Source organism: Pelophylax lessonae, assembly GCF_965119305.1.
Source record: "Pelophylax lessonae genome assembly, chromosome: 6".
NCBI classification, from domain to species: domain Eukaryota; kingdom Metazoa; phylum Chordata; class Amphibia; order Anura; family Ranidae; genus Pelophylax; species Pelophylax lessonae.
In genome coordinates this window covers 67,537,762-67,663,740 of record NC_138773.1, presented here as the reverse complement: position 1 = coordinate 67,663,740, position 125,979 = coordinate 67,537,762, and the positions used below count along the sequence as shown (strand labels likewise).

At 43.7% G+C, this 125,979-nt stretch overlaps 1 protein-coding gene across 2 annotated transcripts; it reads left to right on the top strand.

Annotated features, from left to right (window-relative positions):
• The first annotated feature begins 21,150 nt into the window (after positions 1–21,150).
• Positions 21,151–124,023, top strand: RBBP6 (RB binding protein 6, ubiquitin ligase). Of its 2 annotated transcripts, none has more exons than XM_082261073.1 (17): positions 21,151–21,966; positions 49,695–49,794; positions 51,490–51,526; positions 72,641–72,685; positions 76,932–77,020; positions 77,118–77,214; positions 83,835–83,974; positions 84,064–84,236; positions 85,525–85,628; positions 89,707–90,092; positions 96,626–96,728; positions 96,818–96,878; positions 97,997–98,060; positions 99,051–99,419; positions 103,430–103,531; positions 117,041–118,837; positions 121,765–124,023. In XM_082261073.1, the coding sequence occupies exons 1-17, from the start codon at positions 21,801–21,803 to the stop codon at positions 123,434–123,436; spliced, it is 5,505 nt and encodes a 1,834-aa protein (XP_082117199.1). In that variant the 5' UTR covers positions 21,151–21,800; the 3' UTR covers positions 123,437–124,023. The 2 variants fall into 2 exon arrangements, with proteins under 2 accessions (XP_082117199.1, XP_082117198.1); XM_082261072.1 differs by having other exon boundaries at positions 96,623–96,728.
• Positions 124,024–125,979: the final 1,956 nt, after the last annotated feature.

The window sequence follows — 125,979 nt, the reverse complement described above, 5'->3', positions numbered from 1 at the left end:
ATTTTTGTCTGCTGCTGCTTCATTCCTCTGCTTTCAGCATAATCACTTCTGACTAGTTTTTCTGATGCCAAGAGAAAAAAGGTGATGGGGAGGAGCTTTAGCACACAGCCTGTGATTTTTTTTGCCTCATGCAAACGTAATGCAAACGCCTGAAAAACGCCTATCAAATAGCAACTCCTAGATGTGAACGTAGCCTTAATGAGTGATGAGCATAGGGAGGACCTTAGCAATGTGACAATGTTACATAATCCATTAGTGAATAGTGCTATGTGGTTGAGCTGCCTGGAGGAGATGTGTGGATCACGTATCTGGCTGAACACAATTACAAATATTTAGGCAGGTGAAATAATTCACATTTTCTTATATTTTTTCCTTTAGATTTACCAAAACCACATAATATAAGGTCAAACCTAAACACTTTTAATTTGTATGCAATCAGGCAGGCCCTTGCTTTACATAATTGATGGCAAATCTAAGGCTCCTTTCCACACATTCCGTTGCGGACCGTTCTCTGCTCAGCGGGGAATCGCTGCTCTCTATGGGGAATCGGATGAGAGCGGACCGCCTGCTCTCTATGGGGAATCGGATGAGAGCGGACCGCCTGTCCGCTCTCATCCGATCCGATCTCCTGGATGGATGGAAAATAGGATTTCCATCCGTCCGGATTTCACAGACAGGATCAGATGCGGATGGCAGCGGGTGTCAGCGGACATGTCTCCGCTGACATCCGCTGCCCCATAGGGATGCATGGAGGATCCGATCAGCTCTGCCTGAAAAACTGACAGGCGGATCTGATCGGATCGTTCGTGTGAAAGGACCCTAAAGGAAATATAGCAACAAAAGTTGTATCTTGTGTATCCAGCTTAAATCATTGTAAACAAGTTGTTTACAAGATCTGTAGGAGGCATGACGTTCCAAATGAGGCGCCACATAAATTTTAGATTTGTTTTCATAAAAATCCAAAAAATAGTGGCAGAAAACAAATCTAAAACATGGTAGCAAGAGCAATGTAATAGTACAGACCCCAACTTATGTATCCTACTATCACCCACTTAACCAAAGCACATATATATATTTAATGGGGGAACACCTAAATTATAACATTCATACAGTGCATCCAGAAAGTATTCACAGCGCTTCACTTTTTGTTACAGCCCTATCCCAAAATAGATTAAATTCATTATTTTCCTCAAAATTCTACAAACAATACTCCATAATGACAACGTGAAAGAAGTTTGTTTAAAATCTTTGCAAATTTATTAAAAATACAAAAGGAAAAAAAAAATCACATTTACATAAATATTCACAGCCTTTGCCATGACACTCAAAATTGAGCTCAGGTGCATCCTGTTTCGACTGATCATCCTTGAGATGTTTCTACAACACCACCGCTACGTTAGGATGAGCCCAGCGGACCCTCTTAATTTTAGAAATACTAATTATGACTTTAGAATCATCATCTGTAACACGCGCTGTCACCACAGACAGGAATGTTCAGAGGATTTATTCTATACAGTAGCACTCTTCAAGAGACAGGTTCGTTGTTAGTTTGCATTAAGAGCTTAACCTAGTGGCGCCCGCTGTCTAGGCATTCGCCTGCAACATCCCATTCTCCCTGTGAGTTCGGCGGTGCATGCCCAGTAGACTCCGCCTGCGGTCCACGCAGACGTGAGTCAACTCCGTGTCGGTGGAACGCACAGGCCGACCACGCTTCCGCCGGATCACTTCCGGTCGGGGGCGCGCTCTGCTTGCTCGTTACAGGGAACCCTGCTGCAATCAACTGCACAGCCCACTATACTCAGCTGTTACACATCTCAGCTGACAACCAGCCCTTTTTAAACCCTGTGTGCCTGACATTAGAGCTTTATGCTCTCTTGCCGGACACACGGGGACATTGTTCCATCCCTATATACAGGCTCCACCGCTGTTTTTCATGAGAAAACTTGGACTTTGAAGGTAAGAACATCATTGTTACCCTATAGAGGATATTAAAGCCAATCTGTAGCCACACTTATACTAGGAGCAGACAGCCATCATGCTACAATATCTATATTGCCCAATCCTGGACTAATCTTTGTCTAGGCTTTAATAAATTAAACTACATGACTTTTTTATGAATTTTGGCACCTCATCCAGTCTCTTTCTGCATAAATGGCGCACCTTTCCTTTACTATATTTGCCATAGTCAAATCTGGCCCCATAGATCTATTAATCTAGGAATCCTTAGCGATTGCATTCTTTAGATCCCATTGAAATAATCCAATTCATTAATTATATGGCTTTCTGTCCAGAAGGATTGCTGCCTTTGGGGTTTCAGCTGCTCCCACCTAGCCTCTATTGAAACTGGGCAGCACGCAACTCCGACACCTTATATCCAAGAATCTATCCAACTCCTAAATACTTCCTAGGATAATCAAACGGCATCCCTTATGGTCAACACCGGCATACTGATCACTTGTTTTTAGCACTCTGGCAGGCGATTCATCCCAATCATTACAGTGAACTTTGTAAGTTTTTTCTATCTCATACTAATAGAATGTGTTCTAGAAATATTTGTTTTCAAATGCTTACAATAATTTTCTGTATATTAATTACTTACAGACCACCCTCCAAGGGCACCCCTGAAGAAGGAGTTCATATTTATACTCCGAAACGCGTCGGGTTACCACCCGGGGGTCCTGTGGTCTATGTTCTACTGTCATATGTGATGTATTATCCAGCTTGCCTTACTGTTTTTATCTATTTTGTATAGAATATTTTCAATAAACTTTATAAATTTATATTTTCCGTCTTATTGTAAAGTCAGTGCCTATAAATTCCCGCCCAAGGGGAACCTTCTTGCTTTGTATTTAACTTTTTGGGATGTGGCACATATGGGACTATTCAACATGAACAACTTTTCGATACTTGCATTCAATGTCCTTGGGTTATCAATGTTCAGAAGCTGAGCATGTGTGATCGGTCCTCAAACTTGATAGATGTTCCTTTCGTGATGTTACCATGAGAACTGTCTAACCCTATCTGCCTCTCTTTTTTCTCTGAGACCGCAGGGGGTGTTTAACAGAGGTCCCTGACCAAAAAACACAGTGGCCACGGTTTAGAAAATACCAAGGAACCTCCCGTATAGACAGATTTATAACATAAGTCATATCTTCCAATATCTACCAGCTGCCTTCTTGAAACTGATATATTATTGTGCAGTATTTGAATTTTATATTCATAGACATCAAACACAGGTTATCTCATAATAACCTCTGACCCGTAAGGCATCTGACAGTCATGTATGATTTTGTTCCGTTCAGTATTTTATTTTGCATTTAACTGTACCCTTTCTAGAGACATATATTGTTTGTGTTTAAAGTTATGAATTTGTGTGTGAATGTGTTCAGTTAACAGAGCTCTTGAATGGCTCTGTTTTACGACCCGTTAGCCTTATGGCTTTGCTCAGATTTGCGACCGGCCTGTTCTGGAAACACAACATCTGCTAGGATTTCTGTCTGCTGGGATAAGGTTTTCTTTGAAGGGCCGTTTCTTTGAAGTCTTGCATTCCTAAGTTAATTAGCTAGAGGGGGTAGGGTGAGGGGCTGTGTGAGGGAGGATCTCTTGTAAACTGTCATGGCTGAGCTCTGAACAACATGGTTGCCGTGACAAAATGGTATATCCAGTGCAGGATATCATCACACCTTCCCCTTATGTGGGTGCATAGGAGGGGACTGCAATTTCCCTCCTGACGCAACCGACTCCTGCGGGCTCGGCTTGTCGCGACAAACTATCAGCATTGCCATGGGTGCTGCCTTTCTTATGCTGGATGGTGAAATCGTAATGCTGGAGAATTAAGCCCCACCGAAGTAGTTTGCCATTTTCCCCAGCAACAGGATTTAGCCAGCTCAAGGGATTGTGATCGGTGATCACAGTGAAGTGCCATCCATACAGGTACTTCTGCAACTTCTGGTGGGCCCACACGATCCCAAGACACCTCTGCTCAAGGATGGCATATGCTAATTTCCTAAAAGGTGCCTTCCTGCATAGGTAGAGGATAAGATTTTCCTCTCCTTTCGCATCCCTCTGGCCCAGGGCTCCATCTGGCCCGAAGATAGTGGCATAGGGTGATGCCGGGACTGGGCGTTTAAATTCCGGGGCCCATGTCCCAGGTGCACTGGCCAGTACCTCCGTCAGGGCCGGACGGTCCTTCTGACACACTGGCGTCAAGGATACCATTTTAGTCAGGGTACCGTTGGATTGGTCAGTCACAGGTTCAGCTGAGCCACTACAGTCGCACCCCAGCATCCTCCTGTAGTCAGCTGTACCCAGGAATGACGTAACCAATGTTTTGGTTTGAGAAGTAGGCCAGGTCCTGATAGCCTCAGTTCCAGATCTCTGGGTGCCTACTCCTCCCTGCTGTTCCCAGTACCAAACCGCTGACATGTCCATCTGACAGTTATTGTACAGAACTGTCAAGCTGCGCCAGATTGTTTGGGACTGCTGACAGGAGCCCTGGGTGTTCCACCCAGACAGGGCCAAACACTACCAGGCCCCTAAAGCAGGCCATTGCACAAGGTTCAACCCCTTCCCGTAGATCACAGATGACCCTTAGGGAGGTGTCTGATGCGTTCTCAACCAAATCTAGCATTGTCTTAGATGCAGTCAAGCCACAGGGGTTGGTCAAGGCTTGCTTGTCCTGAGCCTTCCAGGTTAGAGGGTTTGGTCCACGCCCCCTGCTTAGGTTCAAGGTGGTTAGGCAGCGGGCACCAGCCAGCTGCTTTGACACCTCATGGTTCCTGGGCACGGGGTAGGCCACAATTGCAGGGCTGGCATTCAGCCTGCTAAAGGCTCCACAAAGCCTTCTCTCGGTCTACTGTTCCCCATCGGCCTGCACCTCCTGTGAGACAGGGGAGGTCGCAGGTATGGGGGGAGCAGACACCCACCTCGTGGACGTCATGGTGTGCCCTCTCAGGGTCTCCAATATCTCTGACGCGGCATGCTGTAAGCACTGCCAGCAGCATAGATACCTGGAGGGAGAAGGGTGGTTTCAGCTGAAGGCCCAAGCCCACTCCCTGAGTGTCAGCTACTGCTAACAGGACACCTGTCTGTCCCATTTTAGGTGTACTACTTCTGCCCATGGCATGTGCTGTGCTAGGATGTTGTGTAAGAATCAGGTTAGGCCACAGACCATTGTGTGTTACTCCAGGCCTGGCCCTCCTGATCTCACAGGGACCTTTACAGATCAGATCAAGTGACACCTTCAATACATGCCTTTGAGGTTGACTGGACACAATGAGCAGCTATTTAACCCCTTCAGCCTCCAGGCCTCCTGCCTGTTGGCCTGTCATACCTATCTGCTCACTGTCCCAGTCAAACTGTTGTTTACTCCCCTCAGCAGGGGGCCAATCAGCTCCACTCCTGAGTTGTGTGAGTTTTTGGTCTATCTGCAGTGCTGGCTTCAAGGCGGAACAACAAGTCCCAGCCAGCCATCCTGTGGCAAACAAAGACCGCTGCTGAGGCTTAACAGAGGTGGAGTCCACTGGGTCAGAACAAGGAGAGGGCACAGAGACCTCCTCCTGCTGTTCTGCGACCAGGGCCTGGATCTCAGCTGCCTTTGTAGCACTGCGAGTGACCACCAACGTTGGCAAAACATCATTATCATTATCATCAGCATCATTATCATCATCCTTATCATTATTCTCATCATCATTAGCATCATCATTCTTACTCTTTGTAGCATTATTAAAGCATAGCCCTGGTATCTTCACAGGCAGGGGGGCCTCCTCTCCTTCAGAAGATGGAGGACCTTGTATTTCAACTCTACCCTTCCCCTCCCCCTGTCCATCCATAGGTTGCCCAGACATTAACCCAACATCTGCACACAGTACCTTGTTAAGTCCAGAGAGTTCCGTGGAGGCATCAAGAGTGCTCTTAGCAGGGGTGTAGTAAGAAACAAGGGTACCTAAATCGGCACCCAGCAAAACAGCTGTGGGGATCTCGTCTGAGACTCCCACCTCTCTCATCCACTCCCAGCACCCCAATCAAGGAAAACATAGGCACGGAGTACTCGTGAGCAGGTCCCCCCGACTCCAGTGAGGGTAAAAAACTTTCCAGGGATGATGTCCCTTCTTCTTATCACTTCTGGTCTGACCAAGGTGACTTCAGCTCCTGTGTCCCGGAAACCAGTTATAGTCCGGTTGCCCACGGTGACTGGCTGCAAGTTGGCGGCGGTCACCCGGGATTTCCTGCGGACAAACAGCACTGAGGAAGAGTTGCTGGCCGGCTGACCAGGTGATGTCCTCTGCTTCTGCTCAGGGCACTGTGTCCTGAGATGTCCAGCTTTCCCACAAGTGTAGCATCTGCGGCTGTCAGTTTCAGTTAAGGTGACACCAGAGACTGCAGGTGCTGGTTGCTGGGGAACTTGACTCATAGGTGCAGGAGGTGTTGCCATGGGCGATTTCCCTCCTTTCGCACCATACAGAGGAGCCTTGTGATGGTCAGATACCCGAGTGTGGATGTAGGTATCTGCCAGTTCTGCTGCTGCTTGGGCAGAGGTTGGCTTCCGTTCCAACACAAACTGTCTGACGTCTGTAGGACAGATGTGCAAGAGTTGATCTTCAATCATAAGATCCTCCAGGGACTCAAAAGAAATGGCGTTCAAGCCTTTAGTCCACTGCCGGAATGTGGTGCATAAGCGACTTACCACATCCATATATGAGTCCCCAGGCCCCTTTTGCAGGGACCTAAATCACTTCCGGTACACTTCTGGGGTCAACTGGTATTTTTGGATGATCGCAGCCTTTATGGCCTCATAATTGCCATCCTGTGCTGTTGGCAATTCGACGTAAGCGTCCAGGGCCTTGCCTCGCAGCCCTGGCGTCAGGTACTGGGCCCACTGTGCTTGGGGCAGCTGGTACTGACGGCAAGTCTTTTCAAACGACAGTAGATACACATCAATGTCCTTTTCTATAACTGGAAATTTGGCTGCCTGGCTCACAAGCAGAGAGGTGTCCCTGTGCTCTAGGGATCCGAGGTTCTGAGCCTGTCGCTGCGGTTGGAGCTTAGCCATCTCCAGTTCGTGCCGAAGATTAGCCTCCCTCTGTGCAGCCTCTCTCTCTGCCTTGCGTTCCTCTCTCTCAGCCTGGAGTTCCGCAGCCTCTCTCTCAGCCCGGCGTTCCAGAAACTGCAGGTACGCCATAGGATCCACCTCCTTGATACGTTGTAGTACTTCCATGGGGAGAGTCTATGCTGGTTGCAGGCAATCTGGGGCTGGTCTGCTCATGCTGTGGCTTGGAGGTGACTTCCAGTGACACTCCAGTGTCAGTCTCTGCTGGCCCATCCTGCGAGGCCGTTCCTGAATCACTGGGCTCTGAAGTAACAGAAACTCCGTCTCCTGGTTCCGCCAGGTTCTGGATTGCCTAGATATCATGCTCCTGCCGTTCATGAATCATTCCTTCACGATTTTTGCCACTGGCGTCAAGCCCTCTCGATGTGCACTCAGCATTCAGATCACTTTTGCTCATTTTCTTATGATCCGATAAACCAGGCATGTTTTTCAAGCAGAAAAGATAGAACAGAAAGCAGGGATAGGAAAGAGCTGTAGAAAGTAGAGGTTGCTGTATGTCTCTTTTAAAAAACAAAAAAAATATGCACTGGCTTGTCTCTAAGGACTGTTTTCCACAAACGTTACAATCCTTCAGTGCAGAGCTAATACCTAACCGTGCACTGAATGCTCTTAATGCAAGACTATCCCACATACGCTGCCAGCCAATATGTGACGGTGGCGGGTATCAGATCCCTGCCCTTCTCACTAACTTGTGGCCAAGGACCAGGCAATCTCACACCCTGCCGTCACTTGCGTAACAATGCCACTCTCAGCTGCACCCGGCACATAGATTTTCCAGCTTGTGGGACCACAATCTAAATGCCAACAGGCTGAGAGCGACTGTCACCAGGCTAATTTAAGCAATTAACCCTTTCACTGCCACCACCGCTACGTTAGGATGAGCCCAGCGGACGCTCGTAATTTTAGAAATACCAATTATGACTTTAGAATCATCATCTGTAACACGCGCTGTCACTACAGACACGAATGTTCAGAGGATTTATTCTATACAGTAGCACTCTTCAAGAGACAGGTTCGTTGTTAAGCCCCGTACACACACGCAGATCGTCGTCATACAAACGTCGGCGGACGAAACATCTGCCGATTGTATGCGTGTTAGTATGGTGCCTCCGACAGCTGTCTGCACACAATCCGCGGACAAGAGTCTTTCTTGCAAACATGAAAATTTTTGTCTGCGGACACCAGAACGGACAATTGCTTGCCTGTCAGTACAGAAATCAGCCGACAGACCGCAGATTTGCAAGACTGGGCATGCTCAGAAAATAAAAAACACAGGGAAAGTTAACCATTACATGACATCACTTCTGCAGTCAGCTGAAGTCTGCGGACAAAATTCTTGTGCTGTCCTTGTGCTGTCTTTGCACTTTTCAACAGACACCGACATCCCGGGGAGAAAAGACGAACATTTGTATGACGACGATCTGCGTGTGTGTATGGGGCTTTAGATTGCATTAAGAGCTTAGGGACAAGATGAACTCTTTTCAAAATAAAGTTTAATAAAAAAGTTAAAATTGGTGCAAATAAAATATTTACAGAAAAAAGTGTTTAAACGAAATAGAGACATAATTCAGCAATTTAGAAAAATAAGGTAGAGTTTAGAAAGAGGAAATACTTGCATTCAATGTCCTTGGGTTTTCAATGTTCAGAAGCTGAGCATGTGTGATCGGTCCTCAAACTTGATAGATGTTCCTTTCGTGATGTTACCATGAGAACTGTCTAACCCTATCTGCCTCTCTCTTTTGCTCTGAGACCGCAGGGGGTGTTAACAGAGGTCCCTGACCAATAAACACAGTGGCCATGGGCGGCCCTAAGGTTTGAACAATACCAAGGAACCTCCCGTATAGACAGATTTATAACATAAGTCATATCTTCCAATATCTACCAGCTGCCTTCTTGAAACTGATATATTATTGTGCAGTATTGAATTTTATATTCATAGACACCAAACACAGGTTATCTCATAATAACCTCTAACCCGTAAAGCATCTGACAGCTCGCTTGTCTTACCTAGGAGCTAACGTGGTCATGTATGATCTCGTTCCGTTCAGTATTTTATTTTGCATTTAACTATACCCTTTCTAGAGACATATCTTGTTTGTGTTTAAAGTTATGAATTTGTGTGTGAATGTGTTCAGTTAACAGAGGTCTTGAATGGCTCTGTTTTACGACCCGTTAGCCTTATGGCTTTGCTCAGATTTACGACTGGCCTGTTCTGGAAACACAACATCTGCTAGGATTTCTGTCTGCTGAGATAAAGTTTTCTTTGAAGTCTTGCATTCCTAAGTTAATTAGCTTGAGGGGGTAGGGTGAGGGGAGTTGTGTGAGTGAGGATCTCTTGTAAACTGTCATGGCTGAGCTCTGAACAACATGGTTGCCGTGACAAAATGGTATATCCAGTGCAGGATATCATCACACCTCACTCTTCAAAAGACAAACACATGTAAAGGAGCCCTAAATGAGCTGCAAATGCACTGCAGGGAAGATGTTTAGGTGTTTTTAAATGTCTGCTGTACTAAGCCACTGTTGAAAGCGGATTGCAGGTGGGGCGAATCCTGTGTTGTCTTGCTTTGATGCAGCACACCCCTGTCACAAGCCAGGCCCTGTGCCACCATCAATGTTGCTGGCATGAGTGAGTGTTGGCTGCCTCTTCCTGGTTCAGGCGGCATGAATGGAACCTGAAGCATCCTGAGATATGTGACATGCATATCCCATGAGGCTTCACAGTAGAGGAGACTTCATGTGTTCCTTGGTGAGAATGGCATCTGGGACAAACATAAAAACAAGAAAAAAAAGGGTGGTGGGGAGGATTAGTGGTGCATAGTGCATCTTGCAAGTCATGGTCTGTTTCAAATGCTGGTCAGTGGAGCGTAAGAAGGCCTTCTTATGCCTACCCTTCATGGAAGAATTAAATTGTTATTAAACCCACAACAGTAAAATCAATCTGTATATGCAGTAAAGCATGCTTGTTATACTCACAGTGGAACCTAATGGGTTAATCCTCCGCAGTGTGTAAAAAAGGGTGCTTGATCCTATATTCTCTGATCCTCTACTTTTTCACTGATAGAACAGAGCCTTGGGGGCACTCTCCGCATGCTCAGTTCGTTGTGTATTGCTAGAGAGTTTTTTTTTTTTTTTTTGGGAGGGTGCATGTGATCAGCACAGGGCCAATCAGCACTGTCCAGACAGAGGGTCAGGGGTCCTGAAAGCCTCATAAGACAGTCAGAGGAGAATGAAAACTCCTCCTACAAGCTTTAACCAGTGCTCGGTCTGGATACTAATAGAAGTCACAAGACTGCTCTCCAGGAACTCTTTCGGGTTCCTGGAGAACTGGGCCGAATTCTCAGTCGGCCACCGGCTCTTTGGTAGGGACGGATTGCACCTAAATGGGGAGGGTGCAACCGTACTGGGTGAGAGGATGGCCAAAAAATTAGAGGGGCTTTTAAACTAGGTGATGGGGGAAGGTTAAGATGTAGAATTAGCCAGCGGGGAGCAAGATTCAGAGGGCACAAATGGGGACATTAGTGGTAGGGTGTTCAGGGCTCCTAAATCCAAGGTGAGTATGTTGAAAAATAACAAGAGCAACCTAAAAACAACATCAAATAAGGATATGGTATGCAACCGGTCAAAATTACGAGGTTTGTATACCAATGCCAGAAACCTGGCACACAAGATGGGAGAGCTGGTGCTGCTGATGTTTGAGGAGGACTTAGATTTTGTGGGTATAACAGAGACTTGGTTTGACAGCTCTTATGATTGGATGGCGACCATTCAGGGGTATTCCTTTTATCGCAGAGATAGAGAAGGTAAAAAAGGGGGAGGGGAATGTCTGTATATTAAGAACAGTGTACAGGTAAATATTCTCTCTGGATAAGCACTGAACCTATTCTCTCTGGAGAAGAGACGATTGAGAGGGGATATGATATCAATGTACAAATACTGTACTGGCGACCCTAGCAAAAGGAACAAACTTTTTAGAGAAAGGGAATACAATAAGACACGTGGCCACTCACTAAAACTAGAGGAAAAATGGTTTAACCTTAAAATACATATGGGGTTCTTCACTGTCAGAGCAGTAAGGATGTGGAATTTGCTTTCACAGCCAGTCGTATCAGCAGGGAGCATCGAATAGATGGGCACCTTAAAGACCACAGGAACAGGATGGACTGATGTCTTTTTTCAGCCACAAACTATGTAACTGCTGATGAGAAAAATTATTTAGCAGTTTATATTTACTAAAACTATTGCATTTCCATGTTCTGTGTACTGTGGGAGATCAGATATAGTGAATGCAGGGTCCTGGGTTTAGTAACACTTTAAGCTTTTAAATGAACCACGTCATTAAAGTTGTGATGGGGTGGTACAGATACTCACTTATCCCAGGTTGACAACTTCCTATCCTGCATTCAAACATTTTTTCCCTTTAAGTCAGGTTCTAGTTCCTAAACCCACAAGTTTTTTTTTCACTCTCTCAAGCTCAGGGGGTTTTAATCACCCATGGCTAACCAAGGCCTGTGAATAAATCTGCCACCTCATGAAGGATCTGAGGGGTGCCTGATGGCTTTCGCGAAGCTTTGGAAAGCTTGCATAGCTGATGCATGGGTGTGGTTTTTAATCAAACCTGTTTGTAGTTGTGAAACCCAAAGGATGCATTCATCCCATCTCAAAGTCAAAGGCCCCTTTCACACATACGGTCTGTTCAGTTCATCAGCCATGTCAAAATGTATCAGTTTTCCATCCGTTTTTCATTGGTTTTTTGTCAGTTTTTTCGTCCGTTTTCCATCCATTTTTCATCCGTCTTTTCTACATCCACTACCAATGGAAAAACGGATGAAAAACGGACCATTTGTCCATTTACATCTGTTTTTCGTCTGATCCGTTTTTTTGACGGATGAAAAATAAGGCATTCATCCGTTCCAAAAACGGACATTGACAGAAGCGGATGTTAACGGATGATCATCCGTTGTCATGCGTTTTTACATAGAGATGCATTGATGTCCGTTTTTCATCTGTCAACGGATGGATGAAAAACTGACAAACGGACCGTATGTGTGAAAGGGGCCAAAGTGTTACTAAACCCACAACAGTAAAATCAGTCTGTATATGCAGTAAAGCATGCTTGTTATACTTACTGTGGAAGGGGTTAATCCTCTGCATTGTGTAAAAAGGCTGTTTAATCTTGTCTTCTCTGATCCTCCCCTTCTTCCACTGACTCCAGAACATGTCCAGATAAGACAGAGCCTTTGGAGTCAGGCTGCACATGCTCAGTTTAGTGTGTATTGTTAGAGTTTTTTTTTCTTATGGGAGAGTGCATGTGATCAGCACAGGGCCAATCAGCACTGTCCAGACAGAGGGTCAAGGGTCCTGGATCCTGATAGGACAGCCAGTGCAGTATGAAAACTCCTCCTACAAGCTTTACCAGGACCTGATACTGCTGATGAGAAAGGGTATTTAGCAGTTTATATTTACTAAAATAAATGCATTTCCATGTTCTGTGTACTGTGGGAGACCAGATATAGTGAATGCAGAGTGCTGGGTTTAATAACACTTTAAATGCTCACAACACTAAGACACTAAGCAAAACTGGGCAGGTAAGTCACACTCCTGCTGCTCTAGGTAAGCTGGCAATATAATCCTCTTCCCAGCACAGAAGGGGTTCCAGCCCAGTTCATCGCTGCACACAAACAAATATAAATCCGGATGGCTGCACTCTCTTTATCTTCAAAGCAATTCTTTGTTAAATCAAAGACTGCCCATAAAAGCAGCAGACGTGCATAATACACAAGGGGGAGAGAGGGCAGTATAGGTTTGGAGGAAGCACAGCAAGTGTGAAACGCGTTACCTCTCTCTCCCTGTCTCCCCTGTGCCTGCTGCTTTTTTTTTGGGCAGTCTTTGATTTAATAAAGAGTTGCATTGAAGACAAAGGAAGTGCAGCCATCCGGATTTATATTTGTTCATGTGCAAAACTTGGCTGGTGTAGTATTGGAGGGGTTATGGCCTCAAGAAAGCTTGGGAGGAGGATGTTAGGGGGAACTCTTGAGGTACTAAGGGAGCACTCTGAAGGGTGTAAAGGGGCATTCTGGAGGCACTAGGATGGTGCCCCCTTACATCCTCCTCCAGAGTGCCCCTTTATATCCTCAAAAGTACTACTATACTAAGGAAAAAATAGGAAATATAGAGGCTGCTCTGTATGAAAGGGCCCTCTTGTGGTGTCTGGCTGGATAGTGGTGAAGTTCAGCCAGTCCAAAGGGGGCAAACAGCTGGAAGGAACCTAGGGAACACTCAATCACTATTTTATAGAGGTAGAAGCCAACTCTGGATAAGCATAAGTAAAGAAGAAAGGCCCCTCTAAGTGCAATAACATAAGATTTATTTAGCAAGCATCAGTTCAAAACACTTACAGAATGGTGGTGTACATAAAACTTATAAATCCTGGTAGACGAAAAAGGCTGGATGAACTATGTCAGCTCTCCTCCAATCCTTGTTTGCCAGCCAGCAGCTTTGGGGGGGCTAGAGTTACTGGGCAAGATGCCCGCTGTGCTTTCAGAACCAACATGGAACTGCTGGTTGATCCAGCCTTTTTGTCTAGCGGGATTTTTGAGCTTGATGTACACTGCCATTCTGTAAGTGTTTTTAAGTGTGGCTTGCTAAATACATTTTATGTTTTGCACTTAGAGGCAACTTCTTTTCTTATGCTACAGTACTAAGGGGCAACCATGGACAATGTAAGGGGGCACTCATACCGTTTCTCCTGACCTGAGTGCTGGTGGTAGCAGGAGGCTTACAAGCAGCTGCTAGGAATACACTTTGAAAAAAAAGTCCTTGTCGGCGACTCTGAACTGCACATAGTGTTAAGCTGGATACACACTATACAACTTTTGTTGTTAGATTTCCTTTAGATTTACCTTTACCAGTGTTGGGGTAGTTACTCAAAAAATGTAACTAGTTACTAGTTACTTCTGTAAATTGTAATGAGATTACTTTACTAGTTACTGCATATGAAAAGTAACTTCACTACTTATTACTTTACTTTCCTCTTTCATAATTGACCGTGTACAAGAAGATACATGACACTCTTTCTGCATAGAGTTTATTGTATAAACACAGGCTTTGGGAAACATGAGAACAAAACCTGAAAAAACAGAATAAAACATAAAGTGCAACAAAAAGTCATAAACTTCATCTCTCTCTATTCTTCGAAATAACGATTGTATCGCACGGCTTGGGTAACGCAGGAAAGCGCGTTCCTATAGCCTAGTAAAGTAGTGTAGTTACTTCTTATAGCCTAGTAAAGTAGTGTAGTTACCAATATTAGTATTGTAACTAGTTACTTTACTTAGTTACTGTAATTAGTTACTTTGTAACTAGTTACCCCCAACACTGACCTTTACTATGTAGTGCAAGGGCCTGCAAGATTGCATACAAATTGCAAGTGTTTAGATTTGACCTCATATTATAAGGTTTTGGTAAATCTAAAGGAAAAAATCTAAAGACAATTGTATAGTGTGTATGGCCCATTAGTTTCTTCTGTAGACGCCAATATACCCTTAGGTCTCCTACCGTTAAAGTGATATTAAACCCTCAGTTTTATTTAAAACACTTTCAGAAGTTGATTTAATCACATAGCCCAGGTTTCCTGTTTCAAGGTGGCTCCTTTCTCTTGCAGCATTCTTTGGAGCCACCCTTGCATAAAAGGATTAGAGTTATGTCTCCATACACTGTGTGCATCAATAGAAACACACAGCCCTGTAGTCTAGGATGGCAAGGCACTCCCCTGCTCCTCCCTTCTTGTTCGCAATGACACCCCCACCAACCTGAAAACACTGTGAGGTTTTGTGTGTGTAAAGCAGTATGGTGCAAAAGACAAAGTTTTACTAACACGTCAATGTTGCAAAATTGAGTTCAGGCGTTAGGATTTGTTTTACCCCGTCATGAAGGGGTTAAACATATGTGTCTAAACAAAATGCAAAAATAGCTCTGGCATTGAAAGGATTAATGTACAACCTTTATCTTATACAAAGCACACAATACAAGTTCATTCTATTCTGATTTCTGTTTAATGATCATTGTTCATTCTGAAACCAGTACATCTGGCCATATTTTATACAATTTTCTTGTTCAGTTTCCTTTAGATTTAGGCTAATTTCACACAGGTTATCCGATCAGGTCCGCCTGTCAGTTTTTCAGGCTAACCTGAGCGGACCAGTCAATGTTCTCTATGGAGCCGTGAATGTGTCCACTGACATCCGCCGGCATCCGATCTGATCTGCCAAAAACAGACAGATGGGGAATTTATTCCCCATTCATCTGGCAGATTGGATGACAGTTGGATGGAAACAGACAGGCGGTCCGTTTCTATCTGACTGCCCTATAGAGAACAGCGGGACTGCGTGCAGAAGGGACATGGACCTGTCATCCGCCTGCTCAGCGGGAATCCGCGCCATGTGAAAGGGATGTTACCTTCAACTACGTGGTGCAAGGGCATAGTTGCCTACATTCTCACAAAATGTTTAGAGACACTTTTTTGACTGTAGGAGGAGTATTATTTTAATTAGGGCATTTGTTTGTAGGCATGGTCTAGAAGGGGCTAAAAATGTGCCAAGAAATGGGCATGGTTTCAATTACGCTAAATAATAGGTGTGGCTTAAAGAGAGTGTGGTTAGAGTCTGAGATGACTTACATAGTGGAGAATGTGAAAAGAAAGAAAGAAAGAAAGAAAGGGGATGGAGGGAGGGATAGAGAAAGAAGGTGAGAGAGAGAAGTAAAGAAAGAGATAAGGAAAGAGGGAGAAGGGGAGAGAGAGAGAGAAAGAAAGAGAGGAGAGAAGGAAAGAAAGAGAGGAGATAAAGAAGGAAAAAGAGGGAGAGAGAGAAGAAAAAAGAGTGAAGAAATGGAGAGAGAGAGGGAGGAGAGAGAGAAGGAAAGTGAAGAGAGAGAGAGAGAAAGAGAGGAGAGAAGGAAACAGAGAGGAAGAGGATTGAGAAGGAAAGAGAGAGAGAGAAGAGAAATGGAGGAAAAAAATCAAGGACTTCCAAAACCCCCTACAGCAGTGGCTCTCAACTCCTGTCCTCAGGACCCACTAACTGGCCAGGTTTGCAAGATAACTGGAATACATCACAGGTAATCTAATTTGCTGCTCAGTGATTGCAGTATTCCAGTCTGCATTTCCCCAAGGTAATACCTAAAATCGGGCCTGTTAGTTGTTTCTGAGGACAGGAGTTGAAAACCAGTGCCCTAGATGTACCAATTACACTACAAGAAATAATGGACAAAATCCAACACCTGCAAATTAAAAAAGCCAGTGGGATGGATGGAATCCCTCCTGAAATGATTAAACACGACTCCCCAGATGTAAATGCTGCAATATGTAAAGTGTTTTCACCTGGTCCTGAGTGCTGGTCACTGCCCTAAAGTACGGAACCAAGACCTCATAACACCCATCCATTAGAGTGGAGACCAGTATGATCCAGCCAACTACAGAGGGATATGTGTCAGCAGCGCATTAGGGAAACTATTCAACAAACAGATCCTCAACTTCCTAACACAGCACAACGTCCTCAGCAAAAGTCAGGTAGGGTTCATGCCAAATCATCGCACCACAGGCCACATCTACACCCTGCACAGTCTCATCAAGAACCATGTCCACAATACAAGACATGGGAAGATATTTGCCTGTTTTGTGGACTTTAAGAAGGTCTTTGACTCAGTCTGGCACCCAGGCTTGTTCTTCAAACTATTGGGGTGTGGAATAGGAGAGAAAACATATGATGCCATCCAGTGGCGTAGCGTAGGTTGTCAGCACCCGGGGCAAGGCAAGTAATTTGCACCCCCTAACCCGCGGGATTTTGGCACTCGTGTCTCTTCCACTTGATTAGTTAAAGAAACCCTTACCCCCTAAGCACATGTATTGTTTGTTATGAAAATACTGATGTAATTACTAATTAAAGTAAAATGCATCTAAATACAAGTTTGAATGACCAGCGTGCCCCTTTTCAATGCAGAATGACCAGCGTGCCCCCTTTCAATGCAGAACGACCACAGCGTGCCCCCTTTCAATGCAGACAGACCAGCGTGCCCCCTTCAATGCAGAGAGACTTTCCTGCAGCGGCGGCTTCTCCTCAGTTCCATGCATCTCCTCAAGTCCTATCGCTTCCTCCTCGGCCAATGACATGCGTTCGCCTTTAGGCCAATCAGGAAGCGGGTCTGGGACCCGCTTCCTGATTGGCCAGGAGGATCCGTGTGACAATAGCAAATTTTAATTCGCTATTGTCACACAATGGGTGGGCTCGGGGCGCACTGCTCTGCGCCCCGGTTCCACCTTGTTTGAAGCCTATTAGAGCCTCTGGCTCTAATCAGGTGATTAAAAAAAAAAAAAACCCACTCTGTGACAGCGCCAGGCTGCTGACTTACTCGCTGCGAAATTTAACGAGCATTGAGGAGAGGCAGCATAGGCGGGGCTTGGCTTGCAACGCCACCCCACCCTACACCAATGGACATGTGAGGCACAGTCCAGCCCCGCTCCGACCCGCCATTTTCAGCCATAGGGTGGCCATGCTGGACATCTCCCAGCCTAAAGATGGAGGCAGCTGCAGACAGTGTGTGAACTGTATATGTCAGAGTCAGACAGACAGAGTGACACTGCAGATGCGCCCCCCCCAGATGTTGCGCCCGGTGCGGCCGCCCCCCCCCCTGCACCCCCCACGCTACGCCACTGATGACATCAAGAGTTCATATACCAACAACAGCTGCATCGTAAAGGTGAATGGGAAAAGAACAGAACACTTCTGGCAGGCCCTGCAGTCGAAGTCCAACCCTCTTCAACATCTACATCAATGAACTGGCTGCAGCTCTAGAATCCTCTCCAGCACCTGGACTGACTCTGCATGACACCGAGATGAAGTTCCTGCTGCATGCAGATGACCTCCTACTTCTGTCACCAACAGAGAAAGGTCTACAAGACAGCCTGGAAGTGCTGGAGAGATACAATGCTACATAGGCACTACCCATCAACTGAAAACAAAAATCATGGTCTTCCAAAGAAAGAACACAAAATGAACAAAGAGTCCTTCATGTACATTAAAAAACTGCACTCTTGAATGCTGGCCATTCTTGATGCTCTGCTGACCTAATGTTTTCATTCAGTTCGTTATTGTTCATATGTCACTTGCACATATAATTTAATGGAAGTGGCGCCTTGAGGAAGTTATACCTTGTTAATATCTTATATTGAGTACCTACACTGTATTAATCCAAGAATCTGCAGCATCTCCCTCCCTTCTTCCCACTCTCTCTCTCCCACTCCCCTTACCCCCTCCACATATTTCTTCTTCCTCTTCTCTACTTCTTCTTCTTTCTCCACCTATTCCTTTGGTTCCACTCTTCCTTCCTTCTCTACTTCCCTTCTCCTCCTTCACCCTCCCTATCTCCTCCCCCCTTCTTCCCTCCCTCTTCCCCCCTCCTCCTCCTTCCCCAGGTCTTCTTCCCCCTCCCCCTCTATCCTCCTCCTCCTTCCCTTCCTCTCCCCTCCCCCCTTCTTACCTCTCTCTAGCTTCTCCGCTCTCCTCCTCTCTATTCCCTTCCTCCTTCTCCTATGTTCTTCCCCCCTCTTCTCCTTCCCCTTTCCTTCTCCTCCTTCTTCTTCCCCTCCCCCTCCCCCATCCACCCTCTCTTCCCTCTTCCTCCCCCCCCTCCCTCTAGTCTCCCACTACCCTCCCTCCTCTCCTCTTCTCCTCCTCTATCTCTTCCCCTATCCTTTCCATCATGATCCCTCTTCTTCATCTCCGGAGAACTGCACATACATCTCAATTTCTCCATATCCTGGACTAGTGATACAGGACCTGCCTGTTTTATTGTTGTTGTTTTACTGTGGTGGTAATGAAGAGATGTGTAAGGCTAATTGTTCACTATGTATCATACTTGTAATCCTAAACGTTGCCACTGTCCACGCTGCAAATTGACATTTTGGTATATTTGCTACATTTACCTTGGCCTAGAAATTAACCAATCAGGAAGTTTCAAGCCAGCCACAGAGGCACTAAAAGAAAAGGCATGCAGAGCCTTCTATGCCACCAGAAGAAAAATGTACCACCTAAAACCACCAGTGAGAGTCTGGCTTAGAATTTTTGATAGCATCATCACCCCAATCCTTCTTTATGGTGTGAGGTATGGGGTCCTGTCACCTACCCAGACCAATCCAAATGGGACTCTAGTCCAACAGAAATATTTCATCTGGAATTCTGCAATCACCTCCTCCAAGTCCACCAGAGCACCTCCAGCAGTGCTTGCCGGTCTTAGCTGGGCATATTTCCCTTACTTCTTGCAATACAGAAGAGGGCGCTATTATTCCAGGATCATCTACAAAACAGCAGTCCTAACTCGTACCACCATTGGGCCCTACTGACCAATGAGAACCAGCCAAAGCCTGTTGGCCTGAAACAACTAATCAATGCCTTATCTATCCCAAACTCCCAACAATTTGGCCTAACAAAATCACAAAAAAAAAAAAAAAACATAATGAATTATTCCGAAGAAAAATATGTTGGGGAATGGAAAAATGAAATAAACTCCAAAAAACTAACTATTTACTAGTCATTGCAGAGAGACTACAAACTGGCCCCATACCTGGAGGTGCTACAAGACCCCAAAGACCGACAGACCCTGAGCCTGTACAGACTGAGCGCCCACAGCCTGGGAATTGAATTAGGACGGCACAGACAGACCTACAAGCCCAGGGAATGAAGACTGTGCCAGCAATGTGACCTGGAGGATGAGGACTACTTCCTTCTACAGTGCCCTAAGTACTCATCAGTGAGGGACACTCACTTCCAGAGACTCTCCACTTCCATCCTGGACTTCAATTCCATAGAAGAGAAGAGGAAACTTCAAATTCTACTGGGAGAAAAGTAGCGAATGGTCAACAAAGCTACACAATATGTGACAGCGTGTCACAGACTGAGAGAGGTACATGAAAAACTGTGGATTTAAGAATCCTTTACATGGACTCACCCCATTCCTCTTTATAATACCCATTACCCCTCCCCCCTCCTACAACATAACTGCTGTGGCAATGCTAAAATGTATTTGGTCTGGCCAATAAAGCTTATAGATATGAATTGAATTGAGATGAGAGAAGGAAAGAGAGAAGGAGAAAGAATGAGAGAGGGGAGAGAGAGAGGAGGGGGGAGAGAGAGAGAAAGAGAGGGGGGAGAGAGAGAAAGAAGGAGAGAGAGAGGGGGGAAAGAGAAAGACAGAGAGAGAAGGAGGGAGAGAGAGGGGAGGGAGAGAGAGAAGGGGTGGGAGAGAGGAGAGGAGGGGGGAGAGAGGAGGGGGGGAGAGAGGAGGGGAGGAGAGAGGGGGGAGAGAGGAGAGGGGGAGAGAGGAGGAGAGGGGGGAAAGAGAGGAGGGGGGAGAGCGGAGGGGAGGAGAAAGGAGAGAGGAGAGGGGGGAGAGGAGAGGGGGGGGGGAGGGGGAGAGGGAGAGAAAGAGAAGGTGCAGCCCGCCTCCCACTACCTCCTCAGCCAGTAACTGACTGGAGTTGTCTGCTACATCCCTCCCTCTCCCTCCATCACCCAGTCCTGACTACCAACCCACCCAATTTATGTGGGCAGCCCAGGATGGCACCGGTTGACGGCGGAGTGGTGCATATTTTGTTATTGGGGATCAGACACTCGGGCCCAGTCCGCCCCTGCCCAGGACAAAACATATTTTCCGGGATTCTGGCCAAATTGGGACTGTTGGCAACTATGCAAGGGCCTGCCTGATTGCATACAAATTGAAAGTGTTTAGGTTTGATGGCATATTATATGGTTTTGGTAAATCGAATGCAAATTTGACAAGAAAAGTGTATAATATATGGCTTAAGTCCGTTTAGAAGTCTAATATACCTCTAACTAGGCAAACTGGCAAACATCTACATTGCCCGCTACCAACATGGCCGCCGCTGGCTGCATCCTCTTTACGTGGGCACGCCGAACCACCTCCCCCTCGTCACGGGTTCATGTCGCACCGCCTGCTACAATGAGCTCCTCGCTTGCGTGTGCCTCGTGAGTGCGTGCTGACGCAAGTACGTCGCCCTCGCAGCTCTGACTGGAAGCCCCGTGAAGAGGAGAAGAGATCGCTTGTCGGCCGTGTCGCGGCTGTCCGGTTTGTCGAGGAAGAAAGGCGGCGGGGAGCGGCCGCGGACCCGGAGTGAATATTCTTCTCGTTGGCTGTGGCATCGGTGGAAGGACGGTGGGGACTGGTTTACCTTCAAGCGCTGAGGGGGCGGGAGCCTCCAGGCCTGGGAGACTAGGCCGCAGCCCGCCATTGTCTTGCTTGTGGTTGGTGAGAAGCGAGGACGCCGGCGCCTGGAGGACATTATGGACTGAGCGGGGACCCGTGAGGACTGCTTTGGGGTGTTATTGACTTCCGGACTGTGGCGGAGGGACTGGCCTCAGCGGAGCTCTGTGTGTGGGACTGCACTAGGACTGGACGGACTGTGTGGGGGAGGGAGGACGCTGCCCCATGGCTCCTGGTGTTGTGTCCTCAGCATTTCCCACCACCTTCGCCGCCATCCTCCTCCTCCTGGGACTGTGTGCTGCCTGAGCGCCCATTGTCTGTGTGTCTGAGTGTGTGTGTGTGTGTGCGTGCTCGAGGCGTGCTGTGCGTGTGTGTGATCTTCTCTCCCTAGCTCTGCCAATACCTGAAAATTGTTAACATGTCCTGCGTGCATTATAAGTTTTCCTCCAAGCTCAACTATGACACGGTGACCTTCGATGGGATGCACATTTCCCTGGCCGACCTCAAGAAGCAGATCATGGGTCGGGAGAGGCTGAAGGCGGCCGACTGCGACCTGCAGATCACCAACGCGCAGACGCAAGAAGGTAAATCGTTCAGCGCTGCTTTTTGTGGGCTTTTCTTTTTACGCTTGTGGTAACGATAAGTGCCGGTTCACATTTCTACGATCACAGAGATCGCATGTAATTTGGAGCGCACTGCTCCTAAAATCACATGCGATCTCTGTGCGGTGCAAATTCAGCCATACAGTTTGTATGGCTGAATTCGGACCACAATCACACCTAACACGCACAGGGCCCTTTTTTTGGTCCGCAGTAGAATCGGATTGCATGGTGGTTCACACTAGTGCGATCCGATTCTGTGCGAACTTTCAGATCGCACTGCAATATGCGATCTGATCTGGGGGTGTCGTTAACTTTTAATTGACACCCCCAACGTATCGCATATGGTAGGGTGAACTGCCAGGGGTGCGGATTCGATGCGGGAACGCGATGTGGGAACGCTATGAATATACATCGCAGAAATGTGAACCGGCACTAAGGCACCCAACAGCTGGTGAAAAATGTCATGAAAAGCTTGGCCATACATGTGATTGGATTAGGTACCAAGTGTGATTGGTTGTTGATGTGGTGCAACGCAGTTTTGTTTTATTTGTAATGAGTCTTATTGGTGTGGCCTGGAATCATACAAGTATCCATATCTCATGTCATGTGGAAGCTGACATTTTACAGGAGGGGCTTAGTTGCCTGACTCCATTCACAGAAGACCTTGCATGTTTCTCTGTGAATGCAAGGTATCTTCTAAATGGAGGCAAGATGGTGAAGTCCATGATTTTCACATCGTTCAATCAGAACACTTTTCATTAGTTGACAAAAAGGTAATGCTTGTGCACCCGCTGCATAGAAGAGGTTGTAAACCCACAGAGCAAAGAAAAAAAAAAACCTGTAATTCAAAGGCAGAATGAGCTAGTATGCTTCACATACTAGCTCATTATAAAATATACCCTAGGAAGTCCGGCCAGTGACGTCTTCTCTCTGCGGAGACGGCTGACATCTTCCCCGGTGTTTCTTCCGGGTTTGCGGGCTCCAGTGATGTTACTGGCTGGAGCCCCAATGACATCACTCTTGTGCGGGAGCCGCCTCGGCTTCGAAGGTTCCGACACGGTAAGCTGGAGCTTCCGTGCGCATGTGACAATGACTTCATTGGCTGTATGCAATTTTAGGAGATATTCATAGTATCTACAGGTAAGGCTTGTTATAGGCCACAGGAATGGTCTTTAAAAAGGCCAAAATACAGCACTTGCTATTTGGATGAACATTTGTTCATCCAAATAGCAAGCGCTGTATTTTGGCCTTTTTTAAAGACCATTCCTGTGGCATATTCTCATTTTTTACAGCAGCTGCTTATTTAGTCATTTTAATAGTTTTAAAATATATTGATAGTGCTTTTATCAATTCTTACACCCACCTTGTCACCCTAAAACTTGGCGCAGGGAATATACTTTGGTATATATCCTTCTACAAAGACTTTTTATAGGTTTACCTGTAGGTACAAGTGGTTTAATCTCCCTGGCGGTATGATTATTTCAGATTTTAGGTGCTGAAAGCTGTACATTGTTTTGCATAGAAATCTGTTTTACGTTTTAAAACTCACCTTCCTCTGCGATCCACCGCTGTCCTCCCACTCTGTGCTTGCCCGATGCCCGCACCTGTCTTCCGGTTCCCTTCCCTGCGAGCATTGCGACTCAGTGGGTGGAAGCGGCGGCAAATTCAAAAGCGTAAATACATTAAAATGACATGATACAAAGCTGTGATCCTAACGGATTACACTGTCTCATGCCATTTCACCACAGGATTGCACCTGGTGACTTTTCCAGTGCCCTGCCTGTGCTTTTCCAGTTCTTTGTGCCTGCAGAACGACCATGGCGTCCAAAAAGCATTATTTTTGTGCAAAGGTGCTTTTAGACGAAGTGGAAAACAGCAACAGCGCAAACCGAGTTACTTGAAGAACTGAGCGATAGCGATTCGTGGGAAAATTCGTCACCAGGTACGGAAAGTGACGACAGCGACGGTTCTGATGTCTTTCTGGCACATCGCTCCGTTTGAAATTTTGAAGAATCATTTGATATACTTCCCAAATTCCTCAAGCTATCAAATGATTCTTCACAATTTCAAATGGAACTATGTGCCAAAAAGACATCAGAATCGTCGCTGTCGCCACTTTCCGTACCTGAGGACAAATTTTCCCACAAATCCCCATTATTACTCAGTTCTTCAAGTAACTAAGTTTCGCTGTCACTGTTTTCCGGTTTGCCTGAAAACGCGTTTGCGCAAAAAAAAAACTCTTTTTGGATGCCATGATCGTTCAAAATTTTCCAGGCACAAAGCACTGGAAAAGTCACCAGGTTCAATCCTGTGGTGAAATGGCATGATACAGTGTAATCCGTTAGGATCACAGATTTGTATCATGTCATTTTAATGTATTTTACATTTTTTAATTTGCCGCCGCTTCCACCCCCCTGCGTTGCAACACTCGCAGAGAAGGGAACTGGAAGGCAAGTGCCGGTAATCAACCGCGCACAGAGCGTGGAGAGACTGTGGGGAGGACAGCAGGGGAGCGCAGGAAAGGTGAGTAACGTTCTGGGGTAATCCCGAGTGTGGCTCGGAGTTACCACTTTTGGTACTGAAAATTGGCCCAGAGCCACACTCGGGAATACCGCCAGGGAGGTTAACAAAGTTTACAACCACTCTATCCAAAACAAAAAAATAATATACTGTAGAGTGCAGAGGGATTAGATCACTTATTAGGTTTTTATTGTCTGTACCCCCATTAGGGAGATTTATCCTCTCTAATTCTCCTGTTTAACATTATCATTGAAAGTTTTTTAAAGTAAAAGAAAATCCCACATTATTGGGTTGTCCCCAGAAAAGTACCAAAGGGTAAATTTTACAATTGAGACACTAGTTCTGGTGATTGGGGGGGTGATTCCATTAGTTTGCATGGATTTCCCCTCACTTCCTGTTTGGCCATGGGGCAGGAAATGAAGGTAAATCCCCCCCGCCCCAATCCGACACAGTAAAGAGAAAAATCGGACTGGTAGGGTTGCACCGATACTAGTTATGGTTCCAGTACTACTCGTATAAATGCTCCAATAACCAAAACCGATACATTTGCAGTGTGATTTGAGCCTATACAAAATGTCTGAATCGTTTACGGTTTCCCCCACCACTTTTGTGTGAACCTAGGCTTATCATAGTGACTTCAGTCTGGGCTCACAGGAGCGGTGTGGGAAACCGCATGCATTTTGGACAGGAATTGTATCGTATTTGGTTCTTTGCTGTGCGATTTGAGCCCAGTCATTTTGTTTGGGCTCAAATCACACCGCAAAGGTATCAGTGCTTGGCATCAGTGAGTACTTGACCAAAAATATCTACTTGTATGGTTAGGTTATAACCCTCCTTTTACTCAAAAAAAAAAAAATTGGGTAAAAGTTTTGGCTATAGTTATACTTTAACCACAGGGGGTCACTTGCTTGACAACACTGCCATTCGAAGAATGTTTTTTTTTTTTTTTTTTTTTTTAACTTAAATGAATATAAGGAACTCACTGAATTGGACTTTCTTTCCACTTTGTCCAATTAGAGAGCTTGTACTCATTGAAAATATACAATATGTTTTGTGACTGGTGGCAGTGCGGACTAGTACAGTGATGGTATAGAGAGCGGACCTAGTGTTAAAAGTGCTGTAATCCCTTAGCTATAGTGATACGAAGACAGACACCCCTCTTTTGGTTGGGACTATATGGGCACAGACATAGGAAATTACATCTTATTTTAAAATATACCATTTTATAAAGTTTAAAAGACACCAATGGTACAGACAATCGTTCAGAAAAAAAGTTAATATGCAAATGCCATATCTGAAATATGAATGACCGATAAAGGATTTATCCAAATATGGTAAAGATCGAGGCAACTGACGCGTTTTGATGATTCTTCTTGAGATGTCTCTGGATATAGCAGAAGAACTGTCTGGAGTGTGAATATAATATGGATATATAATCAAGATACTGTACATGTATCCATAACAATCAACAATAGTTGCCTCAGTCGGTTCACGCTAATCCGACTCGAACTACTGCAAAATTAAAAAAATAAAAGACAGCATTCAAAACAGCCAAATTTGACATTATGATGAAGGCTTTTAAGGGGAGAGGGAGGGATTTGGGTTTTTTAGACTCCAGATCCCTCTATAAAGACTACCTTTCACTGTCTATTACTGTCACAAGGGATATTCACATTCCTTGTGATGGCAATAAAAAGTGATTAAAAAAAAAAAATAAATTTTGAAGGACAGTGTAAAAATAAAAACTTTAAATGTGCAGAATATCGGCTATCATGGTGGCCAGAAAATTGGTATCGACCCCGGAAAAAATATCAGTCAATCCCTAGTTAATATTATACCTAAAGTTCAGCTTTTAAAACCCAACTCTTGGTAAAATTGGTTTTATGTAGTTATAGGTGAGAGAGAGCTGACAGCTCAATCTTCCGAAATTAATGAGTTTATTAATCCAGGTGTAGTACAAAATAATACAGGGCTTGCGTTTTTCAGCTTGTAGTCTTAATCATAACTATAAAATTGAGCTGCCGGTTTTCTTTCACTTATGTTTTCTGGGGTGCAAGGAGGACACAAGCCAGTGCACTGACAAGCTCACCATCTTGGAATTATAGGGAGGGGTGTTGAACTATGTTTTGATTCTTATGAAGTTAGGTTGAGTCAGATTGGTAAGGTTAGGTTGAGTCAGCTTGGTAAACGCTAATTATTGGTATCTACAGTCTGGAGGGCTGCTGGGAATACTAAAATTCACACTTGGGTTATATGCCAGTCAGATAAGTGTGAGCTTTTGATTTTTTTTTTTTTTTTTTTTTTTCTTCCTCACGTGATCCCACCACTTCCTGTTTGTGCAGTGATGTGATAGGAGGTTGCTCAATCAGCAACTTCTCCATTCAGAACATATTCTGTATTCTTCAGAATACTTTGGGGAAGAGGGGTGGAAAATGTCACAATCTACCCCTGTCCAATTAGAGAATACTATGCATTCATTGAAAAGCATTCAAGATGTTTTCGTAGTTCCACTTTTTAAAACATTAAATAGTTGTTCAACCCTGTTGAATGTGAAATGTAATATTTAACAGTGTACTGTAGGACTTTACATGTTTGATCTCTGCTTTCTGTCTGCAACCTGTCACTTGTTTGCATTCTGCCTTAGAAGTTTCTCTGTCTTTGAAGGTCGCTCTGCTGTTTTACAGGGTCCCATGCGAACCTTTGTGTTCCAATGAGCTTGTGATGGGCCTTGCATGTGCATTAGGGATAAAGGATGGTAATTGGCCCATAATGAAATGCAATAGAGATTGTGCGTTTCAACACGGGGCCGGGCAAGCATGCACTATTTTAGCAAAGGAGAAGAGGGGACTTTATGTAAACCTGACTTGAGTGAGCTTAGGACAGAGGCTCACTCATGCACGGTCAGTGGAATTGTACTGCTCATGAGAGCAGTCATGTGTTCTCCACAGTGCATGCTTCCCAACCAGATGTTTAAGCTAGTACTATAGATTTGTAATGAAGTGATAAGATTGAGGAAATATTCTGGAAAAAAAAATTTTTTTTTTTAAAGAAAATGTTTTCTGATTTTGTTTCCACTGCATATTTTCCGGTTTTAACTCTGCTTTTATTTGTTACAAAAAGTAAAAGTAGCCCTAATGGAAATGCAAACCTGACATTTTGCCAAAGGGCCACTTGAGAAACTGACACTGTCGTGGAGGTTCGAACTTAAAGTAGAACTATAGGTAAAATTTTGTATTCATTTTGGATAGAGAAAGGGAGGATTATAACCCCAGTAAGGTTTATTTTTGCCACCTTCGCCCAATTGGAGAGATTCCCCTTCACTTCCCATAGCCAAACGGGAAATGATCGGAAACAAAATAAGGGAATTTATTTGGGACTCCCACGTCACCGGAATTGGTGTCCCTACTGGAATGTTTTTCATCTTACTTTTCTGGTGACAACTCAAAATTTTGGATTTTCTTTTACGTAGTTACATAGTGAGGTTGAAAAAATACATCCGTCCATCCAGTTCAACCCATGATGTGTTTGCTGTTAACCGTACATTGTATACCCCTGCATGTTGTGGTCTCTAATGTGCCCATCTAATAGTTTTTTGAAACTATCAATGCTCCCTGCTGATACGACTGCTTGAGGAAGAGAATTCCACATCCTTAGTGCTCTTACAGTGAAGAACCCCCTAAGTATTTTAAGGTTAAACCACCTTTCCTCTAGTTTTAGCGAGTGGCCACGTGTCTTATTGTATTCCCTTTCTCTGAACAAGTTGTTCCATATGCTAGGGTTGCCAGTACAGTATTTGTACATTGATATCATATCCCCCCTCAATCGTCTCTTCTCCAGAGAGAATAAGTTCAGTGCTTGTAGGTTTTCCTCATAGCTGATGTCCTCCATTCCCCTAATTATTTTTGTTGCCTTTCTCTGGTCTCTCTCCAGTTCCAGCACATCCTTCCTGAGGACCGGTGCCCAGAACTGGACAGCATACCCCAGATGTGGCCGGACCAGAGTCTGTAGAGTGGGAGAATAATCTCTTTATTTCTGGAGTGAATCCCCTTTTTTTTATACATCCCAGTATTCTGTTGGCTTTGCTTGCGATGGCTTGGCATTGCATGCCACTGCCAAGCCTGTTGTCTACCAGTACCCCCAGGTCCTTTTCCATCCTAGACTCACCCAGAGGTCCCCCCCCCTAGTGAGTAGCTTGCTTTCTGGTTTCTGGCACCCAAGTGCATTACTTTACATTTTTCAACATTAAACCTCAACTGCCATGTAGTTGCCCACCCCATTATTTTGTTCAGGTCCGCTTGTAAGGTTTCCACATCCTGCATAGAAGATATTGGCATGCTTAGTTTAGTATCATCCGCAAATACTGAGATTGTACTAGATATCCTATCCTCTATATAATTTATGAATAAATTAAACAGGATTGGTCCCAGGACAGAACCCTGGGGGACCCCACTTTCCACACCCGCCCAATCCGAGTACTCCCCATTAATCATCACCCTCTGGACTCTCCCCTGGAGCCAGTTCTCTATCCAGGTACTCACCTTATGGTCCATACCTACCTTCCTTAGTTTGAATAGTAAGCGTTTGTGGGGAACGGTGTCAAAGGCCTTTGCAAAGTCCAGATACACCACATCCACAGGCTTTCCTTTATCTAGGTGGCAGCTCACTTCATCATAGAAGGTTAATAGGTTGGTTTGGCAAGAACGATTTTTTATGAATCCATTCTGATTACTACTAATAATATCATTTTCATTACTAAAGTCTTGTATGTGGTCCCTTAACATCCCCTCCAAAATCTTGCAGACTACTGATGTTAGGCTGACCGGCCTATAGTTACCCGGGATACATCTCGGCCCCTTTTTAAATATTGGTACCACGTTGGCTTTTTTCCAATAAGCTGGCACCATACCCGTCTGTAAACTATCCTTAAAGATCAAGAATAATGGTCTGGCAATCACCTGGCTGAGCTCTTTAAAAACCCTCGGGTGCAAGCCATCCGGGCCCGGTGATTTATTTATGTTAAGTTTCTCTAGTTTAGTTCTAAGTCTATCTTCTGTGAGCCATGGCGGTATTTCCTGAGTAGACATATGCCGGTTTTCGGTAATTCGATATATCGCGGTATTGCATAGCCACGGTATTGTTATTGTGGCATTTTTAAAATACCGAGTTTCTCTGTCAAGTCTGCCTGACTTGTGAATTGATACATTTCAGTGAGCTGGATGACTCATTCACTCACTCAGCTAACACCTTTCAGCATTAAGTCTCCTAACTATAAACAAAAATGATTACATTTGTATCTTTTCCTTCCCTCTGCCAGGGAGAAAGGAAGTTTAACCTCTTAAAGACTGGATCTTTTTCTGACACTTGCTGCTTGCAAGTTAAAATCAGTTTTTTTTTGCTAGAAAAGTACTTAGAACCCCCAAACATTTTATATATTTTTTTAGCAGAGACCCTACAGAATAAAATGGCGATTGTTGTAATATTTTATGTCACACTGTATTTGCGCAGCAGTCTTTCAAACGCAATGATTAGACTTTAATGAATAAAAAAAAAAAAAAAAAAAAAAAAACGTAACAGTAAAGTTATCCCAATTTTTTTTTTTTTGTTAAACAGAGAATCGTGATCTTTATTCCAAGCTAAAAAATCGTGATTCTCATTTTGGCCAGAATCGTGCAGCTCTAATAAATATATATATACACACACACACACACGCATAGCAGCCCACATTACATTATTATATAGCCATCAAGCAGTGTCTGGCCTACCTGGTGATGACTGGTCCTGGCGCTCTGATCCGATGGCCTGGTCTTTAAAGGGGCAAATCCTTGCGATCCAGAAGTGGTTAAACCTGCAGGAGGACCGGTGTTTTTATCTATTAATGACTTTACTATTGCTTTAGGCCTGGTTCACATGTATGCGGGTTGGCGGTTCACATGTATGCGGGTTGGCGGCCCACATTTGCACAGGCATAGCAGCCCATTGATTTGAACGGGCTGCTATGCCCTCATTTTCCGCAGAAAAAAGGTGCATGCAGCATTTTTTTTAAATTCAGTGGCCTTGAAATCCATCCTGCTTTTGCACCATGCGACTAACCTGCAGTTCCTGCTCTGGCAAGCTTTCTGCATTTTTTGTATACGTGGGCACGGCATTTAAAAATAAACAGTTTGCGTGTGCAGCAACGGCAGGTAAGTCGCATGGTGCAAAAGAAGGATGGATTTCATGGCCACTGCATTTTTTTAAATTCTGCATGCACCTTTTTTCAGCTGAAAACGCAGGCATAGCAGCTCAAGCCCATTCACATCAATGGGCTGCTATGCCTGTGCAAATGTGGGCCCCCAACCCGCATACATGTGAACCACCAACCCGCATACATGTGAACCAGGCCTAAAGCAATAGTAAAGTCATTAATAGATAAAAACACCGGTCCTCCTGCAGGTTTAACCAATTAATGACTTTACTATTGCTTTAGGCCTGGTTCACATGTATGCGGGTTGGGGGCCCACATTTGCACAGGCATAGCAGCCCATTGATGTGAATGGGCTTGAGCTGTTATGCCTGCGTTTTCAGCTGAAAAAAGGTGCATGCAGAATTTAAAAAAATGCAGTGGCCATGAAATCCATCCTTCTTTTGCACCATGCGACTTACCTGCCGTTGCTGCACACGCAAACTGTTTTTAAATGCCGTGCCCATGTATACAAAAAATGCAGAAAGCTTGCCAGAGCAGGAACTGCAGGTTAGTCGCATGGTGCAAAAGCAGGATGGATTTCAAGGCCACTGAATTTTAAAAAAATGCTGCATGCACCTTTTTTCTGCGGAAAATGAGGGCATAGCAGCCCATTCAAATCAATGGGCTGCTATGCCTGTGCAAATGTGGGCCGCCAACCCGCATACATGTGAACCGCCAACCCGCATACATGTGAACCGCCAACCCGCATACATGTGAACCGCCAACCCGCATACATGTGAACCACCAACCCGCATACATGTGAACCACCAACCCGCATACATGTGAACCAGGCCTAAAGCAATAGTAAAGTAATTTATAAACAACACCTCCTTCAGGTTTAACCACTTCTTGACCACAAGGATTTGCCCTCTTAATGACCAGGCCATCGGATCGGAGCCGAGCGCCAGGACCAGTTATCACCAGTTAGGCCAGACACTGCTTGATGACCTATTTTAGGCCTGGTTCACAGAGTCTGTACTGACTGACTATATAATAATGTGCATAAGTGAACCAAAGCCCCTAAATTCAGCAATGAAATTGAAGTGAGGTGGAAATTTAATAATTTAAATTTAATAATAGAATACCGTGATAATACCGTATACCGTGGCAAAACCTTAATCAATTAATCGCAGCATGAAAATCTGATACCGTCACAAGCCTATTCCTGAGGTGTGTTTTAGTTTGACCTTACAAGCTGGGTTAGTGTAGCCCCCCAATTCTTTTGTGAAGACTGAAGAGAAGAAATTATTTAACACTTCCGCCTTTTCCCTGTCCTCTGTGGCCATATTTCCTTTGTCATCTTTTATAGGGCCAATGTGTTCTGGCCTCGCTTTCTTACTGTTTATACTTAAATAATTTCTTGGGGTTCTTTTTACTCTCTTCTGCTATGTCTCTCCGTGTTCTATTTTAGCCTCCCTGATTTCATCTTTACATTTTCTTATTACATGCTTTGTAATGGTTGAATGCTGCCAATGACCCCTCAGTCTTGTATTTTTGAAAGCCTTTTCTTTAGCACTAATATGCATTTTTATGTTGGAGTTTAGCCACCCAGGGTTTAGTTTTGCTCTTTAAAATTTATTTTCCTTTGGAATGCATTGGGCAATCCCTTTGTTTAGTATGCTCCTTGAAGCACTCCCATTTCTCCTCCGTGTTCTTTGTTCCCAGGGTTCTATCCCATTCAATATTTTCTTGCAAAGAGCGCAGTTTTGGGAAATTGGCTCTTTTGAAATTCAGTGTCCTTTATATTACCCTTGTGTTTCCTATTACTGTAATTAATACTGAAACTTATTGACCTATGGTCACTGTTTCCTAAGTTGCCCCGTATTTCTATATCCTTAAGCAGGTCTGTATTGTTGGTCAGTAGGTCAAGTACCGCATTGTTTCTTGTCGGTGCATTCACCATCTGACCCATGAAATTGTCCTGCAAAACATTTAGGAAGTGACGAGCCTTGGCTGAATGCCCGGTTCCTTCTGCCCAGTCTATATCTGGATATTTAAAGTCCCCCCCCATTATAATGACATTTCCCATCCTTGCTGCCAATCCTATCTGTAAAAGGAGGTCCGCCTCACCCTCCTCCCTCTGGTTGGGGGGCCTATAGCATACACCCAATATTACCTTCCCCCACAGTGCCTTCCCTTTGAAGTTCTACCTCGTCCATAGCTCCATCATTAATATCCCTCATATTTGCCTGTACACTGTTCTTAATATACAGACATACCCCTCCCCTTTTTTACCTTCTGTATCTCTGCGATAAAGGGAGTACCCCTGAATGGTCGCCATCCAGTCATGAGAGCTGTCAAACCAAGTCTCAGCTATTCCCACAAAATCTAAGTCCTTCTCAAACATCAGCAGCTCCAGCCCTCCCATCTTGTTGGCCAGGCTTCTGGCATTGGTATATAAACCTCCTTAATTTTGATCGGTTGCATATATCCTCATTTGATGTTTTTAGGCTGCTCTTGAGATTTTTCCTCATAGCCGCCCTGGGTTTAGGAGCTCCGAACACCCTACCGCTAATGCCCCCATTTCTGCCCTCTGAAACTTGCTTTCCACTGGCTAATACTACATCTGTACCCCCCCCCCCCTCCATCACCAAGTTTAAAAGCCCTTCTAACTTTACGGCCATCTTCTCACCCAGTACGGCTGCACCCTCCCCATTTAGGTGCAATCCGTCCCTACCATAGAGCTGGTGCCGACTGATAAGTCGGCCCAGTTCTCCAGGAACCCGAAACCCTCCTTACTACACCAGCTCCTCAGCCACTTGTTAACTTCCCTAATCTCACGCTGCCTCTCTGGTGTGGCTCGAGGTACAGGTAGTATTTCTGAAAAGTTTTTTACTTTCATTGATAATGGTAAACAGGACAAATAGAGGGTGAATCTCCTTAATGGTGGCACAGACTGCAGTAAAAATCGAATAGGTGCTCTAATCCCTCTCCATTCCATCCAAAACGAAAGTTTTGCCTTTAGTTGTACTCAATTCTTCTCCGTATTTAATTTGGACTTAGGGCGGTCTGTAAGTATGTAAGGATATGGGTATGCCATTAGATCGGTACAGCAGGAATTCTGCAGATCTTGACCTGGAGCGAAGAACTGGGTGCACAGCTCCTGGGGTTTGCAGCGCGCAGGCGGTAACACAGGAAGAATTTATCTGGGTAGCAGAGTGCCAGGAAAGCATCAGGACATCTCCTAGGCTACGCTCTTCTGCTAGAGCCGAGCCTCTTCGCTCTTTTAGGCGCTCTCCTTTTAGTTCTTGCAGCTCTCCACCTCTCCACATGGACATCTGCCCAACCTACCTTTCTGATCTTGTGTGCTTGGTGAAGAAGTTGACCAGCTCAGAGAGACATGCTGACAGTGGAGGCGTTGAGAGCTGGATAGGGATAGCCATGGGGTCAAATGTGGTTCCCGTACTGCAGTCTGGTTTATATTTACAACCTTACCACGTTCTATCAAATGATAATATTAACATGGCTGATTTTTAAAAGTAAACCTGGACTTACCTAACAAATATAACCATTACTTTTTTCGATTTGATCACTGTGGCACCACTTGCATTCTAAGCACAGGCTATGCCCAGGGCCTCGACTTCTCTTGGAGTCAAGATGAAGCCACACCCCTAATGGTAAGCTCCTCCTTCTGTATAGCTATCGGGTGCTAGGAAACTCGGTAAGCAGTACAGGGTCTAGTATTTCACAGTTCAAGCATGGCCTCCAGAACAAGAGTTATTCTTGATTTGGAGAAAAGTACAAACCCTCTTTGTACAGCCTGAGCTTAGAAAGCAAGGTGTTCCACAATGGTACAGGGGCTTATAGTATTATGGGTACTTACAGACACAACAAGATAAATGCACTTCATTATGGTTGGTGCTTTAGGCCAGATATTTATTTTTTTCCATTGACCACAATTCAGAATCGGTGCCGGTTCACACTGAAGCGGCACGGCTTTGGGGGCGACCTGTGAAGTCGCGTGCACCGCGACTTCGGCACGACTTGCACGGACTTCAGAAAATAATTGTCTATGCAAGTCGCTCCAGGTCGCCCCGAAGTAGTACAGGACCCTTTTTCTAAGTCGGAGCGACTTGTGTCACTCCTATTAGAACCGTTCTGTACCACACAATGGACCGCGACGGTGCACGACTTGTCAGGCTGACCAAGTCGCCTGACAAGTTGTACTAATGTGAACCGGCACTTAATCCTTCATTTTTATTTGAGTGTTTGTCAGAGGTGGTTACACCCAAACTTTTCTGTCATTTCCTGTTGACAGGTTTCTTTTGTTACTTTGAATGATTCATGCGTAGTGAGATTTCATAAGTGTGGATCATGCATAAATGACTTGCTAGCTTAATCATAAACCTGTTTTGGTTGCTTGTATGAGTATAGATAAGTTTCAGAGGAAGGGTGGTTTTAAATTGTGTACATGTAAAGTCAGAAACTTTTTTTTTTTTTTTATTGCCAAGTGGGGGGAGGGGGGGCGATATTTGTCCATGTCCCCACTGTGGCAACCATTGTCGCAGAGAAAAAGTAAGGGTAAGCCTAGGTTCACACGCATACAGTGCGGAAAATGCAGCCACCTCTGCAGGTTTCCCCAACCGCATTGTAATCGCATGGTGTTTCCAGGTGTCAATTCAATGTTGACAACAGCCCAAAAGGATCGCCAACGCAGTGCAATTGGCACACACTGGATCGCATGGTATAAAACAACCATGCAATGCTGTTGTGGTGTGCCTCCAAAAAAGGTTTCTGCACTTTGGTACAACGTGGTGCGATTTGGTATAATGAATGGTAACGCACTGCACTGAATCGCATTTGAATTGCACAGAAATGCGGTGTGGCTCCTGTGTGATTCACATGCAGCTCTGTGTGAACTGAGGCTTAATCCTAACATTTAGGAGTCCTCCAGCTGAAGTTAGCCCAGGAAGGAAGAGGGGCAGCTTGTCAGTCTATGGCAGGCTCTGGTGAACAGGGCTGAACACTGCAGGAGTAGTACTGGAATTTAGGCCCTGTGCGTTTTTAGGGATGAAAGTCTTCTGCTAAGTAGCATTTTCAGAAGCTATGGTAGCCTACAAATCCATCATTACAGCTAGGGTTTAAGACTAGGTATTGAAGCCTCAATCCACACAAATGTTGCTAACTATTGTATGTAAAAAATGGTAAATTGCAAAGAGTGGTGCAATACAGCCAACATCAGAATTAAATCTGATTTGAACTTTTTACAATGGACTTTGCACACAGAGAAATTCCCCTATTTTTGGGACTTTTTAGGCACTTGAATTACAAAAATATGAGAAGTGAAATGTATAAAAATAAAACTGAATTTATTGGTATATCAACATAAAAAAAGGGACATGGCTAACTAGACTACTATTACACCTTACACCCAATGTTTGAAAATAAGATGAATCTTTCTCCCAAGATGCATTTTGGAGAGTTCACGTATCCATCAGGGGTATGAGGAGTATCATATAGTCAATCAAGTTGTTGTATGTAGACCTGCCATGTTTCAGTTAACAGTCTGAAAGAATCTGTACTCTTGCCTATCATTTATAGTGTGCAATATCATTATGTTTCAGAGGCATAGAAGAGGTGAGAACGCCACCTATATGGAGGGAGTGGGTAGCACTCAGGCCTTAGAGAGCCAACCCCGGGCCTTCATAAAGATCTGGAACATGTAGTCCCCAGTATGGAGGATGTAGCAGGGCTTCTGGCTAGAGAGCCTCATAGGTAATGTTTGTGGTAAATCACCAGTCTTTGAGCATAGAGGATAAATGTCCAGTCCTTGGGGGTCCGAATTCCAAGTTGGGTATACCAGTATCAATCCTGAGCTGCACATGCTCAGTTTGATGTGTTGCTAGAGTTTTTTTGTTTTTTTTTCCTTGGGAGAGTGCGTATGATCAGCAGAGGGTCAGCCTCATAGGGCAATCGGAGTATGAAAACTCCTCCAACAAGCTTTACCAGACACTGATCGAAGTCACAAGACTGCTCTAACTGCTGAGAGAAGGTATTTAGCAGTTTATATTTACTAAATATTGTTGCATTTCCATGTTCTGTGTACTGCAGGGTCCTGGGTTTAGTAACACATTAATGCTAATTGAGTAGCAAGCATATGTTGATTGCCCAGGAGCTTAGAAACCTTGGTAATCTAATGGGTCCATTTACATCATATTGAGCTGTGTTGCCCAGCTATCAGATGGAATAGACCCCAATTCTGCAGAAATCATTTTTTAATTTTTTTCCTCAGTACAGAATGTTACTGCACATACTGTATAACATGTAATGACTTATGTTTTACCAAGGTTGCCATAACACAAAGCAATGCTTTGTAGTATTGCATTGTAGAGTTTCTTTAGTCTGTAAACCAAAACAACAATGTAATTTTCATGCATTGGCAGTAGGGATGATCGAACTTTTGAAAAGTTTGGTTTGACCAGAACACCCGAACTTTGGTAATTAAACACCATTTTGAAGCCCTAAAACCCAATAAATGGCCCTAAAAAGTGCCTAAGGTTCTGGGTCATGCCCCAGGAACTATTAATCACACAAAAAAAGTTCCTAAAAATTCTCGTTTTTGATAGAGAGCCAATCATTGAAAAAATTATTGAAAAAAAAAATGAGATTTCTTTGGATTTAGTGTCTGGGGGGTGGGTCTAAAAAGTGTACCTGTGAAGTTTCAGCTCTGTAGCATGTCCAGAACCAGAAAAAAAAAGAGAGATTGTTTGTTTGTCTTAGAATTGCAGTAGAGCAGGGATGGGGCTCCGCTCCTTTCACACCTGGCTGTTTTTGTTTCAGGCGTTTATTGGGCTTTTTTGTGGACGTTTTTGGAGGCAGGCATGACATCTGAACTTCTGTGTAGGGATATGGATATATATATATATATATATATATATATATATATATATATATATATATATATATATCACACACACACACACACACACACACACACACACACACACACACACACACACACACACACACACACACACACACACACACACACACACACACACACACACACGTATTTATACACATACACACATATAGGTGTGAAAGTAGCGGAACCCTATGCCTGCGCTTATGAAATTATTTGAAATTATTTGCCGGGATAGGGTTCCGCTCCTATCACACCTATGTGTATATATACATATGTGTGTGTGTGTGTATATATACCCCTATACAGAAGTTCAGATGTTATGCCTGCCTCCAAAGACACCCAAAAAATGCCCAATAAACGCCTGCAACAACACACCTGGGCGTTTTTGTTGCAGGCGTTGTGCATTTTTTGGGCATCTTTGGAGGCAGGCATGACATCTGAACTTCTGTATAGGGGTGTACACACACACACACACACACACACACACACACACACACACACACACACACACACACACACACACACACACACACACACACACACACACACACACACATATATATATATATCCCTATACAGAAGTAAAGATGTCATGCTTGCCTCCAAAGACGCCCAAAAAATGCGCAGGTGTGTTGTTGCAGGCGTTTTTATTGGGCATTTTATTTGCTAAATGACTCTTTTGAAGCAGGAGTAACAGAACTGCTTCCACTCTCTTCCACAGCCCCTGAATTACAGTGCTAGAGATTTGGCGGGGCTATGTTATATACTGGGGTGTGTATTTACTACTGATTGGCCTCTGGACCCCCTAGTCACTCCAATCGCATTCCTAGCATCCTCCTGCCCCCTCAGTTGGCTTTTACTAATGTTTCTGGTCCAATCACAGGCTTTTAAAGCCCAGTTCCTGTCCCATTGCATTTTGGTCGGTTCTGGTTGCCGAATTCCGAACTTTTTCCGCAAAAAGTTCGTAATTCGGCCGAATTTTGAACAGTCAATGTTCGGGTCGACCCGAACCGTTTGATCATCCCTAATTGGCAGCTCATTAATTTTGAATGGGCTGCCTTGCGCAGCATAGGCAAGAGCTTGTGTTACAGTACATCATGTGAAGGACCTTTCTGACACAGCAAGCGTAGCTGAAACCTGCTACCTATCATATCTTAGTATTTGTCCAGTAGCCAGGAAACTCGGGAAGCTCCCTAACCAGTTTACAGCATACACTTGAATGGTCAATTTCCATTGTGGTTAAAAAAAAAATCATATAATTGACAGAGCATGTACAACTATATTCAGTGGGGGCAGGTTTAGTTGTTTTCACTCGGGGTGTCAGACCATACCTGTTAATTTTCTGTGATCCGGTATGCAAACTGATACCAAAATGCTTTTTTTTTTAACTACTTGTATACTGCCCACTATGTCGGTAGTTTGACGTTAATTACTGGGTTATGGCAGCAGCTAGCTGCCATACCCGTGATTTTTTCTTTTTTTAAACTGCTGGCGATCCGGAATCTGGCAAGTCATCCCACTGGCAGATTCACCACGGCTTACTTTTATGGGCATTGGGAGAAGTGTCCTTATGTGGTTAAACTGCAACAGTGAAATGGGCAATTAGAATGAAGTGCGTTTCTCCAAATGTTGTCCAGTGCAACGCCTGAGAGAGAGAGAGAGAGGCTACTCCCAACTGAAACGGGAAACTCATTAGTCCACCATTATAGAAATGCCAGTTAAATCTTCTGCCTCAGTTTGGTTGTGTTTCCTCCGGACCCACAAAGCTGCATCTGTTCATTTTCTAGTCTCTGTGCTTTTTGCAGGAGGCTTCCTGACCAGCACCCCATCAAGCTCAGCGAGCCTTGGGCAGTGCAGGTCAGGGGCAGCACATTGGGGCAAGCAGGCCCCCATTTGAGGTTTCACCCCTGCTTAGAGGTATGCAACCATCCCCCCCAGCTGTCATGGATGCCGGTGGTATTCCCCCGCCCCCCCCCCTAGACCATACCTGGACAAAGACCCTGAAGATCTTCCAGGCTGGTTCCTGCCCACCACGATCCTTCCAACCGGTGCATTTGAAGAGTGGGGGTGGGGAGGGGTGCCCCTGCATATAAGGTAGTCAAACACAGCTAGATTCTCCCTCCAGTGGCGCGATTTTCAAATATAAGAAAACGTGCAAAATTTTAAACTGAAATAAGCAGAAATGAACTAACTTTCACAAGCAGAAGCTGACCATAGGATACCAGGAGGGGTCAATACAGATATGTCCACCAACCTGTATGGGGGCTGGGCAGGAAGAGGTAAAGATCCCTATGCTGTGGTTCCCTTTCTGAGACTAACCATGTCAGATGCCTCCCCACCCTGCCCTGCAGATTCTGCTGGTCAGGACAGCTCCAAGGTAAGCCAGAGCACTCTTGAGTCGCCTCTGTCCATACCTCACCAACATATGATTTTTCATGGTGGTGTATGGCAATTGCATGCATCACATGGTCCTTTGTGCTTATCTACAGACAAAAAACCCAGAAGAGAAAAAGGCAAAGACAATTAGCAAGGCATGTGCCTCTTGCGGTCACAGGTTTCCTCCAGAATAGGGAAAAAAACCTTATGCCAAACATGCATCAATAAAATGGTGGACAAAGAGTCACAGGGATTCCTTTAAAGAAATGCTTGATTCTTTTAAAAAGGAAATTAAAAGCAAAATGGGTCCCCTTTGTACAGCCATAGAAAAACTGGCAGCTCCATCCAGGCCAGCACTCCATCTACCAGTAAGACACCCATCCCCTCATGCAGCAAGGTTGAGGTGGACCTAGTGGAGCAGGGATCTGATGCAGACAACTTGGAATCAGAATCCGAAAGTGGCCTTTGCTTGGACTCAGGTGATGAGAATCCAGCATCAGAGGGTAAACTATTCCTCTTGGAGGACAGGAATATTGAGAGCCATAGCAGATAGACTGGCAAACAGCCAGATACAAAGAGCAAAAAGTCTGAGAACTTTCACTACACGATAAGATGTACAAAGGTTTGCAACCAAAAAATTCTAGAACATGTCCGGTGCATGAGTCTCGGAAAAACTTGGTTAAAAAATTGGAAGAACCGGAAAAGAAGCTTCACCCCCAACTGCGAACAAACAGATATGCGTTCACAGAGATGGATACTAAACCCTGGGCTAAATGCCCTAAGATAGATGTTTCCCTCGCCAGAGTCGCAAACAAGGCTGACTTAGCGTTCAACTCTGGAGCCCTCAGTGATCCCATGGATAAAAAGATAGAGGCACTTCTGAGAAAAGATTGGGGAGCTGCAGCAGCAAATCTAATTCAAGCCATAGCTTCCACCTGCATGGCCAGGACCCTATTAGTCTGGCTGACGCAGTTGCAAGAGCTGCTAGAAGAGGATACCCCAAGAGAGAAACTGGTCAAAACAATACCCACTCTAACCAGAGCGGCAGCTTTCCTGGCGGACGCATCAGTGGAATCTAAGGATATCAGCCAGACCACTGGCCTTATCAATTTAGCTAGGAGAGGCCTGTGGCTCAGTCATGGGGAGGGGGGCATCACCTCTAAAAACTGTGGCATCCCATTCACGGGCGATTTTGCTGTTCGAACCCGAACTGGAAACCTTATTGGACAGAACCGCGGCCAAAAACAAGGGGTTGCCTCAAACCAAAAAGAGCCGGGTTAAAACACAGGAGACAAGGAGACCGGACAAGACTGGACCAAAATGCGCTGGTTGCAAGAAAACAGAATTTATCCTCGAGCCTCCTGTTCCAAAAAACCATGACGGTTCCCGGGTGGGGGAGCAGGTGAGTGTTTTTCACGCACTGGTGAGAGGAAACCATGGAAAACTGATTTATCCTTCATGCGGTAGCAGTAGGCTACTCGATAGTGGGTTTTCTCACCCCCCCCCCCCCCAAACCAAATATCCAGGAGTATTCATTGCAACAGTGATGTTGCAGTATGCACATATATGGGTACTGATAGAAAAAAGCTATCGAAGATACCTAGGATTTGTGGTGCACGGCCCAGCTACCACTCCCATTTTCTCTGTACACAGCTCTGCCTGTTGGCATCCTGTCAGCACTCAGGGTCTTCTCAAAACTAATGGAAAAAGCCCTAAAGAACCCAAGACCGCAAGTCACAGGGGTAGGGCCATATCCAAATGATCTACTATTCTTCAAACCAGCAGACTAACGAGATGCCAAAATTGCTCCCAGCCTGAGAGGACCATGGTTCAGTCACTCAAACCTCAGCATTCAGCCTGGAACCCTTTTATACATGGCGAACCCCCTGATGCAAGAGCTCACCCCAACCACAAGGTCACAAAGCCTTCGGCCTGGTTCCTGAAAGGATGAGGTTACTGAACAATGGTCTAACAGGGTGATTGACACTATCTTAGCCAGCAGGAAACCTGTGACTAGAGCCATCTATAAAAAAGTGGGGAGAAAGTTAGTTTTTTTTTCTTCTGGTACAAGAACAGACCTCGTCAAGGGGGCTATTCCGACAATCTTAGATTTTTTTTTTTTTTTTTTTTTTTTTTTTTTTTACAGGAAGGAGCGGACAAGGGCATCTCCCATAACACTTTGAAGTTTCAAGTGGCAGCCTTATCTTCCCGCCTAGATATTAGGCTGGCAGAAGACACGCTCGTAAAGATTCCTTCTCTCATTGAAAAAAGCCACACCTATGAAGTGCGGCAGAACCCGACATTGGACCTCTCCATGGTATTTAAAGGTTTTCTCTCTGTGTCTTTTGAACCACTGGAGGAATGTTCAGATAAATACCTTGCGCTAAAAACGGTACTCCTGGTGGGGCTGGTATCTGCAAGAAGGGTCAGCGAAATTCAGGCTCTATCCATGATGGAACCATACTGCTTAATTCTGACGGGATACAATTCTCCTCAAAACAGACCCAGGCAACCTAAAAAGTCTCTTCGGCTTTCCACAGAACTCAAGAGGTGGTTGTTCCCTCCAGAGTTCAATGGATAGCAGGAAAAGTCACTTACAACAAGCTAGATGTAAGATCCTGATGGCTTACCTAGAGAGAACAAAAGATTGGCGTAAAACCACTCTATTCATCCTCCATGCTGGAGTGAACAAAGGGAAGTCAGCCTCAAAGTACGATAGCCAGATGGATAAAGCTTGTTATTCAAACAGCCTACCAGACACTAAACATTGCCCCGCCGAGTGGAGTCACTGGCCCATTCGGCCAGAGCTTGGGCATCATCAAGTGCAGAAAAAGCTGGGGCAACACCAGAGGAGATCTGTAGGGCAGCGAGATGGTCGAGCTTCAATTCCTTTGCAATGCATTACTGCCAAGATATTTGGTCACAAGCTACTCCAAACTTTTTCCACTCCTAGTAAGTATTGCTTGGTACATCCTCTCGGGCGATTCCCTGGAAGACGATTAGAGAAAACAGTTAAGTACCTGGTAACTCTTTTTTTTATAAGAAGTCTTCCAGGGCAGCATCTGTTCCCGCTGTAAACATAAAAAGGGTTTTGCGGATTCAAAAGCTTACTGGGGTTTCCTTCGGTGCTTTGATATTGCTGAGACAGAAGGTATGACTGGCATTTTTTATAATGGTGGACTAATGTGTTTCCGGTTTCAGGAGGGAGGAGCCTATCTCTCTGCCCTGGAAGACTTCTTAGAAAAAGTTATCAGGTACCTAAATCTGTTTATATATAGAGGGTATAGAAATGGATGTTTTTGAAATTCCCTTTTCTTTTTTTCTTGATCTCTTCATCCATCTGTATACATTGCCAGGATGTTTGCAAACCGGATTATATATCTTTACATTATTCTGTTTATAATAAGAAAACATCTGTGCGGACGATACGCGTCAGGAGCTCGCAGTAGAACTTCATTTTAATACATTGCCTGTTACCATGCGATTTTTGTAAGTGCGATTCCTTTTACTTCATTAAAAGTTTTTAGCAATATTCCGCTATGTGCACTCCTTTTTCGGGTTTTCATGTCATCTGGTCTTGAGACTTCCATCCCTCTGCCTACCACCTTATGAGTTGAAAACTACTTCCATGGTAATGATCATAGGCGGAATCAGGATCACCTTGTAAAGCCTGAACAGGTCTGTTTGCTACATGGCAATTCAGACCCATTTGATCTGGTGAGAGCCCACTTTTACTGTTCACTTGGTGTTGGGATTCTTTTCATCACGTTTTGGATTTATATATGTATACCAACAAGATGGATCATTTCTTTGGGACTTTTATTTAAGCCCTATTTCAGTATTGGACTTTATTTCACAATATCCTATATTATATATTCAATTGAACTCTTGTATATTATGTACACTCATTAGCGCTGCACTTTTTTCTTCCACTTGTTGTTTTTATAATTTGTTTATCAATTATGTTGTGCTGGCAGCTTGACTTGTTTTGGTACTAGCGCTTTCTAGACACTTTTTTAGTGCAATATTACTTATCGCTGTAATACTAGACACTGCATATTGGTTTAGTAAACATCCCGGGTATGAAATATTTTGAAACATGGGACTGCACCAAAGTCGGTCACAATCAGGACAATAGAATCTGGTTTCCTTTCTGATTTTCCTTCAACTGTCATCTCCCTTCGAGCAACAAACCACGCACATCCTTGTAGGTGCTGACTTTTTCTCGGTTGGTGGGATGTAGTCCATTAAGTGACGATCAGTCAGGCGTTCCCGGTTGACAATGACAGCAGCACGACGTCCAGCTCAATTCACAGCCATTGATGGTGTTTGGTGGTTCACAAAGATACGTTTGGCAACTTTTCTAATTTAGTCAGAATGAATCACTTTTTTTTGGAGCAGAATATAGGCATTCCACAAGCATTGCTCAAGAAGATGTCAGAATATCTTCTTGTCGTACTTGTTTTGCTGTTTCCTCATTGCTGGGTAGAATGTCATAGCTTGGTTGGCTCTGTTGACGCCTCCCATGGTGTTATTGTCTCACTACTTGTGGCTTCATCATTTCTTTCCCACCTTTTGTGCGTACCATAACAGCGGAGGTATTATGAACTGTACTCAGCTGCACATCTTTCTTGTCACGCCATCGCAGTGCCATCATTTTTTGCCTTTCTGCCAGGCAACCATTTCTCCAGTCTTCAGCCTCTTATTGCCAAATGTTTACAATATGTCGCGCCGGTTGGACCTAACGGTTCCATAGGCATCTTTTGTTTTGCAGAAGAAACTCCTAAAGTTCAGGAGAGGTATAAAAGTTGTCGGTTATTATGCAATAGCCCTGATTTAGCCATGGCTCAATGAGTGAAAGAACAGAAGATGTTGCCATTCCATAGTTGCTGTATCTTAGATTGAATTTTGTTCCTTTTTCCAGTGTATATGAACGATTTCCAGATGCAGCCAGTGACGATTCGCATAACACGTAGGATTTTACGCCAAATCGTGGCCTCTTTGATGCAGTGTATTGTACACAGCTGAGCCTTCCCTTGTAGCTTATTAGACTTTCATCTATGCTGATTTCCAAGTGTAAATATTTAATGATCAGGGAAAAATCTGTACTCTGACATGACCATGCCAAAGAATTGAGTTGCATGTAATGTATTGTCCAATACCACTTCTGCAGGGGTTTCCCCACCACTCCCTGATTATTATGGCCCACTGGTTATTTGTTCCCACTTTCTGCTTCCTGAAAACTTCCGATGCAGAGTAGCTAATTTGTTGCTCTTTGTAACAGTTTGTCTCAACTATTTTTTTTTTTTTCAATAAATGAAAAAAGGTATAGTGCGCCCTCAACACAATCATAAATATTAAACATATGACATCTGGGATGACCCAAATATTATGGTTTTCTTCATACAGTATGAAAAACCATATGTGAAAATTCTTTATGCAAAAACATATAATTTATAACAATCGTGAGAAAATTATATATATATATATATATATATATATATATATATATATATATATATATATATATATATATATATATATATATATATATATATATATATATATATATATACACAATCTCAAATAGCCAAAGATCAAGCTTCCCTCAATAGTGGATCTTCAATCTTGCTAATCTTAGACCGATATGTGAGGGTGAAATAGCCTCTTACCAGATAACACTAAACAGTGAGCCTTATTTTATTGATAAATAGGCATTTCCACACGTGAACAAATGAAATCAAGTGCGGTGACACCTCGATGGTAGAGCAAACTTCTTACCAGAAGTATGTAGAGGGTAGGCATAAACCACTGTTTATACGGATGCACCAGATAGAAGGTATCCAATGGCGGCTTCAATGCGTGGGCTGAATGTTTCTCCATTCCACTATATCCAACTCACCGATGTGGCTGGCGATACTGTACTCTAATGTAGCTCCCCTATAACAAAAGATATAAAGTGCCAATAGTGCATTATCCTTTAAAAAAAAAAAAGAAAAAAAAAAAAAAAACTTTATTAAAGAAGAAACACACTTACATGGCAAATGGAAGGAACTGGGCATAAACAATGGTTCCAAGTGTACTGAACGTGACCGCCTGCAGTGCGGAACACGTGGTATGGCGTGGCTACACTGACACGTTTCTCCTTATCAGGCTTCACCTGGGACCGGAGCCACACTGTCGCACCACGTGTTCCGCACTGCAGGCGGTCACGTTTGGTACATTTGGAACCATTGTTTATGCCCAGTTCCTTCCATTTGCCATGTAAGTGTGTTTCTTTTTTAATAAAGTTTTTTTAAAATGATGATTTTGCACAGACCAGCCCTGATTCTCCTCTTCTGGGGTCCCCCACCAATGCTTCTGGTTTCTCCTGCCCTCAGAGTGTTCTCAATAGCAAGCTGCCAAGTATAGTATAGAGTTCCCCTATATAGCAAGGTAAAAAAAAACTTCTGCCTTTTTAGAACCACTCACTTCCTCCCCAGGACTACATGTCCATGAGGCATTGCTCCTCACACATGCACAAGTTCTCAGACACTTACAGCTCAGTACACCATCCATACACGTCAGTATGTGTGCTGCACTTCTGACATGTATGGATTGTGTACTGAGCTGTATGTGTGCTGCACTTCTGACATGTATGGACCGTGTACTGAGTAGGGCTGCCACGACGCGTCGACTACAAAAAATCGTCGACGTGCGGAAAAAGCGTCAACGCGTGACGTCACACGCCCCCGGCCGGCCGCCGCGCCGCTTGAAGCATTGCCGGCCGGGTGAAATTCCCCCGCCGGGCTCCGGAGACGAGAGGTGAGCGCTGACCGTCTCCAGCACCCCTGTACTCCCTGTACTGCCACAGCTTCTGCCGCAACACATTCGCCATCCTCCCCGATCACCCAACTGCGGCGCTACACCGGCTTGTAATGGCCTGTACTAGGTGGGAGGGCTTACTGGGGGGTCTGTACTGGGAGGGGGGGCTTACTAAGTGGTCTGTACAGTACAGACCACTTAGTAAGCCCCCCTCCCAGTACAGACCCCCCAGTAAGCCCTCCCACCCAGTACAGACCCCTTAGTAAGCCCCCCTCCCAGTGCAGACCCCTCAGTACTAAGTACAGACCACTTAGTAAGCCCCCCTCCCAGTACACTAGTGCAGCAGACCCCCCAGTAAGCCCTCCCACCCAATACAGACCACTTAGTAAGCCCCCCCCTCCCAGTGCAGACCCCTCAGTAAGCCCTGTACTAGGTGGGAGGGCTTACTGAGGGGTCTGAACTGGGAGGGGGGGCTTACTAAGGGGTCTGTACTGGGTGGGAGGGCTTACTGGGGGGTCTGTACTGGGAGGGGGGGGGGGCTTACTAAGTGGTCTGTACTAGGTTGGAGGGCTTACTGAGGGGTCTGTACTAGTGTACTGGGAGGGGGGCTTACTAAGTGGTCTGTACAGTACAGACCCCTTAGTAAGCCCCCCCCCTCCCAGTGAAGACCCCTCAGTAAGCCCTCCCACCCAGTACATACTGTACTAGGTGGGAGGGCTTACTGAGGGGTCTGCACTGGGAGGGGGGTTTAGTAAGTGGTCTGTACTAGGTGGGAGGGCTTACTGAGGGGTCTGAACTGGGGGGGGGGGGCTTAGTAAGTGGTATGTACTAGGTGGGAGGGCTTACTGAGGGGTCTGAACTGGGAGGGGGGCTTACTAAGGGGTCTGTACTGGGTGGGAGGGCTTACTGGGGGTCTGTACTGGCAGGGGGGGCATACTAAGTGGTCTGTACTAGGTGGGAGGGCTTACTGTGGGGGTCTGTACTGGAAGGGGGGCTTACTGAGGGGTCTGTAGTGGGAGGGGGGCTTACTGAGGGGTCTGTATTAATTACAGGATTAATTAGCTAATCAAAAAAACACTAAATTAAGCAAAAAAATAAAATAAAAATAATCGTTAGATTAGTCGACTAATCGTAAAAATAATCGATAGATTAGTCGACAGACAAATTAATCGTTAGTTGCAGCCCTAGTACTGAGCTGTATGTGTGCTGCACTGTATTTCCTGATATGTAAACATAATGCATTCTGTATGCAGGCCAACTATATTCAGCTGACCAACTAATTGATTGTGAAAATAGTTGAGGACTATTTTCATATTCGATAGTTGTTTCAGCCCTAGGCACAACCCAATTGTTCTCTGCATCATGTTCACACCACAACACTGGTATCCCGTGCAGATTTTTCCTGCGCAGGAATCTGCAATGTGTATGCAGTTTTCTGCACGGGGAAAAAAAACTGACCTGACCCTAAGTTTGGTGTGAATAATAGGGCACAACTGACACGTGTGAAAAGCGATGTCCACGTGCATGCTTTCCTCATCAGTTTTCATGCAGGTATAGTGTGAACCATCCCTAGACTTCTGGTCTTTAAAATGCTCCGCAAGATCTATTTTGTTGGGATTTGTGTGTAAATTCTATATTTAACTCAAAAAGCCATTCCATTCCCACTATGTACGATTTTGGCTGCCTTTAGTAGTGACAAGACTTATACATTCTACAGTTTACAATTTATTGCATGGACTCGGCCTAATATTAAAAAGGAATGGATGTTTTATCGTTTGAGCTAGTGGGATCTGTAGAATTTGTAACTTCCAAACCCCTTAAGGGTAGAAAAATACTTTCTATAACTATGAACCTCTTACCTTCTGCGTCATTTAATTGCTTGAGTTTTCATGTGAAACCAACCTAATTGTTTGAGTTTCCTGCCATACAAAGATCAGGAGTATAACTACCTCTTTCAGTGAAAATATCTTGTCACATTACCTACATTAAAGTAGAACTATAGGCAAAACAGTGTGTTTTTGTTTGTTTTTTGTTTTATTTTGGATACAGCAAGGGAGGGTTGCTTTTTTTTTTTTTTTTTTTTTTTTTTTTTTCCCATGTGTCCCATTTGCCTTCACTTCCTGTCCTCTAACCAAACAGGAAGTGAAAGGCAGCCCTTGCAAATTAAGGAAATTCCTTGGGGACCCCCAGGTCACCAGAACTAGTGTCCCCATAGGAAGATTTCCCCTCCAATACTTTTCTGGGGACATCCCAAAATTTGGGATTTTCTTTTACTTTCAATAATGGTAAACAGAACAAATAGGGTGCTACTCCCTAACAGAGGCAATAAAAAAATGACAGGTGTACTAATCCATCTCCCCTCTATCAAAAACCTAAAAAAAAAAAAAAAAAAAAAAAAAAAAAAAAAGAGAGCCCTTATTTATACTTTAATAAATTCTAGTAATTAACATTCTGTGCTTAGTTAATGTTTCAGTACATCATTATACAGTATGTGTGTATGTAAGGACAGGACCCCTCAAAATAACTTGAACGTTGCAAATCTATCTTCATATTGCCTGCAGCTGAAGGTGATGAGATTTGTACAAGTTTTGAAATTTTGCTAAATGTATCTTTATTTTCCATTTCACATCCATGCAGGTATTTTAAGAGTCGGTTCACACTGGGGCGGCACGACTCTGTACTACTTCGGGGGCGACTTGTGCATTCCCATGCACCACGACTTCGGAGCGACTTGCATGGACTTCACATAATGGAAGTCTATGCAAGTCGCTCCGAGGTCGCCCCGAAGTAGTACAGGACCCTTTTTCTAAGTCGGAGCTAGTGTGAATCGAGTCTTGTGTCCAGTGTATAATAGCACTTTGTTTCATGCGGAAGTTGTTCCAGTCATTGTACTTAATGCTTTACTTTTTTTAACCACTATAGAGTACACAGACGAAGCTGCTCTTATTCCTAAGAACTCATCTGTCATTGTTAGGAGAATTCCGATTGGTGGAGTGAGAACAACAACAAAAACATTTGTCGTGTAAGTGCTGTTGTAATTTTTCACCATGTTGCATTTATATAGCTGTATGTTGCGTAAGAAAATGTAGGGATTTGCTTTTTAGTTTTCCAATGTTCCTTCAACGTGCTATGGGGGCTTGAAACTATATTGGGTTGCTGTTGGAAGTACATTTTGATCAGCAATTAAAGCAAATATAATTACTTAAATCTATCTTTCACTCCTGTTATCTTAATCGTAATACCAGCTTTGTGATGCGTAAGCTGCCCATAGATGGATCGAAATGGGCTGGTTCAGCAGGGGCTGTCCAAATTTCAATACATGTTTGGGTACTATGGTTGTGCAAAAGTTGATCTACCAACTGACTTATGTACATCTGCCCTGTCCAATTTTCCATGCTCGATCGGTGCCGCAGGCTTATAGACTGCAGCACTGATCAGTGTATTCTGATGGGGGTAAGGGAATCCTTCCCGTTCTTGTAGTACAATGGATCAGCAGGAGGATTCCCGCATCCTTTTTTAATGTATGGATTAAGGATTCGGGTCAAATTTTTTTTTTTTTAATTTTTTGGTCAACCTGTGGGTTGAATGGAAAAAAAAAAAAAACCTGACTAATATGTGGGCTGTCTTACACAGCCTGCCTTGGACTCCCTCCTGGAACAGAGTTGAAAGAAGTGAAGAGTTGGGGTATATGGTTGCTGGCAACTGCCAGGAGCTCTGTTTAGGTGCAACTTACTGTCTGGTAAGGCATGGTAGATGAATATGAGAGCTCTTTGAGAATCGTGGTGATGGGAAAGTATAATTAATGTCAGGTTTAGAATTTAGTTTAAAGTCAGTTGCAATTATTGTATCTGAATAGTTTTTAGTTTTGCTCTTTAAATAAACCAACTGATCCTAGTTACTTGACCCCTTGGAGGAGCCTAAGCCTTTTTCTGACATATGTTGTTTACAAGTTAAAATCCATATTTTTTGCAAGAAAATTACATAGAACCCCCAAACAGTATATATATTTTTAGCAGAGACCCAAACGACACACATAGCTGTCATTTGGCTTGGGTACCCCCATAGCAAGGTGCTTGCTGTGGGGGCACTTACCAGGAGGTAGGTGCCAGGAGCCCAGAAGAGGCACCTGAGAAGAGGAAGATCTTGGCTGCCCTGTGCAAATCCACTGCAACAGAGCAGGTAAGTAAAACGTTTGTTATTTTTACTGAAAAAAAGACTTAGTCACTTTAATCCCGTTAAGAACTTGTGGTCAGACATCAAGAGGCAGGTGTGTTAAAAAAAAAAAAAAAAAAAAAAAAAACTCCCAAATTTTGACAAACTCCAAGCATTGAATATGTAAGAATAGGCTGCCATCAGTCAGGATGTGGCCCAGAAGTTGATTGACAACATGCCAGGGCGAATTGCAGAAGTCCTAAAAAGGAGGGTCAACACTGCAAATATTGACTCTGCATAAACCTAATGTGATGGTTAATAAAAGCCTTTGACACTTATGAAACGCTTGTAATTATAATTCAGTATATCCTAGTAACATCTGACAAAAAATCTAAAAACACTGAAGCCGCAGACGTTGTGCAAATTATTATAATTCTCAAAACCTTTGGCCACGGCTGTACACGTTTAGTATGAACATGCTCAGAAATTTGCTTTACTTTATATTTTACATTGGTTGCGAATTGATTTCGCTAATTGCTTTTCTCTTTTCTCACTTGCTTTCTAGAAATCGTAATGAGCCAGTGAGTGGAACATCAAAAGCAGTATGTAAAACCCACAATCACCCTTTTCCTTATACTTCTTTACTCCAGCCTTTAAAATGCAGGCACACACCTGCTCCTCTTTTTCTGTGTGGTTCTGTTGAAACTGTGAATTTGTAAAAGCCACTGTATTTTGCATACTAGTACTGATGAGCTATTTGTGAAAGTGCATATTTCCCCTTGGTGCTGTATTTCATATTGAATGCAAAATGATTTCCTGTTATACAGGACCATGTACCGTCTGTATGAGCGGTCACTAGTGTGAACATGCTGTCATGTTCTATTGTGTTTTGACTTTAAGATCTGTTTGTATAGGTCTTATGTATTGTTTCTTTTTACAATAAAGTATTACATGTGTCAGTTTTTATAAAACGTATATTATGAAACTGGGTTGTTTACATTTTACATCTTGCATTATTTTACAAATGTACTGTTTAAATCTTTATTATGAACTGCCTTTTTCTCTGCTTGAAAGAATTTCTTGCAGCATGTTATGTAATGATGATGTTACAGTATATTGACTAATTACAGATTATCTGTTTTCAATGCACCTGTTCTCTACTGGGTTGTGGCCTCACCTTATTGTCTGTCACATGTGATGTCTCAAAAGCATTGGAGCCAAGTCATTTTTACCCTAGCTTAGGCAGTTATTGTGTTTAATAGTCCCCAGGGTCCAACGTTGCAGAGCTATATATTTAATAATACAGGGCTGAACAAATCTCTGGAGCCATATAGTCTTGGGAAGCACCTTGTTTGTCTTCCCTTTTATAAAAGATGGAAAAAAAAAAAAAAACGAAAGACTTATACTCTAATAACATAAAGCAATGTTAACAATCTTCCTGTGATAAATGAAGTCATCCAAGTGCCCTGGAAAACTGAGCTCCGTCCGTGCGCTGGTCTGTTTGAACTCTGGACTTGACTTGCAGCCATGTGTAAAAGGTTTCTTTGCAACTGGTCATGGATTTGTGTTGAGAGCTTTAGTTCTGTGCAACTGTAAATAAGGTATCAAAACTGAACTATATGGCAGTGTCCAATTAAATTTAGAGAATAAAATCAATTTCTATATTGCCTCTTTCACCAATGCGCTAAAGCCTGTACACCATAATTTTGCCATTTTTGCGGCTGGAGCCGCCAGGCGCTGCTTGCAGGCTGCCCATGTAGGTCCATGGGAAGACGACTGCTGCATGCACACAGCGGGTGAGCGGCCCCAAGCATACTCTGTTTGTTTGGTTCTACTCATCTGAACCCACACACCGGTGTTCTTGCAACTGCTGTGCTGCTCTAGACTTGTATAGGCTACCTGCATGCAGCCCCTAGTGGGGCCAGCCGCGTAAACGGTGCATTCATGTTATGAGCCTCAGTGCCCATATGAAAGAGGGCTATGAATCTGCCTAACAGCACTGGAAATTTGTGTACAAAATTAGTGGTGCTACATTACTGCCTTGTAGAATAGTACAAAAATGTTTTGAGTTTGATAGAATGGGCTTTAATTACATGGCTGGTTGCCATGTAACTGTTCTGTCACAAAATAAGGCCTGTAGCGACAATTGGGGGTTTGGTGTACCAGAGGGTATACAGGTGAAGCTAACTGATATACCTTAAGCACTGTTCCTGAGCTCTCTACTGGCCAAAGACCTCTTCAGCACAGAGGTTTCTGGGTATCCATCCATGGCTGTTGTCATTGGTCGGGCCAAGATTGCATCACTCCAGCGCACACGTGAGTTCAGTTATCTTGGCATTCCTGAAATTCGGCACTGAGCTGTGCCAGCTCTGTGTTCAGTGAGGACAGGCAGGTAAGTACCTTTTTAATAAAGAAGTGACATAGTATGTCTCTTCTGCATCAAAAATCCTGCCTGTTGGTGATTTTTTTTAAAGTTCCGCTTTAAGGTAGACACTGGTTGATGGTCTCGGGATCAGTTACCAAGCAGTCGTTTCCCTGATGTACTGATATATACACTTTTACATTGGGCATGTAAAGCAGGGAGGGAACGTGCTCAAGCAGTGACATTTCTGGGTATAGACATATAGTGGTTTCCTGGTTTTGCTGAAATTGGCAGTATCAGGCAAGTATTCTGTGTTTTTGTCTGCACTTTTCCCTAAAGTGGATGTAAATCCCATTAATGAAATCTGACCTATGCACATATATCTGTAGTGTTTACTTATCTCTCCCCAAAGCTCTGAGCGCAGTGTCTTTCTGCTGCTTCGTTCTTCTGTTATCAGCATGAAAACTTCTGACAAGCTCTCCACACAGATCAAAAAAGATGGAAATTTGTGTCAGAGTGGGTGCTTGGAGCTATAGAAGCAGAGAGCTTATTCACAGTACAGTTCTGCAAGTTTTTTTCATTCCTCTGCCTATGTGGAGAGGGGGTGTGTGCCTTTCCTCCAATCAGCTCACACACAGTCTGTGACCAGATTTCACACCCACTGCTGATTGAGGAAACAAATTTGTAACACCATGTGCACTTTTCTAAACTGTGTAGAAAGCGGAAGACAGCAGATATGAAAGTAAAACTTATGTAGGGAGATTCATTAGAGGCTGCTCACTTCACTGGGTATATGTGAGGGTTTACATCCACTTTCAATGCGTCCTTCTGTGCACTTAAAGCGGTTGTAAACCCGAAAATGAAAAAAAAACAAAAACCTGCGAGACAAAGGCATAATGAGCTAGTATGCATCGCATACTAGCTCATTATGTATTACCTTAGAACGAAGCCCCGACACGGACCCCCGGACATCGCTGCGGGCGCCGCCATGATCCCTCGGCGTCTTTTCCGGGTTCGGCAGCTCCGGCGCTGTGATTGGCCGGAGCCACGATGACGTCACTCCCGGGCATGCGCGCGGGAGTGATTTTCCGGCAAGCTCCCGAACCTTCAGAGCGCATGCGCCGCTCGCGTGAGCAGCTGCATGCACTGCAAATATCTCCTAAACCGTGCCGGTTTAGGAGATATTAATTGTACCTACAGGTAAGCCTTATTATAGGCTTACCTGTAGGTAAGTGTCAAAAAGCGGGATACTACAGCTTTAACATTTTTGTGACCAGGGGTCCTTGATGCCCACGCCAAAATGTAGCATTGGTCAGCTTGACTAGAACTTAATTTGCCTACCTAATTTCGTGTTTTCAAGGGCATATACATATTATTCTGGTAGTGTTTTTAGGACCCATTCAGAGCTTTGCTTTCTGGTTACTGCAACGCTTGGTGCGTTGCATTATCGTTATTTTAGGACAGTCAAAAGTGCTGTTGCATTAGTAAGCAATGCACTTGCTAAGAATGATCGTGTTCTGTGTTAAAGGGTCTAGTACAATTTATTTATTTTTTTTTTTCCCTGCATTAAGGTGCATTTCCAACCTATTAAAAATGAATGGGTTGCTTTGACAATGCTTTTTTTTTTTTTTTTTTTTTTTTTTTTTTTTTTTTGACTGTATGCCACTTTAAAAGCTGCACCCTATCAACTACTGTCAAAGTGCCTCCCTCTGCTAGGGAACAGCTTTGTAAACAAAGCTATGTACTCACTATGATTGGCCTTCATAGTGATCACATGATTGGAACCTTGCTGGTTGGCTTTAGATCATTATTTGACAGGGCAGCTTTCTGAGCACAGTCAAAGCTAGAGGCTGCTCGCCCCTCTGTTAGCCTATAGCTGGGTACACATACCAGTGGATTAAATGGGGGAAAAAAAACTAACAGATCCCCCCCCCCCCCCCCCCCCACATCAACACAAGTGATGCTGTTGTAGGGTTTACTCCTGCTGCGGTACAGTATTGTATTCCGACAGGTAAACAAACACCCCCCCCCCAGAATACACTGGCCAGCGCTTGCTGTGTATACACAGGTATTTAGTGGCAGAAATCTGAAATTGCCAAAATTGCATTCAGAAGAGGAGCGTTAAGGCAGGAAACTCCTGGTGCGTCATAACTGCTTTTACACATGCCTAAACGCATTTAGCATTTTAGTGGCCAGAATAAATATTTCGGAAAATAAAATGAACAAAGGCCTGATGCCCCTAAATGCATTTGATAAATGTGTCTTTAGATACATTAAAGCTATTTTTCTCTTGCAAGGAGGGAGGCGTTCAGAAGATAAACTCCCAGTGAGCATGAGGCCTAATAAACCAGTTTGTGGGCAGAAAGCAACTGATGACTGACTTGGAAGAGCATTGGTTTGCTTCCAAAGGCTTCTAACACCTATTTTAGGAGGACTCTTGTCTTTCAAATCTTTCATAATTTTGCTATACACAGAACAGTAGGAACATTTGGGTTCCACCTGCCACTTCAGAGAAATGGTCACAATTTGGAGAATGCTGTAGAAAGTTATGCAGCAACTCTACTGCAGTATAGGACATTCCCTTGCACTAAGGTAAAAAAATGTGCCAGATGTGCACGGCTGCATCTGGTCTCTTTTCACTCCTTGCTTTTACAGGCTTTGCTGAAATTAGTGAGAACTATTGGCCCCTGCTGCTGTCAGTCAAATCCTGTGAGGAAGTAGGGGCAGGACCAAGCTGCGCTGTGTGCGTTTAGGGACGCACACAGTCTGGCTCGGGAGCACATCCGCATGTGTGCCCCCATAGCAAACGGCTTGCTATGGTGGCCCATGCAGCAGAGGAACAGCGGACCGTGCCAGCAGGGACCCTAGAAGAGGAGGAGCGGGCGCTGCGCGATACAATACCATTGCACAGAGCAGATAAGTATAACCTGTTTGTTTATTTTTTTAAAAGAAATGCCTTTTACAGCCATTTTAATCAAAACAGTGTTTTAAACCAAAAGTAGCTTCATAAATTTCTTTCAGAATATCTCGCATTTGTGTGTTGCAAGGTCCACACATTGCTTAATTACCCACCCACCTTTTTCTTCTGTACAGATTTTAGAAATAGTAACCTAGTTGGTGACGACAAAAAATCTGCAACCAACTATTTAGACAAGGTTCTCGACAACAAATAATTGGAAAAAGTCTTGCTGCTGTAATCTTGTCCCAAGCTGTCACTGTGTTTGATCGGTCTGTTTTCACGCCTTCAGTCTGTTACAATTTTATGCCCTTGCTTGAAGGTGCGCTCTATTTGCAGTCATGAAAACTGAACGGATAAACACTGTGTACACACCAACTAATCTTGGAGACCCCATTTTTATTTTTCCAAATTTCAATGTTTATAAAGATTCTAAAATAAATTCTTAGTGTCATAGGGTACCATTGTGTTCTCCTATCACATAGACCTCATTCCAGACACAAGTGAAACCATAATTCATGTACAGAGCCATTGTATTTTATGCCCAGGGCAGGTGTGCTTTAGATGGCATACACAGTTGCAATACTGTGTCCCAAGAAAATGCCTGCACATTTGGTTCTGAAAAAATGGGACTTCCAGTTTTCCTGGAAATCCCTTAATGGGATAGCTACCATATCTGCCTATCAGATGAGAAAGGGAGGGGCGTGGCTTTCTTTCTTGACAGAGGTTGTCTGTTATGATTGGCATTAAAGCCTGGTCAAATCATTTTTGCAAAGCAAATGAGCCTGTGCACTTTTTGGATCTTCAGAACATTTGCAAAAGTGCCTACTTCTGTTAAATGTATTTTGTTAGTACCCACCTTCTATGCAATGGTAATTGCTGGTACTCTGATTTCTGCATCTTTGGAACATTTGTAATCCATGTTAATGGTTTTTATTCTTACTGCTAGTATACTTCACTAACAGGTTTAGGTTAATGTCCACATAAATTAAAGGTAAAGGTTCTGTTTATGATGTAGAAATAAGCAAATCATTTGCTGTATTGATCCCAGATTACGTTTCAATTTCACCTGTTGAGTGGTTGTTGTAATATATTGTTGTGCAAGTCTTAAACATTTCTTGCAATAATTTGCATTTTAATTTGTCTTGTATAGCATGTGTATACAATGAGTCACATGTGTTTGAAATAAAATTTAAATTTATTTTAGCAGTTTGTGTTCTTGGAATGTCTGTTGCATTTAAATGTAACTGATAAGCCCTATTGATATACTTGCAGATGGATGCTAGTGTTCAGCTTTAGCTTTTTTGGTTTTGTTTTGGTTTCTTTGGGGTTTTTTTTTTTGTGTAAAGTGAGCCTCTATGCCGCCAAATATTTGGCTACACATACACTTAAGGCTCCATTCACACCTGGGCGTTTTTGAGCGTTTTATAGCGTTCCAATACGCCCAACAAGTAAAACCCCATTCATTTAAATGGCCCCTGTTCACATCTGAGCGTTTTAACACCTGAAGCAAAATGCCTGTAGCTGAAAAACGTACATGGGCTTCTTTTTGTGCTGATTACCAGCGTTTTTATAGATGTCAATGCCTGCCTCCAAAAACGCCTGAAAATCGCGGTAAAAAACGCTAGCTCAAGTGTGAATGTAGCCTTAATATCTTAAGTTAGTAACACAGGCAATGAAGTAGCTTTCCCAATTTTTTTTCTTTTGTACCAGCTCATGGCAGGCTTCTGGCCTTCTAATATAAACAACCGGAAGGTGTTTCTAAGATGTTAGAAACACTGAAACCAGACTCCTATAGCAGCCTTTCTCAAGCTTTTTACCCCAAAGAACAGACATTTTTTTGAAGATTTGAACAACCCCTGCTAAAAATATCTGCAACTCTTCCTACATTTGTATGATCAGAAGTAGATATACTTATCCATAAATGTGGCATTTCCAGAGTATCGAACACTCCAGGTGGATTATATCATAAGTAAAATAATTGAATTAATTGTATTTAGTAATGGCCAAAAAGGAAATGGAGCCAAAACCATTTGCTTTGGTCAGTGTAGTGACCTGTGGACCTTTTTTCCATTGATAGTATGATCCAATGCCTCAGTGGGAAGAATCCATTCCTTACTGGTAATTTTAACTTCATGTTAAAAACCGCCAGAGGTCAGGGTGGCTTATTGTAAAGCTTTACTTCTCATTAGGAATTACTTCTCATTAGGAATATGTAAGAAGTTTTTAATGTTCATTGTCTAGGCACATGTGCACTTTAGTTTTACATCACAGATCTATGCAGTTTAAAGCAGTATTAACCACAAAAATAAACCTTTATAATTGCAGCTTACCAGTTCTTGTGATGGCTGCATCAATTTCTCTTTTTAAGCTTGCTTTCATCTAGTAATCCAGCCAGCAAGTCTGTTTTTCACAGCACAAACTCCAGCAGAATGTCAGTTTACATGGAAGAGACAAACCACTTAACACTGACAGGAGTGATTTAAAATGATCAGCTTTTTTTCATGCAAAACCTTTAGACCTGATTTCACACCGACGTGATTTTTGGATGCATTCTAGATTTGCATGACTAGTGAAATAACGTGTTTCTGTGCAGGCCGCTCAAGTATATGCAGTGCGAACGTGATGCGTGTTTGATATGATGTGGTGCGATTTTGAGCCCCATATAGTTGAACTGAAAACACAGGAGTTCAGATATGCGATTCAAGTGTGTTTTCTAGGGCTGTTTCTCAGGAGAGAGATCAAAATTTCAGCTGCATCCAAATCGCAGATGAACATGGATGAAGTCGCCCTGGCTTATCCTTTAAATCGCACTACAATATTCATTGAAATCGCACCGCATCAATGTGAGCTTGGCCTTACCCCAAAAAGAAAAAAACTGTTTGGTGTAACTGGTTGTGTGAGCTAGTTTGGCTTCAATTAGTGTATCTAAATCTGCTAATACATTTAACAATACCCCTCTTCCCTGACTGACAATGCTGCTGTTTGCTGTGCCTCCTCGTCTCATTCCTCCAGAGCTCTCACTAATGCCGGTAGTGTTACTGATCAGATCACCAGGTGATAACCGAGAGGAAAAGGCCAAAGAATAGAAAACTGATGCAACCACCACATCTAATGATTGGGAAGCTGCAGTATATTTTTGGTTTTGGGTTTAATACCGCTTTAAATCCTTTTTACTGTGACCATGGATTTCAGCATTGCCACTGAAATCTTGTACTTGTTAGGCTAGTATAGTTGCTAGTATTTTTCTTTCCATAGGGGATGCAGATATTTAAATCTGTACAAAAACTATTCAGTGAGAACAATTTAAAGGTTATCGCCAGATCTGCAGATCTTTAAATCTTTTTTTTTTTTTTTTTTTTTTTTTTGACTCTCTTGTATACATCAAAAACTACTAGGGATGCACCAATCCGATATTGGGTTCTGATATCGGCGCCGATACTGCCAAAATAGCTGGATCTGTAAAATTAACCGATCCACGGGCCGATCCGGTTTTGCTGAGTCCCAGCTCAGCCATCCCTTGGTGTAGTAGTAGTATGGGATGGGAGCCGCTAGTTCCTGTATAGGTCCGGCTCACAGGCGGAGTGATATCAGATGCACTCCACCTGTGAATGGAGGAGCCGTACACATGAAGCAGCGGCTTTGCTCTGTACTGCAGCCGCATGCATATTGTGTATGTGTGTAGTTTCGTATCGGTAGATAAACAATGCCAGATATCGGTATCGGGACAAGAAAAGTCAGACCGGTGCACCCCTAAAAACGACGCTATTGAAAGCGGTTTGTGCATTTTATTATGGGGTTTTCTACATTACCTAAATCTAAACCCTTCTGTGCAGCAGAGATTTTCCTAAAACCTATCATCTGTTATGTAGATTTGAACTGGTATGGCCACTCAGCTATGATGCATGTCATCAGCTATATCTGAATAGATGTACCTGTTTCACAGCAGTAGTATAGACAATTACAAGATCTTGTTGCTTTGGAGTTGAAAAGCCACCTCTCACTGACCCAAAAATACTCTCAAAAGCAGGGCTTTGTTGTATAATTTTCCATAACCTTATTGTCACTGTGGAAAAGGGGGATCATGGCAAAATTCTAATTAAAACCATATTCAATCTTTTTTTTCTCCCCCAAAATTTTGTAAACGTTTATCATACTTGGTGATATAGAAGATTTATTTTATTCTATATTTGAAGCCAGTGAGAAGTTAAAGGTACAATCAAAGATATTTGTATTAAAGGAATTCTTTACCTTTTTTAGGTGAAAGACTAGCTCTAAATAGCTTTGCTGAGACATTTCTTATCTAGGGCATAATAGACCACAAATATATTAAATCTATATCCATTTTTGATTTGATGAAAGTGATATGCTACCTATTTAACTAAACACACCTATATGGAGCATGTTAGCTTACATTTACAGCTTGTATTTTTTTTTTTTTTTTATTATTCTGCTGCAACCTGTACAGCACATGTATGGGCAGCTGTGCTGCTTCCTAATGATACTGGATAGTTTTTGTTTAACTTTTTTTTTTTTTTTTTTTGTTTAGTTTTAATCCGTTACTTATTCATTTTTGATCTCATCAGTTCGAAGAAGAAAATTAAAAAAAAAAAAAATTTTTAATTTTACAAGACTCTACAAATGTTTTTTGTAGCACCACTTTCAGATGAGGAATGATTCTACTATATTATGGCAATTGACCTTTTTGTCTGATCGGCCAAAAACTTTTTTTTTTCTTTTTAATTCGGTTTAACATAAGTTGAAGACCTAGGAGTTAAAGACCAAAGCTCTTGTCCCAGTACAGTTTTTCTAATTTTCCCTTTGTTACTCAGTTGCGTGTTTTGTTTTTTTATTTTTTGTGTTTTTTTACGATTTTGTCTAACTATTAAAAGTTACATTGTTAAAGCACATTTCTAAATGTTTAAATTATACTTTTAAGCCAAGAACATTTGCCTTAAATGAGATCTCCAGCCAAAACTTGTTTTTTTTAGCTTTGAATAATGACCCAGTTTTTCCTTTCTTCCTGTCTCAGTAGCATAGTGTGGGCCTGCGGCGAATGGCTTTTGTTCATTTCAAGTGGGTTTTGCATTCCTATCAAAATCTATAGGGACCGCAAAACCTGTGAAGCAGGTCAGGAATGTCAAATGCACCTGTCCATTTATGAATTCGCAGAAGCCTCTTAAACGAATGCCATCAGCGCAAGGCCAAAGCCTGATGATTTAGGCTCTAAAATTCCTTCAGTATTTTAGGGAAAGGCTAGACCTCCAATCAATTTTTATTTTCGGTCTTTGTCCCTGTTGGAATGTTTCCTTTACTCTGTGTAGAGGACACACCGTTGTCACTAGTATAGGAAGGGAGACTATATCACCACAAGAAGACCTTTGCAAGGTTGCGAGGTTCTTCCCTTCTCTATCCAAACCTAGAAAAAAAGAAAATGGCTAAAATTAAACTTCAAGTATAGCGAATGGCAAAACCTTTTTTTCCTCTTTCATTCATTGATGGACACAGCTCTTCATTTTCATGACTGTAGGGTTATGCTGCCCCCTGCAGGAGTAGGTCACTAGGCAGAGAAAGGCTTGAGCACGCCTATGGGATAGTCCCTGGGGGTATACTCCCACTTCCTGTTATAGGTATTCAGTTTTTTTTTTTCTGCCTAGTCAGGAGTAAGGACCTAGTTCCTTGCTGGGATCTCTCTGGTCCTAGCTATTTTTTCTATTTAAATGGAATTTCTCCCTTTTTTTTTTTTTATTTTGTTCCTGTGAGAATCTACAATCAACTGCTGGACTGGGCAACAAACTGAATAATCTAGATCCTTTGGGTTCCCCCAGCCTGGTCAGCGACCATGTGCTGACCGCAGCTCTGCGTAGGTTAGCCACAACATAGCCCCACTGGTCAGGGGCTGGCCTGCGAGTTAAATGTCTCAGGAGGGCGCATACGAGCTGGCTTCTGCCTGAGTCGCAGACCTGGTTGACAGCACCCACGTTACTTTGGAGCAGTGTCCGGTCGGGAGCAGTGCCCACCCTGTTCCTGGTGTGGTGAGTAGCTGTCCCCCCTCTACCCCTGGTGGGTTTTGGGGCAGATGTGGGCCCCTCCCTGGGATGGTTGGTCCCATGGTTTCCCCTCCTTTCCAATCGCGTCTCCCCTCCCCCCAGCTTGGTGGCCTGTGGACCCCATCTGCTCACAGCCCCCCCCCCATCCCGGACGGAATACCTTTTATGAGGTGCATGGTTGCGATGGGGGGGCCGGCACCCAAAACGATCGCTCCTTGAGGGGGATAGGCCTGGTGGAGGCCCCTGTCTTGGCCCCCCTCCCTGTTGGGACCTGTTTTCCAGCCTTGAGAGCCGCGTGCGGCCGCTATTTTCTGGGAGCCTGGCTAGCTACTGATCAGCCATGTTTGTATAGCCTTTGCGGCCATTTTCCTATAGTTTCCCATTGAAAATAGTGGCGGCCATGTTTTTGGAGCTAAGGTGGGTGGTGATTCGGCAGTGGGAAGTCCTCGGCCTCTAGTGCTAATAGCCAGATATGTCTTTTACTGATGCGCTGTGCAGAAGCTTCTTGTGAGCTGTCCGGTGGTGGGTGAGTGCCTGGGGCTCCCTCTTGCTGCTATAAGGCGGTAGTGCTGTGCTGGGCCTTGTGACGCAGACAGCACGGTGGGTGTCCCTTAGTGTGTTTTTTACACTTGTGGTGCAGTTTTCCCTCTCCACTCATGGAGTCACTGAAACCTGTTTCACCCACCTGATCCACTGTGAGGCTGCGGGGCCCCCTGGGGCTCCACAACTGGCTTCACACTGACGGCGGTCCTGGAGTCCTTGGTGTCCAAAGTGGATTTGGTCATGGGCAAACGGGCTACCAAAAATCGTCCCTCCCCCTTCACCTGCTTCCTCTGTCTCTTCCGATCCAGGGTCTGAATCGGCCGCCGTGGATGCCAGGTACCCTTCGTGGGTCTGCGTCTGCACATCCCCACGTGCTCTGATAGTGAGGATGCACTGATTGTATCGGTGCTGGGAACCTTACATTTAGAAGATGCGACAAATGCAGCATCGGATCCAAGGGTCACCTTTGGCACCCACAAGTCTTTCAAAGTGGCAAGGGTGTTCCCCTTTCCCGCCGCCTTTGAAGATATTGTCTCAAAAAAATTGGGGTCCCCAAAACGCATGTTTTGCAATCCCTAAGCCTTTGGCAATGCAATACTCTTATGAGGAGTCCGTCCTTAAAGAAAAAAAGAAAATGGACGGTACCTCCTGTAGTTGTCTCTCCGGTTTCCAGGTTGAATAAAGCCAAGGGTATACCAGTAGATGAATCTCCGGTCTTCTCTGATAGGAGGCCTTGACCCGCCATATGTTCACTGTGGTTGGGTCGGCACTTAGGCCGGTGTTTACCATCACCCTGTTGTCCCATGCTATTACTGAATGGGCAAAGGTTTTACGTCGGGACCTGGAGAATAAACGGCTCCCTCCTGAGCTTTTGGGGCAGAGTGATGTTGGGCGCTTGTGCCAAAAGAAAGGACCCCAGTATAAAACAGCCAGGTGGTCAAAGGCTGTTGTGGACCAGACTTCACTGGTGATGCTGTAGTTCAGGGCAGCTTTGGCAGGCAAAAAAACTGGCAACAAAGGAAGGAAACAGGCGCAGCTGAATGTAGCGACAATTTATTACATGACAAATTAAAATAGTAATTATACGTATACGTCTGAAGGAGCCGATTACGCATGCTCCAAAACGCGTTGCGTTACTTCCGGAGAGCTTGCGGTCCACCACTGCCTCCACTTGAACCAGCTCCTCTGCGATCCTTCCTGCACCGTCATCACCAGGCTGCAGGCCAGTCGGGATGTGGAAGATTGAGTACAGGAAGTGATCTTAGAATGGAACATGGACTCAAGAAAACCTTTATGTGAGTTACTATTTTAATTTGTCATGTAATAAATTGTTGCTACATTCAGCTGCGCCAGTTTCCTCCCTTTTGAGTTTTTGGAGCTGGTCCAAGAGCTAGTTTGTCTGTGATGCCTCTTTTTATGCCGCTCCCTTGCTTTCAAGACTCTCTCTCTGCAGTGGTCCTGCAGTGCATTATCTAGCTGAAATGGTGGTCTGTGGACCAGGCTTCTAAGAAGGCCTTGTCCGATCTTCCATTTATGGGAGATCGCCTGTTTTGGAGCTTCCTTGGATGACCTCATCAAAGGCCTCACAGGTGGAAAGAGTACTTTTCTTCCTCAGGCTTCCAAGGTTAAGGAGTCCCGTCAGACAGGGACTCTCCTTTTCTGCTCACAAGCAGTCCTTTTGTTCCTCAGGATCTCAGGACAAGGGATCAAAACCTTTCAGCAGTGTTAATTTCGTCGACTAAAACATTTTCGTCGACTAACACAATTCAGATGACTAAAATACGACTAAAACTAAAATGGCATTTTAGTCTTAAGACTAAAATACGACTAAAACTAAAATGGCATTTTAGTCAAAAGACTATAACTAAAACTAAATCGAAATTTGCTACCAAAAATTAACACTGGTGCATGCTCAAAGCATAAATAATAACATATTCGATTTTTCACTCCAGGACCAGCAGTAGTATATAATGAGTTTGGAATTTGTAGAGAAATGCTTAAATAATGCATTACAAATTACAATTGAACTACACCCATTTGATTATAGATGACTAAAATGAGTTTTAGTCGACTAAAATGTAGGACGTTTTATTCTACTAAAATATACTGGAGTTTTAGTCGACTAAATACGACTAAAACACTTTCAGAAGACTAAAATGGGACTAAAACTAAAATGCCATTTTAGTCCTAAGACTAAGACTAAAACTAAATTGAAATTTGCTGCCAAAATTAACACTGCCTTTCAGGTCCTCCAATTGAGTTTCCAAGAAGACTTGGTCAGACAAACCTAGAGCGGTATCTGTCAGGCCTGCGGACAAAACCACCTCTGCATAAAGGGGCAGCCTCACCCATATGTGGGGGTGGGGTGTCTTCAATGTTTTCTGGACCTGCGGACCTTCCTAATTCAGGATCCACAAAGTTGTTTGAACCAGCTACAAGATCGAGTTTCGATCATACCCACTGGCAAAGTTCTTTCCTTCCGACCTGCACTTATCCCCGGATTGCCTACAGGATCTCTCTATGGGACAGTGCAAGATCTGTTATCTCAAGGGGTGATGGTCCCGGTTCTAATGTCGGAATGCTTTAAGGTTTTTATTCAAACCTGTTTACAGTTCCCAGAAGTTACGAGAAGGGTCACTTCATCCGGAGGTGTTCAGTCAGTTGTGTCTCCGGTGAGGGATTCCCGAGGTGGGCCTCTCGCCTCCAAAAGGAAAGTTCAGAGGTTTGTGGCATGGTCTCGGGACCCTCTAGCTGATGCCACACATGCCCTAATGGCTCTCTGGAGTCATTATCATCTGTTATACGCCTTCCCTCCTCTCAAACTTCTGCCGCGACTCCTGCGCAGGATCGAGACAGAAGGGATTCCTCATTCTAGTGGCTCCTGACTGGCCTCACTGGTCTTGGTATGGCTGGTCGCTGATGTTCCTTGGAGGCTCCCTCTCAGGGTAGATCTGCTGTCTCAAGGACTGATCTTCCATCCTGCTTTACAGTTACTGGCTTTGACGGCCTGGCTGTTGAAAGCCAGATGCTGAAGGATAGCGGGTTGTCTGTCTGATTCGGTGATTCCTACACTTTTAAAGCTAGAAAATCTACTTTCCAGGAAGATTTACCATTGTACTTGGAAGACGTACATTGCATGGTGGGAGTGTCTTGGGGTTCACCTTTGCTCCTTTTCGGTAACTCGTGTCTTTGCTTTCCTCCAGCAAGGGGTCGAGCAATGTTTGGGTTTGAATACCATCAAGAGCCAGGTCCCTGTTAGGGCGCATTCTACTTGGGCGCTTAGTGCCTCATGGGCCTTCTGTCTGGGGTACAAGTTTGCAAAGCGGCAACTTGGCCATCTGTGCAAACTTTCACAAAGTTTTATAAAGTGGATTTGTTGGCATCTGCGGATGCTTTTTCTGGCCGCAAAGTTTTGCAGGCTGCTGTTGGGAAGTTGGTTTTCTGCTGTTCCCACCCCTCATGTTTGACATTGCTTTGGGACGTCCCTACGGTCATGAAGATGAACAGCTGTGTCCTTCAATGAACGAAAGAAAATGGGATTTTTGACTTTACCGTAACATCCATTTCTCTGACGTTTAATGGCGGACACAGCACCCGCCCCTCTTTGGAGTTGGGTTTCTACTTTTGACACAGCTTGTTACAAAACGGGAATGGGGGTATTCCCCCCAGGGACTGCCCTATAGGCGTGCTCAAGCTTTTCTCTGCCTAGTGTCCTACTCCTGTAGGGGGCAGCATAACCCTACGGTCATTAAGATTGAGCTGTGTCTGTCAGTGGACAGCAGAGAAATTGATTTTACGGTAAGTCAATTCCATTTTTCTCTTTCGTTCATTGACCGACACAGCTCCTGATCATCTTAACCATTGGGTTATACTGCCTCCTATATGAGTAGGACACGAGGTGGAAAAAAGTCTGGCTACGCCTATGGGCAGTCCCAGGGGGTATACTCACTCTCTGCTATATGTACTTTTTTTTTTTTTTTTTTTTCTTTCTGCCTAGTAAGGACCTAGTTCCTTGCTTGCATCTCTGGTCCTTGCAATTTATCTTTTTAGATAGTATTTCCTTCTGTTTTCTTTTTTTTTTCCTGAGATCTACAGTCAACTGCCAGACTGGGTGACAGGCTGTATAATCTAGATCCAGTGGTCACCCAAGTCTGGCCAGCGAGCACACACAGACCTCGGCTCTGCTCTAGGTCTGGACGGGCTGGCCGAGTTAAGCGTCTCGGGAGGGTGCATACGACCGGGTCTCGGCCCGAGTCGCATCGTTCCTCCTGGCCGATAGGCCCCCCCCCCATGTCGACGGAGAGTAGGTTCTGTCTGGAGCGGTGCCCGCCTGGTTCCTATTATGGTAAGTGACTATCCCCCCTCTCCCTTTGGAGGGTTTTGGGGTGGACGGGGGCCACTCTATGGGATGGTCGGACACCTGGGTTCTGCTCCTTCCCGTTAGGAACCCCCCTCACCGGTCTGGTGGGCCATATCGTGCTCCCTACTGCTTCTGCGATTTTAGAGTAGGGAGCCCCTCCTCATCCCCTGGTGCTGACACCTGGATCTTTTCACTTCCTGATTGCTGACGTGGAGTGCATATTATCCTGGTGGCTGCAGGTTCTGTTTCTGGTGGGGTCCTCTCCTTCTCTGCTGAGGATTGATTAGGTGCTCTGTTACTGGCGACCGAGTAGTGCTGGGGACCGGAGCAGTGGGGGTGTCCCTTAGCAGTTGTTTTACACCTTTTGTCGGGTCCCCCTGGTGACTCACGGAGTCTTTGGAGCACATTTCCCCTCTGACGCTGCGGGGCTCTCTGGGTCTCAACCATCCATCAATGCACTGACGGTGGTCCTGGAGTCCTTTATGTCCTGGGTGGAGGTGTTTTTTTGGCGATAGTCTAGCAACAAAAAAGTGCCCTCTGCCTCATCTGTTCCCTCAGATCCTGAATCTGATTAGGCCGCTGCGGACGCGGGGCACTACTGGGTCTGCGACCACGCGCCATGAATTCTCATATAGTGAGGATGATTCCTCCACGTCTACAACTGCGCACGAAAAGGCGTTGGTGGATGCACTGATTGTATTTGTGCGTAAGACCATAAAAATGGCGGATACAGCTGTGGCTGTGACAGAGGCGTCGGTTCCCTTTGGCACTCACAAGCTATCCAGAGCGGCACAGGTGCTGCCTTACCCCGCCTATTTTGACAGAATTGTCGCTAAAGAGTGGGAACACTTTAAAACGATCCTTTGTGATCCGTAAGCGATTTGCTATGCACTACCTCTGAGTCCCTTCTTAAAAAGTGACTATTTCACCGGTAGTGGACTGTCTGGTCTCCAGATTGAACAAAGCAACCATGATTCTGGTTAAAGAATCCCCGGCCTTTAAGGACCCGGCAGGCAGAAAGGCGGAGGCTGTGGTCTGCAATATGTACACCCTGGCTGGTTCGGCACTGAGGCTGGTATTTACCATTGCACTGGTGTCGCAAACTCTGACCAAGTGGGCTAAGCTTTTACGCCATGACCTGGAGTGGGAGCAGCTCCCCCCTGCCTTTGCTGAGCTGGCAGATCAGTTGGCCCAGGGGCTGCAGTTTCTGTGATGCCTCTTTGGATGCGGCTCTCTGTTTCCGCAGTGGTTCAGAAGGGTCTGACTTTGCCTTAGCCAGAGTGCTCCTTCCTCTGGACAAACTCCAGAAACTGCAGGCTGCGATTCGTCTCCTGCTGTCCAGCAGATGGTCATCCCTCCAGACTTGCATGTGAGTGCTGGGCCTGATGGTGTCTACCTTTTTTGAGGCGGATCAGTTTGCACAGTTCCATACGAGGTCCCTGCAAAGGGAGATTCTGGCCAAATGGGACAAGACTCCGCAGTCTCTGGACAATCAGATCTAGCTGAGCCGGGGAACAAGAGAGTCCGATATGATGGCTTCGGTCTACGGTGCTTCGGCTGTGCAATTCCTTCCTCCCCTTGTATTGGATCTGTGATACGATACGATCTATGTCTTGGAACTCCGAGAGATCAAGACTGTTCCTGGAACATTGGACAGGTCATCTTCAGGGATGTCCAGTGCGTTGAATAAAGCAATGCCACGGCCGTGGCTTATGTCAATTACCAGGGGGGCACAAGAAGTGTTCTGGCGGCTCTGGAGGTAGCCCTCTCTGCCGTACACATTCCCAAGGTGGAAAACTGGCAGGCGGACTACCTCAGTCGGCAGGCATTGGACAGAGCGGAGTGGTCCCCTTATCTGGATGTGTTTTGTCAGTTGTCTCCGATGGTGATTCCTGAGGTGTTCTGTTGGGTGTCCCAGCTCAACAGAGAGGTGCAGAGGTTTGTGGCTCGGTCACGGGATCCTCTGGTGGATGCCACAGATGTGCTGGGGGCCCGTGGACTCGGTATCTGATTTACTCCTCTGAAGCTTCTGCCAAGTCTTCCACGCAGGATCGAGGCAGAAGGGAATTACGGTCATCTTAGTGGTTCTGGACTGGCCACGCCGGGCTTGGTACACTGATTTGGTGCTGCTGGATGCCGACTGGTCCTTGGAACAGCGGATCCTCCCTGAGGGGAAGCTTCCAAGGAACATCTTCCATTGGCTGTTGAACGCCAGGTGCTGATGGCTAGAGGTTTGTCTGAGTCGGTGATTCCAATGCTGTTAAAATCTACTTGGAAGGTCTACCATTGTACGTGGAAGATGTACATTGTGTGGTGTGAATCGGTTGGGCTTCCTCCTTGCTCTTTTTCGGTGGCTCGGATCTTGACCTTCCTTCAATGGGGGGTTGAGCAGAAACTGTTCTTGAGTACTATCAAGGGCCAGGTGTCTGCTTTAGCGGTCTTCTTTCAACAACCCTTGGCCACGCACTTGCTGGTACATACCTTTTCCTCAGGGAGGTCGGCACTTGGGTCCTCCAGTGCGGTCTCTGTTACCGCCTTGGGGACCTCAATTTGGTGTTCTGTTCTTCAGAAGCCTCCCTTTGAGAATCATCGGGAGATTCCTCTGCTTACTCTGTCCCAGAAGGTGACCTTTTGGGTGGCTATCACCTCTGTGTGCAGGGTGTTGGAATTGGCGGCTTTATCCTGTCGTTCACCTTACTTGGTAGCTCAGAGAGATAAGATGGTTCTTCGTCTCTGTCCATCGTTCATTCCAAAGGGTGTCTCTGATTTTCATTTGAATGAAGACATTGTGTTGCCTTCTGTGTCCCAGGCCAAAACATCCAAAGGAAAATGGTCTTGCATGCCTTGAATGTGGTCCGGGCAATTAGGGTGTACCTGGCAGCTACGGAGTCATTTTAGAGATCAGACTTATTTGTGCTCACAGATGGGCGTATTTTATCAAGGGTCAGGTTCCTCCTTTCCCTCTTAAGGCGCATTGTACTCAGACGCTCAGTGCCTCCTGGGCCTTCTGTCATCAGGCGTCAGTGACGCAGGTTTGAAAGGCGGCCATCGGTTCACGTTTTCACAAAGTTCTACAAAGTGGATGTGTTGGTATCTGCGGATGCTTCCTTTGGCCGCAAAGTTTTGCACTGCGGTTTAGAGGACCTGGTCCTCTTTTAGGTTTTTTTTTTTTTTCAGGTGGGATCCATTTGTTTTGGCTGAGCTTCTGTTTACCTGGTTAGCTATAGTTAAGTCTTGGGAATTTATTTTCGCCGTTCCCACCCCTCGTGTTTAACACTGCTTTGGGATGTACCAATGGTTAAGAAGATCAAGGGCTTTGTCCGTCAATGAACTAAAGAAACTGGAATTTTTGACTTGCCGTCAAATCAATTTAGATGTGGATTTTGTCTATTTGTCCTGGTTTTTTGTTCTTGAAATTGAAAGTAAAGAAAATTTCAAATGTTGGGTTGTTCCCAGAGAAGTAATAGAGGAAATCTTCCAATGGGGACATTAGTTCCGGTGACCTAGTTGTTCCCAAGGGATTCCCTTAATTTGCAGGGATTTTCTCTCACTTTCTGTTTTGGCTATGGGACAGGAAGTGACGGAAAATCTCAGCAATGGGACGTAGATGATGGGGAAAAAAAAAATATATTACTCTGTCCAAAATGGGGGGAAAAAAAGTTTTGCCAATAGTTCTATTTTAATGGCAACTTCCATTTTTGTGTGTCAGTTTTGAATAGCCCCATTGTAGGTAAACATTTTCAAGGTTTGTTACGCAAATGGTAACTTAAAGCAACCCTTTTCCATGCTAAACTTCCCTGGGCAATGTGGGCATATCTGTAAAAGTGTACATTTTTCTCTTCCCCCTATCCATTCTGCTAAACACTACACTGTTCATGAAAAATCATCCCCCGATACCTGGTAGTACTTATCTTGGGATTCCCCTGCAGATCTCACCGGTGGTTCTTGCCAATCTCCATGTCACTACTGTCTCTTGTAATGAAATGGAGGTCAGCATGAGGAGTGAGTGAGAGCTACTGGGAACATTAAAATTCTTGCAAGTGTCAAGTTTCCTAGCAGATTTCCTTGGGTGGTTTCTCGTGAATGGAACAGTGTTTGGCAGCGCAGGCATGAACAGGTAAGTGTTGACACTTTTCTTTTACAGGTTTGCCCTGCTTGGATAAGTTTCTAGTATAGTGACAGGGTTGATTTAAATTTAAGCTTGGTTCATGTTACTATTTTTTTTTTTTTGTTCAACCCAGCAGACTGAACAAAAAATAAATAAAAATATTGACAGCTCGGGGGCAGTCACTGTGCTAACTATCCAATGTTAGTACAGCGATCTCCCTTGATGTGCTATTGTATTGACAGGGGGAACGGCCCCTCCGCCAGAACACTCCAATCAGCCCTCCGATGTTGAGAAAAGCAAGACTGTAGCTTGCGGCTCAAGATGGGAACAGACTTCTGTTGTTGCTGCAAGTTTTCTAAAGCTATCTTGGGAGTGTTGTTGTTTTAGATAAATTAAGAGTAAAATCTAATCTTACAGGTTACAGGCTTTTTACTCCTTCCACACTTTGCTCAAGGTATGATGCAATTGGATAAATGTTTTCTCTTTAATTGGAAGAGCAGAAAAATGGTGGAAGCCTCATTGTTCAAGGACCTTTTTTTAGGCTGTGTACAAACAAAGAAGATATTTCCCTTTTACTAGGCTGTTTCATTTTCTATATGTTGAAGGTGGTAAAGAAAAATTATTTTATCAGGCCTCATTTACACTTGAAGTGGAAGTCTAGTTAAATCCTAACTATACCTAAACCTACTCCCAACCCCATTCGAAGCCTATTCTAACTACCCTGTAAAGAAAATATGCATATAATTACCTATGCTGAGAGCGCTTGGGTCACATGATCACCAGGTTCAGTGTAGAGAAGGGACAGCCGAAAGTGGATGCTCCATAGTAAGCCTGTGGGTGATGTCAATGCATAGGCTTTGCAGCCATTACTGGAGAAATCATGTGACGGCACTGGAGCACCCGCTGTATAAGTATACACATCTTTCCTTTATAAGGTAGTTTGAAAAGACTTGAAATGGGGGTTGGAGTGGGTTTAAGCATATATAAAAACTGAAAAGAGAATCTAATGTACACATTTTTGTTATGGTTTTTTTTTTAACTCAATCGAGGTACATTTTAATGTGTTTTGTATTTTATTTACCTTTTAATGCATGTAGAAAAGGACAAGATGACATAGTTACCTTTTTGTGTTCTGAAATACAGAAGTGTGAATTAGGCCAATTTTCTATTTCCAAAATGTTTTTCTTTGTTTTTTTTGTTTTTTTTCGGCTTTTGAGTCACATGTGACAATAAGGGACATTCATATGTTTTATTAAATGTGTCAATGACTGAAAATTTCCCTGTTTTTCTTTGTGACTGTAATACTTGAACGTGTTTATTTAATTTTCTGTGAACAGATTGATGACGCTTCTGCATCTATTTCTCTGGCCCAGCTTGCTAAGGTATATGTATGCATATTACTGTTCAACTAGTGTCCCTTATTATAATACTTACACTACAAACGTCTGTTGTAACATTTTTTTTTTTTTATTTGCTGCAAAAAAAATAAAAATATTTCAGCTTCTTTAAATATTTCAGCTTCTTTAAATGTAAATTTAATGCAGTCTGCAATGTTAAATGAAATCCCCCAGGGAGAAGCAAATATTTTGGAGTTTTATAAATTCTGCTTTGTAGCTGCTTATTCTCAAGATGAAGAAAACAAACTGAAGCTTTCTTTACAAGAAGAATAGATTTTTTTTTTTTTGCCTCCTTTTCCTTTTTTGGGATTTCAAGGATTAAAAAAAGGAAGATAATATGGGTTAACGTTTGTCGTAAATGGACGATGACCTTTTTATTTTTTTGTATTTAGTTTTTTTAATTATACTATCCAAGGACATAGAAAACGTCTGCTGATATGCTCCCCAAAATTGTAATCAAGGCCATCTCTTTAATGGTGAAATGTGTGGTTTAAAATCTTGCTAAAGTTATTGGCTCCCAGTTGAATGTTTTGTACCATTTCTGGATTTCAGTGCTGACAGTCAGAACATAATTTGAATGCTTTGTTTTGCTGTATTATTGCACTTGATACATGTATTTGTTTAACACTGCCTCACATTCATACATTAATTGGTTTAATTTTCTGTATGTTTTAAAAACATATGGCTATGAAGTTAATACTGATGTAAAATTTTCTCTGTATAATAAAAATTTTAACAGTTTGCTTGTTTTGTGAGTGAATGCTGAGCCCAACTATGCCAGGATAGGTTGTGAAAATGGCACTGGATCAGGAGAAAAGAAATGTACATGAGGCATATGTTTTGGCCTATCACTGGATTTGGGGCAGTAGAAGCTGAAAACAGCCAGCTGTGCTTCACATTAGGCCATGTTTATACCTGTTCTTAAAAGCTGAAAAATGAATAGACTTTTAAATGCTAAAATAGGCTACTTAGCATTGTAATACAACATTTAAAAATTTTATATTCAACTAAAAACAAAAATCGTCCTTTTTGTTAATATCCCAAATCCTAGCTCTCTTGCATCTTTCATGCTTCTCTGCACCTTTCCCTAAGAAGTAGGGAAACCCATATTAGACCGGTTCTGTGGTCTGTGTGTAGTGAATGATGTGACATGATGCATGCAATGGTGGTAACAATTTTTAATAAGCTTCTGGAGCTGTAGTATATAAAGCCATTTACAAATGAAGGAGGCCCATACATTCTTATAACAGATTGTTCATCCTAATGAAAATCTTGAATAGGTGCTGCTTATTCCTTTTTCTTAGGAGAAAAGGAAACCACTTCTACACTATGAGCACTGTAACCATTTGAAAGTTTTGTCGTAGTCTGCCAGCTCGTTGAGAGCCTTATGACAAGTCCTTACAGAGTACAGATACATAACTTGGCAAGACTTTTGTATGTCTGTCTGTTGCCAGGCTGTATTGTTTTCTGCATAGGTACCTTTACAACCAACCTTTTTTTTTTTCTTTACAGGTCTCAAATAATATGCATAATGTCTTTTTGTGGTTAACCTCTAAAGTCTTTTCCTTTCTTTGCTAATTTGTCAATTATGTTTTTGAATGAAAATCATGCAGTTGCAACACACACACACAACCAAAAAACAGTTTCCTAGTGAAGCGGTTATTAAGTTGTTGCACAGTTCCAAAGAAATTTACCCTAAAGCCCATGGCACATAAGCGGAAAAATTAAAATGTTCTCATTGCCACATATTAACACACATGCCTACAGCTTGAATTTACTTCCGACAAGGCGACAGTGCACGTATGGTGAGGTCAGAGGACAGTGCATCTTCTTATGCACAAGGACATAGATTTGTATGGATTTTGTGGTTGCTCTGATCTTCTCCTAAGCCTGCATTTATCGTGTAGCCAAGCACAGGATGCTAAGAAAACAAATGAGTTAAATGGCACTGGGAAGCATACTTATTCTGTCACATCTCTTCACTTGTTTGCTTTCAGTAAGCCAATGGGATGCCATGTTCCTGAAAACCTGTACTAAAAGAAATGTGTAGAATGCCTTTACTGACCATCTTTTGAAAATACTAGTTGCTGGGCTATTCTTTTGTTTTCAATACTTGGGAGTCACTGTCCTGGGACAAATATGTGGACATGAAATTAGAAATTGAGTTTAACATCACATCTAGACAACTAGAAGCTAAGCACTGGCAACTTCTAGCTTTTTATTTATTTTTTTTAAGTGCAGGTTTCCTATAAATTACTGTTCTAAGTTTGTTCTTTTTCTATTAAAGAATTATGTTTTCTTGAGTACTAGAAGTCCTATACATTTCCATATTTCCAGTAGGGCTAAACGTTTGAGTTTTGCTTATGTAACATTTTTAAATTAGCACAGTATTGGTTACCAATGCAGGCTAGATTTTAGGGGGTGGCAATCCCTCTGTGGCCAACATTCACTAAGAGAATTGCAAAGTATCTTTGCATTTGCACAATTAATTTTCTATATGTGCATATGAGGGATAAAATAAGCCAAAGCATTCCCATAATGACCACCAAAAAAAAGTGTGATGCTCTTTCTCTCTCATTGATCACTAATCAGTGTGATAATTGGTTGCTATGATGATAATAGCTGACTGTAGACACTGCGTTTTCTCATTCTATTCAAGTGTGCTTGCAATTTTGAGGCTAAGTGCAGCTTTTTGGGGAAAAAAGGCACATATTTTTGAAAAAAAGTGTGGAATACTTTTTCTTGCAGGAGCCTACAAACTATTGCATCCGTGTTCAATATATCATGGGTGCCGTGTCAGGCTCCTGCAGACAAGCCCTACAACTTTCAGCCTGTACCTTTTGTATGGGCTGTCAGTTTAAAAGCAAGGCTGCAAGGCTTGTGAATGAACTACAAGTTCATTGAGAACTACAGTCTGTCTGCCGTGGTTGCAGACAGCACTTGTAGCGCTTTCATTTACTGTAAATGATGTGGCTGCGTGGGTGGAATCTCTCAGAACTGAAGTGGTTTTTAAAATGTGACTGCAGTTGTGGGGAGGGGATCCCCCATCACTGTTCTGGGGGGGGGGATTCAGGGAGTGTTGGAGCATTTTACACCCTAAATATAAGTGTAACATGCTTCAAAAGGAGGACTTATCCTTTAAAGTAAACATTCCATGTAAAACCGAACTAGCCTTAAAAATGCTCCCCCTCCTGTCCTAACACCTATGTTGGCTAACCTATGTAAAAAAGATATATAGACTAACCTATTTTGAGGCTGCTCTGGTCTGGTAACCTGATCCCACTCCCCTCTGTCAGCCATCTGCAAATGCAGGTAAGAGAAGGGAGAACCGACACCTGATGGGGTCATAGGAGCCTATGGGTGACATCACTGCTCCCAGGCATTCCCAGCTGTTGTCGAGTGTGCTTTCCTCTCCCCTGCAGCCGGTGTTGGCTGACATGGGAGATCACCTAATTAAAAGGGAGAGGCCTGAAAATAGGTACACAACTCTTTTTTACACAGTTTAGTCAGAATAGGTATTAGGAGGGGAGAGGGAGCATTCCTAAGACTAGTTAGGTTTTGCATGGAATTTTACTTAAAATGGAAAAGACAAATGCCATAAAGGGTTCTTCCTACAGTGAGCATATACTGCACTCTTTCAGGTCCATAACCACAACCAGGACACAGTCTGTAGAAACTTGAACAAGTAGTATCACTCAGTAATGGCCCATTCGAAAGTGCTTCTTTTGATCTTGATGCTACATCCCAGAAGACTTCTCATCAGGTTCCTTTGACAAGGATCATTTAGTATTACTTTGCTACTATATTTTGATTTGCCATTAAACCTTTGCATGTAATGTTTTTTGCAATGTTGCCATATCTCATAACGTTTGGCTCATCACTGCGCATGTCTCAATTTTTTTTTTTTTAAATCCTTTATAAGTCAGGTATAAACATGGCCTAGGTATTGCTGGACCTTTATAGTACTGAGTATCTTCAGAATTGTAGAGGTCAATTGACTAGAATAATTGTCCGTAGATCTATAGCAAACACAATAATGTTTAGTTATGAACCGAACATACCCCCTCTTCACCAAGCAAAACTTCACAGTTGACCCCGGATGTAGGAGCGGGCAATAATGTCATACAAGAGCATTGAGTGTGTGAGTGCCAGGCTGTGTATGGGCCTGCAACAACATCTTATCTGACTTACTAATTTCTCTTCCCCCCCTAATCAATTGCCTGTTGAACAGACCGCCAATCTGGCTGAAGCCAATGCTTCTGAGGAAGATAAAATCAGAGCAATGATGTCACAGTCTGGCCATGATTACGACCCTAGCAAGTAAGTGTATCTGCCAAATGAAGTTTCACTCCCCGTTCTTCTCCTTGAATAACAGGGGTTTAAACCAGTAATATGTTCTCTCTTAACCTTTTAACAGCTATATGAAGAAGCCACTTGGCCCCCCACCACCAACATATACGTGTTTTCGATGTTTAAAGCCTGGCCATTACATTAAGAATTGCCCTACAAACGGAGTAAGTGCATGTCTCAGACATTTGGCAGTCATTACCATGCTAACTGTACATATTTTTTGTTGAGTGATCATTATTTTGTTTATTTTTATATACATATATATAGTAAGATCAGCTTGATGCGAGTCTTTGAATCAGTCTTTCCTTTTTCTTTTACAAAACCTATGCTTAATTTGTAAAATCTGCACATGGTGGCTGCTATATTTACTAGGGGTGCACCGATCCGATATTCGGATCAGATATTGGCCTCGATACTGACAAAATAGCTGGATCTGGGATCAGAAAAATTAACAGATCCACGGGCCGATACAATTTTTTTATTTGTCGCAGCAGAACCTATGTCATTCGTCGGCTTCACATGTGTGTCGAATGCTAGAATCAACATGGAGCGAGCCAAAGAGTTCTGCTTGCTACATTTTATTTATTTAACATTTATTTAAAGAAGTTTGATTACATTCTATTTTCGATTTGAATGCACAATTGTTTTTTAAATAAGAATTCATCACAGTACATCTGTTATTTTGTCTTAGTTATGTTTAGTTAGTAGTCTGGTGGATTTAGTCTCTTCAAGGAAGGTGGAAGGTACACAGTTAACTCAACAATAGTACCGGTTCGGTATCGGGTATCGACAGATGCACAAAGCCCAGGCATCGGTATCGGGGCTGAAAAAGTCAGATCGGTGCACCCCTAATATATTTACTCATTACATTTGCAGACTCTTCTTCCTGTTTTAAGCACTACACACATTTGTATTGCTGTTTCTTTTAACAAAGCCAGTCTGTCATCTCCCACTCCTTGAAATCAAACTTTCCCCCTGTGTTGCTGATATCTCAGTTGTGGTTAAATAATTGATTTCATTGGTAACCTTTAGTTCACTGGCTGCAGTCCTGACTGGTTTTGAAATTGTCACTAACCCAACCTGTAACAAGCATGCAGATCAGGAAAGTCCATATTTATTCTGGGCAGTAACTTTGATATTAAAGCCAGGCAACTAATTTTCTTAGGAGGCTTCAGGAACTGCATCCTTCTTGTTTTTAATATACCTTGTTAACTTTAAGGCCTCATGCACACAGGGCGTTAAGCTGCGGCTGAAGGGCACATGCACACGCTCTAGCACCGCTGTTGACAGCTTGTCAAACTCTAAAAGTCTGGCGCCTGCACTGTTCACTCAGTGGCATTTCCTTTAGAGAAGTATGCTAGCGAAGAATGTCTGGAATGCAGACTGCTTGTGTTTTGGGGCATTCATCCCTGGGTGCATACTGCCTTAACCACTTTACCACTGCTCACTGTGCTGCTACTGCGGCACAGTGGCTCATTATCGTCTGGCGACGTAGACCTACGTCACCAGACATTCCCCTCTCTCGGCGGCGGCGCACTCCCGCTGTATTCAGTCACAGCGGGATTCGGGCCAGGGGAGGAGCGGCGGTGATCACCGCTGCTCTTCCCCGATCGTCGGGGATCGAGCGTGGAGATCTGCCTGCTTGTGTAAACAAAGCGGGCGGATCTCCTAAGTGACAGGCAGGGTCAGATTGCAGGATTCAGCATAGCTGAACCTGCGATCTGTGCCTGTGTCACATAGTCCCCTCCCCCCACACACGTTAGTAAGCACCAGGCATACATTAACCCCTTGATCACCAATAAAAGTTAACCCCTTCCCTGCCAGTGTAATTTTTACAGTAACAGTGCATATTTATAGCACTGATTACTGTATTAAAGTCACTGGTACCCCCAAAAATGTCAGTCAAGGGTCCGATCTGTCCGCCGCAATGTCGCAGTCCCGCAAAAAAAAATCGCAGATCGCCGCCATTACTAGTTAAAAAAAAAAACAATAAAAATTACATCAATTTCCCGTAGTTAGTAGCTGCGATAACTTTTGCGCAAACCAATCAAAATACGCCTATTGCGATTTTTTTTTTTTTTTTTTTTTTTTTTTTTTTTTTTTTTACCAAACATATGTAGCAGAAAAAAAATTGGCCTAAAATTTAAAAAAAATTTAGATTTTTACATTTTTTGGGGGGGGGGGGATTTCATATAAAAAAAATGTAAAAAATATTGTTTCGCTCTTTTTTTGTTTTTAGCGCAAAAAGTAAAAATCGCACAGGTGATCAAATACCACCAAAAGAAATCTCTATTTGTGGGGAAAAAAAGGACATCAATTTAATTTGGGTACAGCGTTGCACGACCGCGTAATTGTCCGTTAAAGTAACGCAGTGCCGAATCGCAAAATATGGCCTGGTCAGGAATGGGGTAAAATCTTCCGGTCTTAAAGCAGTTAAAAATGCGCTCATTGAGAATTGTTTTGTCAAAGACATGTAGCTAAATACATTTTGGCCTAAATATATGACAAACATTGAATATATTGGATATTTTTTAACTGTCAAAGTAGAAAAATATTGTTATTTTTTCAAAATTGACGGATTTTTTTATTAATATCGCAAAAAATAAAAATCGCAGAGATGGTCAAATACCACCAAAAGAAAGCTTGGTTTGTGGGGAAAAAAAGGACGTAATTTTTGTTTGGGTACGGCATTGCATGACCGCGCAATTGTCAGTTAAATTCGCACAGTGCCGAATCACAAAAAAGTGGCCCAGACGTAAGACCGCAAAATCCTCCGGTGGTAAAGTGGTTAAATGTACATACCGCTGGGTGCACTGCTCAGCCCCATCCAGCTGCAATAGCTGTCAGGCTCTGAGTTTGACAGGCTGCCGTCAGCGGGTCTGGACTGTGCACCTGTGCTCTCCAGCCCAGCTAAACGCCAAAGCCTCATGCACTGGGGCCCTTAAGTGTATCTAAACTCAAAATGAAAATTTAATATATTGCAGCTTGCCACTGCTTAGCTGTGTTGGCTGCATTTATTTTCTTTCAGGCTAGAAACATTTTTAGAAAGTACAAAAGATGTCTGTTCTTGCCAGAAATGCAATGTCCTTGTCACTTAATTTAAACTGTAAAGGCAGCATAAATGGTGTTCGCTCATTTTTGTGAAATACTAATCCCATCCAACCACCAGCTAGTCCTGTGCAACAACCATGGCTCCTTCAATCAATACAATAAAGGGGGAAAAATAAAAAACACGATCGTTTAAACATTCTTTATATTTCAATAAACACTGACAACTTTATTGATAAAAAAACAAACAAATGCAGCATCTAAACCTTGTTTTAGAGTTTAGATGCCCTTTGAAAGTTGATCAAAGCTGCTGTAGCTGCTAATCTACCCTCCTTAGTGGTGAATTGCATATCTCTACATTCACTACAGCTGCAAACACATGGTAGATCGAGCACAAAAAAAACGACTTTAGGGTAAACCATGCAGAACATGGCAACACATGCTCACTGTACATCACTTTTGACTGCTTTTCTACTGCAGTACAGCACTGTGTACTGAGCACCTTGGTATTTTTGATCATCACAGTAATCACATACTAGTGCTTACAGCCCTGGTGCCCAACACGCCACCTGCTGGCTGTTAGGCACCAATTAGGCAATAGAGTGGCAGCGGTGTGCTGGACACCAAAATCCCCACTCTGCTTCAGTACCTGGCACTGAAAGGAAGACTGTATTGTAGGTGGAGTTACCTCCGCCCACAGTACTAGTAAACTCCTGGCCTGGAAAGCAAGAGAAAGCGTCGTGGGGCGCATGTGATAAGGTAAGTGAATACCAATTAAGTTGGGGGGGGGGGGGGCTTTCACTTTCGTGGCCACCAATGGAAGATGGTGGTAGAGGGTTATATTTCACTGCCACTGACTGACGCCCCCCCTGAATTTGTAGTCATGGCATTGAAAGTTAACACCCATTCTCCCCCACACACACACTCACCTGCGTCCACGAACACCAGTGCTGGGGGTATTGCATCCACTGACCCCAGTGTCTGCGTTTATTGTCCTCAACTTTCTTCAGTGTGCATTGCTATACACTGCAAAAAATGCAGCAGGGGCAACATTTTGGGCATTGAAGTGCGCTATATCCTAATCCTTTTACTGTGTGCTGCTATTGTTCAGCCTTCTGGGTGTGTTGGGGCCGCATTTGAGGTCCTCTATGATTTTCAAGGTGACCACCACTTGCTTACATGGTGGATCCCTCCCTTTTCTCCTGCAACAGAGGAAGGAGAGGAATTGTCCTTCAACAGAGGAAGGAGAGGAATTGTCCTTCAACAGAGGAAGGAGAGGAATTGTCCTGCAACAGAGGAAGGAGAGGAATTGTCCTGCAACAGAGGATGGAGAGGAATTGTCCTGCAACAGAGGAAGGAGAGGAATTGTCCTGCAACAGGAAGGAGAGGAATTGTCCTGCAACAGAGGAAGGAGAGGAATTGTCCTGCAACAGAGGAAGGAGAGGAATTGTCCTGCAACAGAGGAAGGAGAGGAATTGTCCTGCAACAGAGGAAGGAGAGGAATTGTCCTGCAACAGAGGAAGGAGAGGAATTGTCCTGCAACAGAGGAAGGAGAGGAATTGTCCTGCAACAGAGGAAGGAGAGGAATTGTCCTGCAACAGAGGAAGGAGAGGAATTGTCCTGCAACAGAGGAAGGAGAGGAATTGTCCTGCAACAGAGGAAGGAGAGGAATTGTCCTGCAACAGAGGAAGGAGAGGAATTGTCCTGCAACAGAGGAAGGAGAGGAATTGTCCTGCAACAGAGGAAGGAGAGGAATTGTCCTGCAACAGAGGAAGGAGAGGAATTGTCCTGCAACAGAGGAAGGAGAGGAATTGTCCTGCAACAGAGGAAGGAGAGGAATTGTCCTGCAACAGAGGAAGGAGAGGAATTGTCCTGCAACAGAGGAAGGAGAGGAATTGTCCTGCAACAGAGGAAGGAGAGGAATTGTCCTGCAACAGAGGAAGGAGAGGAATTGTCCTGCAACAGAGGAAGGAGAGGAATTGTCCTGCAACAGAGGAAGGAGAGGAATTGTCCTGCAACAGAGGAAGGAGAGGAATTGTCCTGCAACAGAGGAAGGAGAGGAATTGTCCTGCAACAGAGGAAGGAGAGGAATTGTCCTGCAACAGAGGAAGGAGAGGAATTGTAGTAATTCATGAATGGGGAATGAATGGATCTGCAGCAGATATTGTAAATCCATTCAATAATTTCCACTGATTGAGAGCCCTATTCACACTTTGCAATTTGGAATCATGGAGGAATCGCCGCCATTCTGCCCACGATTCCAAATTGCACGGCAGTCTTTTCAGAACACACAACGTGGGTTTGTGTGCCATTCATTCTCAATAGCAACCTAAGCTTGATGCAATCTTGTCACGCGACAGAATCGCACGGCATTTGCAGCAAAACATGCCTTTAAAAGTACGTGAGCTGCTTATGGGCTACAAATACACATAGGGCAGCCCATTCAAGTAAATGTGCTGCCCTATGTACGACACGTAAAATCTCAAGCGGGAACACGATAATTGGGAGAATTTTTTTAACCTTCCCTCTCCTACACATCTAATCTCCATTCTCTTTAAAGGTGGCCTGTACGTTAACCTCATCACCACCTCCTCGCTCTGCCTATGACCACATTAATGTATTTAGTTCATTACCAAACTCCTAAGTTTTAGCTCCCTCAATACCAGCATGTTTCTTCATTGCTATAAAATTGTGCAAACTATATGATCACCTTGGAATGACTGCTTTCCAAAAAGGGGTAATTTGGGGGTGTACACACTTTTGCTTGATAAAAACCCAGTGATTATTAAATGCCAATTTAAACCTCTACTGGTCTCAAATTTTGTGGGCACATCGTTGCATGATGGAGTAATTGTCAAACTGTCAAACACTGAAACTGGTCTGGTAATTGAATATTATAGGCTGGTACTTGGCTGGATAAGAACACAAAAGAAAATTGTGTATGCTTTTATTGGATTTTGTTAGTTAAAAATACTGTTTTCCAGCTTTGTTATATTTTCCCTACAATGGAGGGTTAAGATTTATTTGCACCTGACATTTATGTAGATTATGCAAAACAAATTTAAATGTTCTAGTTTGGTGCTAGTAAATATGCGCTAAAGTAATAAGAATTAAGTTACTGATCATGGAATTATACAGCAGAAGATGGGGAGGCATTAGGTGCTTAAAGCTGGCTGATGTCACTTAGCAGCTGTGACACAAGTCGTGTTCAGCGAGCAGTAGCCCAACCAAACATAACCCAAGTAAATGTGGCCACACCGCAAGAGCTTGTCAGCAGCAGTGTTGTGGCCTTACATTATTTAAACAGGCATCCCACAGACGACGTATTGCCTCTGAACCATCTGTCGAATGCCTCTGAAAAGCATTTCACTGGATTGCTTTTCAACGGAGGTGCACGTATACATAAGCACTCCTGTATCCCTTTAGCTAAGCCAGGATTTACTAAATATCTCCTGGTCAAGAGTATATAAACACAATAGCAGGCAGCGTAGATTCCTTCTTCCACACTGTTTAGTGTGGATAGTAGGAATCTGTGTGTATGACTACCCTTTGTGTTTTACCTGGCATCCAAAAAGAAAATTGAATATTTATTTTAAAGCACTAAAATGTTGACACTTTCTCCCCCCCCCCCCCCCCCCCCTGCGTGGGTTGTAGGAATTCTACCTATGTTTTTCTAGCTTTTGTAGAATATTTCATACCTGTTAATGTTGACCTTTACTATGTGTTTACCCCTCAGGACAAAAGTTTTGAGTCTGCTCCTAGGATAAAAAAGAGCACAGGGATCCCGCGGAGTTTTATGGTGGAGGTTGAGGATCCCAATATGAGGGGAGCTATGCTTACAAACACTGGAAAATATGCCATACCAACTATTGATGCGTAAGTGTCTTGCTCAGCATTTGTAATTCAGGGGCTAGATGATTATGTACCTGGCATTAACCCGACTTCTAATCTTTTTTGTTTTGCAGTGTGGCGTATGCCATGGGGAAAAAGGAAAAGCCTCCTTTTCTGCCTGATGAACAGTCTTCCTCTTCTGAAGAGGAAGATCCCATACCTGACGAGCTGCTGTGTATGATATGCAAGGATATTATGACTGATGCAGTGGTAATCCCTTGCTGTGGGAACAGCTATTGTGATGACTGTGAGTAGCGCTGCATTTGTGTTACATATTTTATTCAGAGCAATGTTCTCATAGTCCACTTTTACAAAGTTTAAAAGTGCTAGTGGGGCTGCAGAACAGGAACTGAAGGGATGCTACACATTCTGATTTCTTCATAAGTTAACTGGCAGCCCCAAAACCCAATGCAATCAGTTATGTAAATGGAAAGTGTACAGGTGTTTTAAACGTGAGCAGTAATGAGCTGGCCAATCACCGTTTTTTTCATAAGTAAGGGTTGTCTTAGGGGAGTTTGGCTCAGCAGCATTAACCTTAATACGGACAGGTATGTGCGTACACTTCAAGGTGCTGCTTTGCAGTTTTGTCTGTAGAGAAACCAGTTCTTTTTTTTTTTTTTTTTTTTTGGGGGGGGGGGGATACAGCAGGGGTGATTAGAACCTCCCTTTTTTATTTTTTTTTTTATTTTTTTAAGAAGATCCACCCTCTTTGTTCTGATGAACATTGTCACTTGGACAAAAGTTGATGGAAAATTCTAAAATTTATAGTTTTTAAAACAAACAAAGAGGGAGAGTCTTCCAACATGGACACATATTCTAGAGACAAAAAAAACTGCCCTCACTTTGGACTGTTTTATTAACTCTCCATTTGGGTCTCAGGACAGGAAAAGAAGAGAAATCTCTCCCAAGGGGATACAGCCAGGATAAAGAATGTGCTTCTCTACTCTATCCACAACTAATAACTAAATATCTGGTTGTCTTCCACATTTTCTTTGTAATCTTCAGTGGTCTTTTTAAGTGTTGTGTGGATCACATCTGATGGGTTGGTTTGAACACTATGCATGTTGCCTCTAAAGACTGCACCCTGGAATTCATGAAGACTGGCGTAGGCAGATTTTGCTAAAGTGTCTCTCATGCATTCTAAAAAGTGGTGAACAATGTGCCAAATTCACATACCTGTCTAGAACTTGGACTTGAGTTTAGCTCATGCTTCACCACTTTTAGAATGCAGGCGAGACACTTTCGCAAAATCTGTCTGAGCCAGTTTTTCTCTGTACATCATAAGAGTTGGTCTTAGCTCCACATTTACATTTGGCACATTCAACACACCAGTGTAAAACTGGTGCATTCAATGTGTCACAATGTAAAGTGGCGCATTTAAGAACTACCTGAGTTTGGTGCGTGAGTCGCTGTCGGAACCAAGAATGTCATAAGTGCTTTATGAATTTGGCCCAGTACATTAACAAGAGGGATTAATGCCAGAAAAGTGGCGCAGCAGCTTTATTGATTTCGCCCCTTTATTTTTTCTGTTATAGGTATTCGCACGTCTTTATTGGAATCCGATGAGCATACATGCCCCACTTGTCATCAAAATGATGTTTCGCCAGATAACTTAATCGCCAACAAATTCCTGCGTCAGGTAATAGCCGACTTTATAAATGATGGCAGTTTTCCAACAGTATCAGTTTTGATTGTAAAAACTGTCAAACAGATCATAATGCACTACTGTCCATTCTATGTAAAAGGCAGATGGCTTTAGGTTGCCTTGATATGTTTGATCATTTTTATGATCAAGAGTCAGGGAAAGTAGTAGAAAGCTGCTGTGCATTGAAAAACGACTCTAGTTTCACAAGATATCTGGAAATAGGGTGAGTACAGCGATATGTGCTTCCCATCCAGACATCGTAAGCTACACAGCTCAAGAGTACATAAATAAAATAATATATAGGTGCATCTTAAAAAATGTGAATATCAAAAAGTGAATTTATTTCAGTAACTCAATTCAGGAAGTGAAACTCGTATAGATTCATTACCCACAGAGTGATATATTTCAAGTATTTCTTTCTTTTAATTTTGAAGAATATGGCTTACAGCTAGTGAAAACATAAATTCAGTATCTTAAAAAATTAGAATATTGTGAAAAATTAAAATTTTGTAGACTCATGGTGTCACACTCTAATCAGCTAATTAACTCAAAACACCTGTAAAGGTTTCCTGAGCCTTTAAGTGGTCTCTCAGTCTGGTTCAGAAGGTTACGCAATCATGGGGAAGACTGCTGTCTTGACATTCACTTAGAAGACAATCATTGACACCCTCCACAAGGAGGGTAAGTCACATAAGGTCATTGCTAAAGAAGCTGTCTGTTTAGAGTGCTGTATCCAAGCATATTAATGGATGGTTGAGTAGAAGGAAAAAGTGTGTTAGAAAAAGGTGCACAAGCAACCGGGATAACCGCAGCCTTGAGAGGATTGTGAAGCAAAGGCCATTCAACTATTTGGGGGAGGTTCACAAGGAGTGGACTACTGCTGGTGTCAGTGCTTCAAGAGCCTCCACACACACATGTATCCAGGACATGGGCTACAACTGTCGCATTTCTTGTGTCAAGCTACTCCTGAACCAGAGACAACGTCAGAAGAGTCTTACCTGGGCTAAAGGAAAAAAAAGACTGGACTGTTGCTCAGTGTTCCAAAGTCCTCTTCTAGGATGAAAGTAAATTTTGCATTTCGTTTGGAAATCAAGGTCCCAGGAGTCTTGAGGAAGAGTGGAGAGGCACAGAATACAAGTTGCATGAGGTCCAGTGTGAAGTGTCCACAGTCAGTGATGATTTAAGGAGCCATGTCATGTGCTGGTGTTGGTCCACTGTGTTTTATCAAGTCCAAAGTCAACACAGCCCTCTAGCAGGAAATTCTAGAGCGCTTCATGCTTCCCTCTGCTGACCAGCTTTATGGAGATGCTGATTTCATTTTGCAGCAAAACTTGCCAGCTGCCCACACTGCCAAAAGTACCAAAACCTATTTTAATGATCATGGTATCACTGTGCTTGATAGGCCAGCAAACTAGCCTGACCTTAACCTCAGGGAATCTATGGGGTATTGTCAAGAGAAGTATGAGAGACACTACACCCAACAATGCTGATGAGCTGAAGGCCGCTATCAAAGCAACCTGGACTTCCATAACACTTCAAGTTATTTCAAGTCTCGTTTTTAAAAAAAAATAAATAAACCTGTTACACTTACCTCCCTCTTCTTGGGTCCCTCTTTGCTGCTCTGGCTCCTCCCTCCTATTGAGTGCCCCCACAGCAAGAGGCTTGCCATGTCCCCCCCCCCCCCCGATTGGATTACTGACTTGTTTGACAGCTGCAGGAGCCAATGGCGCTGCGGCTGTGTCTCAGGTCAGCCTATCAGAAGGGAGAGTCCCGGATGGCCAAGGGACTCGTGTCTTATGTGATATTCTAATTTTCAGAGATACTTAATTTTGGGTTTTCACTAGATGTAAGCCATAATCATCAAAATTAAAGAAATGCTTGAAATATATCACTGTGTGTAATACATCTGAGTTTCACTTTTTGAATTGAATTACTGAAATTAACTTTTTGATGAACTTCTAAAAATTATATAGAATATATAATTTTTTTTTTTTTTATGTGCATCTGAGCTTTATGGCTGAAGATGTCTGGGTAGGAGGCCCATATTTCACTTACCATACCCTAATCCCAGCTGTCTTGTGAAGTAGAGTTTCGCAAGACATATAATATATATATATATATATATATATATATATATATATATATATATATACACAAATACAAAAGTGCTTCACATAAGCGTTTAGTTGCAAGAAATCTTTGTATCGGACCACTTATGTTTAATTAGATCACCCTATACTACCAAACTCAAATTGCACTCAACACATTTTTTCCCTTTCTCTTATGGAAAGGAGAAAAAAAAATTCAAAAACCAATTTGCCATGTTCTATTTGTAAAAAGTAGTTTGAGTTTAAAAAAAATAAAATTTATACTCGGGAGGAAGGAGGATGCAGCATCAATCCAATGCTGCATTCGTCCTCCACTGCCTCTACACTGAGAACTGAGCGATCAAACACGACTGATCAGTTCTCCCCTCTGCTTTGAGCAAAGATCAGTGATGGCCATTCAGTAGCTTTCTGCTCTGCCCCTCCAGAATTCACTGGAGCACCAGGCTGTGCAAGGGACGGGAGCAGCTGGCTCAGTTTCCTCTCTGAGAAGCTGAGCCAGCTGCCGGCCAAGGCTTCTGGATGGATCCCGACTGTAAAGTTTAAAAAAAATCCAGTGCCTGGACCAGCTGAGGGACCAGTTGCATAACCTCAGCCGGCAGCCGACTTTAGAAATGAAGAACAAATTGCACTCCTGTGATCCATAGAAGTAAAGCAAAAAAGGTTTGCCCATACTTCTCCCTTAATTGCACTTCAACTTAGCCCACGCATTTATAAGAATCAGAGGAAACGACCACCTATAGTGTAAAACAAAATGGCTCATATGAACTACATTCAGCATGTGGAACAGAGAAATGGGAGACTGAGCATCACTATTAAAAATAGGCACTCCTGCCAGCATCCCTTTTTATCCTGCAGCTCCCATGCCAGGGTTGACTTTTGCTGTTGCTCTGCACCAAAGCCCTACTCCTCAATTACGTCACCAGGCTCATTTCGTCATGGCAGACTTTGCCAAGGCATCAAGTCCTTCCTCTTCCTGCCCATTTTTTCCCGGCAGCACTGCTTCCTGCTCATGTCTCCTTTTGCTAGTGCTATAGAGGAGAGATGGACCGGAATGAGAGAGTTGATGCCTTCTCAATATCTATTGCAACATAACACACTGGGGCAGAGCCTTGTGTTGTAATGAGGGGCAGAGCTACATACACGCACAAATAAACTCACATTCCACATATGTAACAAAGCACTATAAGATTAAGCATCAATATTCCAAAGTGTTCTCCCCAGGTTGGTTGCAATGGACTTTGTGACGGTCCCGAGCTCTCTCCTCACCCAGCTCTCTATAGCACTAGTAGAGAAGAACTGGGCAAGAAGTGGTCCATTACTCCTGTTTTAATACAATACCTGCATGCTATGATGTATACGGTTATACTGTTTCTATATACTGCAGTGATGATTTGGATGTTCTGTACCCTATATCCTATGGCTTCGTCTGCTACACTGTACTGGCTCTGTTTTGTTTGAGAGTGTTTGCTTTTTTTTCTGTATGTTTTTTGACAAAAAAGTTCTCAAAAAAAATGATCCAATTAAAAAAAAAAGTGGTCCATAGCGCGGAATAGATACATTTTTATTATAAGAAATAAAGTGCTGTAGGGAAGAACTGGACATGAAAGGGAATGCTTGATGGAGGTTGTAGATGGCCCTTATTCACTAAGACGCAGCAAAACGTTGGAATTCCGGAGTTGCTCAAGGCAACTAAGGACCCCTGGTGTGTGCCAGCACCAAATCCAGCAAAGCAACAGTTTTTTGTCTAGGTCTTTGACATTGACTAGCTGGATCAAGTGCTGGTAAATTATTTATTTTTATTTAGAAGTCATGGTTATCTGACACAGGCTTTTTTTTTTTTTTTTGTTCCTTTACATTTTTCTTATTTGTAGCTACATTCACCTATAGCCATTTTTAAAGCCACTATTTGTTTTTGTTATTACAATAAATTCTGTAAATTTATATAATAACTTTGCTTTGTCTAGGCTGTCAATAATTTTAAGAATGAAACCGGTTATACGAAGAGGATCCGCAAACAGCAATCTGCACCACAACAACAGCGACAGCAACAAACAGCCCCACGCACTGCAGCACAGCCTGCTCGTTCATTGACCTCTCGCCAGCAAGATCCTCTTATTGCCCCCACTGCTACTACTGCTTCTACTACTACAACTACAACTACTAGTGCTACTGTACCAGCAACAACTTCTGCTTCACAGACAACTGCTACAAGCCTTTCCAATGCGTCTAGTACAACACAAGCTAACCCTCCAGCTAATGCTCAGCCACAGACGGCTCCCCCTGCAGAACCACCAGCTGCACAGCCAGTTCCTGCCCCCAAGGAGAGAGAGAAAACAGAGCCTGCATTTCAGTAAGTCTTTAGAGCAGCTTGTAACCAGTTTCGTTTAACTTGTTCTATAAAACGATGTACAAAACTGGTTGTAAAGTCGCTTTCTCTACCAACTAGAATCCCCTCTGTTATATCAGGTTACATCTCTCAGTGCCTTTGTTTTTTAAAAAATGATGCGGAGCAATACCTCAATTTGCACCGCCGCTGTCAGTCGGCTAATGTCGCAGCGCTCTTCTGCCCCGCTCTGAGGACTGCAGAGGGAGGAGCTGAGGTTCCCTCTGACGTCACCGGGAGGAGAGGCTCAGGCGGCCGTGTGACTGCTCAGCGGCGGTCTTCAATAAGGTATTGCACTGCATAATTTTTATAAAACAAAGGCACTGAGTGATATATCCTGATTTAGCAGATGGGATTCTAGTTAGTAGAGAAAGTTATTGTACATAGTATGGCAGCAGCAAGAGAGGGTCGGGGAGGACACGGCTCTTACACAGGAGCTGACATGCAGGGAGGGGGGGGAGGATAGTGCAGGGCTGCGGATGACGAAGGCATGTAAACTGACTACGGTGTCAGGGCTCAGCAGCCATGATATACCGTGGTCAGTTTACAGAGGGGTGGGCAGAGCCCGGCAAGATCAGCCAGGTTTTTTAGGTTATAAAAGAGGCAAAATTATTCAGCACAAGCACTGTTCTGTATAACATGCGTTCAAGGAACAGGATCATTTTTTTTTTTTTTTTTTAGGGTAACAAATGCTTTAAAAGAAAAATGCAAAAAACAAATTTCTCTTTCGTTGATTGACACAAACCGCTCCCGATATTCTTAACCATTCGGTTATACTGCCCCCTACAAGAGTAGGACACTAGGCAGTAAAAAAAAAAAAGTCTGGCTACGCCAATTGCAGTCCCAGGGGGTATACTCCCCCTCTCTGCTATAGGTACTCTGCTTTTTCTGCCTAGTCAGGAGTAAGGACCTAGTTCCTTACTGGGATCTCTGGTCCTGGCAAAATTTTTACTTTTAGATTTCTCCTGATTTTTTCCTGTGAGATCTACAATCAACTGCCGGACTGGGTGACGGGCTGGCTAATCTAGATCCAGTGGTCACCCCAATCTGGCCAGCGAGCGCGTTGTCGGCAGCAACATAGCCCCACCAGACGGGGACTGGCCTTTAAACACCTTGCGAGGTCGCATACGACCGGGTCTCGGCCCGAGTCGCAGCGTTCCTCCTGGCTGACAGCCCCCCTCTCTCCCCCTGGAGGGTTTTGGGTGGATGCACGCCCCTCCATGGGATGGTCGGACCCCTGGGCTCCCCTCCTTCCCTTTAGGCAACCCCCTCACTTGTCTCCCCCATCCTACCACCCCCCCCCCCTTCCACTAATGCTGGGGCTGTATGGTTGGTCTGGTACATTTCCCGGGATGGGGAGGCAACCGGACGATCGACGGGGGGGGGGGGGGGGGGTATTGTACCTGGTGGGGGGTCCTGCCTGTTCCTGTCCTGAGGCCTAGGGATCCCTCCTTGGAAGCCTTGTCGTCGCCATTTTCTTGCTTCCTTTGTGCTGCAATGCACGGCTGCCATGTTTGTGTAGTCTGGTGGCCATTTTGCAGTGGTTTGTCATAGAAAACGGCGGCGGCCGTGACAATGGGGCCTTATGGGCGGAGATTTAGGCGGTGGGAGCCCCTTCTCATCCCCTGGTGCGAACTCCTGGATCCTTTCCTTTCTGAATCCCCGTACATGCAGTGAAGATTCTCCTGTTGGTGGCAGTGCCCGGTTTCTGTGAGGTGGCGAGTCTGGTGGGGTCCTCTCCCTCTCTGCTGAGGAATAATTTGGGCTCTGTGACTGGCTACCGGGTGAGCTGCCAGAGTGGAGGGGGCGTTCCTTATTGGTTTACACTTTTTTGTGGGGTCCCCCTGGTGACTCATTGAGTCTTTTGAGGCACATCTCCCCACCTAAATCCCCCCTCTCTGGGGCTGCGGGGCCATCCGGGTCCCATCCATCCATTGACGAACTGACGGCGATCGTGGAGTCTTGTGTCCCGGGTGGAGTTGGCATTTGGGCGACGGGACCCGCCTTCCCCTGCCTCATCTGTCCCCTCAGTTCCTTAATCTGTTTCGGCCGCCGCCGGCTGGGGTCACCCTGCATGGGTCTGTGACCACGCACCCTAAATCCTCAGATAGTGAGGAGGATTCCTCCACTTCTGCACCATGCACGAAAAGACGCTGGGGGACATAATGATTGTATCTGTGCATGAGGCCTTAAAGATAGAGGATGCAGCTGCGACAGAGGCACAGGTCTCCTTTGGCTCTCACAAGCCATCCAGAACAGCAATGGTGTAACCTTTCCACTCCTATTTTGACAGAATTGTCACTACAGAGTGGGGACGACCAAAGCGTCCCCTTGGGGTCCCTAAGCGCTTCACTTGGCGATACCCCTATAAGGAGTCTCTTCTTAAGAAGTGGACTGTTCCACTGATGGTCGACCCTCCGGTTTCCAGATTAAACAAGTCAACCATGATTCCAGTTGAAGATTTCCCAGCCTTTAAGGACCCGGCTGACAGAAAGGGGGAGGCTGTGGCCCGCAATATGTACACCATGGCTGGTTTGGCACTGAGGCCGATATTCACCATTGCCCTGGTGTCGCAGACTCTGACCGAGTGGGGTGATTGTCCCGGTTCCAACTTCGAAATGTTTTCAAGGGTTTTACGCAAACCAGTTTACAGTCCCCAGAAAGGAAGGCAAGGTGCGTCCAATCCTGGACCTTCAAGTGCTGAACTGCTTGTGTAGGTGCATGGTGTTGGCTTCCCTGCATCAGGGGGATTCTTTTGCCTCCATCGACATCAAGGACGCTTACCTCCACATTCCATTATGTGTCGGTCACCAGCACTTCCTCGGCTTTGCCATGGGAGAGAAGCATTAACAGTTAGCGGCGTTACCCTTTGGTCTCGCCTCCGCTCCTCGGGTCTTCACGAAAGTGTTTGGCCCTGGTGCTAGCATTATGTCAGCAGGGGATCACGGTCCTGGGCTACTTGGACGACCACCTTCTGCGTGCAGAGTCTCCTACTGCACTGGTGGAAAACCTGGAGATCTCCATACGTACCCTGAGGAAGTTCAGCTAGATTCTGAATTTTCAGAATTCTGCCTTGGTTCCTTCCATGAGACTATCTAGGTCTGACTCTGGACTCAGCCTTAGCAAGAGTTCTCCTTCCTCTGGACAAACTCCAGAAACTGCAGGTTTCAACTCACCTCCTGCTGTCCAGCAGATGGTCATTTTTCCAGACTTCCATGCAAGTGCTGGGCCTGATGGTGTCTACTTTCAAGGCGGTCCCGTTTGCACGGTTCCATATGAGATCCCTGCTAGGGATTTTGATCAAATGGGGTAAGACTCCGTAGTCACTGGACAACCAAATCTAGCTGAGCCGAGGTGCAAAAGGGTCCCTTATCTGGTGGCTTCGCTCTCCGGCGCTCTGGCAGAACAAGTCCTTCCTCCCCTTGTATTGGACAGGACAGTGGTCGTCACGGATCCCAGCCTGTTGGGGTGGGGAGGCGTTCTCAACAGAAATTCTGCTCAGAGGGTCTGAACCCTGGAAGAGTTCAGACTATCGATCAATATCCTGGAGCGCCGAGCAATCAGACTGTGCCTGGAACATTGGTTGAATCATCTCCCAGGATGTCCAGTGCGCATTCAATCAGACAGAGAAGTGTCCTGGCGGCTCTGGAAGTAGCCGGCATTATCAGGTGGGCAGAACGTTCATTCCAGCCCTTTCTGACGTTTACATTTACAGAGTGGAAAACTGGCAGGCGTTGGACCAGGGGGGATGGTCTCTTCATTCGGAGGTGGTGTTTCATCAGTTGTCTGCGGTGGGGCACTCCCGAGATGTATCTGTTATCCTCTCGGCTTAACGGAAAGGTGCAGAGGTTCGTGGCACGGTCACGTGATCCTCTGGTGGACGCCACAGTCCACGCAGGTGGCCCAGTGGGGTCAGTATTGTCTGATTTATGCCTTCCTTCCTCTCAAGCTTCTGCCGAGACTTCTAGGCAGGATCAAGGCAGAAGCGATTCCGGTCATCTTAGTGGCTGACGTTCCTTGGAAGTTTCTTCTCAGGGAGGATCTGCTGTCCCATGGGCCAATCTTCCACCCTGCTTTACAGTCGTTGGCTTTGACGGCTTGGCTGTTGAAAGCCAGGTACTGAAGGATAGGGGTTGGTCTGAATCGGTGATTCCAACACTGTTAAAAGCCAGGAAATTTACCGCTAGGAATTTTACCGATACAAAGATCTACCATTGTACGTTGAAGACCTACATCGCGTGGTGCGAGTCCCTTGGGGTTCATCCTCACGGAGAGTTAGCTCGCCTTTCTTGCCGCCGCATATGTATTGCACAGTTAGTAAAAGGTTAAACTACATAGAAAAAAAAATGTACAGAACATCAGTTTAAAAATGAAACAAGTGCCCCAAATCATTTTTAATTATTTTAAGAGCAGAAATATCAGGCTGCAAGACAGAGGCTCGTCTGAGTTCAAGGCTGAGAAGTGACAACATTTCTATTCTGCTGGACAATGATAAAACTGCCAGTTCACCTTTTGGTTTTGTTCGCACTGTCCAAACAGGATTTTGCTATGTAACAATTTTTTGCTGTCTGCTACTATCACCACCATACTCATGTAGGAGACAGGACAGCCTAAGGCTGGCCATACATTATACAGTTTTCTTATTAAGTTTCCTTTAGATTTAAGGGCCATACACACTATAAGATTTTCTGAAGACTTTTTCCTTCAGATTTACCTTTTCTATGTAGTGCAAGGGCCTGCCAGATTGCAAACAAATTGTAAGTGTTTAGGTTTGACCTCCATATTATATGGTTTTGGTAAATCTAAAGGAAAAAGTCTTCAGAAAATCTTATAGTGTGTATGGCCCTATACCTTCAACTATGTAGTGCAAGGGCCTGCCTAACTGTATACAAAATTTAGTGTCCAACCACACATTAAATTGTATAATGTATGGCTAGCCTAACACTGCTACTCTGAGAGGGAGAGAATACAATTAAATTATAGCAAATGAATGTGAACTTTAAGAGGTAGAGTGGAAATTAATATAACTCCTCATAGTGACTGGTTCTCTTTAGGAATAAACTAGTCTGTTTCCCCACAGCTACCAATCAGATAAGCTCTTTTTTTTTTATTCCATGCTTTTTTTATGCCACACCAGGCTTGCATCTAATTTGAACATGTGGGACACTGTACCACACTGCTTACCCAAGTTACATGTATCTGACTCTTAAAGGGGTTCTGTAGTCACAGCATACACTTTCATTTTAAAACATCAACATTGGCCAAGCAATACAAACAATAGTTATATTTGAAAATCCAATATCAGTTTACTTCAAAAAATGCCCTTTCATATTGTGAGTTCTGTCTATCTGCTGACCATCTTTATCCACAACTTCCTGGATTTCCAGCATGCTTTGCAGCTTCTCCTCTGCAGTTAATGTTCAGTTTCTTCAGACTACATATCCCATGGTACCTTAGTGCCTGCAAGCAGTGATTCCCTTAGTACAGGGCTTGACAAATGTGCTTTGAATCTAGGAGCCAGATAAAAAAGTTAGGAACCAGTTTTGCGGCACAGGCAGCAGAAAAGAGCTCCCCCAGAGAGAAGCTGTTAATCCTCGGACCTTGCTTAGGCTCTAAAACTTGCCGTGGAGGCCATTCAATAAATACCTGTTTTTACATATTTTTATTGCTTATGAATTGTTGTGACCATATGTTTTATTTTACCCATTGTTAGATGCGCACCCCAACTTCTTTTCTTTTTCCATATAGCTAGGGAAGGAGGAACATGGTAAAGTCATGTACCTCATTTAAAGTCCCAAAAACCCCCGTCTTCGTCATTGCTCAGACATTGGGTAGGAGGAGGGGACAGCAGCCGACTGAGGACAGGAGGCCGACCCCCCTCTTCTCCCATGTCACTCGGAGCCGGACATCAGACTACTGCACACCTCCGGGAAAAAGAAGGGACGAGGCAGGGGGGAGAGAGGATCAGCGGCGTGTCCGGGGTTTTATGAGTTGCAGTGAGTAGGCTGGCGGCAGCCCAGGCGCCGGGTTGTGGTTTCTGGTCACCATGGCGACCTGCTACCTGGGGTTTTTTGAGCCCTGCCTTAGTAACTCCTGAAACTCCTCATCTTCAGCACTTCCATAGTTCAGAAGGCAGTCACTGTGTAATGTGTGACCCAGCAGTGCCTACTCACAGGGCAAAGTGAATATGTGTGAGAGTATCCAGTAAAGTAAATGTGAGAATCTTCATAAAGTAAGTTTACAAACTTCAGGAGTATAGGATTAGGCTAGAAATAATTGCAATACAAATGTGGAAATGTAAAATATGATTCTAAATTTTGACCAGAAGTGTGCTTTTAATTATGGTTTCCATCATTCGCTTGACAGAGTGGCTCCAACGCATCAGTGATAACTTATTCTTGCAAACGGCAGTGACACATTAGTATTTGTTTTGTTAGGTCTATGACATAATATCCATTTTATGGTTTTCTTTTTACCCATTTCCTTCTTTCAAACAGCAGTCAGGAGAAGCGAGAGAGTTCCCGCTCAGGTGCTGGGTCTTCTGCTCCAGTTACATCAGCTAGTATTTTACCACCACCCAACAGCCTACTGATGGGAGACAAGGTAAGTCTATTGCACATTGGCTTGTATTTAGCACACCTCATGGGGGTGCCATGCCTATCTAATGTATATTTTTGTGTTGTGTGTTCCAGGGCTTCCATGTTCCAGTACTTGGCCAGGCGCATCCGGTTACTCACAACCTCCCGCCCCCAAGTAAGAAGCAGCTCTGGTTTTTGTGGCAATGTCATATAGTCTGCCTTATATCATTAAGTGTTTGTAAGGACAAAATAAAAATAAACCACATCCAGTACATCTCTTTAAAAAAATACTGGTAATACTTAAAAATACCCATTAGTCTGCCAGAAATCCAGTGAGTTTCTAACGTCCTGTGTGTTGCTGACAATGCTGCCTGTGCTGTGCCTAAATCTCAAGCAGTGTTGTGAGCCCTGCCCAGGTCACTTCTGCGACCTACAGAAAACCTCCACCTATGACAATATTGGGGGGTGGGGAATGAAAGAAAACTAATGTAGTTCACCTTTTTAAAATATTAAAAATAAATGCACATCTTTTTGCAGGTAAAGAAAATGTGCTTTTTTTGTTATCTTTTTTACTTGGAGCCTGTAAAGCATGCACCTGCATTCAGCCAATTGCGGGTGCCATGCAGCACTCCTGCAAGCTTGTAGGTGTATCTGTCTGCTCAAGTGGACAGGCAGATGCACACTGACCGAAAGAGACTATGAACTACCAGAGCTCTCAACAGCGCCATGGTAGTTCATTGAGAACTACAAGCCGACAGCCACAAAGGCTTTCAGTACTTTTAGTTTCTCATTTACAGAATAAATGGCGTGGGTGGAGCCACGAAAAGATCCCCCCCCGCTTGCTGTCACTAGAGGCAGTGGAGCCGCAGCGGCTGCAGGAGTGGGAACCTGTTACATGTTTCATCCTAAAAATGGGTGGAACATGTAACATGTTCCCAAAGATGAACTTTTATCCTTTAACCTGTTGCCTCCTCCATTACGCATATGTGCAGTGGCAAATGGGTTGGCTCGAACGCCTACATGCCACACGTGTTGCTGGGCAGTGGATGTTTGTTTCTGTGTTAAGAGCGTGTATCCAGCACAACGACAAAGCCATCTAGGACAGCTCTTGGTCCCAACTAAAGATCAGGTAGCCAGAACCCCCTGGGTGTTCAGAATTTTTTAAAGTGTTACCTGGGGTGGGCAAAAAGGGGCTACATTTCAGGGTCACATGCTTTTTTTTTTTTATTATTATTTTAGGCATGCAGCAATGACCAATTATAATATTTTTTAATCTTTTTTTTTTCCCTGCAGCTCCACTTATGCGAGCCAATATTTCCAGGCCATCTGTCCCAAGACCACACATGGGTTGGGACAAGTAAGTATTTCATTTACTCTATGATATTGCTTATAATAGTATATTAATTAGATGTAGTATGAAGAGCACTTAAAAAATGTTTAATGTAACCGCTTAAGGACCAGAAGGTTTTTTTCCCCCCTTAATGACCAGGCCATTTTTTGCGATACGGCCTTGCGTTATTTTAACTGACAATTGCGCAGTCGTTCGACGCTGTACCCAAATAAAATCGGTGTCCTTTTCTTCCCACAAATAGAGCTTTTGGTTGTATTCGATCACCTCTGCGGTTTTTATTTTTTGCGCTATAAACAAAAAAAAGAGCGACAATTCTGAAAAAAACAAAACAATATTACTTTCTGCTATAAAACATTCCCAATAAAAAAAAAAATTAAAAATAACTATATGTATTCTGCCACATATTTTTGGTAAAAAAAAAATCCCAATAAGTGTATATTAATTGGTTTGTGCAAAAGTTATCACGTCTACAAACCTAGGGGAAAGATTTGTCATTTTTATTTATTTATATTTTTTACTAGTAATGGCAGTGATCAGTGATTTTTAGCGGGACTTCGACATTGCGGCAGACAAATTGGACACCTAATTGGCGCTTTTAACACTGTTGAGGGGGACCAGTGATATTACTACAGTAAACAGTGCTAAAAATATGCACTGTTACTGTACTAATGATACTGGCAGGCAAGGGGTTAACACCAGGGGTGATCAAAGGGTTCATCATTTCAGGTAATAGAGCCGACCTGCCGCAGTAAAACTACGGTGGCTGGGTAGGCAAGTGGTTGAATAATTTCTTTAAAAATGTGATAGTTTACTTTTTGTCTGATCTGGAGATTTGTAGTCCAGTAATGTTGAGCTATAACTGTGGAGATATAGTTTATCATAAAGCTTAATTTTTTTTTATTTTTATTTTTTCTACTTTCCAGCTAAGTTTTATTTTATTATAGTCAGTAAGTAGTATTTGAAGTTTCAGATTAACTTTTTGTTTATTTTTTGCAGCCATAGCCGCGGGCGGCATCCTCACAATGATCGTCCACCTAGAAACCAAGGGCCATCTATAGCCTCCTCAGGCCCAGTCTATGTCCCTCCTCCAACTCCGCTTTTTCCTCCACCACCACCACATGGACTTCAGCTTCCTCCTGGGGTGCCACCACCTCAGTTTCCTCCACAGTTTCCTCCTGGTCAGCCTCCCACTGCCGGCTATAATGTTCCACCACCAGGATTTCCCTCCGCACCCGCCACAGTGTCTGCACCATGGGTTGCCCCAGCCATTCAGGGTGCTCATGCCAGTGCTCTACCAGCCCAGTCGCTGGCACCTCCTTTGTCCAAAGAGGAATTTTATAGAGAACAACGTCGCCTCAAAGAGGAGTAAGTAATGAACCTTGCTCCCTTAGGTTGCTTTTTGGTCTTTGTGATGAGTCTTACATTCTATGTCAAGTACCACGTGTGCCAGTGTTACTTTTCTTTTAGTGGCATGCAAATAGGGTGAAAATAGTTGATGCAATGCACCTTTTGGAGTTGTTTGAAACCTCTGTGCAGCTTACATATACTGAAGAGGTACACGGCTAGTAACAAAAAATGTTAAAGTGAACCTGTTTTGGCTTCTAAGGAAAATGTGATGTAGATGTTTTCATGTATTTTATGGAAAACCTTTGAAACAAATGTGGTACCTTTCAAAATTCCCATTTATTATACTTGGAATTGAACCACTTCTGGACTACAAACTACCTTAGCTAACAAAACTGCTACAGTGCTGCACCTTGTGTTAATTTTAAATTTGATCCCTGTGAAGCCCTTTGTATGCTTTTTCTACAAATTTACAAAGGGTTTATACTTTTCTCCGATTGAAACGAAGTACCACCCCTTTCCAGTGCTTAGCCCTACCTCTGTCAGTGAAGGGTCAACTGCTGGAGCTTTTACTAAGCTTTTTTTATTTGGCAATTTAATAACAAGTGTAGGGGCGTACAGCCTTAGCCCCAGGGTCCAAGGGACTCCTCTTTAGGAATCAATTTAAAGATTAAGACTTCTAAGCACCATAACACTTACCCTGAAGCATTATTGTGAGCTGCAGGCCTGTTTTGGTTCACTTTAACATTTAAGCCTATGCCACTTTAAAGGACAAGTGATCTGCCTGATAAAATTAATATGTATTATTTAAAAAATGATATACTGTACATTCAATTTTTGTTTTATATCTATTTGACATTTTTTTTTTAATGCAGATTAGAATATTTAAAGATTGTGCATATTATGCATTAGACTTCTTTTCTTTCATATCTGTTAAAGGGACACAAGAAGTCTTTAACCTTAAAGTGACACTAAACTATATCCTTATTCTCTCAGATAATCCATACGTATCTGCTACTTAATGACCCTGTAACCTATTTTTCATTACATTGTTTCTCACTGTGTTTTATGCCTCTATGTAACTTTCTCTGTGAGCTCCTGAACCTCACCTTCTCCCTTGCTTCAGTGTGTTTTGAATGAGCAGTGCACGATAGTTTTGGTCATGTGCACAGCTCTATACACACTACATATTCCATAGTTCATAGTCCATCAGGCAGCAAGCAAGAGAAGGGTAGCTATGTCCCTATATATAGTGTGGGACCATGGAAAATAAATGTATCTACCCTCTAACAGGAAGTTGGATCACAGCAGCAAAAAGGAATTTGGAAGAGGCTGAAAACGATACAAGTTACTATCCTGATCGTAATACAAGACACAGGCTACTTATTAATACACCATAGGTTATTGGACTGGACGTTGGCAAGCTTTTAAGGATATGCCCCTGGGGGTCGGCCTCCCCTAAAACTTCCTCACTCTGTGAGCCCTCAGTTTTTTGCTACTATCTTCTGGAGGAAAGCTGCTTCACTAGTTTATTATTTTTTCTTTCTTTTCTTGGAATTCTTCAATCAACCCTCACTGTTTGTTCTCAAAAGCTTGTCCTCACTGATGTGTCCTCAAATTCTTGCCAGTGTTAATCACCTGAAGTTACAAGCCTATAACTCATGGTGCATGAATTAGTTGTCCTGTACTGTACCGAAATTACAGGTAAGTCAAAAATCCAGTTTTTTGAGTTTTAGAATACACATTTGAATAGAATTTTCATATTTTAAACCAGAGTTTAGCGTCACTTTAAGATTACCACCTAAAAGGAGGAGGAGGAGTGTTTGAAGAGGATGAACATTTTTACTGCAGCTCTGCTGTGTTTAGACCAACTTGATTTTTGCTAGTACTTTTGTAAACATTTTTTTCTTTACTCTTCAATACATTGCTGCCGTATCCTTGTCAACTGTAGCTTGCAAGCCTGGTGTTTGGATTATTGCATCCAGACCCCAGTGGACTTGGCATTGCTTGGAAAGCCTGAAAATGACCTATGGGCATTGGGTTCCACATAGGGCACTTTACAGACTCCATTCTGGTAAACATTAGCTGTGGAGCACATCCAGGTCCAGGGCCACTCACATTGCCTCAGTCTCATTGAGTAGGCCAGTCAGGCCAAGCACCAGGGGTCACTTCAATCACATTGGATCTCTAGGTGCCTTTGTACTGCCTTCTCCATTCTTGCTGGTTTTGCCATGTGGGATTGTTCGCTGATATCATTTGTTGGGTAAAATATCGCCCATTCAAGCTCTGCACTCTTTCCTGCTACTTAGTGTTGAGGAAGAATTTCCCAGCTGTTGCTCCTTGTTGCAAAGAGACATATGCCCTCCTACAGTTTATTTGGTCACATCCAGCTGTATGACCTTCATCTGCTATCAATTGTTCTTGTATGAGTACCTGAGGCCTTGCCTTTTAGCCTGAGCGTATGTGTTGCTTAATCACTATACAATTACAACATCTGATTCTACGTGTCAGTTGAGGAAATTACAGTCCCGCTGTGAGCCTCATGCTGCATCTCAAAAGTTCTGAATGTCTTCACTGAAGTCAAGAAATTCCGCTTGGAACCTACCAAATTGGTCATCCCCTGCTTTTACCAGTTAGACTTTCTGGTTTATGTGGAAATCTTATTCCTACCTACATATCCCTATCCTTCCAGTGCATCAGCAATTTCTTCACTTAGCTGTGGGGCCTCTGCGCTACCAGTTCATGGACCCCTGCCCTTCACTCTTACTGTTGCTTTCCAGTTTTCAGGACCTTTGTACCAGGGTATCTCCCATGTCATTTCCCCTTATCGGTTTCCTTTTTGTGTCTCTGTGGGATCTTAATCTAGTTCTTTCTGCGCTTTAGAAACTGCCATTTGAACCTGATAGACACGTTCCCCTTTGTACTCTCACCCATGAGGTGCTTTTTCTTGTAAGCCATCACCTCTGCAAGGCAAGTGTCGGAATTGGCAAACTTTTCTTGTAAGGAATCCTTTCTGGTTTTGCATAGGGACATGATGGTGTTGAGGCCAGTACTTCCATTTTTGCATAAGGTAGTTTCTGCCTTTCACTTCAACCAGTATATTGTTTTGTCTCTGTTTGGATCCAGTTTATCAAAAATAAATCACCCTCCACATCTCCATCGGCTCTGACTGTGAGGGTCTATCTCTCAGCCATTTCTTCTCTCAGGAAGGCTGAATCATTTTTTTTGTAATCCCAGGAAACACCCTGTAAAAGTGCACTGGCTTCCTGTTCCACCATTTTGAGGTGGTTCAGACAGACCATTATGGGCTCAAGGAATGGGTTCCAATCTTGCCTGTCAAAGGTGCACTCTACTAGATCTGTAATTTGCTTTTTGGCATCATGCAGCAGTTTCCCGGACTTGCAGGGCTGCCACCACGTCTTCTGTTCACAAGTACTACCAGGTAAGATGTTTCCGCTATATGCTAACTTCGGGTGCAAGGTCCTTTGAGCTGCATGCAGGTAGTCCCTATTTCTGTTTTTTTTTTTTTTCTTGGTCCTGTTAGTTTCTTTACTGTGGTGGTGTTCACCGATTTGTTGGACTGCTTTTAAATGTCCTGAAGGTTAAAGACTTTCTGTGTCCTTCAATGGATGAAAAAGAAAATACAATTTTTGTACCCACTGTAAAAGCCTTTTCTTTTTTTTTTTCTTTTTTTAAGTCTTTTGAGGGACACAGGTCCCATCTGTATGTGTTTATGATCATGCTTTTGGTACTGCTTTGCTACAAAACTGAGGCATGCTGGAGGCAGCAGTATAACCCAAAGGTTAAAGACTTCTTTGTCCTTCATTGTACTCCAAGAAAAGGTTTTTATGGTGAGTCCAAAATCCTATTTTATTAGCTTATATAAATGCAAGTAATCACTTTTTCTGTACTTATGAGACATGCAGACTTTAACAGACCTAATGTTGAAATCTGTATCATCTAGATCTGCTCACATTGTTTTTTTTTTTTTTTTTGTTTTTTTTTTTGTTTTTTTTTTTTATTTATCCCAGAGAGAAGAACAAAATAAAATTTGAAGAGTTTACAAATGATTTTGCTAAGGAACTTTTGGAATACAAGAAAATCCAAAAAGAGCGGAAGCGTTCATATTCAAGGTGTGAGACGTTTGGTTTTCAGAGATCTCTGCTACCAGGTTATGGTTGTGGATGGAGCTCACTGAGTAGATAATGGACCCTTAAAATATTACAAGCACTAATCTCTTCTAAATGCACCCAATGTTAGCAACGTCTCGTAATGATTTGCTTGAGAAACCAAAGGTGTGGGGAAAGCGTATGGATTGGACTTGTCTGCTTTTTTTTTCATTATTATTTTTTTTTTAATAATTGATTTCCCTTTTACAATCTGTCCAGTTAGCAAAACTGGAAGTGAGATCATTTCTCCAAGGTTAGGGACATTTTTTTTTTTTTATAATTGTACATCATAGGACACAGCACCTTATATTCATTATGAATATGGTTATGTTGCCACCTACAGGTGATTAGACATTGGCAAAAAAAAGTAAGGAATTCTTTCGTATAAAACCTCCCAGTTAGACCAGGCTTCAGTTTTTTGCTAGTGTCGGAAGGTGACAGTCACAACTGTGCAGCTCTCTGCACGAAAATAGCTGGCTTCTCAACGGTTCCACCCAGGGTCATGAGACTGGCTTTATTTAGATCTATTTCTATGACTATTCATCATTCAGGGGAATGTTACCCGGACCCCACAAGAAATGATGCCAAAATTACCTGTACTGTTGCCGATTGTTATTGGACCCTGTGCAATAATTTATTGCCTGGTGAACTGGTAGGGTGCCATACAGGTCCAGAGCAGTGATCCTCAGCTGGAGAATCAAGCCCCTGAAGGCTCCTTTTGTCGAAGATTGAACTCCCTAGAGGGTCTTGTGGCCGGACTGGTAAGTGCCCCATTGCAGCCCTGCTGCTGACACCCTAACTGCCACCATGAACCCCTCCCTCACCGGCGGGAGAAGGAGGTCCCTTTTTTATTTTATAAAAAAGGTGGCCTTTTTTAATTCCAGGGACCTTTTGCAGCTTTTTATATTTACTTTTCTTGCTTTACATTACATTTTATTTGCTTCCCCATCAGATCAGAGTGGTGGCCTGGGAGGGTGCCAAAAGCAGGAGGCTAAGTTAGCTCTCAGACCCCTGCATTTACTCTGATGACTGATGGCATACTTTGCCATATGCGCAGTGCAGCCTGTGATGTAACGAATGGGACAGAGCGCCTTAGCAGTGGCTATCTGTGGCAGCCCCTGTGACAGCTATGGAGTGTGTGCTCTTGGGGGAATCATGGTCGCAGCTACACAGGTGCTGCAGTGCAGTAGGGCACTGGCAGCAGGAAAAAACAGATTCCATCCGGCTGTTGCTGGCAGGTGCAAGAGAGGTCGATGACTGAGGACCTAAAGTCTGGACATCGACAGGCCATAGCAGAAAGGGTCCTTGTGAAGCAGTCTTGGTGGTGGACTAAAGGTCACAGCAGAGATTCCTTGTGGTACTTCAGATCACAGCAGTGAATCCAACTGTTTCTTTAAGACTATTATATTCCTGGTGGATGAGGTCCAGGTATTTAAGGATGCCTTGGACAAAGGGTCTAGATCCTTTATTTTAGGCCTCATTTATGCTGGTCGATGCAGCTTTTCATCTGGCTGTTGCAGCTGTTGGTGTGTGCCAAAGCATTAAGGTCTGGGATCGTCGCATGAGGAGAGAAGGGATTCTAACAATGGAAACATCGAATCTAGCAGAATCCTGAAGGATCATCCACTTGCCCTTGGATTCTCAGTGGGCGCCTTAAAGTGGTTGTAAACCTTAGACATAGAATATGAACAAAGCATATCCCTCTATAGTGTGTACATAGTGTGTACTTGTCTCAACCCAGAGCACGATGTGTCATTTCTGTCTGCTGCTTTGTTCCTCTGCTATCAGCCTGAGTCATTTCTGCCAAGTTTTTCTGACCCCAAAAGAAAAAAGGTGATGGGGAGGGACCTTCAGTTGATTGACAGCCTCAGCTCTGTTCCTTTGTGCTGTGTGAAGGGGGTGTGTCCCTTCTCTCCAACTCTGAGATCTCCTAACTGAGCTCTGCAGTGTGTAACTTCAGCTCTCCACCCCCTTTTTTTCCTGAACTCTCAGACCAGCTTTATAATTCAGCACTTTGAAAAGATGTAGAGAAGATAGTGGGTAGACAGGTACAACTTATGTAGGAGGATTTGTTTCATCTCTGTGTATCACCTGAAGATGGTCACTGGGCATATATATGGGTTTCACAACCACTTTAAAGCACTTTATCCATCAATTTTCGTGTCTTGGGATCTTCTCTGTATGGTTACTCAAGTTTTCATGGCTCAAGTATTGTTGGCTGAAATGCCCTGCTAAATACATGTGGTACATTCACCATTTTTGAAGGACTGTGTTGTATAGTGCTTAGTTAGTGACTGTGAGTACGGTATTTTGTTACCCTTAGATTAGCAGACATAAATGTATGGTTTAAAATCCTGCTGCTCCTTCTAATTCAAAAAAGCATTCTTTCTGCCACCTCAGGCCTTGGACTCTTAAGTGGGGTAAATACTATAAGAAAATCAGACGAACGATCGGCTGGTTTTCCTCAAAGTTTCACAGCAAGTCAGAACAGAGGATAGAAATAATGTATGAAAATTTTCATATCACAAAGGCTTTTTTGTTTTGATCATGTGAAGACTTTCGTATCTGATATTTCTCGTACGAAAACGGTACACATTAAACAAAAATCGTTCTGTTTATTTAGGAGAAATATTTTGGAGTTTGTCCCTTTGGAAATTTTTGTTTGCAAAATCAGAATCTGATGTTAAAGTTGTGTACACACTGTACGAAAATTGAATGATCATGCCTTGTATGGAATTTTTCTCCCAATTTTTTTTTTTTCTCCGTGTGTACACGGGGCTTTTGTCAAACTTCTGGTTCCTTTCCATGAGAAATCCTCAGCCTGCTAAACTGGGGAACAAGCGGTCTTCTTTCACTCAGGTGGGGAATGTCTGCAAGCCTTCACAGAGACCACACAAAAGCTAAAACTCTGCAAGCTTTTGAGCAATCCAGTCCCAGAGGATGAACATTTTCTCAGTTTCTCCATTTAGACCTTTTTCAGGTTCTGAAATTGAATTGCGATGTTCATCCCATCTTGGAACTCAAGGTACTCGGAAAGTTTCTTCAAGTGCAGAAGTTTGGATGGAATCGGTGCGTCTGTGGTGACCTCTGAACATCAAAGATACTTACCTGGGAACAATCCGCTTCTCTGCTGGAGACTACCCAACCCAGAGGGTTAGAATGTTTAGCAATATTTCTGAAGTATTTAGGTCTAACCCTGGATACTGTCAGTTAAACTCCTTCTGGACATATGTCGTGCTCTGACAGCTCAGGTTGCCTTTCTCAAAACTATAACTAATCCCTCAATTAATTCTTGCCTAATGGTCCTGAGAAAGATGGTAGCCTCCTTAGAGGCAGAACCTTTTCCCAGCTTTCTTCCAGGTGCCTCCATCAGTATTTCTTAAGGGCATGTAACAAGAGGATGCCCCAATGTTGCTAAAAACCTACATGAGTCTGTCCCTGGTCTGGTGGATCTCTTCTTGGATCCTGAAGATGGGAAAATCGTTCCTCCTTTAAGCCTGGAGGATCCTGACAACAATTGCTATCCTAATGGGCTTAGGTTGAGTTCTGGACAATTTCTCAATCTAGGGAACTTGGTCACAACAGCAGAGGTAAGTGCGCCCATCAACATCCTGGGTCCGGGGGCCATTCGCCTTACCTTACTGCATTGATCCATGCAGCTGAAGGACCTTCTTGTAAGGGTCCTGTCAGACTTCCTAATTTATGCCTTTTTGTCATAATAGCTTTTACCTCATTTGCTTTGCAGGACTAGAGCGGAAGGTATTCTGGTGTTTCTGATTCCAGCTTCAGCTCAGGAGAACAAGGTACTCTGACATTGTGAACATGTTGGCAGACTATCCTTTGATCTTCTAAATCGTCCCAAACTTCTGTCCCATGATCCAATCTTTCTTCCATTTTTTTTTTTTTTTTTTTTTTTTAGTCGCTGGCTTAGGGTCTTTTGAGATCGGGAGTTGCTTTTTGGGTATTCCTACCATATTGAAGGCTTGGAAGGTGACCTCAAGAAAGATTCAGCACAGATTTTGGAAATATTGCTTTGCTTGGTGTGAGGCTGAATGTTTTCACCTCACAAGTTTATTGGGGGTCACATTCTGGCTTTTCTCCAGTCTGGTGTTTATCTGGGACTTGCCTTAGTTTGAGGATCAGATTTCTGCCTTGGTGGTCCCTTTTCAGAGACTTCATGTTCCTGGGTGTGTGTCTCTGTGCAAGGCATCACATGATTTGTGCCACTGGTCAGGGTTCTGTGGGCTTTTAACTCAACTCTCTCTATATTGCAGAATTCTCTGTTTAAAGCCATCCAGGAAATTCCTTTAGTCCTTCTGTCTTGGAAGTTTATATTTCTGGTTGGTTACTTCAGTCCACAGAGTTCTATATTTGGCTACTTTTACCTGTACGAAACTATTCTTTTTGCTCCACAGTGACAAGATGGTTCTGCGGCTTTGACTATAATTTTTCCCTAAGGTGATTTCTATGTTCCACTTTTACCAGGACATTGTGTTAACAGCATTCTTCTGTCCTGAGTTGTGGTCATTGGGGGGTCAAGGCTTTTCACACTTTGGATGTGGTTTGTGCTAACGCTATCCATTGTTACCTGAAGTCTACTGATGTATTTCGTCAGAATCATTCTCCTTGAATCCGTCAGCCTATTCCTCAGGCTTCCATCTAGAGGGCAAGTTCCACTGTTTTCAGCGATGGCTATTTTTACCAGGACTGTGGGTGCTTCTTGAGCTGTTGGACATCTGGCTTTGGTAGCTCACGTTTGTAAAACTGCTACCTGGTCTTCAGTTCATTTTTTTACCAAGTGGATGTTCAAGTCGCTATGGACGCTACCTTTGGTAGGCATGTTTTACAGGCTGCTGTATGTGTTGCTAACCTGTTTTGGTTAGTTCTGGGCTTGGTGGCTTGTTGCCGTGTTGCTCTCCCCTCTTATTCAATGCTTTGGGACATCCCTATTCATAATAAATATAAGATGCTCTGCGTCCCATGATGTACAGTAAAGAAAATGTGATTTTAAGTTTACCTGTAAAATCCTTCTTCAGTTATATCTCATAACACAGACATCTGCCCATCTTTTCTTTGAGGTTCATGGCTCGCTAAAAAAACTCAAGCCTTGCCTAACGGAGGGGTTTTTTTTTTCAAAAGGGACTTCCTGTCTTCTTTTTTTTTTTTTTTTTTTTTTATGATGGGGTCCCAGTCACTTGCAAGTGGCAGCCTAACACTATTCATAATGAATATGAGACACTGGGGTTGATTTACTAAAACTGGAGAGCGGAATATCTGGTGCAGCTCTGCATGGTAGCCAATCTTCTTCAAACGTCAGTTTGTTCAATTAAGCTTTGACAAAAAAAACCTGGATGAAAATTGGTGATCTATGCAGAGCTGCACCAGGTTTTGCACAAAGCTAATTTTAGTAAATCATTCCCACTGTGATGTTCTCTAAGAAACAATTTGACATGTAAACTTAAAATCCCATCCCATTTTACCATTGTCTCCAATGAAAGATTTAAGCCTGGTACACACTATTTGTTTTTTTCCGTTCAGCCCAGCATTTTGAACCGAAAAAAATTGTCCGCTCTGAGTGTTCTGACAGGGGGGACACCCCCTCCCCCGCCAGAACACTCAGATCCATGCTCTCAGCCATTGGCTGGTAGCGCTGATCGGAAGCCGGTCAGCTGCTGGTTTTCCAGCACGCGCAACTGACAGAAGCCGGCCTGGCTGGCTTACACACAGGCCGAGTGTCAGCATTCGGCTTGTGTGTACGGGGCTTAACTCTGTTTCTGTTCCTGTGAAATATCCATTTTGGATCCATACCCTTCAGTTCTTGTGACAATAGGTCACTAAGACTTTAAGGTCAATATACCCAGCAGAGATGCAGACAGCAGTAAAAACCTGATGGGTTTCTATTTTTATACGAATATAGTTGGAGAAGTTTGCAAAATAGAGCTGTGCTTCTTGCAAGATATTTTGTTATACACAGTCTAATTTGCCATTAGCGATTTCCTTGGGAGGGACTCCGGATGTTTAGACCCCATTTTGTGTATAACTAACATCAAACTTTTCAGTTGAAATTGGGTAAAAAGTCGCAGCTAGATGGCTGCCATGACCAAGACTAAGATTAACTGAGATTGCGTCATACCAAAAATAGTTTCTCTGCAAATTCCCAGTTACAAATGTAGTTGACTTAGGCTGCTTAAACCAGTTGCCTGCAGACTGTGTTTTAACAAACAAGCTGATGGGATAAAAAAAATTTAAGTTTTGTATTTATTTTTGCATCTAGTCCAGCAGTTACTATCTCCTTTCAAGAACTGATTAAGGGGGTGCTCTTTGAGCAGTGAAATGTTGCCTTTTGTGCTAATTTTTTTTTATTGTATCTAATAAATTTGTATGTGGATGATTAATTTTCAGAATAGGCTTTAATCTGTTTATCCCAGTATAACTAAGGAAACTATGGAATTTCTTTGGTGTGGAACAGCTCTGAATCCTATGTATCCGTATATCCAGGTCAATTACTTCCATATCCCCAACAACTTTAGGATAACCATAAGGTCCCACTTCCACCCCCAAATTTTTCTTCTATGACAAAAATTGTGCAGATTTCTCTCCCAATGCATCTATTGAGGCATGTGCCTATATGTGGTGGCATCAATCCTTTGCCCAAGCTTTAATGGCTGGTAATATAAAACAGTAAGTTTAAGTTATACAGCATTTGCATATGCCAGCTTGAAGTTTGATTTGCCATTTAACCCTGTAGTCCACCAGCACACTAAGGGCCCATTGACACCAGCTGGCATGCTGCAAAATGTGCCTGCTAGTATGTGTTGTGCATTTGCACTGCATTGTGTTGTTACAACACATTATTACAGTGCTTATTTTTTTTTTTTTTTACTATTTTGAATCCGTCCTGCAACTCTATGCTTAGTGTAACGCTATGTTGCAATAAAATGTATGACTTCTTCATTCTATCATAATGCACACCAACACCGCACACACTGCAGGGTTTCTCAGGCATTACCACAAGGCATATAGGTATGAGGTCAGTCTCCAGAATTTTGGCATATTTTGATTAGTTACAGGTGGACGATTTTGGTGTGTTTTTAGCAAAAATATTGTTTTGATAAACTTTTGCACAACTATTATGGAGCCTAAAAGAAATCAGGAGCTCAATCATTTTATTATTTTGGTCCTGTGCTTTCAGAAAATGTATAGATTTGGGGAGTCATTTGCAAACTAAAAGCTGTAAGTAAAAATTTTAATAAAAAGTGAAAAAATGCAAAAATAATCTGGCTACCTGAGATTAAAAGTGGAGAGCAGGACTTGGCAGCAAAATGTATAAGGATTTGTTTACACAGGCCTACTTATGCGTACATCATCATTGATGCATCATTGTGCATACGCTGCATCAGGCAGTCCAGTTCATGTCAATTGGGATGCAGCAGCTACACAGATGGCAATCCTGATTTGACAGCCATGCAGTCGCTTGTCCCCAAATGCTGACAGTGTCCTTTGTGTCAGTTCACAATAGCTTTTACATACATTAATAGCTTGTTGTGTGAGACACTTGAATTTTAGATTGTTACTTTTCATCTTTATAAGGAACCCATAACCCACACATACGTTACTTCTCTTACTAATTTCTCCTTCGTTCATCGACAAACGCAGCTTTCCATAAATCATAACTACTGGGTTATATTGCCTCCTCCAGGAGTAGGACTAGGCAGAACAAAAAACACCTAGCTACGCCTATGGGCTGTCCTCAGCTTGGTATATAACCCCCCCCCCCCCCCCGCTCTAAGTAATCAGTTTTAATCTGTCTAGTCAGGAGGAAGGACCTAGGCTCCCGGGCTGAGCTCTACAATCCACTGCTGGGCTGGGTGACGGACTGGATAATGTAGATCCAGTAATCTGCCCCCCCCCAAGCCCAGCCAGCAAGTGCGTACAGACCACAGCTACGCGCTAGGTTGGCTGCGACATAGCCTCACGGACAGAGGGTGGCCTGCGAGTTAGACGTTTTGCAGGGTCCCATAGGACCAGGTTTGGGTCTGACTCGCAGTGGTCCCTTGGCCAACAGCTCCCCTACTTCGGTGGCGAGGATTCTGTCTGGAGCATTACCCGCACCATGGAAGGGTAAGTACAGTCCCCCTTTTTTTTTGGGGGTGGACGCGGGTAATCTCCAGGGACGGTCAGACGTGCCTGCAGGTTTCCTCCCATCCTTGAATCCCTTGGTGAGCTGGGCTTCCCAACTCTCTTTCCCGCCTGTCTGGACCTGGAGTCTGGTGGGGTTCCCAGGGCAGAGAATGCAGCGAAGACCCCTGGGTCTCCCCCACTATCCCCACTCTGTAAGGCTCCTGGGATAGTGTGTGTCCTGACCTGGTAGTCTGGAGGGGTTCCCAGTGTAGGAGACCTCTAGGTGCATGCCCTACTGTTTGCAGTGTGGGTATAGTGCAGGGGGGTCCAGGTGCAGAGAGTGCACAGCAGTCTCCCCTAACATGTGTTGTACCTACGGGGGGGGGGGGTCAGTCCCCTTGCAGAGGGCGCAGAGAAGATCCTGGCAGCATGCTTCAGCGTTTGTAGCTGATGGTGGCTATTTTCCCTTAGTCTCTGGCAGCCATGTTTGTTTGACCCGATGATGTCACGGGGGCTATTTTTCCTTAGTCTGGGAGATGCAGGAGACGACCTGAAGCCTCGTGGGGATGCCGAAGCTCCCCCTCAATTTCTTCTTCCTGTGCCCGGGACATATGAACAGGGATATGGCGTACATGATGATGCTGGGTTCGAATTCTTGGCGCTCCTCCGGTCGGTAGGGTGACTCCTTATGTGTCCCTATTATCGCTCTCTCTCTGCTGATAGGTACCCTGAGCCTTGAGGGGATCCTTTAGTGGTGCCCAAATATAAATTTTGGACTGCAAGGTCTTCTTTTCCTTATGGAGCCTCAAGGTCACATTTCCTCCACTGACCCCCTCATGTTGGGGGCAGGTCCCTCGAAACCCCAGCTTCGCATGGTTGCACTGACGGCTGTCCTGCAGTCCTTCCCGTCCCGTGGCGTCCCCCGCCTTCCCTCTGCTCACCTGATTCTGAGCTGGATGTCGCCGTGGACATAGCCTGCCCACAACCCCAGATCCATCAGATAGTGAGGATGATTCCTCCAGGGTCACAGCAGTGCGTGAGACTTTAAAGATGGAGGATGCGGCTGATGTAGCTACGGATGTGGTTGTGTCGTTTGGTTCGCATAAGTCACCTCGTACTCCAAAGGTTTTTGCCTTATGTGCCTTATTTTGACAGGTTTTCCTGTAAGGAATGGGAACAATCAAAATTACACTTTGTGGTCCCCAAACTTTTTGCTGTACGTTACCCTTTTGAGTCGTCCCTTTTAAAAAGGGGACTAGTTCCCCAGTGGTGGACCCTCTTATTTTCAGGTTGAATAAAGCAACCATGATCCCAGTAGAGAAGTCCCCATCTTTTAACCACTTGCCGACCGCCGCACGACTATCTACGGCGGCGGTCAACCCCTCACCGGCAAAGTGACGTAGGTCTACGTCGCTCGCCTGTGAGGGTTTAGGGAGCGAGCGCGCACCGCCGGAGGCGCGCTCCCGCTCCCGCGTGGTCACGGACCCCCCCCCCGCGCGTGTGACCGGCGGACCCGTTCGCCGCCGGCCACTCTGCGATCGGCGGGGGAGAGGGAGAAAGTCAGGCAGCTTGTGTAAACAAGCTGCCTGTCATTCTCCTCTCTGTATGAGAGCTGATCACATGGATCTACTATGTAGATCCATTGATCACTCTGCATACAGTTGAAGCCACAGCCAATCACAGTTAGAATCACGCCCCTAGGGACACACACAGCCCCTCCCTCTCAAATAAAGTTAACCCCTTCACTACCAGTGTATTTTTACAGTAACAGTGCATATATATAGCACTGATTACTGTAGAAATGTCACTGGTAACCCCAAAAGTGTCAAAAATGTCAGTCAAGGGTCCGATCTTTCCGCCGCAATGTCGCAGTACCGCAAAAATAATCGCAGATCGCCGCCATCTTTCCCTTTGTTAGTAAACGCAATAACTTTTGCGCAAACCAATCAAAATACGCTTTTTGCGATTTTTTTTTACCAAACATAGGTAGCATAAAACAAATTGGCCGAAAATATTAAAAAATTTTGATTTTTACATTTTTTTTGGGGGGAATTTCATATAAAAAAAAGGGAAAAATATTGCTATTTTTGCAAAATTTACGCTCTTTTTTTGTTTATAGCGCGTGATCAAAAAATCGCACAGGTGATCAAATACCGCCAAAAGAAAGCTCTGTTTGTGGGAAAAAAAGGACGCCAAATTCGTTTAGGTACAGCGTCGCACGACCGCGCAATTGTCCGTTAAAGTCACGCAGTGCCGAATCGCAAAATACCCTCTGGTCGTTTAGCAGCCAAATCCTCCGGGGCTTAAGTGGTTAAGGACCTGGCTGATAGGAAAATGTTTACTATGGCTGGTTCATCATTGGGGTCAGTCTTTGCCTCAGCCCTGGTGTCTCAGACTTTAACTGAATAGGCCAAGCTTTTGCGCCAGGGCCTGGGAAATGAGCAGGTCCCCGCTGCTTATGTTGATTTAGCGGACCAGTTGGTCCATGGGCTGCGGTTTTTTTGTGATGTAACTTTGGATACAGCTCCTGTGCTGTCCAAAATTTCTGTTTCAGCGGTGGTAATTAGGCGCGTGCTGTGGCTTAAGAAATGGTCCGCAGACCAAGCCTCCAGGAAAGCTCTCATTGAACTGCCCTTTCAAGGCGATTGCCTGTTTGGGGCTACCCTGCATGACATGAAGGGTATCATGGGGGTGAAGAGTACCTTCCTGCCACAATCCAGGAAAGAGAAGGAGCCTCGTCAGACGGGCGCCCTCCTTCTCAGCCCATAGAAAATGATTTCCTTTAGCAGGTGCGGCTGCACAGGGAGATACCGAAGTTCGTGGCGAGATCAGGGGTTCCTCTGGCAGACGCCGCAGGCATCTAAGGGCCATGGTAAGGCCAATATCATCCTCGGGTCAGACTTCTTCCACAGTTCCTGTGAGGAATCAATAGTTAGGATATTCCAATCTTCCTGGTGGCTGTACACGTCCCTTGGGGGCTTCCTCACAGAGAAGACCAGTTGTCCCAAGGTCTAATCTACCATCCTTCTTTTTTCCCGCTGGTTTTAATGGCTTTGCTATTGAAGGCCAGGTACAGAGGGTTGTCTGGATCAGTGATCCCTACTATGGTGAAGGCAAGGAATTCGTCTTCCAGCAAGATATACTATCGTACGTGGAAAGCGTACATTTCTTGGTGTGAGTTGATTGGCGCTCATCCTCGATCCCTTTCTGTTGCTCGGATCTTAAACTTTCTTCAACGGGGCGTTGTTCAGAAGTTGGCCTTGACAAAGGCCAGTTTGACTGCCTTGACAGTATTCTTTCAGCAACCCCTTGCCACACACTCTTTAGTTCGTATTTTCATTCAGGGGGTTTGACATGTGGCTTCTACTGTACAGTCTCTTTTTCCGCCATAGGATTTAAATTTAGTGTTAGTGTTTTCAGTTCTCCAGATATCTCCATTTGAGAATATTTGGGAGATTCCCTTGTCTACGTTATCCCAGAAGGGGACATTCTTGGCAGCTATTACTTCGGCCCGCAGGGTATCGGAATTGACTGCTTTATCCTGTCGCAGTCCCTATTTGGTGGTCCATAGCGATGAAGTGGTTCTTTGTCCCTGTCTATCATTCCTGCCCAAAGTTGTCTGACTTTCATTTGAATTTGTTACCTGCCTTGTGTCCCAAGCCCGCTTATCCCAAAGAATTTTATTTGCATACCTAGGATGTGATTTGTGCGATTCGGGTGTATCTTTGCAGCTACTGAGTCCTTTCAGAAGTCACTCGCTTTTTGTTACGGAGGGACCAAGAAAAGGGCATGCCTCTTCTTCGGCTACCATCTCCAGATGGATCAGACAGACGGTGTCTGAGGGCCTATTCCATTAAAAGTCAGGTTCCACCTTTCTCTGTCATGGCGCTTTCTACTCGGGCGCTGAGTGCTTCTTAGGCCTTCCGTCATCAGGCATCAATATCGCAAGTTTGCAAGACGGCCACTTGGTCGTCGGTGCATACCTTCACAAAATTCTGTAAGGTAGATACTTTGGAATCTGCGGATGCTTCTTTTTGCAGGCTGCTGTTTAAGAGGGGCTGTTCCCTCTTGAGGTGTGTTTTTCTTTAAACTTTTATTTTTTCAGACGGGGGCTCCTGTGACCCGGTTAAGGCTCCTGTGTCCTGGTTAAGGGCTCTTTTCTTTTGGGTTTTTTTTCCCCACCCCTCATTTTCCTTTTGGCACTGCTTTTGGACATCCCAGTAGTTATGATTTATGGAGCGCTGTGTCCGTCTAACAAAAGAGAAAATGGGATTTTTGTACTTACCGTAAAATCCATTTCTCTGAGTTCATCAACAGACACAGCACCCACTCCTCTATGGAGTTCTGATACTTCTAATACTGCTTGCTACTAAACTGATTACCTATAGCAGAGAGGGGGGTTATATACCAAGCTGAGGACAGCCCATGAGCGTAGCCACGGGTTTTTTGTTCTGCCTAGTCCTACTCCTGGAGGAGGTAACATAATCCAGTAGTTATGATTTATGGAGCGCTATGTCCGTCGATGAACTCAGAGAAATAATTTTTACGGTACGGACAAAAATCCAATTTTCCCTGCCATAAGGCTGCCAAAGGTCAGAGCATATCTTTTTGTTTGAAAAGTACTTCTTGGTCCCCTTAAACCCACCCAAGCCAGTGCCAAGGTCAAGAAGTCTGTCATACCCCGCCTCCCAAAGTACAGAGTGTGCATCTCTTTGTAGACTTTCGAAGGCATGAGGCATGCTTTTTGAATTTTGATATGTGGGAGGTGCTAAAACACTTAAAATAGAACTACAGGCAAAACGTTTTGTTTAATTTTGGATAGAGTAAGGGGTTGTATACCTCTGTCAGGTTTCTTTTGACAACGTTCTCCCCTTGGGGAGATTTTCCTTCCCTTCCTGTCCCATAGCCAAAGCCGAAAGTGAGGGAAATCCCAGTTTGCCATGAGGATCACTAGAACTAGTGTCCTTATTAGGTTTCTCCTTTAATAATGTTCTGGGGACAACCCAAAATGTGGGATTTTCTTTTACTTTCACTTTCGATTATAACTGTAAACAGAACAAAGAGGGGGTGAATCTCCCTAAAAGGGGCGCAGACAGCAGTAAAAACCTGACAGATGTTCTAATCCCTCTCCACTCTATTCAAAACAAAAAAAATTGTTTTGCTTTTAGTTATACTTTAACCAGTAGTCAAGGATGCACATTGCACAGAAATGATTTGAAATAGGAGCAGTGTGCCATCAAGTAAACTGCATGTAGTTAACTTGGAAGTGTGGACAAGCTAACTTTTATAAAAGGTGGATAAATGTTAAACTCACTGTTACTAATGCATTTCATTTTGATACTTTCCTTCAAGGTCTAGATCTCCATACTCTGAATCCTCCTACAGTAAAAGTTCCTACACATACTCCAAATCAAGATCTTCGTCAAGGTCACGCTCCTATTCTCGCTCTTTCAGTCGGTCACGCTCTAGGTCTCTCTCACGATCTCCTTCTTACCAGAGGAAGCCCCAAGGAAAGGGCCGTGCTTACCGCTCCAGATCACGTTCTCATGGCTACCCCCGCTCCAGATCCAGGTCTCCATACAGAAGATACCACTCTCGATCCAGATCTCCTCCTCCATACAGACCTCCATCTCCCAACAATAAGAGACTGCTCCCCCAAATTGAAGGGGAACGTGATTACGCCAACCGTTTCCGTGAATTCCCACCATATGATGTTAAGGCAATGTACGGCCGGCAGCCTGATCTGAGGGATCCTTTTGAAAAGGAAGCTTTTAGAGAATGGGAACGAAAGTACAGAGACTGGTATGAAAAGTATTATAAAGGGTTGTCGGGTAATGCTATGCCAAGACCAAGGTCCCCTCTTGGTAGGGAAAACTTTCCAGACAACAGATATCTCCATCCCCCTCAGGCCCGAAGGGAACACTCCCCATTTAATCGCAGCCACAGAGACAATTACCCTCCACCTCTTGTTCCCCGAATTCGCCCTGTTGCTAGCAGTTATCCTGAAAAGTTATTGCCCCGTGATACCCACGTGGTGAAGGAAACTAGACGATCTAAGGAGAGGGAAGCTTTTGTCCCAGCTGGAGATTCCAGAGGAAACAAACACAAGAAACATCGCAAAAAAAGGAAGGAGGAGGGCGAAGGTCCTTCTAAACCTGTTGTTGAACCTACTAGAAAGCAACGAGACCCTCATGGAGAAGAAGTCAAAAGAGGTGAACCTCTCTTTGTTCCAACAAGCAAAGATGATGCTACTCCAGTTAGGGATGAGCCTATGGATGCAGAGTCTGTTGCTCTAAAATCTCTTTCTGACAAGGACCGACGAGACAAACCCAGAGTGAAACCTGAAAAGACAAAGCGCCGAACAGAAGGTTTCCAGCCCAAAAAGGATAACTCTTCTTCTAAGGCTGTTAAAACGGAAAAAGCAAGCAGCGATGGAGATAAAGCAAAGCCTTCATCTCTTGATCCCCCAACAAAGAAAGTCAAAGATGAGACCCAAAAAGTAGAAAACTCCAAGGTTACTACCTTACCGAAAGATGAGAAATCCAGCATGCTGCCCCGCAAAGTCCATCTTAAAGCTCTAAAAGAGAATCCGGATAGCAAACAATCTAAGGATGACAAAAACAAAAAAGAACATTCCAAAGATTTGAAACCGGACGTCCCACCTGCTAAAGACGAAAAGGTTAAAAAAGCTGCAGAAAAACCTAAAACTGTAGACTCCAAGCCTGAGAAACGCAAGCGAAAAGCCGATGAGAAATCCAGTGACAAGGCGTTAGAGAAACCACCAATTAAGACTGCCAAAACTGACACTGCTGAGGCTTCAAAACAACCTGTCGCCAAAGTAAAGACCGAGTCGGAAGTGACCAAGTCTGAGAAAGTTCCAGAGAAAGAGAAAGCTGCTGCCGCCGCCGCCACCACTGTCACCACCACCACCCCCCCTACTGCTGCTGTCGCCACCACGACTGTGAAAAAGATAAAGCTAAATCGTGAAACTGGCAAGAAGATTGCTAACTCCGATGCTGGTGTGCCAGAGGAGACCCAAGAGAAGACTGAGTCTGCTGCTGTTGCCAAAGCTAAATCAGAACGTGCTAAGGGGAAACTGAAGAAGAAAATCCCTGCTGCGGACGGCTCTACTCTTGTAGACTATGCTAGGTAAATTAAGCTCTGTGCTTCAATGAGGTTTAACTAGCGGTTTTCTAATGAGAAATATAATTGTTTTGTGAAAAATCAACAGGGAATGCAAAAGCAGCTTCAAGTGAATGTCCAGCAAAAAAAGCTTTAGTTCTTTTTGGATAATTTAAATTGATTAGATCTCCTGTTGGGTTTTTACTGCTATATGGGGTTCTGATAGCATTTACTATCATAGTGATGACAGTTTCACCAGACTGGAAATGAGGGTAAATCTCTTACACAAACAGTATTAAAGGTAAGCAAGGTCCTAGCTTTCCCCTTACTCTACTTTAAAACGAAAAAAAAATAAAAATTGCTGTTGAAACTATAAAAGCCAGTTGAAACCTCTCTAACTAAATCCAAGAATGAAAATGTAATATACTGAAGCTTGCTAGTTCTTAGGTGTGTATTTTTGTTTTCTGTGGGAGTGTGTTTCTTTTTTCACCTGTTGATACTGCCAGTAACACACTTTCTGTCATAGGGTGACATCGCTCACTCACTGCACTGCATCTGGGAAAGAGCAGCGTTGTTGCACTAGGAGGCGTACTACTGATTTGGACTACAAAACACTTTGCTCTTTTAAGGAAGGTGTTCTGTAGTTCAGGGGTGAACTGGCCAGAGCTGAAAACACTGCTTGGAATCTTATTCCAAAGAAAATTTAATAAGGATCGACTGATATCCTTTTTTTTTTCAGGTCCGATCCCGATTTTCCAGCCACCCTTCAGGCCAGTTGCCGATATTAGGTGCTGATATTCTGTACATTAAAAGTTTTTATTTTTACACTGTCCATTTAAAATATTTTTTATTGCTGTCACAAGGAATGTAAACATCCGTTGTGAAGTAATAGGCAGTGACAGATACTCTTTATGCAGGGATCTGGGGTCTATAGGACCCCACACCACTCCTCTGCGCTTAAAAGCATTCAGAACGCCAAGTTTGGCGGTTCTGAATGCTGTCATTTTTAAATCTGGCACCTTTAAGGCGCCAGTAACCGGAACTGATGTCATGACATCGCTTCCGGGTTGCTACATCGGAGACCCGATCAGAGCCGATACCGGCTTTGTTCGGGTCTTCGGTGAGCTGACGGACGTGGAGACCCGGGGGGGGGGGGGGGGGCGGCAGGATGGTGGGGGGGACGTCCCCTTCCGCTTTTTGTAAAACCTGCCGAGCCACTGCCTAGCCGCATCAGTTATTACAAGAAAGCCGACCGTCGGCTCTAAAAAATGCTACCGGGGTGATGCCTCTAGCTGTAGGCATTACCCTGGTACAACCATTTGAAGCAATGTCGGCAAGTTTGTGACCAATACTTCAAAAAAAGTGCATATCAGCCCCACCGATAATCTGTCGATCCCTAGAATTTAACTACTTGCCCTCTGAAACTACTCCCCAATCCCGCACCCCCCGTATGTCCAGGCTATTTTTTGCGATACAGTACTGCTTAAATTTAACTGACAATTGCGCGGTCGTGCGACACTGTACCTAAACAAAATTTATGTCCTTTTTTCCCACAAATAGAGCTTTCTTTTGATTGGTATTTGATCATCTCTGCGATTTTTAATCTTTGCGCTATAAACAAAAAAAGCCGACAATTTTGAAAAAAGAAAAAAAAAACTATTTTATACTTTTTTTACTTTCTGCTCTAAAACATATCTAATAAAAAAAAAATGAAAAATCAAATTTCTTCATCAATTTAGGCAAAAATGTATTCTGCAAAAAAATCCCAATAAGCGTATATTTGGTTTGCACAAAAGTTATGGCGTCTACAAACTATGGGATTTTTTAATTTTTACTAGTAATGACGGTGATCAGAGACTTATAGCAGGAGTGTGATATTGTGGCAGACAGTCAGGACATTGACACTTTTTGGGGAACATTGACACTAATACAGTGATCAGTGCTAAAATGTGCACTTTCACTGTACTAATGACACTGGGAAGTGATTAAACTTTAGGGGCGATCAAAGGGTTTGTGTACTGCATGGGAGGTGCTTTTACTAGGGGAAAGCATTGATCCATGACCCTGCTTTGCAGGAACACAGGATCCATGCCTTCACTACTGACAGAACGGCAATCTGCGGTGTTTACATAGGCAAATCGCCTTTCTGGCTCTCTGCCTAATGATCGGCAGGTGCTGGCTGACAGTCTGTGGTACCCACATATCAGCTCCCGCTGTGTCTAATCACAGCGGCAGCAGGGCGCAGCCCAGACCAGGAAGTGTCGACTGGTGTACTAGGTACATTATCTGCTGCAGAGCGGCTGCCATACCGCCATATATAACCAAAATAATAAATGTACATTTTCTTGTAGGTAAGAAAATGTGCACTGTGAAACATCAGCAGATCACTGGTGTAATCTCTAAGCAGTTGCTGAATGACAGGAAGAATCAATGAACTAGAGTGCTCACCAGTGCCCTGGGAGTTCATTGAGAATGATGGCTGTTGGTACTTGTAGGTTCATTCATTGACAGAACTCCGCACGGACGCGTTCTTTTCAAACTGTAATAGCGGGAGCAGGGAGAAGATCCCCGGGCCTGCTGTCACAATTAGAAGGGGGGTCAGGGAAAGGCTGCAGGAGTAGGAACATGTTACATGTTCCACCCTAAAAACACATGGAATGTGTAACATGTTCCCCGAAGGTGAACTTATCCTTTAAAGTTGTAGCAAAATAAATAGCAGGTATTTTTCTGTACTTGGCACTGCATTGAAAAAGTCAAAATTGTTAGAAATTGTGTTTTTTATTTTTGTCCTGACATAGACATTACACGTTTATATAATTAACGAATATATGTGACTATTTCTAAGTTTTCTTCTAATGGCACAATCTAGAGTGATTTGTTGATTTGTGTAGTTAAAGCACCTGCTTTATTTAGTTTTTTATTTAATCTTGCCCTTTTTGTTCATCTTCACACAGCACTAGTTCCGCTGGTGGAAGCCCTGTTCGAAAAGCAGAAGAGAGGCAAGATACCAAGAGAACGGTTATCAAGACCATGGAAGAGTACAACAATGACATCACAGCACTCCCAGAGGATGTTATTATAATGGTTCAGGTCCCTCAGTCAAAGTGGGACAAGGATGACTTTGAGTCTGATGAGGATGATACAAAAGATTCACAGGGAGTGTCCAGTGTCGGAAAGCCAGTGAGTGTTGTGACCAAACCAATGTCTACTGTAATTTTGCCTGAAAGGGAGGTTGAAAAACTAAAAACAACTAGAGAACAGGGAAAAGAGGTTACGTCACAAGATGGAAGACCGTCCAAAGATAGCTTAGTATCTCTAACCAAGATCAGAGCAAAAGACAAAGGCAGTCCAGCTGTTGATGACAGAAGAAGCAATTCTGATCGCAGCCAGACTTCTAAAGAGAGGGCATCTGAAAAACCAGATTCTAGTCGTGGAGGCTCCAGTAAAGACTTCACCCCTAATCAGGAGAAAAAAACAGATATAGACAGCAAGGATAAAAAAGTTGAAAATGAAAGGGAAAAAAGGGATGATCATGACAGCAGAGAAAGGGACAAGAAACATGATCAGGATAAGAAGCAAGACTATGATAGCCGAGAGAAAAAAACCGACCATGACAGCAGAGACCGAGAAAGAAGGCAAGAGCATGATGGAAAAGACCGGGAGAGAAAGGGCGAGCATGAGAGCAGAGACAAAAAATCTGACCATGACAGCAAGACGAAGAAACTGGATCATGACATGAAGGATAGGAAGCCTGACCATGATGGTCGGGATCGCAGCAACTCCAAGAGACGGGATGAGCGGAGAAAAGACTCTCCAAACAGAACAAAAGAAACATCCTCTACTTCACAAAAACAAAGACCCAGGGACACGTCCAGTGACTCTTCTAAGAAGGCTTCAAAAGAATCTAAAAGTAGTCCAAGACCAGAACACACATCGAGGACTGAGCAGAAATCCGACACTAAACGTCCAAACCATGACCAGCCATCATCTGATAAAAATGGTGATAAGGGAAAGGAGAAAGTTCCAAAGTCAAAAACAGATGAAATGGGAGAAAAAAAATCCTCTAAACGCTCTTCCCCTGAAACAAAAACTGAAAAAGAAGTCAGCGAAAAAGACTCTTCAAAGGCCAAGGTGCCCCAAACCCGATCCACACGGCTCTCAACGGACCTGACTAGAGAGACAGACGAAGCTTCCTTTGTGCCTGACTACAATGAAAGTGACAGCGAGGCCTCTGTCAAACAGGAAGACATTGCCCATGACCCTCAGGAGACCAAAAACAAAGATGAGGAACCTGTGGATAACGCGGAGCCAGGCAGCCTACCTGCCACTGCTCCAAGCAGCCGAACAGCAAGCCGCAGCCGTAGCCACAGCCCTGTGGAATCTCACAGCCGCAGCAGCAGTGCCAGCTCAGCAGGCAGCCAAGACAGCAAGAAAAAGAAGAGAAAAAAGGAGAAAAAGAAACACAAAAAACATAAGAAACACAAGAAGCATAAGAAGCACACTGGCAATGAGTCAGAGACTGAAAAGAGCCAAAAACACAAACACAAAAAAAAGAAATCTAAAAAGAGCAAAGACAAAGAGACTGACCGAGAGGAGGCTAAAACCAAGCCTCCAGCACCCAACTAAGGTCTTCAAATTGGACAATTATGCCACCTTGTTACCTTTCATTATTTTTTTTTTTTCCATCCATGTAATGTATACATTCTTGCTATGTAAATAATGGGAAATTGTGCCACAACTAATGTATTGATTTGACTTTTACATTAGAGCTTTATAAAGAAAAAAAAACTTTTTGTACAGAAATGCGTTTGTTGTGACCGCGTTGCAAAATGATTTTTTATTTATCTCTCTGCCAATTTACTTTTTATTCAGGTGGGAATTAGTGTACTGTGAAAAAAAAGAAACTTTATTTTTGTTAGCCATTTTAAGTTCACACCATTTGCAAATTAGGAAAGGAAAAAAAAGTGCCGCTTTCTTTCTCAAACCCCCAGTCTCCTAATAATCCCAATGACATATTTCAGGTTTATTAGGCAAAGCTGTGGGAAAAGCAACAGCGACCTTGCACAGTGAAGTGCGCAGTACAGTGACCAATCCAGGGCAGATGTTCTTTCACTGTAGTTGGATCAGCACTGATGAATTCTGCTTTGGGTTGATGGTACCTAGCACATCTTTCTTTTAGATTGCTTAGCCTGACAAGTCTATAGGTTTGTCTAATAGGCTAGTGTTGTTTTTTTTTTTTTTTTTTTTTGCACTTTTTTCATCTGCTTTTTCTGTGAAATGCATGTAAAATATTTTTTTTTAATCTTGATGAGATGTATATAATATATAAGGAGTCATTGAAGAAGTATTTCTAAACAGAGGTTTGCTGAGCCACTGGGAAGCAGTTTTGTGACTTGACGCCAATACGTTTTGAAGAAGTGTACTCCGTACAGTGCAGTTTTCTCCTTTAGGGCCAGACATATCCTGTAAACCTACCATCTGGAAGTTTAATATACAGCTATACATGCACTTTATCAGCATATGAATAATGCGGCTGTTTGGTAGGAGCGGTTTGGCATATAAAAGGGTCTCTGACGCTACCACAAAGTTTTATGCTTGGCCGTCCTTCATCGCTCCCTACTTTTGTTTTACAGCAGCAGTACTTCTGTTTATCTTTACAGTTACCACATATTGGTTTTCTTTATAATAGCATCCAAAATAACTGTCTGCATTGGCCTATATCTACTGGTCAGATTCATCCCTGAATGTTGAACCTAATAAGTTTGGAAAGTCAAAGTTTAAATCTGGTTGGTGGTTGTTGGATATTAAAGTCATTTTATCTTCCAGATGCTTTAAAGTGAGATTATGGGCAGAAGCATAATTACACATTATGCAATCTGTCATTACCAATAACTGTTTTTTGTACCAAATTTCTCCACCACATTTAAGGACTGGTAAGCTGTATTTTACATTTTTGTTTTTCAGTTTAATACTTCTTTAAAATAGACGTAGAGGCAGAAAATAACTGTAAACCATCACATTCCAAGCCTATCTAGCCCTATAAAGTAAAACAAATTGCTCTACTTACCTATTCTGCAGCTGGTCCAGGCCCAGCGGTCAGCGGCGGCTTCAGTGTGTAGGAGAGACAGCCCGACAACGGAAGGCTCATAGTAACTATGGTTGACATCATTTCCCAGCCGTTGTCGGCTGTCTCCTGCACACAGAGAGCGCTGCTGGAGAGCGGACCGTAGCAGGTGTAAAACAGGTAAGTTTAGAGGATTTTTTTTTTTCTTTACAGGGCTAGATAGATTAGGATTAGAATGGGAGTAGGATTAGAGTTATTTAGGTTTTGCCTTTACTTCCACTTTACACTTTTTCCCCTAAAAGTCCTTTGATCTAGGCTACCCTATTCACAGTGACAACATTGAGGTTTTTACTGCAGAACGAGCAGTGTTGTCACAATATAGGAAGTAGAAAATAATAAAAGAGCTTACTGCCAGGACCAACAAGTTCCAGGAGAAATTTGGTACAAAAAAACAGTTCATGTTCATGACCGACTGCATAATGTGTAATTTTTGCTTTTGCCCATAATCTCACTTTAAAGCATCTGGAAGATAAAATGCCTTTAATACAGCTTACCAGTCCTTCGATGTGGTGGCTGCATTCATTTCCTTTTTTTTTTTTTTTTAGGCTTTTTACCAGGTGATTTTGCCAGTAACACACTTCTGTCTTTGGGGGTCTCCAATCTGAATGGATGAACTAAGTCACATATGGAGAGCAGCATTGATAGAAGAGGGTATTGAGTGCACTAGCAGATTTAGCTGGGCTTGTATACCAAATTAAAATCGAAATCCATTTACATTTTTTAAGAAGTTACAGCGACAGTTTTTTTTCTTTTTTGGGAGAAAACTGAACTTTGTAAGCAACCCTGTCAATGTTAAACGGTTTGTCTCAGGCCTCTTAATTGCTGGGGCAGCTTGGTCTGTTAAAGTTGAAAAATAACAGACTTACCAGATTACCAGGTGAAAATAAAGGAACAAAAAAAAGTAGTATAAAGTGAGCAGTGCCTTTTTTTTTTTTTTCTAGTCATATGAACTGCTCTATGCATACTACAATTCCTATAGAGCTGAATGTGTCTGCACAAAGATGTGTTGTCTGTCTTGGGGGCAAGCAGGAAAGGGAGGCTTTGT

What these genes read in the sequence shown, in the direction of transcription:
- RBBP6 (XM_082261072.1), top strand. Translation starts at nt 21,801, where the DNA reads ATGTCCTGCGTGCATTATAAGTTTTCCTCCAAGCTCAACTATGACACG. An exon ending in CATGATTACGACCCTAGCAA is followed by an intron (nt 77,021 to 77,117) that starts GTAAGTGTATCT and finishes ACCTTTTAACAG; the next exon opens with CTATATGAAGAAGCCACTTG. An exon ending in AGAATTGCCCTACAAACGGA is followed by an intron (nt 77,215 to 83,834) that starts GTAAGTGCATGT and finishes TTTACCCCTCAG; the next exon opens with GACAAAAGTTTTGAGTCTGC.